Source organism: Cryptomeria japonica, chromosome 5 (assembly GCF_030272615.1).
Source record: "Cryptomeria japonica chromosome 5, Sugi_1.0, whole genome shotgun sequence".
NCBI lineage: Eukaryota > Viridiplantae > Streptophyta > Pinopsida > Cupressales > Cupressaceae > Cryptomeria > Cryptomeria japonica.
The window spans coordinates 823,436,106-823,580,284 of record NC_081409.1 but is presented as its reverse complement, the minus strand read 5'-3'; the positions used below and the strand labels follow the sequence as shown (position 1 = coordinate 823,580,284).

At 37.5% G+C, this 144,179-nt stretch overlaps 1 protein-coding gene across 2 annotated transcripts; it reads left to right on the top strand.

The window, feature by feature from the left end:
• The first annotated feature begins 67,622 nt into the window (after positions 1-67,622).
• LOC131075157 (casein kinase II subunit alpha-2) lies at positions 67,623-135,099 on the top strand. 2 transcript variants are annotated; one of them, XM_058011982.2, is made up of 10 exons: positions 67,623-68,031; positions 68,675-68,804; positions 118,200-118,394; positions 129,136-129,293; positions 131,279-131,369; positions 131,507-131,572; positions 133,599-133,681; positions 133,901-133,964; positions 134,138-134,206; positions 134,651-135,099. In XM_058011982.2, the coding sequence occupies exons 1-10, from the start codon at positions 67,946-67,948 to the stop codon at positions 134,708-134,710; spliced, it is 1,002 nt and encodes a 333-aa protein (XP_057867965.1). In that variant the 5' UTR covers positions 67,623-67,945; the 3' UTR covers positions 134,711-135,099. The 2 variants fall into 2 exon arrangements, with proteins under 2 accessions (XP_057867965.1, XP_059077755.1); XM_059221772.1 differs by lacking the exons at positions 67,623-68,031; positions 68,675-68,804 and adding an exon at positions 69,023-69,096.
• Positions 135,100-144,179: the final 9,080 nt, after the last annotated feature.

Sequence of the window (144,179 nt, the reverse complement as noted above, 5' to 3'; positions counted from 1 at the left end):
ATTAAATAAATTAGATTTATTCAATTTAGGATAAACTATTTAATTAAATTTTGAATTTAATTAAAAAGTGGATAGGAGATTTAATTGAATAAAATGATTTATCCTAATAAATGGTAAAAGAGGTCTAGTGAATTTAATTAAATAAATGGAGTAATTCACTTAATTAAATAGAGGAATGTGAGTAATTTAATTAAATTGGATTTAATTAAATAGAGAAATGAACATAAGATATTCATTTAGGATTATGGTCATTTTTATATGTCTACATTTTGCCCCTCTTTGAAGTGACGTGTGTGCACATGTTAATTCAAAGAAAATGATGTGTCGTCGTGATTTATGATCAAATAAAAAATTTATGTTGTTTTGAGATATGTCATGCCCCAGTTTTGATAATTGTTGTTGATAATGCCCCCTCGGGAGATGAATCAAAAATTTTGAAAATTTGATTTGATTTGATAATTGTGTTTGCATTGTAAAATGTTGGTTATGTGGAATGCTAATAATTGATTCATCTCCCGATATGGATGTGTACGAGGGTACGAGGAAGACCACGAGCGAATTACATGCTCAATCCCCTAATCCTAATTTTATTTCACCCTAGAAAAGGGGAAAAGTGCATTGTTTTGTCTCATTTGTGCTTGTTGACTTTGGAGAGAAAGACTTTTGGAGAGAAGACAAAATGCCTATCACGTATTCTACACATCGATTTGAGCGCATTCAAAGGTATTGGAGGCCTGCCGCATATGGACCATCAACAAGTCAACCTTTTTTACCCTTTTTGATTTTTGATTTTGTCATTTTTCGTCATGTTTTAAATTTTGGCACGCAGTTTTTCTAGTTTAGCGCATAGGGGTCATTGGTTAGCGCATACGAAAAATTTCATAATGCATAAGGGTTTCAATTTTGGGTAGCATCTGAAAACTTAGGGTAGCACATAACTTTGCTAGGTTAGCACACAAATTTGCTAGGTTAGTGCATAAATGTAACTTAGCGCATTAGGGACACAGGGAGTCGCATGGGTAGGGATAAGTGTAAGGAAGTAAAGTAGCGGAAACAACTTCCTACACTAACCTTGAGAGGAGGGTAATGCAAAAATTTTCAGATCATTACAACAGTTACAGAAAATAGAAATAGATATAATAACATTCATACCACAACACAATGATTTACGTGGAGAAAACCCTTTCGGGAGAAAAACCCCACCCTCCAAAAGCAGCTCAATATTTTATTCAGCAATCAAAAACAGATTACAACATACTTGCAGAGCAAGCTCTTCGCAGGAGTACCACTAATCAGAGATTCAGAGGCAACTCAATAGCCATAGGACTCTTACACACAACCTCTATCTCACACACCTCATAAATAGGAGATACAATACAAGAAACCGTCAAACGGTATTACAAAACCATGGGCTAAAACCACCCAATAAGGTGTAGCCGACCTTATCTCCCTTCTATGACATGTTAAAGCACACATCAACACGTGTCGCTCCCTTTTACAGCTCATTTATGTATTCGATACAAATTATTTTTCCTATTTCAGGAGTACAAACTTCCAGAGGCCATAACTTGAGAACCGGGTGTCCGATTGACGAACCGTTTGAAGCACCGGAAAGCTCGCGAAGTGCTCTATCACCTTGTAACCCGCTTCGCCAGTTACGGCCACTTTTCAGGGTGTTTCGGAGCCTCTAAAGTCCCCAAAATTAAGTTTAAATATTTTATTGCACCCCTCCAAGATGAAAACTTTAATCTCTTCAAAACTAGCTGTGACCTTGCGACGAAACTTTACCGGAATGCTTATCTAGCCAACCAGAAGATTCAGGGAGAGTTTCGCACCATTTCGTTCTCAAATAAAAACTTACTATAAATAGTAACCTCACATAAATGCAAGGTTGAGACACCATTTTTCCCAACAATAAGTAGCGTGTAGGTTAGACCTAGCGCATAGGGTTAGATAGGTAGCGCATACTCGGGAGAGGTTAGTGCATGGGATAGGTTTAGCGCGTAGGGTAGATTAGATGGCACATTGGAAGAAATAAGTAGCGCATAGAGTTAATCTAGCACATGGGGTAGATAGGATAGTGCGTGAAAAAAATAGGTTAGCGCATAGAGTCAATCTAGCGTGTAGCCAAATTTAGTTAGCGCATGCAGTCGGTTTTGTGAGAAAAGATGATTTGCAAGTGAGAAAAATTGATAGGATAAGGTCAGTTTTGCTGGGATAGGGGTAAATGTTTCGTTTCTGTGTTTGCTATCATGGTTTTGATAGTTTGTCCAATATAAGTGCCGATATAACTTGGTTTGATTTGCGATTTTTTTCAAGTTATTCATAGATATTGATGTGGAATTGATATAAACTTGATTTGATTTGCATTGTTTCAAGTTAATATATGTGGAACTCGAATTGTGTTACAAGCTAATATGATTGTGGAACTTGAGTTGTTTTACAAGTTGATATGGGTTGGAAACTTAAGTTGTGTTACAAGTTGATGTGATGTGGGGACTTGAGTTGTGTTACAAGTTTGATATAGTTTTTGAAAACTTGAGTTGTGTTACAAGTTGTTATGGATGATGAGATTTTGATTTTGATATCTATGTTTTGATGAGGAAACTGATATTGGACTTGTTTTGTTGTTTAAAAGGAGCGATTGGGAGTAGTTCAATCACGCAAGTAGTTCCCGAGACCATGGGCATTGATACCATGGTTGGCACAGGCTGATCTAGACATTATTGAGAGATGCGGCTTGTCTTCCCTATTAGATATGCCTCGGTTTACAGTGAACCGGGGTTTACTTACAGCGCTTGCAAAGAGATGGCACAGCGACATGAATACCTTCCACTTTGCCACAAGGGAGATGACAGTGACCCCAGAGGATTGTTACCGGATCCTGCGCATACCTATTGATGCTCTGCAAAAAGGGAAAGTTAGTCAATGATAAATAACACACAACACACAAGAAACCGTTAGTGTTAATCAATCAAAAACTAATCTAAACAGGCATATCAAAAGAGATATCAAAAGCATGACAAAATATCTAACTAAGAAGATAAATATGATGAGGCATCTCCAAATGCCTCCTAACATGCTCTTGGTTTCTTCTCTTTTGTTCCTCTCCTCTCCAAGTTCCAAAATACTTCAATCTCAATCCTCCATAAGCATCCATAGTGCAAAAAGCTACTGAGAGCTACACTATTTTGGAACTTGGAGAGGAGAGGAACAAAGGAGAAGAAACCAAGAGCATGTTAGGAGGCATTTGGAGATGCCTCATCATATTTATCTTCTTAGTTAGATATTTTGTCATGCTTTTGATATCTCTTTTGATATGCCTGTTTAGATTAGTTTTTGATTGATTAACACTAACGGTTTCTTGTGTGTTGTGTGTTATTTATCATTGACTAACCTTCCCTTAACTAGCGCTATTGTGCCGCAATGGTGCTATTGAGGTGCTATTTGAGCGCTTTTGAAAATTGTAGCGCTATTGTAGGCTAGTTTAGGCGTTGTTGATGGATGAGCACTATTGAGTGCTTAATTGAGCACATTTGTCATGAATCAGCACTATTGTGATGTTGTTCTAGTGCTTTTGTGGTTTGAGCACTATTGGATAGCTGATTGAGCACTTGTGTTAGGAGTTCAATGCTATTGTAGGTAAGTAGCACTTTTGTGTACAAAATAGCGCTTTTGTTGCCCCAGTTTGTGTGATAATCTCCTGATGCCAAAGATGGATGGATAGGGAGGCGAAGTGGGAGTTGTTTTGAACCATAGCAGCCTGATGAGACTTAGGTCATTTTTAGGATAAATTCCTGTTGAAGTCTAGGTTGCCATGAATGCTTACCTATTGAGACCCGAAGATACTTGATCAAAGTATCAGTTGATAGTCTAGGTTTAAACTTTAAGAAAGTTTGAAATAAAACAACTGATGATGATTGATTGATGCCCATGTGCAGGAGGATCTACGCGTGTTGCAGTTACGCAAGAGACATCGGGTGACACAGGGGTTGCGGGGTCAGTTGACAGAGGTGGAGATCGATTGTATTGCCGCGACGGGGTTATATGATGTGATGCACATATCCGTGATTCGAATGAATCACGGATTGATTACTTCGATAGCAGAGCCTTGGCATAGCGAGACGTGCACTTTTCATCTCGCACAGGAGGAGATGACAATGACCCTGGAGGATGTGTGGTGCATCCTACGTATTCCGATTCGAGGGGAGCTGGTCACATATGACAGATCATGGGGGACTCTAGCGGTTCAGAGGTTCTTCGATGAGGATGTGTTCATTGATGATGGCTCCATTGCTTGGGAGGAGATAGCTGCTTTATATGAGCCGTTACCAGCAGTCATGGCTGGTATTGTGGGAAGACTACTGTGTCTTGATAGGCGATCACATGGTCTGGTCGTTGGTTAGGGGCAGGTGATCGAGATGATGATTACCGAGGGGACCTGATTTGCTTGGGGGTCGTGCTGTTGGCACACCTTTATTAGGAGTTGCATGAGGTGGTATACCATGGGAGGGGTTCCTTAGTAGTGGGAGTGACGTTGCTACATATCTAGGTGTGGGAGCATCTACTAGTGACTCGACCAGTAAGTCTTAGGTTCCGCGTAGTGGATCAGCCGTATATGTTTATGTATAGCGGAATGATGAGTCAGCCCCACCTAGGGAAATTAGAGTGGTGGTGGTGGGTATTAGATGATTTGGATGCAGTTATATGGAGACCGTACCTGGAGTGCGAGCCCTGGGATGATGATGCGGAGGCACTGCCCTATGTGTTCATGACCCGATTCCTCATTGGGAGGACTTCGTACCATGTAGAGAGACAAGTGCTCGGGAGAGTCCTGAGATAGTTTGGGCGGCAACAGGGGTTACCGAGTGGAACAGGGGAGTATGCTCGGGTGATATGGGAGAGATATGCATGGGGGCCAGTGCTGCCATATGACCAAGTACTGGCAGAGTTTTGGACACTGCAGGCGAGACCTTGGGACATACAACTGATGGTCGTGGATGCAGGGGTATCAGATGAGTACACGCAGTACCGGGCGGAGCATCCGATTCTACGGATATCCGATCCAGCAGAACCGGTGCCCGAGTTTGAGGATGAGAGGGGAAGGAGACGGAGGAGGGCAGGAGGTTGAGGACCGATGGCAGGTGGAGGAGGGAGAGGAGATGGTGGAGACGGAGGAGGAGGTGGTGGAGGAGATGGTGGGGGAAGTGGTGGGTTGGGGAGTCGGATTCAGCAGAGAGGGAGAGGTGGACTGCCAATACGGATATCGCAGGGACCGTTGATGCAGGGAGGAGTTAGATTGGGTGGTAGAGGTATGGAGAGGGAGATCCCGATGGACAGAGGGGAGAGAGCCACTGGAGAGGGTGATACAGGTGAGGCTGCTATGGATACAAGGAAGAGAGCCACTAGAGAGGGTGATACAAGTGAGGCTGCTATGGATACAGGGGAGAGAGCCATTGGAGATCTTAGGGATCATATGATAGTACATTTGCAGACCCGTGTAGAGGATTTGGAGGTGGAGGTGGTAGCTAGAGATGTGCAGCTATTTGCACGGGAGTCAAAGCTGACTGTAGTGCTACAGGAGAGGGATAGTGCGGTGGAGAGATTAGCAGAGCTGCAAGAGAGAGTTCGGGTTGGAGTAGGAGCACAGGGGCCTACGGGGGAGGTGATGAGGGAGATCCGGTGAGCACAGGCTGAGATAGATTACTGGCAGGGGTTATATAAGTAGGTGGTGCCAGCTAGTCAGTGAGCACTGAGCTATTCACAAATGCGGCAGGCCAGATCAGAGCGATCACAGAGGATGCAGAGTAGTGGGGGTGTGATGGGTCCTCTACGGAAGGATAGATCAGGGGATGCAGGAGTGAGTGGGGGTTTGATGGGGCCTCCACGGAGAGATAGATCAGATGGTGCGGGGACAAGTGGGGGAGCAGGTGGCGATGGTGGTACAGCATCTGGTCAGAGTGGCATCTGAGAGAGCATTTTTGCATATATGTATTTTATCATTGTTTATTTTTGGACTGTATCTTGGATGGCTCTTGGTAGCCAATTTTGTAGACTTCATTGGACTCTGAGACATGAGATGATATATATGAGGAGATCCCATATTTTGATGATATGCATTTGATATGTATGGATGTTTATGTAGGATGATGAGTTTATGAGTTTATTGCTTAGATGGATATATATGCATTGATGAGATAATTCTTATATGCATGTTTTTATGATGATTTATGATGTTGGATACTGACATATGAATGCAGGTTTATATATGTATGGTTTGTTTGATGCATTGTTTGTATGTATGTAATGTCATGATGAGGATGTGTGCATAATGATGATTGATGAATAAGATTTTGGTGTTTCCTATTTTGATATAATGATAAGATAATTATGCAATGATGTTAATGCAATGTTTGAATAAATGATGTTATGTATGATTATGCATCTAGATGTTTTTAAATGAATGTAATATGGATAAACAAAATGTAAAGTACAAATGTTTATATGAAAATGTCTAGGTGAATGCATATGTATAATGGACATATAAAATGATATGAACCAATGTTTTTGGAAACAAATGGTTTTATGATTTTAAATGCTTAAATATGATTAAGTAAAAATGATAATGTGATGGTACTACAACTTATGGTTTAATAACTGCACCTTAATGCAATTAAAAAAAGATAATGAATGCAATGTAAATGAATCCTAACATGAGCATAGTAAGATACTTAATAATGGATGAATGAATGCATCTTTTAATTAATGAATAGATAAGTGAATGTATGCAATGATAAAGGATAAAGGATGATAAAGAATGATAAAATGATAATTGACACCTGACACTAAATGAATGCATAGTAAATGGTTAATACAATCAAGGACAATTTGATCATATGAATGAATCTAATCCTTCATGATTTATGCAATGATGCAAATGATTAATGAAGACTAACGTCAATAAACTAAATGAACTATATGCAATTTTAATTAAAAATGACATGAATGTGCAAAATGCAACTAAATGTAATGATGATATGACCATGAGGAATGCAAGGTTTTTGAGACTTTGCATGATGCATGGATGATGTATCAGAGTACTCGGTCGTGATTGTATCCAAGACCGGCTTAATTTTCACATAACTGTTCATATTAACTTTATTCACAAAAATGATGAATGAGTAAATGGATGGGTGAAATGCAACAGGATGCAATATACACAGATGAGATGGAATGATGATCCATAGTGCTCTATTTTCATCATTGAGCTTTAAAATGTTGGAAGAGAATACAAGCATCTTGACATAATGATTCAAGATGACCTAAGTATTTCTTACATGGATTTTATATAGCAAGTTAATACAAACGACTTGATATAAGGGTCAAGTCGACCAAAGTATTGTTTGCAGAACAGACAAGGATCATCTCCATTTAGGCATGACTTGGATCGTCCTCCTTGATCTTAGGCTGATCATATCCTGAGACAAGTTCATACCGTAATAATAGATAAAACCTTTATCCAATTTGGATGAGGTAGGAGGAACCAAAGGAAGAGCATTGTACCTGCAAACAAACACTATATACATAAAGAATATGGATCCTTGGTAATGGTTCATGCTCATATGGTCGAGGTATACGCTGTAGTTAGCAAGCCGTAATGATCTATGACTGCATTTTGCATAAGATCACGTAGCTTAGTGAACTTCCCACGTAGACACCATTAGGACATGCCCCAGAACTTCATCGGAATAAAAACGCAGAAGACATACAAACAATGTTGTAAGAACCTTATATAAATAACCCACAAATCAACCAAGTATTTGATAGCTTTAAACAAAAATTTCTTGTCAAAGAAAAAATATCATCTTGTCTTTTTTTAGATAAGGAAGGATGCATCATTGTTGAAGACAGTCTAAGTGTTTATGTTGATTGTTTGGTTGATTGAGAAGGGATCATCGTGCGAGTATTTTGTTCAATGTTTGCTTGGTATCTGCTCAGATGAGTATTTACAATGTGGTGCCATGTTTTTGTTTGTTTTTTGATGTTTTCCATTTTTTTTTGGATTTTTGTGATTTTGAATGTTTTTGGTATTTTGATGATTGTTTTGAATGTTTTTGGATTTTGTGAGATAGTTTTGAATGTTTTGGATTTTGTGAGATAGTTTTGAATGTTTTTGGATTTTGTGAGACAATTTTGAATGTTGAACCCAATGAATCACAAGTAAGGTAGAATCCACTTCCATCAACTAGATTAAGGGCATTGCCCCCAAGTTAGACATGACTATGAAAAAGCAGGATGCAAGACGCATGAAGCACTTTCTCTGATTGCAGATCAAATAACAAGTCATGGTTTGGATGGATGGATGTGTGTATGTAATGAATGTGATCGCAATGAGCCTGAAAGATAATGGAGCCATAGCCTTTACGAGTAGCGCCTGTTTGCCAGGTTTTCACCATTGTACTTACCCAAGGTGCCACCGGAGTGTTTGTTCACCGTTTGGATGCATGATTTTTCTTTACTATTGTGATGTTTTTATATTTTCTTCAGGACATTTATCTGAATGTTTTTGGATTGTTTTTCTGGTATGTAGGGGAGCCTGATGCTCTGTACAGCTTAGGTATAAAACCGTTTGAGGTGCATGTTGTTGATTGGATCTACAAGTGGGTCTCCTTCTGAAGTAGCCAACTGATATGCCCCATACCCAAATACAGCAGTGATAACATATGGACCTAGCCAGTTTGATTCAAACTTTCCCTGATGTTCTCTGTTTGGTTGGTTGCGAGGATTCTCTCGGAGAACAAGATCACCTACCTCAAATGTATGAGGTCTAACTCGGTGATTGTAGCTTCTGCTCATGCACTGCTGATAGGCTTTGAGATGGTTGTATGCAACTTGTCACTTCTCATCAAGTAGCTCTAAGTCCTGAAGACATGAGATTCTATATGCTTCATCATTAATGAGGTTATGCAAGGAAACTCATAGGGATGGTATTTCGACCTCAATAGGTAAGATAGCTTCCGCACCATAGACCAGTGAGTAAGGAGTTGCACCTGTAGGGGTTCGAATGCTAGTTCGATATGCCCATAGTGTTGGATTCAGTTGAACATGCCAATCACGGCCAGCATCATTGACTATCTTCTTAAGGATTCTTAATATGTTTTTGTTTGATGGTTCGGCCTGACCATTGCCTTGTGGGTAATAGGGGGTGGAAAAGCGGTGTTGGATGTGAAACTTCTCACAGAGCTCACGGACATCTTGATTTTTGAAAGGAAGCCCATTATCTGTGATGATGGACATGGGTACACCATACCAGAAGATGATGTAATTGAGGATGAATGAGGCAATCTGCTTGTCGATGACTTGGGTAAGTGGAACAGCTTCGATCCACTTTGTGCAATATTCGGTGGCGGTAATAATGAATTTGTGGCCGTTGGATGAAGACGGATGGATTTTACCCACAAGGTCAAGTCCCCATTGACAAAAAGGCCATAGTGTCGTGATTGGTTGCAATTCTTGTGCTGATGCATGTATCAGGTCTCCATGAACTTGACATTTCTTACATTTTCTGACAAAGTAGTAGGAGTCTTTTTCCATAGATGGCCAATAGTATCCATTGCGTAGGAGTTTCTTGGCTAGTGACAGACCACTTGCATGCGTTCCACAAATTCCTTCATGTACCTCTTCCAAGGCCTTTGTTATCTCATCTTGTTCCAGACATCAAAGGAGAGTACCATCAAGACTACGTCAGTATAGGATTTCGGCGATAATGGTATATCAAGCAGTTTGGTGAATGAAGGTTTTACATTGGTTATTCGATTGGTTAGGAGGAAGGGTGTGATCATGGAGATAGGTTTAGAACTCACCGTACCATGGGGATTCGGAACCGACAAGATGACATATCATCTTAGATTCGGGGATATCATAAGCAGGGATCCAAAGTTGTTCTACCAAGAACTCGTAGCATGTTGAATTCTGTGGAAGATCTAGGAGAGATGCGATGGTAGCCATAGTGTCAGCAACTCGAATCTAATCTCTTGGTATCTGCTCAAAGGTAATTGTAGTAAACGATGCCTTTAGATTGTCCACCATTTCCTTATAGGGCATGAGTTTATCATCCTTGGTATGATATTCATCTGTTGCTTGTCGAATGACCAGTTGTGAGTCGCCATATACTTGTAATTCTTGTAATTTCCATTGTACGGCTAGCCTGAGTCCCGTGATCAAGGCCTCATACTCTGCTATGTTGTTAGTGCATGGAAATGTGAGCCTGTAAGGCTTCAAGATGTTGTCACCTTGAGGTGTGATAAACAGAATGCCTGCCCCCAAGCCATGCTTAGTGTATGAACCATCAAAGTATAGTTTCCATGGTTGTGTTGTTGTGAACATAAATATCTCTTCATCTGGAAAATTAGAAATGAGAGGATGATCACCTATGAGTGGTGCATCGGCCAACTGATCTACAATAACTTGACCTTTGATAGCTTTACAGTCTACATACTCGATGTCAAATTCACTTAGAATCATCACCCATTCGGCCAAGCGGCTTGTCAATGCTACTTTGCTAAGTAAATACTTGAGTGGATCAATCTTTGCAATGAGTTGTACCTTGTGTGTTAACAGATTGTGCCTCAGTTTAGTGGCTGCTAAGATTACTGCTAGGCAAGCTTGCTCAATAGGTGTGTAATTGAGTTCATAACCAACCAGTGTGCGAGAGATGTAGTAAACGGCACATTCTTTGCCTTCTGCATTATGTTGTGCCAGTAGTACCCCCAATGTTGTACTTGTTGCTGATATATAGAGTAGTAGAGGCCTACTTGGATCTGGTGGGATCAGCAACGGTGTATTCATGAGATAGTCTTTGAGCATCTGGAATGCTTGTTGGCATCTGGCATCCCATTGAAAGCAGATGTTCTTGTGTAGCGGGTGTGTGAATGGGTGACACTTATCAGCCAATTGTGCAATGAATCTTCGGATGGATTGAAGTCGCCCTTGTAATGTCCTTAGCTGACTGATATTCTTTGGTGGTGGCATGTCCATGATTGCTTTTACCTTTGTTGGGTCGACCTCAATACATTTACTTGAGACAATGTATCCTAGAAGCTTCCCTGAGGTTACTCCAAAGACACATTTCTTTGGGTTGAGTCGAACATGGTATTGTTCCAGTCTATCAAAGATTTTATCTAATATGTTGAGATGCCCTTCTCTGGTGAGTGATTTTGCTAGTAAGTCATCAACATAATCTTCCATCATAGTATGCATCATGTCATGGAAGATGGTCGTTGATAGGTCGCTCCTGCATTCTTTAGACCGAAAGGCATTACATTCCAGCAATATGTGCCCGATGGACATGTGAAGGTTGTCTTATGTTGATCCTCTGGTGCGATCTTTATCTGATTGTATCCTGAAAAGACATCCATGAGTGAAAGCATGGCATGTCCTACTGACAGATCTACTATGATGTCGATATTTGGTAGGGGGAAGTCATCCTTAGGACATGCCTTATTCAGATCTCTGAAGTCAGTACAAATGCGGATGCCCCCTTTTGGTTTGCCAACAGGCACAATGTTGGAGATCCATTCTGCATAATCAATTGGTCTAATGAAACCAACATCTAGGAGTTTCTTGAGTTTTGTTTTGACTAGCACTACAATCTGAGGATGCATCTTACGAAGCTTCTGCTTGACAGGTTTGGCTCCTTCTGCTACGGTGAGGTGATGCATGACTAAATCAGGATCAAGCCCAGGCATGTCTGCATATGACCATGCAAATTTGATATGACGCTTTTGAAAGAACTCTATAAATTTAGGTTGTTCCTCTGGAGTGAGAAGAGATACCAGATGTATGAGGTGAGGATTTTCAAGAGTCCCCACATTGTATTCTTTGGTTTCCTCGATGAGAATCATTGATCGTTCCTATTGTGTACTAGCAGGGAGAATGTCAAACCCTTCATCCTCAGGCGCCTCAGAGAGGTTTTCACTGTTGGATACGCTCTTTCTTTACTTTTGTTGAATCAAACAGTGCCATGGTGTGGTTTTCACTGGAAGATCCATGTTTTATGGTTATATTTTTGCAGTTGAAAGGTTTGGCATCCGCCCCAAAGTATGTTGCGTTATTTAGTTCTATGGTGAATCCAGCTTTGTGATCCCTGCTAGGTAGGTTATCCCTTAATTCCAAAAAGTCAATGATGGCCTCATCATTTTGGAAGAAGTCAAGACATGGGGGATTTGGTTGGTTCCATTCGATGAGTTCAGGGTGGATAATGGGCATCACTTCATCAATTAGGTTAAGTGTGTTAGATGTATCAGAGAGGGTTAAGACGTTGTGGTGAAGGTCATTGATGGTACTCTCCCTGTTAGAATCAGGCGTAGGATGTGACATAGGGTCTGTGTAAGAAGTTTCTAGCTTAGGAACCCAAGAAGTCTTTATCTGTGCTTCTCCATAAACAGGGATGTCTTTGTGGGGTGGAGGTAGTGATGTGTCATCCTCATCTGAAGTATTAAGCTTAACAGAATCAAATTCCCACTCATGTGAGTCAGTCTCTGAGTCACTTTCTAGGATCCGGTTACTGTACCATACTGGAATATCCTTTGAGTTAAACATTGCAGGTGTGATCGGTTGATGTACCTTTGTAGTGATCGGTGTTGCCGGAAGATTTATGGAGATTGCTGACTTTGACATAGGAAGTACTGATGTTGTTGATTCGGTTGTTTCTGCTGGAATTGCGGGTGTTGTAGATACTGCTATGGGTTCTGATACAGTGGTTGTTGTTAATTGTGCTATTGATGTTATGGCTGCTACGGATGGGATTACTGGTTTGATTGGTGGGATGGTTGGCATCGTAGATGGTTGTGCTGGGATTTTAAGCCTTGGTGGGGTAGTTGCGATGGTGTTTGATGTTGCTTTGATAATGAAAGGTGTCCTCTTTGCAATAGGCTGACATAATGGTTTGTTGGGTTTTCCTTTGAATTTGAGTTTAGGAAAGATCTCTTTTTCAAAGCCTAGGCCTGTATTACCTTTGGGCTTTAATTCTGGTAGCAGAGGTTCATGTCGTCCTTGTTTGCAATATCCCAAAGCACTCTGACCATCATACCCCATTCTTTGCATAATGAGGAGACCTTTGCCATATTGATCTGTGGGAAGCTTAACTTGTGGTATATCAGTGGTGATGGGATCTTTATAGATCCATTCCGCTAAGTCCTCATCTTGGGTTTCTTCTTCTTGACTCTTTCCAAGGATGAAAGGCATCAAAGCACATGTTGGTGTGATTAGTGGTTTCTGGAGTAACTATTGTGGTTTACCATGTGTTCTAGGAGAAGTGGGCATTTGTCCCACACAAAAGAGTTGACTCAAGTTGTATTTCCCAGGACCTTCCTCTGATATTTTTATCTTAAGTTTTTCTTGCTTTGGTACAGTGGTGTTTGAACTGGTAAGAGAGGCAGGACTTATATATGATGTGGAGGAAATGGCTTCTCTGTTATTAGGAATGGTAATCTCTAGTTGATGGCTGATAGTATGGCAATATGCAAAGGGATTTGCATCACCCAGGATTGTGATCTCTACACCGTTATGTGGGAACTTGATACATTGATGGTAGGTAGATGGAACGGCTTGCATGGCATGTATCCAAGGTCTTCCTAACAATAGATTGTATGGAAGAGGAAGGTCTAGAACCTGACAGATGATGTGTTTCACCACAGGGCCCACTCGGATTGGTAGTACCATAGCTCCTTTGGAGGAATGTTCTGCATCATCATAGGCTTTGATTGTGATCTTCTTGCAAGGATCCACGGATTCAATGGCATATCCCAATGCTATGACCAACTGTAGTGTACAAATATTTAAGCCTGCTCTATTATCGATCAAGACTCGCTTGATCCTATGTTGGTTGATAAAGCCTTCAATGTGTAGCGAAGCGTTATGAGGTTGCTGGAAGGAAGAGTTGTCACTTTCGGAAAAAGTGAGACAAGGTGATGACTTTAGACTTCCAACCATGGCTTGAAATTGGTCTCTATTCAGGTTTGCAGGGACTGACGCCTCTTGGAGCGCTTGATCCAAGATTGTTTTATGAGATGGCGATAGGCGCAATAGCTCTAAAATGGATATAAACGCAGGTGTTTTGTCTAATTGTTCCATAAGATTGTACTACTTTGGTATGGAGGTGGTGCCTTGTGGAGCTGCCTTTATGGTAACCTTGTCGCAACGTGTAACAACATTGCAATTGGAGTTGGGATTTTTGATGGTTATAGTTGCAACTTGTTCACTGGCATCATATAGGTGATTTACAGTGTAATTATATGCAACCTGCATATAATTCGTGGTATCAGTGCCTCACCTGGAAGTGGAAGGACCCCTTTGATCTTGTGATGGAAGTGGATTTTTGAACATCAGATGATCATTGTTTGTTGTTTTTGGGTCATGTCCTTCGATTTCAATTTCACCTTGGTCAATAAGATCCTGAATAAGATCTTTCAATCGGTGACAATTACTTGTCTTGTGTCCTCGCCCTTGGTGGAAATCACAGTGTTTAGTATCTCTCCACCATGCAGGTTTGACCTAAGGCTCATAGTTTGATGTTTTAGGTAGAGTGACCAAATTTTGAGAAATGAGTTGTCACAATACTGTTTCAATGGGTTCCCCTAAGGGAGTGTATGTTCATTTTTGTTTTTGCTGATGAGGTCTAGGTTTCCTCGTGAGATGTGATGCGACCTTGATTTGAAGGAACATTTGTGTTATTCTGAGGTGGAGGATTCTATCCTGCAAACCGAACCACAGGTTGTGCACTTTTGATAGTCTTGGCATCCACAACCCCATCGTTGACGCTATTCTTATTTTTGTTCCAGAAGCTTGGTTTATCACTATTGAAGCGTGGGCGAGGACTATCCTTTGGTTCATTATAGATTTTGATAAGTCCTTTCTTGATGAGGGCCCATTCACATTTCAAACCCTTGGTGATCATGTCCTTAAAAGAGTCGGTGTCTTTGACATCCAGGTGAAATTCCATTTCTTCGTTTAAGTTGGAAATGAAGATTTCCACTAGTTCTCGTTCAGGTAACTAAAGAGAACGTTTGCTAGACATTTGATGCCATCGTTGCAGGAATACTGAGAATAGTTCACCTGGTTTTTGTTTAGTGTTGCACAGATTAGCCATGGTGATGTCGCGTTCAATGTTATGAGAGTAATGAGCTAGGAACTTCTGGATGAGTTCCTCAAATGTTCTAATGCCACCTGGTAGTTGGGAAAACCATGATGTGGTTGATCCGCCCAAGCTTTGGGGAAAAAGGTGCATTAGGTATGTGTCTTCATATGCCACTTCAAGGTAAGCGGAATGAAATTCTCTGACATGATCACAAGGATCTCCCTTTCCTCTATATTTTTCGAATTTGGGTGTTTCAAATCCTCGTGGAAAGGGTGGCATATAAAGATTCCTATCAAAAGGATAGGGACAGATGTCATTGAGTGAGAATTGGTTAGTTTTGACACCACTATGAAGTTGTTGGGCGAGATTCTCGACTTGTTGCCGCAACATCTCCATTTCATTTGGAGGAGGAGGTGGTGGGTTACCTCGAGGAATGTTATATCTGATGGGATCTCTACCTCTTTCCTCTTCATGGCAACTTTGTCATTTTGATGCTTGTCTTAATTGGGCAAGATCAAAGTCAGAGGGGAGTTTTTCTCCTTCTTGAGTGAGCTTTAAAAAGTGAGCATCCGCATTGCTCCTGAGTATTTCGTCAAAAAGTTTGTTAAAGAGAGGGTTATGCTGGGCCCTTTCTATTGTTGCAGGAGTGGGAGTACTTGGGTTTTCGTCATTCGCATTTCCTCCAAGTGCTTCTTGGAATTCATTGAGATTTTCCTCCTCTTCTTCTTCAATTTCTGCTTCTTGTTGCCTTGAGTGTGATCGGGTGTGAGCCATTTTGTTTACCAGTGTTTGTTGAAGTTGAGTGAAAATGGTGATGAGTTGTTGATGAAATGAAAGATTGATGGTTGGTGAATTGTGTTGCATGTGCATCTCTAGCACTTTTAAGGTAGATGTAACCAAAATTCCTTCTTTGAATTGCTTGTTTGTTTTTGATAAGGTTGGATGTGATAAGGTGTAGAGAAATCTGAGATGTGTTACAGATTTAACTACCTAGTAATGAGAGGATTCACTCATGAACTAGTTTTAACCTACGTAGATGTGTCTCTTAGGATGAGCTTATCCTAGATGTAGAAACAATCTAAAAAGTGATGTGATGTGTTTGTTTCAAGCAATATCTAAAAAGAGAACTTGGGACAAGAACCTCTTAATGTTTTGAGAGTTGGAATGGATTGATGATGAAGTGATGATGTATGAGTGAGATAATGGATGAAAATGTTTTAACTTCAATAAAAGCTTTGTGTCACAAATGGAACAAACTCTACCTCTTCCCTTTCGGGTGTTGGTGGTATTTCTCGAGCTATGTTGTATGTGATACAGATGTTTGGGAAAAAGTTGGGATTAATCTTACCTCCTTGGTTTTTGTGATAACTCAAAGCTCTATATTGCATAAAAGCTTTGGGTTTCAATGACTCTGAATCAAATTCGTTTGTTTTGCCTTGAAGGTAGAGACGCATGTGACGTAGAAAAACTCTATGGGAGACAAAGATTTGTCTATTTAGATAGAAGAATTTCCTCCTTTTGATCAAAGCCTTTGAGCTCAATGGTCTTCTTTTCAAGTTGATATTCTGATGACGTTTCTTCTTTCGCAAGATGTGAAGAATGGTCATAAAGTTTGATACTTTTCTCTTTGTTTTTGATCTTTTGTGGTTGCTTTGAAAGATGTTTGGTTGGATGAATACTTTGTTTTGGAATTGATTTTTGATTTTTATGATGTTTCTTTGACAAGAAAACAAAGCAAGCACACAAACACGAGAATGTTGCCTCAAAAGGAACAAATAAGTATGGGTCTAGATCAACCCAATCCTTGGACTTTTATATGACTCTTCCTTTTAGATGTATTTTAAGGTGTATTTCCAAAGCCTAAAGTCGGCTCAATTTGCACTTGGTCTTGACTAAAACGAAAACATTTCAAACACTTTTTATCCCTAAGGTCAAATGGCCAGTTGTGATAAATTTAGCCCACATCTTGATATTTCTTTGACTTTGGTACTACATACCTTATGGATCCCGCCATGGCAGGTAAGGATGTGATATACTAATTCTTGCACGAGCATAACAAATAGATGATCCCTATGATGGGGGAGTCACCACTTTTATCAAGCCACAAGTGACTTTTCAAAAAGCTATGTTTCTACTCAAGGAAATATGTATAGTGAGTATCTTGGGAGCAAAACCATCTATGCTCTTACACTAAATTATATCGTAAATATCCTCAATCAATAGAATGGGTGGGCTATTACTTAAAGGTGTTTAGTCATGTTCGATGTTTTTGGACATAAGTTCATTCTGCAGTGACTCACTTAAGAGCCTTGTAACCAGTGGTGGGGCCCATTTGTCCTTTCGGCCAGTTACACTGTAGGAACAACTATACCCAAGGCTACAACTTTCACTCTCACCTGATTTCTATAGCGGCTCGAAGGATTTACCGCGCAGGGTCGTTCCCAAGAGTGATGTGTCTCTTGGCAGGCCTCTCTTAAAAAGATAAAAAATTTGAGTGTTACTAACACTTTTCTCTTGCACCTAGTACCACGAAAGCCAAGGGAGAGGATAGTGTGTGTTAGAAGTAGGACCACTCGACCAACTTTTTGCACAAGTGTGCCAAGCATGAAAACACTTGTTCTTTTTAACTTGCCATTGCAATGTGATCTAACTATTTGGAGACGTTGCTCCAACATTCATGGTGTTCTTTTTAACTTCAAATGCAAAGGTTTGAGTAAACTAGAATTTTGAAAATCCTGGTCAACTAAAATTGAAGCACGTATGCATGAAGGAAAATAGCTTTGCAAAAGTTTTAAACAAGTTGATTGTGTATTTTATGTGCACCAAAAATTGAAGTGTGGATTGTAAATTCTTTAGTTTGATGCAAGAAAGAAATTTGCCTTGTTGATTTTAAGCACCAAATAAAGTGTGTTTCCTAACTTGCAAGAAAACAAATTTGGTTTTGTTCAGTTTTAAAGCACCAAAAACAAGTGATTCTAACTGGAAAGCAAGGGAAAGTTTGTTTGTTCAATTCTTAAAACACCAAAATAAAGTTTTTGATTTTAAAGATGAGTTTTTAAACCTGCACAAACAATAACTAGTTAGTAAAATCCATACCTAAGGGGGGCTTCCACAAGCCTAAAATATTTTAAATTTTTTATTACAAGGCCTTTTTTACAACGTTCTGTTACAATAGCACTAGTCTGTGTTTAAACAGAAGCGCTATTTAACACAAATGCGCTAAAAGAAGAAAAATGACAGGGAAGACAAAAGCGCTCAAACATGATCAATAGCACCATAATAGGGTCAAAAGCGCTCAAACAATGTCAATAGCACTAAACTTGATACAATAGCGCTATTGTAAGAAGAATAGCGCTAGAATAACAAGTTTCAATAATGCTACAATGTGATCAATAGCGCTAAAGCGCAACCTGTGTGACAATTTCAACATTCAAACATGTTATTGGTTAAAAATAAATGATTTTTTGGGTGTTTGGATTTACGTCGGGTTCACCAAATGATGCTCTACAAAAAGGGAAGGTTAGTCAATGCTAAATAACACACAACACACAAGAAACCGTTAGTGTTAATCAATCAAAAACTAATCTAAACAGGCATATCAAAAGAGATATCAAAAGCATGAAAAAATATCTAACTAAGAAGATAAATATGATGAGGCATCTCCAAATGCCTCCTAACATGCTCTTGGTTTCTTCTCCTTTGTTCCTCTCCTCTCCAAGTTCCAAAATAGTGTAGCTCTCAGCAGCTTTTTGCACTATGGATGCTTATGGAGGATTGAGATTGAAGTATTTTGCTCTAAATGTGAATAAAAAAGCTAATACTAAATGCTATTGATGCTAAAATGATTTATTTTATCCAAAATGACAAGATATTAGTGGTTTATGCTAAATGCTCTCTAGAATTCACTATAGCTTAAATGCATACAAATTTTTCAGGATCTGGATTATGAAGGAATGGGCTCTATTTATAAGAAAAATGGAGCAATGGATGGTTGAGATTGAGCAATCTCAACAAGGGTCAGGATTGAATGATTTCAAATCCATGTGAGGGCTTTCAACCCAATCCCAGGATGACAAGTGTCAATGTGAGATAGGTTGAGAGGAGAGGGAATAAGCATTAAATGTTTGACATGACCTTGGGAGTTAAGGTTAAGGTTAGTTGAATGAATAAACTCTTTATTCAAGGAATAAAGCTTTTATCCAATGGATAAACTCTTGTGCAAAGGCAAAAAGGATAAACATGGTCGAAGCAATAAATGCTTGAAGAGACACATGAGTGCAAGTTGAAATAACCATAAATGGTTATGTAAGAGCCATTAATGGTCATGTAAGAGCCATTAGTGGTTTTGGAAGACTTTGGAGGTTAAATTGTTGAACACACAAAGCATTAAATGCTTTTCAAAGACTTTGAAGTCTTTGAGAAGTGACTCCAAGTTGCTTAGGAATGTAACAATAATTAGGGAATGGATTAGGCTAATTAGGAAGGGGTTAGAAGAATCTAGAAGGGGGTTAAGGAATGCAATTAGATTTGGTGGCTGAGGGAAAATAGGATTTTTATTAAAATAAAATTAGTTTATTTCAATAAATGTGTGCAAGTTGCATTTGTAGGAAAATGCAAGTGGGGGGGATAAATGATTTAAATAAATGTTTTATTTAATTTAGTTAAAAGAGGAAAAGGGGGATTTAATTAAATAAATAGATTTTATTCATTTAATTGATTTGAATTTGGTTTAATGAATTAATTAAAATAAATTCAATAATTTATTTAATTAATAAGAGAATGTTTGAAGATGAATTAATTAAATGTTAATTTAATTAACTGATGGCTAGTGGATTTTTAATCAAATAAATAGCAATTATTTATTTAATTAAGCTGGACAGATTTGTGTGACTACACCTATAGTAGGTGCACTACTACCTTATGAGCAGTCAAAGGAGGGTGAGACAAAGGTACTTCGCTGGATATTTCATAATGATACAGTGTGCGGATACAAGATTTTGTGGCAGGAGTTTCTAGATTTGGACTATGTGCCTCTTCCATCGGTACTGGCAGGTTTTGTAGGTGGTTTCCTATGTCCCGACTGTTGCTCAAAGGGACTATCTATGGGATGGGGACTGGTGTTGGAGGAGATGGTGACATAGGGCCGCAGGTTCGCTTGGGGATCAGCTATGCTAGCCCATTTGTACAGGGACTTGCATGAGGTAGTCTACCTAGGTTACAACAGTTTGTCAGCTGGCGTGACACTTCTACAGGTATGGTGCTGGGAGCACATTCCCGCAGCTAGGCCACTGGTGGTTAGAGATAGGCCCATTGGGCGTGCATACGCATATGGATACAGAGGATTAATTGTCCAGCGGAAGCTGGGAAAACTTGAGCATTAGAGGAGGGTATTGGATGACATTGATACAGTCGTATGGCGACCGTACATAGGTTGCGAGGTTTGGGCTGAGGATGGGCTAGAGATGCCATACGTCTTTATGACTCGATTTTTGATAGGGCGGACCCCTTTTGTGATCGAGAGATTTTTGGTTACGAGAGTTTTGCGGCAGTTTCTTCGGCAGCAGGGGATACCACAAGGGACCTGTTTGTATGCGCGTCGGAGGTAGGATATATCAGATTGGGGTCCGACCATTGACAGTGCAACGGCCATAGAGGAGTTTGTGCAGTTAGCAGGCCAGATATGGGACTATACCCCTAAGATTTTGGATGTTGGGATGACGGATGAGTTTGCCTGATTGTTTGCAGCTCGTGTCGTGGTGAGGATATCGAATCCAGCAAAGATGCGGCCCGCTTTTGATGATGATGAGGATGAGGGAGGCAGAGATGGGGATGAGGGAGGAGGTGGAGGAGGTGGAGGAGATCGAGGGAGGAGAGGAGACAAAGGTAAAGATGGGGGTGATAGAGGGGTGGAGAGAGAAATTCGATGAGCTATGATGGATAGAGGTAGAGGAGGTTTAGCTATTGGAGCAGGGGGTGAGGGGATGGTAGGAGAGGTGATAGCAGCAGTGGGAGGGACTGATGAGGTGAGATGACCAGCCCAAAGGAGGAGGATTGATATGTTACCTCCACCAGCACCGAGGACAAGTAGAGGGATAGGGGGCACCCCTTCATAGGTACCTCTACGGGTCCAAATTCTGACTCATGTGGAGGACGCCTAGATTAGGACCCTATAAGTGACAATGTAGCAGCTGCAGGTACAGTTATTAGCGCATCAGCATCAGATTACACAGCTGACCACTGAGCGCGACACTGAGATAGAGCAGTGGGGTCGAGCAGAGGAGCTCGCAGCGAGCATGCAGAGAGTAGCACCAGATGGTCCGATGAGGGACACCTTGAGAGAGCTAGCTTTGAGAGCCTAGGAGGCGGAGTACTACCGTCGACATTATGAGGCTGTGGTGCCTAGGGAGCTTCGAGTGTAGAGTTTTACGCAATCGAGATCAAGTCGATCTCGAGAGACTGGATCGCAGTCAGAGAGTAGAGGCATGACAGGGCCATCGAGACATGATCCACCTGGAGATCCAGGGGTTGGGACTTCTGTGGCGAGACCGTCTCCTTCAAGAGATAGTCATACTTGAGAGACGATGTCTCTGTTTGTATTTTTTTATCATTATTTTTGTTGTGCGGGGCATAGACATGACAAATATTGTACATTTTGATCATTTTTGATATATATATATATGACACCATTGTATTTGATCAGGTGATGCGTTATGGATGCATGCTTTCTATATGCTTGTGCTTATTTTATGATGCAATGCTTAGATAAATGTTATGATGAAGTGAAATGCAATTATGTAAATGTATGATGTTCATGAGATGTATCTTGAAAATGAGATGTATGATTTGATATGTTGTGAGATGTATCATAAAAATGAGATGCAACTAATTATAAAATGATATGCAACTAATTGTAAAATGATATGCAACTAATTGTTTTTGGAGCATCCTTATTCTACATTTGTCATCCGATATAACCACATGTTATTTGCTTTTGATATGTGTATCATCATTGAGCATGGATTGATCTTTGGATATGTTGAAAATTTATACAAGCATAATGGTATAATTGAACCATGATAACCTAAGAAAAATTTGCATGATGTTTGATTTTGCAAGATAGCACAAGCGTCAAGGTATAATTGAACTAGGACGACCAGAGTGTGGATTGTGTATAAACGGACAAGATTAAATAATTTGTATGCATAAAGTGGAATCATGTCTTCAGTAATATGTTGTGAATCACATCTCGAGACAAATATCTACACAGTACAAATGATCGCCTCATAGACAGAAGACTAAGAAAATTTTGGAGTTTCTTGATGTTCTCTAGCTTGGAAGCATTGTTGAGAAAATTTAGAGAATCCAATAAATCAAAAAGTTTAAATGCAAAAATAGTCAAGACTTTATGCAAAATGCAACATTTGGTACTTCAGAAAATCATCCATCGTATTTCTCTTGTGAATCTTTTATTGATCGATGTTTTGATTTGGGTTTGTGTAAGTTTTTGTTTGTTGGACATGATGCTCTGAGTTTTGCAAATAGTCTTGATGGTTTGAACATGCTTTGTAAGTTTTGAAGATTATTGTCTCTAGCTAAGTGTACCTCTCGATGCGGGTATATACAGTGATTACCAAGCCATGGTAAAAGGTGGTGAAAGGATAGATGGATAAATCAGGATAGTGACTATGTTAAGTATGTCCTGAATGGATGTTTGCAAAAGTGTTGGGCGATGGCCGATAGTGTTTTACTATGGAGATAAGGATGTGGATATAGATAAAGGAGTTGTCCTTTCACAATAGCGCTTGTTACCAGGTTTTCACCAGTTGCTTTTATTGTACCTTTATATTTGTTTTTCCTTGATTTTTTGATTTTTTTGATTGTTTTTGACTTTTTTCGTGCATTAGACTACTCAAGTGTAGTATTTCTTTAGATGAATGTTGTTAGTTGGTTCGTCAAGCACATCTCCTTCTGAAGTTGTTAGCTGATAAGCACCTGATCCATAGACTGATATGATGACATAGGGACCTAACCAGTTAGGTTCAAATTTCCCTTTCTTTTCTTGATCTTGCTGATTTCTTGGATTTTCCATGAGGACTAGGTCACCAACTTTGAAATTTTGGGGAATGACCTTGTGATTGTAGCTTCTGCACATGTGTTGCTGATATGCTTTGAGATGAGTGTAAGCATGTTGACGTCTTTCATCTAATAGTTCATGTTCTTGTAGTTGGTTGACTCGATACTCTTCATCTGGGATTAAGCCTTTTAGAGAGACTCTGAGAGATGGAATTTCTACCTCCAGGGGTAAAATAGCTTCTAATCCATAGACCAATGAGAAAGGTGTTGCTCCTGTAGGTGTACGAATGCTAGTTCTATATGCCCAAAGTGTTGGATTGAGTTGTATATGCCAATCTTTGCCTGCATCATTCACTATTTTCTTTAGGATTTTCAGTATTGTCTTGTTGGATGCTTCTGCTTGACCATTCCCCTGCGGGTAGTATGGTGTAGAGAACCAATGTTGTATTTTGAATTGTTCACATAGTTCTCAGACATCTTGGTTTTTGAAAGGTTGTCCATTATCAGTGATGATGGAGTTTGGAATACCATATCTGCAGATCAGATAGTTTAAGATAAAAAAGGCAACTTGTTTTCCAGTCACTGTGGTCATGGGGACTGCTTCTATCCACTTGTTAAAGTATTTTGTTGCAGTTATAATGAACTTGTGTCCATGTGAAGATAAACGATGAATTTTTCCGACCAAGTCGAGTCCCCACTGACAAAAGGGCTAGGATGTTGTAAATGGCTACAATTCCTGTGTTGGTGCATGTATCAGATTGCCATAGATCTGACATTTAGGACACTTTTTTGCAAAATGATAAGAATATATTTCCATTGTCGGCTAGTAATATCCCATTCTTAGAAGCTTTTTAGCAAGAGTAGTCCCACTTGAATGTGTGCCACAGATACCTTCATGAAGCTCATGTAAAGAGAAATCAGATTCATTACGATCAAGGAAATGAAGAAGAGTACCATCTAAACCTCGACGGTACAAAGTATCTGCAGTAAGGGTATAACGGGCGACTTGTCTGATAAAATTACGTTTTTGGTTTCGAGATAGGTCAATGGGTAGGATGGTGTTCTTTAGATAATCATATATCGGTCCATACAAAGGAAAATCCGAACCAGTCAAAGCATAGATAACATGGGATTTAGAGTGGTCATAGGCTGGGGAGAACAGTTGCTCTACCAGAAACTCGTAATGACTGTTGCTCTGGAATCTATAGTAATAAAGCGATAGTAGCCATTGCATCAGCTACTTTGTTGTTCAACCTTGGTATTTGCTCGAAGGTAATGTGTACAAAATACTATTTGAAGTCATCCACCATTCGTTTGTAGGGTAGTAGCTTATCATCTTTTGTCTGATAGTCATTGTTGATTTGATTGATGACTAGTTGTGAATCTTCGTAGACTTTTAATTCCGTGATTTTCCATTCTATGGCCATTTTGATGCCTATAACGAATTCCTCATATTCAACCACATTATTTGTGCATGGGAACATCAGCCTATATGACCTTGGTATAGTGTGTCCTTCAGGAGTGATAAATAGAATGCCAACACCTGAACCATGTTGTGTGTATGACCCATCAAAGTATAGGGTCCATTGCTTGGTAGAAATAGCAAGAACGTCTCTGTCCGAAAATTCAATCTCCATAGTTTGTTTTCCTAGTAGCGGTGCTTCAACTAGTTGATCTGCAATTGCTTGTCCTTTGATAGCTATTCGTTTTGTGTAGTGGATATCAAATTCATTGAGAATCATGACCCATTTAGCCAATCGGCCTGTAAGAGCTGCCTTACTGAGTAGATATTTGAGAGGATCAATTTTTGCCACTAGCTTAATTATGTGTGCTAGCATATAATGTCAGAACTTTTGAGAAGCGAAGACTACTGTTAGACAAGCCTTCTCAATGAATGTATAGTTGAGTTCATAGCCATTCAATGTCCTGCTGATGTAGTATATGGCTCGTTCCTTTCCTTATTGATCTTCTTGTGCCAATAGTGCCCCTAGTGATATATCTATTGTTGAAATGTATAAAATGAGTGGCTTTCCTGCTATTGGTGGTACTAGAACTGGTGGGTTTATTAGATACTGTTTGATTTGATAAAAAGATTCTGCACACTTGGCTTCCCATCTAAAAGGTACATTCTTATGTAGCAAGTGATTGAATGGTAGACTTTTATCGGCTAGTTGAGCGATGAATCACCTGATTGATTGAAGTCGTCCTTGTAGAGAGGGAAGCTGACTGATATTCTTTGGTGGGGGCATCTCCATAATGGCTTGTACCTTTGTTGGATCCACTTCAATACCTTTAGCTGAGACTATGTAGCCTAGTAACTTGCCTGATGTAACCCCAAAGACACACTTCTTAGGGTTGAGCCTGACTTGGAATTTTTCCAATCGATCAAAAATCTTTGTTAGGATGCTAAGGTGTTCTGCTCTGGTGAAGGATTTAGCTAGTAAATCATCCACATAGTCTTCCATGAAGGTATGCATCATGTCATGAAATATTGTTGTCATTGCTCGTTGATAAGTAGCTCTTGCATTCTTTAAGCCAAAAGGCATAACATTCCAACAGTACATTCCCCAAGGACAGGTAAACACTGTTCTATCTTGATCTTTAGGGGCTATTTTTATTTGATCATAGCCTAAAAAACCGTCCATTAGTGAGAGCATTGCATGGCCCACTGTGAGGTCTACAATTATGTCAATACTGGGCAAAGGAAAGTCATCCTTTGGATAGGATTTGTGAAATCAGTGCAAATTCTGATACTATCGTCTGGCTTTGATACTGGTACTATGTTGGAAATCCATTATGCATAGTCGATGGGTTGAATGAATCCGACATCTAATAGTTTCTTCAGTTCAGCTTTGACCATGAGTGCCACTTGTGGATTCATCTTTCGTAGTTTTTGCTTGACTGGCTTAACTCCTGGAGAGATGGACAAGTGATGCATGATTAAGTGTGGATCAATTTCGGGCATATCTGCGTATGACCAAGCAAAGTTAATTTGCTTTTCTTTAAAAAATATGATAAATGCTGATCTTTCCTCCTTTGTCAGAGATTCTGCCAGGTGTATGTTTTTGGCTGCTTCTGTAGTACCAATGTTGATTGATTGAGTGGGCTCAATCAATATGGGTGATCGCTCATGAAAATGTTCAGGAAGAGTGTCAAGTCTCCCATCTTTAGGTGCCTTAAAAAGGTTTTCACCCTTAGATGTGTCCTTTATTTTTACTTTTTTGTGATCTAGAGCTACCATTGACTGGTTTTCAACATCAGATCTTTTATTTGGTTCATTTTTGTGACTAAGAGACTTGGCACTCCCTTGGTTGCAGACATCGTTACTTTGTTCACTGGTAGAGCCTATTTCTGGGTTAACGGTACATAGGTAGTGGATAATAGATTCATCATCTAGGAAAATTGGTATATCATGTATTTCGGGTTCATCCCAGTCAATGAGGTCAGGAAAGATAAGTGGTAAGGAATTGTTTGGTGGATCAAGTTCTGCTACTGTAAGTGTCAAGACAAAGGTTTCATCGTGATTGGTTTGGGTGTTAAAAAAGTTCAGGATTTCATCAAGGTCTTTGATGATATCATCCTCTGTATAGACTTGTTTATAATGTTTTTGCTCGCTTTCCTTAGCGTCATAGATATTCTGTGGTCCAAATTCAGGTAGTCTAATTTCTACGTTATGCTCTTCTTGAAAAAGGGATATGGAACTAGTATTTTCAGCGGTATCTTCAGTAGCATTTGAGCAGCTACCCCATTCATATTCATTGGAATCAGTCTCAGAGTTATCATCCTAGATCTTTTCAGTGTTGTAAACAGATATGTTGTATGGTGAGAATAGGTCCTTAATGATTGATACCAATTTGATAGTTTTCACTGATTCCTGTTTCGGATCCTGCTTCTACCTTTTGTATTTGCTCATATATTGTTCCTCTTTCAGGAGGAATAATGATATCAGGAGGTAGTTCTACTTTTTTAGATATTGGTGCTTGAATATGAGCTACTGCTGCAGATATGGCCTTCTTGTGAATGAGGAGTTCCTCTTGATGTTGCTTCTGTTCTTTACGTTCACAATCCTTGCGGATTGTTTCGACTGACTCAAATAGTGCTTCTTGCCAGGATTCTTCTTTGTACTTCTTATTTGCTTTCCATTGAGGTTTTGGATTCTTGTGTCGTATCTTTCTTGGTAGGAAAGTAAGTTTATAGCCCAATCATGTTTTGTCCCTACTGAGCTGTGAAGGAAGGTCTATTGGTTCAGTGACTCCTTTGTGTTTTCCAATAGGTCCTTTACCATTATATCCCATTTGTTGCATGATTAAGTAGCCCTTTCCATATAAGTGTGTTGGTAGAACTATTTCCAGAGAAGCTGCTCTGTTATCTTCTTCCTCATCTTTGTATAACCAGCTAAGGATGTCCTTTTCCTCTGATTCATGTGCTAGAGTGCCGAGTTGGATGAAGGTACCATCAAATTTGGTGATGGGCTGAGTTACCTGATGTGTTGATGTTGTAGGTAATCCATGAGATCTGGGTGATGTTGGCAAGTTAGCCAAACACATGGGTTCCAAAGAGTATTCCCCAATGCCTTGTTCTCTGATTTGCATTTTCTGCTTGAAATCTCCAGGTAATGATTCAAACTTTGCCTATTGTAGATCTGATGTTGAGGATTTCTGTTTTTCCCTATTATGGGGAACCAAACTATCTTGGGTTGCCCCCATTGCATTACAATGTTGAAATGGATTGTGATCAGTAGATATAGAGACCTCTTGTCCATTGTAGGGAAATTTGACACACTGGTGATACGTAGAAGGAACTACTTGCATTTTATGTATCTAGGGTCGACCTAATAAAATATTGTATGTGAGGTCTATGTCTAAGACCTAGCACATAGTATCTCTTTGTATGGGGCCAACTTGAATTGGTAACAATATTGTCCCTTTAGAGGATCTTTCCTCATCATCATATGCCTTTATAGTAATTTTTTTGCATGGATCAATAGACTCCTCTAAGAAGCCTAATGCATGGATAAGTTTTAAGGTACATATATTAAGTCCAGCTCCATCTATCAATACTCGTTTTACTTGGTGTTTATAGACAATGACTTCAATATAGAGAGGAGTGTTATGCGGATGACTTAAGGAAGTATTATCATGCTCTAAGAAGGTGAGATTATGAGGCCCTATCTTATGAGCAACCATGGCTTGGAATTTGTCAGCATCCAGATCTTGAGGTACATTGGTTTCCAACAACGCTTGTTCCAATATGTCTTTGTGTTTTGGCGAAAGTTTCAGCAACTCTAGTATAGATATTTGAGTAGGTGTTTTGCGCAGTTGGCTGACTAAATCATATTGGATTTTTGGTATAGCATTTGTTGTTGGTGTATGGCCCTTCAAGACATATTTCTAAGCTCTTGTTGTTACATTGACAGATTCATGATTATGCTGATCTCGGATTGTGATGATGTTTACATGATTATCTTCAGTTGATATGTGATTGATGGTGTTATTGTAGATGTGATTGATACGAGATCCATGTGTATCGTTCAAGGTTGAAGCTCCATCTTTGTTGTAGTTTGGAAGAGGATTTTTAAAGGCTCCATGGTCACCATTTGTCTTGAGACCATCTACCGTTAAATCACCTCTATCAATCATGTCTTGAACAATGCTTTTCAATCTCATACAATCGTTCGTTTGATGACCTTTGTTGCGATGAAAATCACAAAAAGTGTGAGTCATTCTTGTTACTACTTATCAAGTTGCCATTAGTTTTATGTTCAAAGTTATTCTATATACTCTAGTCAGTTATCTCTACCGAGATATTCTGTCGGTATGCACAGTCTAGTCGGTTATAGAAGGAAGTAGTCTCAGAGCGCAGTATGCACCGAGCTGTCTACCAAGTATCATTCCATGTCTACCGAGCAGCAAGGATGACACATCGAGTTGATATACACCGTGTGAAACGTGTTACCAGATTCATTGAACTTGGACATACATATGAAAACGTGTTACAAGATCGAGGCACATAGAACCGTTATCACATTGGAAATTGCACTTAAAGATTGTGTATGATTTTGAGGTCATGTAACCAATGAAATATTTTGCATGGTTATTCATTCGATAAAACATGTTTGTAAGATTGAAGTAATGAATGGATCACTGACATAAGAGATCTATTTATACAACATGGATTAAGATCGGATATATACATGTAGCATGACAGAAAGCAAGATATAGAAATATATAAACCAAGACATGTGAAAAGCACTAAGTGTTATGACTATTACAAAGACACAGAGGTCACCGAGAAGGATTTCAGAGAACAGTCAAAGAACAGAGTAAACAAAAGGGTTTACAGAGTTACTATAAGGGTTACCGAGGTATGCTATAAGCAAGGTAATCTTATTCTGAGCACATAGAATCTGCTATAACATTCCAGATGTAAAGTTGTAGATATTTGTAATGATTTTATTGTAATATTTTGAAGTTGTAAGAGAAACCTTTAACAGGGTAAAAGACACTAATCAAGTCTATAAATTGTAAAGCCTCTGACCAGGTGCAGTATTTATATTAAGTGTTGTAAAATCCTTTAGCAAGGTAGATCTAACAGATCTTGATACTCCTAATAGGGTAAGCTATTAGAAATAGCTAAACATGTAGCTCTAACCGAACAACCTTTATTATTGCAGTAGTGAAATTGTGGGTGCCATCCCCATCGAAGTTTTTCTCTCTAACCAAGAGTTTCTGCGTAACCAAAATATATGTGTTATGGAGTGAATCATGTATGATTGTTATCTATTTGTTTTAGCTTTATATTATGTTACTACACTATTCGGTTTATGCATAATAGTAAAGTTATTGTTGAAGAAAAGTTTTGAAGTACTGATTCACCCCTCCCCTCTAGTAACATTAGCTTTCCATATTGGGCCTAACAATTGGTATCAAAGCTTCAATCTTTGAAAAGGGTTTAGTTGCCTAAAGAGAAAGATCTTATCAATGGAAGGCTATAAACAATCTTGGAGGATTGTGTATCTGCAAGAAGAGCTGGACCATGCTAATCAAGTGATTGCAGACATGCAAAGGCAAATGCAAAAATCTCTGAAAGTGAGAAGAAGATTATCTGATGATTTGCAGGACTCTCAAGAGTTAGTGGAACAAATTGAGACAACATCTGAGAACAATATATCTGAAGAGACTGAAGAAATGATTGGAGTATTGAAAGAAAAGAACAAAGCACTGGTTGATCAACTAAAAGCAATAAAAAGAGAACATGAACATTTCAGCACACAAATGACTGAAAATCTTGATGCATTGAGGACTTGGCAATATAGCTTTATAACAGACAATGAAAGATTGTTGGCATTTCATAAGGATATTGAGAAGGTTGTTGATGATTATGGATATAAGTGATTAAGGATGTTTACTGTCTTGGTATTATTATTTTGTCATTGATGTCAAGAAATTGATTTTCTAATTTAGTATGATGTTGCCATATCTTGAGAAAGTATGATTTAAAGAGTATATAGATGTCGGTAAAAGACACAGGAAAGGATATGATGAATAAGGGGATGAATAAGGGGATGAATAAGGTATTCAATGGGAAACTATTACCGAGTCAGACAATGATGAGATCATGATGTTTTAGATTGTTTTAACATCATACATATGTTGTAAATTGTAAAGGTTAATACTATACTATGTTATCAAGCAAAGAACCTAGTCGGTAAACCCTAAGGTTATCGCTATCGGTTAATGAAGGGAGAATGCCTATCGAGTGAAGTTTAGTATTCACCGAGTTGTAACCGAGCTATAACAAAATGCATTAAATGGTTACATGCATTATTTAATGAAGGAAGCTGATGAGCTGGAACTGATTAAATGATTGGTGAGCCATGGATGAAGTTTGTTAACGAATCTAAGGCAATGGAAAGTCGGCATGAAGATCTACAGCTCAGATTGAACCGCAATACCCTGGCACAAGTTCCAAGAAATATATGCAAGTTCCTAGGTGGGGTAAAACATTTTCAGATCGAAAGATGCATTGAACCTGGACAAGATTGAAGATCTGATGGCTATGATTGATCATGGGAAATATGATCAAGGAGATTAAGCAGTTACCTAATTGTTTATATATAGGAAACTGTTGATAAACAATGGATGCGGGCAAGTGTACGCACAGGGATGCTACATAGTGATTACCGAGCACAGAAGCTTGAAGACCTGTTTGAATAACAGAGTATAGAAGCCCAGCAGATAGACAAGATTAGTTCTATGTCTAGATTGTATTGAACAAATAGGAATCTGCTTTAGCATTTTAGATGTGAAGTTGCAGATAGATTTTATTACTGTTATTTTGTGAAAGTGACAGAAAATCTCTTAACCGAGTGGACTTAACAGTCTTATTTGTAAAACCCTCTAGCAAGGTGACATTCTGATTGAGTGTTTGAAATCCTTTAACAAGGTCACTTCTAACAAGGTGAAGATCCTAACAGATCTGAGGGAAATCCCTTAATCGGGTCACATCTAGCAATGTGTTTGTAATCTTTAATAGGATTTGCTTTTAACCGAGCATACTCTAGAAGAGTGTATTTCTTAGTGGGTCCGAAATCCCACAGTGGTTTTTCCCTATTTGGGTTTCCACGTTAAATCTGGTGTTATGAGGTGTAAAGCGGAAAAATCGCGATCTAACCCTAGTTGCTCTCCCCTCTTCCAACTCCAAGGAGAGAGAAGGGAGGTTACTAGGGTTGATGGTTTTCACTTAGGGGAGAGACTTTACATTCAAAAGAGGGGTTGAAACCCACAAGATCCAATCCCACACAATGCAAGATTGGATGCTAAATGAGTTTCAAGGGTTAAGAAAGCAAGGCTACCCTCTTTTGTAAAGAATGTTGATAGAAGAATTAAGCTAGGCATGCATAGAAAGTGAGAAAGATTCGCTTATAAACTGAGATAGGGATATAGGATGAAGCTGCGGACCTGGAATTAGCAGTAAAATGTCGATACGGCGCTGTCCTGCAAATTTGAGCAAAAGTTGTCGGGACGATGGCGCCCGGCGGGACACGATCCTCCGAAAAATCCGCGAAACGAAGGGGGATCTGTTCGTCTCTGCACAAGGATTCCAGATCTTCAATTTCAGCCGCGTACCTGCAACCTACACACAGAAAAGCGAAGATGATTGGGGGGTTAGGGATTAGGGGTTTGCCTTTAGGTCAAACCCCGGTTTTGGAATTAACCAAGAAATGAGAAATTGCTGTAAATGTAATGTAAAACAAGTACTAATACCTTGTTGTAAGGATGTTTGTATCCTTATGTGCGAAGGTATAGATGTTGTTGTTTGTTGTATGTTGTATGTTGTAGCATGTAATGTGTTGTAAGTGATCTCCTCTTCAATGGTTGAATCCTTGTCTTGAATGCAACACTTAGCCTTGAATGGAGACTTAGAATGATCAATTGCTTGAAGGAATGCTTGAATGCTTGAGTATAGTTTCCACGCTTGTACACATATGTCCTTCTTATATTTTCTCTACCCAAATGGGAGAGAAAAATGGAATTTATATACTTGTCATTTAGGGCTGATAGACTGATTTTCCCGACCTTAGGCCGACCAGGAAAGATAATTTTCCAATTTGCAAACATAAAGACCCGAAGTCCAAAAGAGACCGGGCCCAAAATAGGACCCAGGGACCAGGGCGCTGGGCGCCATGGTCCTGGGGGACCAGGGCACTGGGCGCTCTGGTCCCACCTCCCGGGACAGCAGGGTGCAAAGGAGGTTCAGGCCAGGGTGCAAGAAAATGCAGTTTTTGGTGTCATAATCAGGTTTCGGGGTCTCCATTCAGGTTCAATGTTGCATCACCATCGTGAAGACCCAAATGCGGTCGAAATTGCAAGTGTCACAATTTTAGGACGCTACATGAGGTTTATGATGTTTATTTGCTTTTGAGTTTGTATGTTTAACAGTTTTGGTTATATTACTAAAATATATGTTACCGAGGTTGAATCTGATGTTTTTATGGAAGATTAAGTTTGTATGATTCACCCCCTCCCCCCCCCCCCTCTCATCTTGTTGGCTATTGGATCTATACTTATATTACGTATCAGAACTATCAATTGGTATCAAAGCTTTCGACTCCTGAAGGAAAGTTTAAAGGCACTTGAGTTAAAGCTCCAAAGATGTACAAGAGGGATGCACCAAAGTTGAACAAGTCAAGTTTCTCTACATGGCAAAAAAGGATGAAGCTACATCTATCAAGAGTTGGAGAAAATGTTGTATACTATCTGGACAATGATTTTGTTACACCGAACTCCTATCCATTGACTATGGAAGAGATAAAGGCAAAGCAAGAACATATTCAAGCAATGATTGAAATAACATATGCATTGACTGATTCAGAATTTAATGATCTAGAAGGTTGCAATGATACAAAGGCTGTGTGGGATAAGCTCATATCAGTATATGGAGGAGATGAACATGCTCAAAGAGAAAAAGTAGATAGTCTAAGAGGACAACTTGAATCTATGAGGATGAATGAAGGTGAGAACATAACTCAGTACAGTACAAGACTAAAGGAGATTATCAATCAAATCAAAGGAGTAGGTGGAACTATTGAAGAAAAGGATATAACAAGTAAGTTGCTAAGAACCCTTCTACCAGCTTATGCAATCCAAGTCTCTGCAATCAATGAATTGAGATTTGTACCTAATATGTTAGTTTCTTTAGATGCTACTATTGGTAAGCTACATGCATTTGAATTAAGTAACTTTGATAACAGAGGATCTTTGGTAAATAAAGTTGAATCTGCATTTAGTTCTTTTCATCTTGATGAATCTAATGATTACAATGAAAGAAAGTATAAGTACTCTAGAGGAGATCACAGTGGAGCAAGTGAAAGATTTCATAAGAACATGGAGGCAGTACACAAACTGTATGAGGAAATCAGAAAGCAAGAAGAGTTTGAAGCATGATTAGCCAAAAGGTTACCAAGAGGCAAAGGTAAGTATAAAGGAAAGCTACCTTTGAAATGTTTCAATTGTGATAAGATAGGACACATGGCTTCTAACTGTCCTGACAAAGATTCTACTAAAAAGAGAGATTACCGAGATGACAGACAGAAAGATAATCATTACATAGGACATCAAGACTTCAGAAGAAGAGATAGAAAGACATGCCTAATAGCTGATGAGGAATCTAATGATGATAAATCAGATGAGACTGATACAGAGGAAGTACTTTATGTGGCTATCAAAGATGGATCAGATGAAGAAAGGTATGAAGAAAAAGCCCTAATATCTCACATAAACACTAATGATTCTTGGATTATAGATAGTGGATGCTCACATCATATGATAGGAGATAAACACAAGTTTGTTATATTAGAAGATTATGATGGAGGCTATGTCAGATTTGGTAATAATGCACCATGTCTAGTGAAAGGTAAAGGATCTATAACACTTCTTGACAATGCAAGATGCAATGATGTTTATTGGGTTGAAGGTTTGAAATACAATTTGTTGAGTGTAGCACAGCTAAACAACACAGGTTACCGAATAGAATTTCAGAAAGGAATTGTCAAAGTTCATGACAAGAATGGAAAGTTAGCTGCTACCGGGACACAAACAAAAGGTAACACATTTCACCTTGACTCAACTCATAACAAGTGTTTGCATGCAAAGATAGATGATACCTAGTTATGGCATAAAAGGTTTTGTCATGTAAATTTTGATAATCTGATCAAAATAAGTAAGAAGCACCGAGTAAGAGGTCTACCGAGTCTTGAAAAACCTGAGAATGCTATGTGTTGAGGACGCCAGATGGCTAAGATGACAAGATCAAGCTTTACAAGTAAGTCTTACACTTCTAAGGGAATTTTAGATCTAGTGCACACTGATCTTTGTGGTCCTATGAAAGTTCAAAGTTATTATAGTGATAAATATTTCATATTATTTATGGATGACTATTCAAGGATGATGTCAGTAATATTTTTAAAAGAAAAATCAGAAGCTTTTCAAATGTTTAAATGGTACAAGGCAAGAGTTGAAAATGAAACAGGAAGACAACTGAAATGTCTTAGATCAGATAGAGGAGGAGAATTCACATATGATGAATTCAACTTATTTTGCAATGATCATGGTATTAAAAGACAAGTCTCTACACCGAGAACTCCACAACAAAATGGAATAGCTGAGAGAAGAAACAGATCTATTGTGGATTGTGCTAGAACATTGATGATTGAAAAGAAGATACCACAAACATTTTGGAGAGAAGCAATAAGCACAGCAATTTACACCTTGAACCGAGTACAATTGAAGAAAGGTACTTTGAAGACACCATATGAAATCTGGTATGATAAGAAACCTAAACTAAGTTATTTTAAAATCTTTGGAAGTAGATGCTATGTTCACAAAGATGATAGAAATGGCAAGTTTGATCAAAAAAGTGAAGAAGGAACATTTCTAGGTTATTCTTCTAGAAGCAAAGCATTTAAATGTCTGATCAAATCATCTAACAAAATAGTAGAAAGTGCAAATGTGAAAATTGATGAATTTGCAAAAAGAAATGATGAAGGAAATTCCAAGGAACCAAAAGACTATGATGAATTTGTCTATATTCAACCGAGAAGTCTTGCCAAGAAGACCGTTGAAGAAAATGAAGAGAATATCCAGTTACCAAGTGATGAAGAAGATCATACAGAGCCTACCGAGCCTGTATTAGCCAAGTATGTCAGAAGACATCATGCACCAAGTCAGATTATAGGAGATAAGGATGATCCAGTGATGACAAGGAACAAACTGAGACAAAACACATGTTTGATATCTGAATTTGAACCGAGAATAGTGAAAGAGGCATTTAACAGTGAAGATTGGATAAATGCTATGGCAGAAGAGATTGATCAAATCAAGAAGAATGACACATGGACACTAATCCCAAGACCAAAGGACAAAAATGTAATCAGTACAAAGTGGACTTTCAGAAACAAGCTAAATGAAAAAGGAGAGGTCATTCGAAATAAAACAAGACTAGTTTGCAAAGGTTATGTTCAAGAAGAAGGAATTGATTATGGTGAAAATTTTGCACCTGTTGCTAGACTTGAAGGGGTGAGAACATTGTTGGCCTATGTTGCTTTCAAAAACTTCAAGGTATATCAAATGGATGTCAAATCTGCATTTCTGAATGGAATATTAGAAGAAGTTTTTATTGAACAACCTGAAGGATTTGTTGAAGATGATAATAAAGATCAGGTATGTAAATTGAACAAAGCTTTATATGGTTTGAAACAAGCACCTAGAGCATGGTATGAAAGATTGCACTCTTATTTAATTAAGATTGGTTTTATAAGGACAAGTGAGAACAACAATATGTACATGAAGAATGATGAAAATGGAATACTAATCTACGCCATATTTGTTGATGATATTATATTTTGTGGAAATGATTCTTTATGCAAGAACTTTGGAAATGAAATGAGCAAAAAATTTGAGATGTCATTAATCGGTGAGAAAAAGTATTTTATAGGTTTACAGATACTGCAAATGAAAAATGAGATTTTCATTACTCAATCCAAATACATAAAGGAAATCTTGAAGAAATTTGGAATGGAGGATTCAAAACTAGTAAGTACTCCTATGACTACCAACTGTAAATTGTCAAAGAATGATGAATCTGCATCTGTTGATGAGACACTTTACCGATCCATGATTGGAAAGCTACAATATGTTGTTCACAGCAGACCAGACATAGCACATGCAGTAGGTATAGTTGCAAGATTCTCTGCAGATCCTAAGGAAACACACATGATACCAATCAAAAGAATTTTTAGATACTTGAACGACACTGAGGATTATGGCTTAGTATATCAGAAAGGAAATGATTTTGATTTAAAAGTTTATACTGATGTTGATTGGGTAGGCAACATTGATGACAGAAAAAACACAAGTGGAGGAGCTTTCTTTTTAGGAGAAAGACTAGTGAGTTGGCTTAGCAAGAAATAAGGATGTGTTCCACAGTCAGCAACAGAAGTTGAATACGTTGCTGCAACATTGAATTGTACCAACATTGCATGGATCAAACAATTGTTGGAAGGTATAAATGAGAAAGTTACCGAGCCAGTAACTATATTCTGTGACAATACTAGTGCCATTAATATTTCAAAGAATCTTGTTATGCACTCTAAGACAAAGCACATCTCTATCAAATATCATTATCTTAGAGAAAAAGCTCAAGAGAAGAAAGTGGTGTTGGAGTATGTTAGCACAAAGGAACAAATAGTAGATATCTTCACCAAGCCACTACCAAGGGACACTTTTGAATATCTCAGAAGTAAGTTAGGGGTCCTACCCCTATCTTCTACTCACTGACCGAGTTCAGTGAAAGCATCAATCCGATGACTCTATCGAATATCTTTTGGGAGTTGATGTTGATTTATACACTTTAGGATATTTTCTAAAGGTGTATAGGAATTATTACACGAAATATTACAAAACGTATTACAGGGAATAGGAATTGAAGACAAAATGCTTTGACCGAGACTGAATTGATACACAACAGCGGGAGATCACTTCATACAGAAAGAAATTATGTTTTAGTTCTTTACTTTTGGCATTGTTGTCAAAGGGGGAGAAGACTGATATAAGGGGATAAGACTAATGAGAAGACTATAGATTGGAATGAAAACTGAAGAAACAGGAGAAGTCTAATGTATGGGGGAGAAATTCTGATGACAGCAAGAGAGCATTTCTGCATTTCAGAATCACAACAATCCGAATCTTTTAAGGTCAAATCAATTGGTTTTTCCATCAATGCCAAAGGGGGAGATTGTTGGCAATATAGCATTATAACAGACAATGAAAGATTGTTGGCATTTCATAAGGATATTGAGAAGGTTGTTGATGATTATGGATATAACCGATTAAGGATACTGTCTTGATATTATTATTTTGTCATTGATGTCAAGAAATTGATTTTCTAATTCAGTATGATGTTGCCATATCTTGAGAAAGTGTGATTTAAAGAGTATATAGATGTCGGTAAAAGACACAAGAAAGGTTATGATGAATAAGGGGATGAATAAGGTATTCAATGGGCAACAATTACCGAGTCAGACAATGATGAGATCATGATATTTTAGATTGTTTTAACATCATACATATGTTGTAAATTGTAAAGGTTAATACTATACTATGTTATCAAGCAAAGAACCTAGTCGGTAAACCCTAAGGTTATCGCTATCGGTTAATGAAGGCGGAATGTCTATCGAGTGAAGTTTAGTATTGACCGAGTTGTAACTGAGCTATAACAGAATGCATTAAATGGTTACATGCGTTATATAATGAAGGAAGCTGATGAGCTGGAACTGATTAAATGATTGGTGAGTCGTGGATGAAGTTTGTTAACGAATCTAAGGCAATGGAAAGTCGACATGAAGATCTACAGCTCAGATTGAACCACAATACCCTGGCACAAGTTCCAAGAAATATATGCAAGTTCTTAGGTGGGGTAAAATGTTTTCAGATCAAAAGATGCATTGAACCTAGACAAGATTGAAGATCTGATGGCTATGACTGATCATGGGAAATATGATCAAGGAGATTAAGTGGTTACCTAATTGTTTATAAATAGGAAACTATTGATAAACAATGGATGCGGGCAAGTGTATACATAGGGATGCTACATAGTGATTACCGAGAACAGAAGCTTGAAGACCTATTTGAATAACAGAGTATAGAAGCTCAGCAGATAGACAAGATTAGTTCTATGTCTAGATTGTATTGAACAAATAGGAATCTGCTTTAGCATTTTAGATGTGAAGTTGCAGATAGATTTTATTACTGTTATTTTGTGAAAGTGACAGAAAATCTCTTAACCAAGTGGACTTAACATTCTTATTTGTAAAACCCTCTAGCAAGGTGACATTCTGATTGAGTGTTTGAAATCCTTTAACAAGGTCACTTCTAACAAGGTGAAGATCCTAACAGATCTGAGGGAAATCCCTTAACCGAGTCACATCTAGCAATGTGTTTGTAATCTTTAATAGGATTTGCTTTTAACCGAGCATACTCTAGAAGAGTATATTTCTTAGTGGGTCTGAAATCCCACAGTGGTTTTTCCCTATTTGGGTTTCCACGTTAAATCTGGTGTTATGAGGTTTATGATGTTTATATGCTTTTGAGTTTGCATGTTTAACAGTTTTGGTTATATTACTGAAATATATGTTACCGAGGTTGAATCTGATGTTTTTATGGAAGATTAAGTTTTTATGATTCACCCCCCCACCTCCCCACCCTCTCATCTTGTTGGCTATTGGATCTGTACTTATATTAAGTATCAGAACTATCAAGTCGAGGATAAAGTAAGAGATCTAAAAAGAGAGAAACAACAACTTGAAGCTTTAGTATCGAATAAGAATGATGAAATCACAAGGATGACTGGAATTCAACAAAACCTATCAAATCAACTAGGTTATGCACATCATGAAGCAAATCTGAAAAATGATGAGAATCAAGCATTGAAACTTGAAGTATCAAGGTTGACTGATGAACTTGAAACAAAGAAGAAATCCAAAGAAATACTAAAGAAGAGTTATGAAGCATCAAAGATGTTGGATGAGCAACTGAATACAAGAAGACCCAACAAATATACAGGACTTAGTTACAAAGGAAAAGACTCTACCGAGAAGGGAATCCATACTACCGAGAGAGGAGAATCATCAAAGCAAGCTGGAATCAAGAAGAACATCAAAATAAAGAAGTCTATTTGCAACTATTGTGGAAATCAAGGTCACACTGCCAACATGTGTCAAATCAGAAAAGGTAAGCAACCGAATGTCACTAAGTCTAATGGTTATTGTTACAATCACAATAAATATGGTCACACATCTAATCAATGTAGGACAAAGTCTGTTAACAATTATCAGAAGGCAAAATTCAAAGGGTTTTGTAAAAACTGCAATAGATATGGACACAGTACCGAGAAGTGTTGGCTTAAGCAAAAGAACTATATATGGTCTGCACACTGAGCAAATGCTAGAGGTTACTGAGCTCACACAGATCCTTACCGACAGTATTCTGCAGTACCATGGGATTACAATACAAGGATATGGTGTGAATGTTGTCGAAGATATGGACATATAAGTGCCAACTGTTTTATAAGGTTTGGAATGAACAACCGAAGATCATGGAGAAATCCTGGTATGACATTTTTTCATTGTCACAAAGTTGGACACTTGGCTAGAGATTGCAGAGATCAACCTAGAAAAGACACTGAGGAAATAAAAGAAAAATTACAGATGATTTGGAAAAAGAAGGAAATTGTGTCGAATGAAGAAAGCACCTTACCTATCGAGTTAGGTGCACCTATTCCAAATTAATTGGTAAAGGTATGAAGGGACTGCATTCTCTCAAGGTTAAATCTTAACAATTCCTATTCTATTATGTACTTAATTCAAAATCTGCATAGTTAAGATGTAGTAGTAAGTTTGAAATTCTATCAAAGTCTTTTGAAGCACTATACAGGAAACCTGTCAAGTCGGTGAATATAGGAAACCTGTCAAGTCGGTAAATAAAGGAAGTTTGGTTACCCGGTTAAAACGAAAAAAAGGAGAGCAAATCAGTTTAGTGGAACCGAGTGCATTTAATGTTTTTGACCTAACCTGTGCGGAGCCCGATAAGGCATATTATGTACTTAAAGCATTTTCGCGGTCATTTTTACTTACCAAGTTTTCGAGAGAATAGAGCAAAGCAAATCTAAGGCGATCAAACCTCCTACAAAGCAAATTCAAGGTATTTACATCAATCTCAACGCATTGTTAAGCTAGTTTACCGATCTTATCAAGTTGCTATTATCTGCTAAGTGTAAAACGTCTATCGTTTGAAAATCCTCAAACCCTAAGGATCTTTTGTTAGTTTTTATCTAAAATCTACAATGGCACCTAAGATCCAAGATCCCATCGTTGTCAAGAATGTTGAAAAACCCTCACTAAAATACTCTTTAACTCCCAAAGTTGCATCTGAACTGGATGACAAAACCGCATTTTCACTCATCCTGGATAGAGTGTTATTAGTCGAGGATGTGAGATTCCTCACCAAATGTCGTGTTGAAGAACTCGGTCATGTTGAAATCAAAGACACATATGATGAATTATGCACCAATGGTAAACTGAATAGCAAGTATGAGCACATTAAGATCAAGGGATTAACTGAAGCCCTAACCTATCCCCGTGTGTTCAAACCCCAATGGGTCAAGTTTGTTTTGAGCAGAGTTCATGATGATTTCATGTGGCTAGAAGAGCAACCATTTAAGATTACCAAGGAAATCATTCATCTGATTACCGGTTACCCTATTTATGATCATGCCCGAGCTCAAAAGATGATATCACAGAAGGAACTGATCAATTTAACCGGAGTGGAATTAGATTGCAAAGGATTGACACTGAATAATGTCATTGATGTAGAACTAAAATTTTCCATTAGAGTAATAGGTTACTGTTTCTTCCAATCGGCAAGGGAAAACAGTGTACCCTGTGCAGCAGTAGACCTAGCATACAAAATTGTGAAAAAGGGAATGAAAATTGATCTTTGTGAGGTGTTGCTGAAAAACCTGTTTGAGAATCTGAACACCATCAAGAAGCTGAAGAAGAACAACTTGGCTAATACACTAAAGTTTGGATCCCTACTTGTATGCATGTTTTTCTATTTTGAAAAATTCTTTCCATCGATCGGTAAAGTTGTTTGGGAACTACACTGACCAATCACCCATCAGATCAATGACTTCATTAAGAAGCCAGGTGATAATTTTAATGATATTATGGATGATTACTTCAGTAAGTTTCAAGAGAAAATGCATAACAAGTACTGGATTCCACCCAAGCTAGTGGAGAAATACAAAGATGTCATATGTTTTGAAGTAGACACTGATTACTATTATGTGAATGCTATGGAACTAAGAACTCAATCTTTGTTACCTATGGGATACGAGATTGATTTTGACATCACACAACAGCAAATTAATGCATTTCTCACATTACCAAGGCATGCTACTGAGTTGAGGTATGGAACCTATGAAGAAGTGAAGGAAAAGGTAAAAATGAGCATTGTAGTACCACAAGCTACAAGAAAGGCAACAAAGATGATAAAGGCATTATTAGAGAAATTCAGAGAAGACTCTTCCTCCACACCTGTTAAAGGCACTTTAGCCATTACCGAAGAGGAATCTGAAGCCCAAGAGGTAGCTATAACACTGAGCACCGAATTTCCTAAGGGAAAAGTGTTGAAAAGAAAGAAACAAGACACATCAAAGGCCTCACTAACTCCTCCAGCAAAGCGACCTAACACTAGAGCATCTGCAACTTCACCGAGTAAGAAAAAAAAGAGTGTTACTATTCCCAAGGTAACAAAGACCTACAAGAAATCTACTCGGAGACTCATTTTGGCAAATGAGTCCAGTGACACCGAATCTGAAGATGCTAGCCAATTTCAGATTGTCAAGAGCAAAAAGGTAAATGTACATAGTGTTGAAATTTTCTGTGCTAATCTGAAAGAATATGGTGGATTTGGAGGATTCAAATATGTTAAGTATGAAACCAGAAATAATGATGAAAAGAGATAAATTGAAGAAGCTATCATTTGCACACTTCTAAAATTTCGGTTGGCTCCATTGGAACTATCTAAGTCACTTCCAAATGAATTATATTTACATATTGACAATAGGTGGAAGTATGCAATGGACTCAAAGAAACAGATCAGAGAAAGAAGTCTGGTACATCTCTTTCCAGACATGTCGGTAGCTGAAATAAAAGAACATCTGACAACCTACAACACAAAGTTTCTCGTCAAACAAAGAGCCTTAAAACTGATGAATGGGTTGTATATTGAAGTAGAAAATAAGACAAAAGAGAAATGGTAGGAAATCTTTAGAAACAAGGATGCCGGTGAGCAAGCTGAAATTGAAATAGTTGATGTCACCGAGCAAGATCCTAATGTTACCGAGCAAGACCCTGCTGACACCATTCAAATAGATGAAGATATTATGGATACAAAGGCACCAGAACAGGAAATGATAGAAGGCAATGCATATGCAAAACTTGTATCCAGTGAATCAGTCTTGGAATAAGTTCAGCCTTATCCACCAGTCAATCAACATGTCTCAACCGAAACCCCTCAAGATATGGATCAAGGCACCGAAGGTCACAAGTCTACAGCAGGAGAAGGTACTACTCAAGAATAGACGTCTCAAGCACCTTCTAGCACTGAAAATGTTGTAACTGAGACACCGAGTACTGAGACATCAAAGGACTCTACAGAGGCTAAAGAAATTGACCAAAGTGTTGCCTCTACTGAGCAACCTACCGAGGGTCATCAAGCCTCACAAGCCATTGTCTTAGTTCAATCAGTGAAAGGTAAAGAAAAGAACATGAAAAAACATAGTTTTAAAGTTGATTTGTCAAAACCAATAGTGTTGCCCAATGTAGACATATCAAAATTAAAGCGGCAAGCACTCATTGATTTTGGTGAACTATGCAAAGCAAAGGTCGAACAAGAGAAGCAAATGGTGATTCAAAAGAAAAATAAAGTACTTCAAAAGGTGAAAGCACTCTTAATAGATATGCTACCTGAAGCTACAGTGTCAACAGATGCAGCCATCTACATTCAACTAGATGAACTCCTAACAAAGATAGAGACATCTAGAGTAGATGCATCAGAATATTTGAGCAAACTAAAAGACAAGGAGATCACTACAAAAATGATAGAAGAGGTACAGAAAGCTATAGCTATTGGCAAAGTCAAACTTGTCAAGTTTATTGCTGATTTGAACCCTCAACTCAAGCACATTCTTTATTTATTTCAGAAACTCTGTACATTTTCTTTATTCATTAAAGACATCAAAAATAAAATAGAAGCAATTGAGAAAGAGATCACCGATCTCTCAAATAAGTTGACCACAGAGCCCAATTCAGTTCATAATTTCTATACAAAGTTACAACAGCTCATGGCTCAACAATTGGACCTAAGAAATGAAGAACACAAGATCAGGATGGACATAATGACACTTCAGACATTATTTCTTCCTCATCTTTCATCCATCCAAGAACAGATCAACCGAGCCACATCCTTATCTACTACACAAGAGGGAAGCACTCTAGAAGGCTTAATATCATTATTGGCTGATATTCAAGCACATAATTCTTTAATGGACAGTGTAAAGGATACCCTCTCTGTCACTCTCACCGAAGCACGGACAAAGTATAAATCCATTTTTGACCAGTTGCCACCACTGAATGGTAACTAAATTTTGATGTTTGTCAAAAAGGGGGAGTGATATAGTATTCAAAGCATCAAAGTATAGTATCAAACAAAAGGAGTGTAGTATACAGGGGGAGTATACCGAGTAGAGTAAGCAAAGTACCCAAGAGCAGTGAACCGAGCAGTGAACAGAACAGTAAGCAAAGAACAAGTGCAGCACACAGAACATTGATCACCGAGCATGCAAAATCAGAAGTTTTGTATAGTATATCAATAAGGGGAGTATATCTGGATTTACTATTTCATTGACTATTGTATATACTGTCAGTATAGTCAAATTTTGCAAGTATATATATTATTGAGTTATAACTTTGAAAGTAGTTTTTGTCAAACATCTCAACTAATGTCAAAAGGGGAGATTGTTACTACTTATCAAGTTGCCATTAGTTTTATGTTCAAAGTTATTCTATATACTCTAGTCGGTTATCTCTACCGAGATATTCAATCAATATGCACAGTCCAGTTGGTTATAGAAGGAAGTAGTCTCAGAGCGCAGTATGCACCGAGTTGTTTACCGAGTATCATTCCATGTCTACCGAGTAGCAAAGATGACACACCGAGTTGATATACATTGAGTGAAACGTGTTACTAGATTCATTGAACCTGGACATACATATGAAAACGTGTTACAAGATCGAGGCACATAGAACCGTTATCACATTGGAAATCGCACTTAAAGATTGTGTATGATTTTGAGCTCATCTAACCAAAGAAATATTTTGCATGGTTATTCATTCGATAAAATATGTTTGTAAGATCGAAGCAATGAATGGATCACCGACATAAGAGATCTATTTATACAACATGGATTAAGATCAGATATATACATGTAGCATGACAGAAAGTAAGATATAGAAATATATGAAGCAAGACATGTGAAAAGCACTAAGTGTTATGACTGTTACAGAGACACAGAGGTCACCAAGAAGGATTTCAGAGAACAGTCAAAGAACAGAGTAAACAAAAGGGTTTACTGAGTTACTATATGGGTTACCGAGGTATGCTATAAGCAAGGTAATCTTATTCTGAGCACATAGAATCTGCTATAACATTCCAGATGTAAAGTTGCAGATATTTGTAATGATTTTATTGTAATATTTTGAAGTTGTAAGAGAAACCTTTAACAGGGTAAAAGACTCTAATCAAGTCTATAAATTGTAAAGCCTCTAACTAGGTGCAACATTTAGATTAAGTGTTGTAAAATCCTTTAGCAAGGTAGATCTAACAGATCTTGATACTCCTGATAGGGTAAGCTATCAGAAATAGCTAAACATGTAGCTCTAACCGAGCAACCTTTATTATTGCAGTAGTGAAGTTGTGGGTGCCATCCCCACCGCAATTTTTCTATCTAACCAAGAGTTTATGCGTAACCAAAATATATGTGTTATGGAGTGAATCATGTATGATTGTTATCCATTTGTTTTAGCTTTATATTATGTTACTACACTATTCGGTTTATGCATAATAGTAAAATTATTGTTGAAGAAAAGTTTTGAAGTACTAATTCACCCCTCCCCTCTCAGTGCATTAGCTTTCCATATTGGGCCTAACAATTCCACCAAGATGGTTTGATTTGTGGTTCATAGTTGCTGATTGCGGGCAAAGAGATAATCTTGTTTGCCAAGAGTTCTCTGAATGCTGACTCCAGTGATTGTCCCAATGGTGTGAAGACACGTTTTTGGAAATTGTTGGTGCCATCTCGTGAATTGTTATTAGGTCCCCGATTTGTGGTATTGTTTTGAGTATTGTTGGTGTTGTTTGTGTTGGGTTGAACTTGATTGGTATTCAGTGCGTATGTGTTAGCGTTCGAGTTAGCACCTTTGGGGTTTTTTGTAGCTTGAGGATTTCCTGATAATGCGAGCACTGGTTGTTTAGTTTTTGGGTCATGTGATTCATTGCCTCCTTCGTTTCCATTGTTTTTGTTTTGAGTCCAGAATCTAGATTTGTGTAAGTTGTTGTTATTTTGGTTATTGTAGTTTGATGAACCTGTTCCTTCTTTGAAGATTTTGAGCATCCCTTTCTTGATACATGGTTCTTCTACTTGAATGCCATTTTCAATCAGTTTAGCGAAAGACGGTATGCATTGGAGTTTGAGCCTGTAACTCATCTCACCATTCAAGTTGTCGATGAAAATTTCCATTTTCTCTTTTTCAGGAATATCTCAAGGATATCGTGAAACCATACGTCGCCAACGTTGAAGGAATACCATGAATGTTTCATTGTTTTTCTGTTTGGTGTTATAGACGTCTAGCATGGTTATAGCATGTTGAATATTATAGGAGCACTGAGTGATGAATTTGTTGACTAGTTCATCAAATGATCTGACAGGAGGTGTGATTTTGGATAACCATTCCATTATTTGTCCTCCCAAACTTCTTCGAAATAACCTCATCAGATAGGTGTCGTCATGAGCGAATTCAAGGCTCATGGTACAGAATTCTCTAACGTGATCACGGGGATCACTTTTCCCATCGTACTTGTCAAATTTAGGTACGTCTGAATTCAGAGGAAAAGGGATCATGTGCAATCTTCTGTCAAATGGATAAGGACAAATTTCATTTAGTGAGTACCGTATTGTGATCCCTTGTTGCATATCTTGCATTTGTCTGTGTAACATTTGCATTTGTTGAGTAAGGGCAACCAAAGGCACATTGTTTTGCCGAGGGAAGAGTTATTCCCTTGCATTAATCCTGGTTTGAAATGGTGTATGGAACGATATGTTTTGCTCGGGGATGTGTTGTTCAGGAATTTCTTGCTCAGGGTCACGTGCATCTTCTTCTCTTTATCTTTCTTTATATTTGTAATTTTGAGATCTTGTTCGAAAAATGTCTGGGTCAAGGTCCTCAGGAATGTTAACTCCTTTGCTTGTGAGCATGAGCAAGTATTTTTCCTTGTCATTTTCCATGAGTCTTTCCACAAGTTTTTGGAACGAAGCACTTTCTTGGCATTCCTGAAGAAGTTCCTCAGAAATTTCAGTATCCTCTAGGTTTGGACCTTCAAAAGGATTTGATAACCTCCGATTCATACTAGATTTTGCTTGTGCCTTGCTTTGTTTGTTTTATTGAGAGCGAGTGACAAGCATTTTAGTAGAAGCTTTCTGTGATAAAGGGGGCAAAATCCTCTTCGATATGTTGCTCGGGGGTTGGTGGTTCAAATCGGGGTGTGTTGTGAGTGATGCACTCGTTGGGAAAGGATGTCGGATTGATCTTTCCTCCATGGTTTATGATTTGACTGAATGCAGATTTTTGACAATATGCCCTAGTCTTCAAAGGCTCCTTGTCAAATTCGTTGGATTTGTTCTAGATATAAAGTTTGACATGATGAAGGAATGTTCAATGAGATTTGAAGAGTTGATGAATGATGTATAAAAATTTATTTCTTTTGACAAATTTGGAAAAACTTGGTTGTTGTTTCTTCAACTTGGTGTTACGATAAATATTCTTTCTTCTCAGAATATGGGGATTAGTCATGCATAAGTGATTTAATGGTTTCCTTTGAATTGTTTTGGATTTATTTGATCTTGTTTTGAAAATTCAATTTTTACTTTATCAAAGTGAAGGTTTAGATGCCCCCTCACGACAAAGCGTGTCAAATGATATGGATAAAGTCTCCCGATATGGAAACTTGATTTGACAACCTGAGATTTTGAACAAGTGTTTTTGAGATATAATCTGTGAGATAATAAAGGACCTATTCGTCACTTGCGATGATGTTTCCCGATTTTGATAGGATAGATATGTTTATTGTGCGATCAGTTTTAGATTATGAACAACTTTTGTTTTGACAAAATTTGCTCAAGAAATAGTTTTTAAACCTCTGTTTGTGATACTCTGGTTTGACGAAGATGAAGCTGATGAAAGGATGTTTCAAAAATGCTTTCTAAATTTTCAAAATTTTCCACTGTTTTGCCCCTTGTTTTTCTGGGTTTGATCACGCACTAAAACAAAGACCAAATGCGCTACAGAAATTTCTTGATGTGCTAGGGAAAAGACCCCATGCGCTAGGCTGCCCCGGTCTACGCGCTAATTGGTTGAGACTGTTAAAATTTGTTTTCTATTGTTGTTCAAAAGATCATGCGCTAGTATGGGCCTTCCACACGCTACCTAATAAACCTGATGCGTTAGAGATTAACTTCCACGCGCTAGTTTGATGCTTTGACGTGCTAGACTATTTTTCGAACGCGCTAGCTATTTAACGATGTTTCTAAATTTTGGTAAAGCGCTACTGTTAAAACTGGACGCGCCAAAGTGAAGTTTTGATGTGCTAAAAGATGTATCACACGCACTAAGAAATTGCTCTCACGCGCTAGACTGCCCTAATATTTTCTTTTGTTTGGTTGTTGCAATTTTTGAAATTTGTTTTGAGTTTTTCAGTATCGATAGATGATTTTCTGAAGTAATAAATGCAAACACAGCACCAAAGACACAACCATTTTGCTTAATCTAACAATAAGTGTATGTTCTGTGAGGATGTGTTCAAATCCCCAATGTTTTAACAGGTTTGGATACAAATAATACACTTCAGAAAGACTTTTTATTCAAGGGTCATAAATAATAGCACAGCCCACTAGTCTCGATACTCCGTCAGCTCAAATAGCCGTGTCACCCCCTAGAGGGCGCCCGTTTTTTTGCCTTTTGCTAGAAATTAACCCAAAGTGAATTGTTTCACAATTGAGTAGTTATCTTGGGAGATATATGGTGAGTGATCTTGAGGGCGAATTCTTCCCCACCCTTGCACTATGATATTATAAATGTCTAGTTACTGACTCGGCTCAAGATTGTTACTTCTAAGGTTTGTAATCAGGCTTCCTGTTCGGTCGTCAGTGATAAACTCCCTCAAGAGGCTTCCCAACCTTTAGAACAAAGGCTTTACGTATTTAAAGGATACTGGGGGAAGGCTAATCGTTGTGCGCAACCGTTGAAAAGGACTTCCGTCACTTTCCACTTTTGATTATAGTGGGTTGGAACACTTGGCGTCAAAGTCTTTTCCCACTTAGGTCGTTCCCTTCACACCGGCCATAAATGGCTTTAAGAGTTGATTTCAACCCCTCAGAAAGGTAGGCCTACTAAAGGTTTTTATTACTTGAAATACTGAAAGCATAAGAGTAGTTTGGCTTTTTGGTCACCCAGTTAAGGGGAAAGCATATACCTTCCACTTTCGAGACAAGGCAAAAAAAATTCTTTTTACCCTTTAAGTCAATGATTTTCTAAGATCTATATGGAGATGTTGCCCCACAAAACATGGTGTTCTTTTTACTTTCTTAAAGCAATGATTATCTAATCTAGCAAAAGAACATGGTCAACAAAGCAAAACTTCGATTTGGTCAACAAAAGAAAATTGGAAAAGGGGAAGAACTTCCCTTTTTTATTGTAAACAAAAACTTTTAAGTGTGGTTCTTTTCCTTGCAAAAATTTAAAATGAATCCTTTTATACACCAAAGGATGGTGAGGTTCTTTTTAAAGCTACTTTTGCAAAAAGGAAAGTTTGTTTTGTTCTTTTTATAGCCCAAAATAAAGTTCTACTCCTATGAAAGCAATAAATTTTTTTATTGTGGTTCTTTTTATAGCTCAAAAATAAAGTGAGTCCAATTTTATCCAAACATAAGTAAAAGAATCCCAAGCTTTAACTAACTTAACTAAGTTAGCAACAAAAAAAAAAAATTATTTGCAATTTTGTGAGTAAAATCTAAGCTCCCCCTGCAAGAAAATGTTAAAACCCTGCAAAAGTCAGTCAAACTGTTAGAAACATTTTGGATCTTATGGATTTCTACAAGTCTAAGTTTTGGTTTGGTTACAAATTTTGATTTTGTCTTGGTCTGTGATGCGCTACAGAACAAACTGTATGTGCTACAATATGAAAATGATGCGCTACAAGATGACAGTGATGCGCTAGGCTGTTCTCAAGATGCGCTGAGCTGATTTTCGGATGCACTGCTCTATTTTTCTCCTGCACCAAGACCTATAGGAAAATATTAGTGGGATGATGCGCTATAGTAAAGACCTCATGCGCTACAAGACGGACCTAACGCGATGAACAGTAAGCGGGATGCACTAGGCTGTTAACCAGATGCACTAGGGAATATTTCCCACGCGCTGATTCTTACTTCCCGCGTACCTGCAAAAGGGGTTAAATTCAAAAACTGATTTGATATATGGGGTCGGGCCCCATGGTGGGTTCCATAAATGTATGCAGGGAAAGCGAGTCGATAAAACTTAAAATGTGAAAAATGAAGCCTAAGGAGCCTTCTTTTCACACCCATAGGACTTCTTGGTGCAAGCTATGGAGTCATGAAGTATGGCTCAGTTTCCCAAGGTTGGTTCCATGGTTCTCTATCTCACAAGGTCCCTCAAACCAATATCTTTGCTCTCAGATCACTAAGCAAAGTGGTTTAGGAATGACAAATGCAAGAACGAGGGATGCTTTCATTGATTTTAAGATGAAATACATCATAAGTTATGTATGATCCTATAAATGCAATAAACTAGATTATAAGATGACAAGATTAGTAGCAAGACTATCCTAGCATGATATACTAGTATATGATTAAGCTAAATGATAATACTCTAAACATGCATATTTAGATTAATTCCTATTGAAAAGAGAGGCTAAATGATGAGCACAAATGATGTATTAAAGATTGGATGGATTTTAGTATAAGTATGATGCTAAAGACTTGGATGATTTAAAATGGAGGATGGAGAGCTCTATTTATAGCAAAAATAGGGCAATGAATGGCCAGGATTGAAAGAGATAATCAAGGGTTGAGTTTGAAAGTTGGGAATCCATGTTTGCAATTTGCACCAATGAAATGGTGACAAATGTCAACATAAGACTGGTTGAGAGGAGATGTAAGAAGCATTAAATGCTTGAGAAGACCTCATGGTTATCTTAGGGGGTAAGTGTTATGGTTAAGTTAGGATTATCCATTGGATAAAGGTTTTATCCAAAGGATAAACTCTTGTGCAAAGGATTAAGGATAACCATGGTCAAAGCAATAAATGCTTGATGAGACCCTTGGATTACATGGAGGTTGAGTTTAGGGAAATTCTTTAATCATGCTAGAGGGTTGAGTTAACCATTAATGGTTTGGGAGACTTCCAAAGTTAAGTGGTTGAAGCCTTTAAGGGTTTTCAAAGACTTTGAGGGTTTGAGAAGTGACTTCCCCTTGCTTAGGGATTTGACAATATTTAGAAGATGGGTTAGGTTAATTTAGAAGTGATTAGAAGAGTCTAGAAGGGGGGTTAGGAATAGGGTTTAGGAAGCAAGTGGGAAATGTAGGATTTTGCAAGTGGATGAAGGGATAATAGGATTTAATTGAATAAAATGAATTTAATTCAATTTGGTTGTAATTGGGGAAATTAAATAAATTAGATTTATTCAATTTAGGATAAACTATTTAATTAAATTTTGAATTTAATTAAAAAGTGGATAGGGGATTTAATTGAATAAAATGATTTATCCTATTAAATGGTAAAAGAGGTCTAGTGAATTTAATTAAATAAATGGAGTAATTTACTTAATTAAATAGAGGAATGTGAGTAATTTAATTAAATTGGATTTAATTAAATAGAGAAATGAACATAAGATATTCATTTAGGAATATGGTCATTTTTATACGTCTACACATACAAAATAAAATCCTTAGAATAATCAGGATTAATGAGTGTTGGTGTTGATGCTATTGCCTCCTTTATCTCCTCAAAACTTCTTTTGCCTTCTCTAGTCCAGTTGAAACTCGTGTTTTTTCTTGAGCATAGAAGTTAGAGGCTTTAAAAGAGTAGCAATATTATAAATAAATCTTCTTACGAAATTAATTCTACCAAGAAAACTTTGGAGTGCTTTCTTGTGAGCTGGTAATGGTAAAGCAAGTATGGCACTTACTCTTTCTGGATTAATGGATATACCATGTTTGGACACTATGTGACCAAGAAGCTTCCCTTCATGAACAACAAAGATACTCTTCTTTGGGTTTAGTGAAACCCCATACTCTTTGCATATTTCAAAGATTTTCCTTAAATGCACAAAATCATCTTTAGCATCTTTTGAAAATGTAGCAATGTCATCAAGATACACCAGCACAAACTTGTTCATTAAACCTTCAAAATCCATATCCATGGCTCTTTGGAATGTGGATCGAACATTTGACAATCCAAAAGGCATTTCCCTATAAGCCACAATTCCCCATTTTGTGGTGAAGGTTGTCTTGAACTAATCTTCCTCCACCAAAACTTGGTTGTAATCTAAAACCCCATCTAACAAAGAGAACCTTTCAAAACCTGAAACTACTTGTAAAATTTGTTCCATTGATGGAAAAGGATAGTGGTCTTTTAGAGAGGCTCGATTGAGGTCTCTAAAATCCACACAAAATTGTGTGGGGGAAAAAGTGAGACTATATGGAAACCCTAATCTCACTCTCATACACACTCATGGAATACGAAAGAGCCTAGGGAGGTAACACACTTCAACTACTTCTTATGAGAAAGAGAGAGTCATGGATTACCTCTTATGTTTTCTATTCCTTTGTTGTAGATGAGAGAGATGAATGATACAAAAATGCAATCTAACCTAGAATGCAAGTAAGCAAGCAAACCCTAATATGATAATGCAGATCAAAGGATAACTAATATATTACTAAAAAGTACAAATCAGAAGGCAAAATCAGAGGTGCACCTATGTCTAAAATTTGAGCATAAATGTCCAAAACCAGGGTGCCACACCACTATCCTAATTCTGCAATTCTGGAGCTACAACTGACAAGATAAATTATGGAGCCTGCAAGACACTGTTTTGCCAAATCTTGTTGACAGAAGGCAGGACCATGGTGCCACACCACTATCTTGGGTAGGAATAGGGCGCCACACCCCTATCCTTAGGGTTTTTGTTGAGATATGCAACTAATATTTGTCCTTGTGTGCTCTTCTGGTCTCGAAACTTCCAACAACGCTCGAATCCGAACTTGTACCTGAAGCTGAAAAATAGTGTTTGGGGTGGCTATGTAGGGTTTTGCCTTAGTCAAACCCCTGTGTTGGTGATTTCCACCTCCACAAATAGCTGATAATGTACTGAAAATGTGTGTGCAAGAACCTTGTGTGTGTGCAAGATCCTAAATGAAAGCAAACAATCTAGGGCAACCCTAAAGAGTAAACCCTAATTGCTTATAATTGACAAAGTAAGTTCTCTAAATCCACAATTAAAAGTTATCTAAAACACAAATATGAATAAAAATGAATCTTATGCAAAGAAATGAAAAAAACATGAAACCATACCCAACCCTAAGGGAGAGGTACAAGCCAATCGTTAGTCGGTGATCTCCTATTGTTCTTCTACATCTTCAAAAGTCCCCCAATTGATATAATGATACTTGATGAATGTTTGATGGATGAATGTTGAATGTTGTTTAAGACTTCAAAGATCTACTCTTTTGTTGCAAAGAAGGCTCTAATGCTCCAAGAAACTTGCTCTTAGATTCTTAGAAGAAGACCCCTTCAAAATGAAGAAAGAGAGCTCTTAAGTATGAAACCCTATATCTTAATTTCATGTTTAGGCTTACCTAGGATTTGAATTTATTGTTGATCTTTTGGGGTTAAGCATTATTACATCATAGGATTGTGCTCCCGAAATTTCGGGGAAAAAGTCGAGGACCATGTGCATTCCCGCCACGGTCCGACCAACTTTTCACCAAATTTTTGGGGCCATTAGATATGATGATATTAGAGCACATCCCAAATTCACAATTGATTTCGAGATGTTTTGATATGCAAGATCGGGCCAAAATGGTCAAAATGAGACATAATTAGGGTTTATGATTAAATGATTCATTGGAGGAATAAAACAAAAAGGGGCATTCTTAGGGTAAAGGGCCCAACTTTATAACATGTAAAGTGATGAAACATGACCTTAGATTTAATTAAATTAATTAATTAAATTCTTAAAAGGGAATTAGAAATGCAAGATGCAAGACACACTAAGGCAGGTGCTAACCTAAGTGTGAAATTGTACCACCCTAGCAAAGGTGTACAATTTACGACACTACAAAAGTCTGATCTCACCATTCTTTTTCCTTACTAGAACAAGGTTAGACACCCATGTTGTATGCTTGATAGGGAAAGTTATATTACCTTGGATCAACTTATTAAGCTCATCCTTCATCAAATGCTCCAGTTTTGGATTCATTGGATTCCAACTCAATAGTGTGTTGGGCTAAACTTGGATCAAATCCTTTCAAATCACCATACTCCCAATAAGAAATATCATTAAACTATTGACAAATTAAAATAAAATCTTGTTGTTCTTCTTTAGTGCATAACTTGCCAAGCTTAAGAAGCTTGTCTTTAAATGTCTCTATGGGTTGATAATGTTCTTCTTTAAACATTAAGGCAATCTTATCTCTTCTAACTTGATGATCTAAGTTAAAAATGGACTCAAGAGTGACCAAACCTTTGGGAAGCTTATTTGTCTTTAGCTGTATGATCTGATCGTCATATTATTGCTGCAAGTTTCTTTGATTTCCAACTAAGAACTCATCCTCTTCAATTAGAAAGTTTATAATTTGCTCATCACTATCAAAAACTTTCCAATGCATATTGTAATCCATAACTGAAGGTCTAACAACTACTTTAACATAATGGTGAACCTCAACATTCTTTACCTCAACTGATATGTCAAACTCAGCTCCCATGGCAACCAACTTATCAGTCCGTTTATTTTTATTTCTTGATATAAATGAGAGATTAGATGCATCAAACTCTTCAATAATGTCCCAAATTTTATGCTTATACAATTTCAAAAGCTCATTTTTTGTGACATTAATATTTCTCACCTGATTGACAACAAGTTCAATGTCCCCAAACACCTGCAAACACTTTACTTTCTTCTCTCTTACCCATTCCAATCCATGGACAAGTGCTTCATATTCTGTTGTATTATTGGTGTAGCTGAAAGCAAAACAAAATGATAAGTAATATTTGTCACCATTATGAGAAATCAACATTGCCCCACCTCTAGAACCAACTTTAGTTTTAGAACCATCAAATCTAAGCTCCACACTTCATTGGATTGCTACCATTGTTGTTGTTCTTCATCCTTAATTAGGTTTGGGACAACATCATTCTGCTCCTATACCATGTAGATACCCAATCTAACTTCATTTATATGATTGAAAGGATCAATCTCATGGTTTTCAGCTACCCATTTATCAAGGATGATGTCTGAAATGCCTTCAATGAGGGTATTTCTCTTAGGGACAACAAGACGCTCATCTTTATATTGCTCATGAAAAACAAGGTTTGCATTGGTAGGATTGGGAACATAAGTCTCAATGTGATCTTTGGCCAATGGTTCTGATTTGATGGTCACTTTTGTACCATATCTTGTTCTAAAGAACAAGTGAGACCAATATGATGACAAATAACTCCCAATTTAGCAGTGAAATCTCTACTAAGGCACAAGGCAAAGTATGGTGGCAAGTCAATTACATATATGTCCCAAGGAATGGCAAAATTAGGATAAGCATGAAGGGTTAGACCCAAGTTTTGTATGACTCCAATGGTATTCATTGTTGTACCATCAAGTTGAACTACTCCTTTTGTAAGAGGCTCATAAGCCAATCCTAGTTTGTCAACAATTTGCTTAGGTATGACTGAGTTGCTAGCCCCTGAGTCTATAATACAATTATGGACTAAATGCTAGCTAATAATGAGAGTGACATAAAATGGTAAAGGTTTGACCTCTTTCAATTGTACATCATTGGTATGAGGAGTATTGGAAATGGCTACCTTGGGGTGTTCTTTAGAAGACTCATTAGACAAACTAGGAGTAGTGAGAGCATTCTGTAATTGCTCCTTTTGACCTGGAAGAGCTAAAGAGTCCCACATGGAAATATTAACATTAGATTTCTTCATATGATCCAAAATATTAAAGGAACTAGAGCTCACCTTCTGCTATCCTTTAGGAATAACAACTTCTCCTTGAGTTTGGAGTGGTTGTGACTAATTTTTGGGCCGATCTTTGCTTGATACAACCTTCTCTCTTGGCAATATTTGCACTCCTTGAGTTGCTTGAGGCACATTGGCAACTTGTTGGCTTGAAGAAGCTTGATTTTTATCCTTATCAACCTACTGTCCAAGATCTATTGCCCTTTTCTTGGACCTTGTATTTGTTGCAACAAAGGTATTAGACTGATTTGGAGCAACATAGTTCACTCCACAAAACTCCTCTCCTTGCCAATTCATCAAAGCAACATCTTGATTACTTTGATCAAGATGTGGAGCCTTTGTTCACTACTGTCTTGGATTGAAACTTGTTGGACAATAAAATTTCATTGAGCCATGAGAGTCTGATTGAGTATCCCATTTGGACAAGAAGATTGGTTGTGAGGTTGATTGCAGGGATAACACCAATCATAATCTTGAGCCAAGTTATTTTGGACAGGTACTAACTCCTTCAATGAGTTTAAACAAGAGATTAAAGGTATGTTTTAGCCCTTGGGTAATAAGTTAGTCAACCTTGAGAGGCAACAAAATAAAAAAATCAGACCTTACCAAGCTCCTTATCAGTCAAGTAGGCCTCCTAATCAAGTTGACCCTCAATTCCAAAAGAGAAATAATAATCAAAGGCCTTTTCAACCTTATAATCCCAACATAGCCAACTCATCAAAGGAGTTAGTACCTATCCAAAATGACTTGGCTCAAGATTATGATTGGTGTTATCCCTACAATCAGCCTCACAACCAAGCTTCTTGTCCAAATGGGATACTCAATTAGACTCTCATGGCTCAAGGAATGTTGTTGTCCAACAAGTTTTAGTCCAAGACAACAGTGAACGGTAGGCTCCACATCTTGATCAAAGTAATCAAGATGTTACTTTGATGAATCGACAAGGAGAGGAGTTTTGTGGAGTGTACTATGCTACCCCAAATTAGTCTAATACCTCTGTTGCAACAAATACAAGGTCCAAGAAAAGGGCAATTGATCTTCGATAACAAACACACTGACCATATGTGAGAGTCACCAGCTATGTTTGCTTCCTCCTTTTGGAAGAGATTAGAAAGATCACTTTGTTCAGATTCAGAGTTCCCCATTGCTACATTTGTCAGTGGTACCTCAAGTACAAGATTTTTAGGTGGTGAAGGAATCTTGTTCTAATTCTTTGTAGCATAATCATAAGCATTGTTTGGATAAGTCCTTCGAATATATCTATAAGAAATAAAAGAAGAACCTTGTGATAACTACTTCTTAAGGGCTAACACTTCATTATCTAGCCTCTACACCATGGGATCTGTTCTCTTGGTAGATGATGATTCCAAAGAATAATTTTATTTAGACCCATTTGACTCTATCTTTATCTTATCCACAAGGATAAGATCATCTTCAATGTCAATTTCTAAGGTTTGTGTAGTTGCAAGGTCTCTCAAAACTGCCCTTCTCAACAAGAAACTCACCTCAGGCGACTGAGCATTGATGAACAAACACTTCAAATTTTTAGCAGTGGGTTGAGCCACCATTGGAATTATGTTAGACATCTTGTTAAATTTAGCCACAAACTCACATGTGGGTTCGTGCAACTCTTTTTTCATTTGAGTCAATTGTGCTAACAATGCATGAGTGTCTTTTGCAGGCTTGAAGCTCTCTTCAAATTTTGTTCTAAGTGTTTGTCAATTGGTGATGGTTTGTGGCGCAAGATGGTAGAACCAGTCAACACTAGCACCTTGGAGTGTCTCAACGAAAAGGTGCACTAAGACATCTTCATAATCAACTTCGAGAACACCACACAAAATATAAAAAACAACAATGAGTTCTTCTGTTGGCATTATGTGAACCGGTATGAGGACATGATGACGTTGTATGTTGTCATTGATATCAATATGCTGAAGAAGAGAGAACTGGTATGTTACCAAGAATCAGTATATGTGAGAACTGGTATAACACTGTGAACCGGTATATGTACCCAAGTGAAGCGGTGTGTTTGATCAAGATGAACCAACATGTGGTTATGGGAACCGGTACATAGAAGCTTTGTATGACTACGGGTTGGTAGTCTCAACTTCAGGGTTTCCGGTTGAAGTGCGTCAAGCCTGTGTGACTCAACCGGTGACTTTGTGTGATGAGTTAGCATTGTAACGAAGAAAAGATCGTGTTGCCATGTCAGCCTTGTGCGCGTGAAGGATCTTGCATGAAGGAGAGTGTTCCTATCTACCTTGGGAATGTGCGAAGTCTGTAAACGGTGAAAATGCATGATGGGTTATCAACCGCCATGAAAGCGGTAGAAAATGAACAATGGAGAATGTCTTGAGATTGGTTCAAGATTGTTGCATTTAATGTAATGTGCTCAACGATCAGGATTGAACCGTTTGAATTGCTTAACCTAACAGGTTTAGGGTTTAGGGCTTATGCTATTGACCTATCTGTTTCCTATAAGGTCGATGTTGTGTTTCTTTCTGAGGTTGTTGGCAAAAGTTGTGTGTGTGTATCCAAGAGAAGAGATACGTGATTCTTGCCAGACCAGAGGAGAGAAGTGATACCTGCAGAATGTAAGTGCAGAAGGTGAAGAGGAGCTAAAGTGGATCTGCATTGGCATTGAGTGTTGTTACCAGATCATTGTAATACCTGTTGATCTCTAACCACTTCAACAATTGAGAAATCCCTTAACAGGGTAGCTTTAACTGGCTTATTGTAAATCCTTTAACAGGGTGACTCAAAACCATTGAGTTCTTGAAATCCTCTAACAAGGTAACCTTTAACAAGGTTTAACCCTTAACCGGGTATTCTAGCCATCCCTTAACCGAGTGATCCCTAACAGGATCGGTTCCTAACAGAACCTATTGTATCAGTATTTAACCGGGCAAAGCTCCTAATAGAGCAAACTTCTAAAGAGTTCAAAAATAGCTTGTGGGTATTCATCCCCATCGTGGTTTTTCCCAGTTGGATTTCAACTTGAAAGTATTCATAGATGTTGATTGGGCAGGTAATGTGGATGACCGGAAGAGCACAACCGGTGGTGCATTCTTTCTCGGTGGTAGACTGGTCTCATGGATGAGTAAGAAGTAGAGTTGTATCTCTCAGTCTATAGCGGAAGTAGAGTATGTTGCAGCTTTCATGAACTGCACTTAGATAATTTGGATGAAGCATGTATTGAATGGCTTCAAAGTTCCTGTATCTGAACCGGTAAGTATATTTTGTGACAATACTAGTGCAATTAACATCTCCAAGAATTCGGTTTTACATTCTAGAACCAAGCACTTTGAGCTTAAGTATCATTTCTTGAGGGAAAAGGTTCAGAACAAAGAGATTGCACTGGAACATGTTTCTAGTAAGGAGCAGTTAGCAGACATATTCACCAAGCCTCTCCCAAAGGCTACATTTATGTACTTAAGAGGTGAATTAGGGGTGTTGCCCCTTCAGGAGGTGAACTAAAGGTATATGCTCCACATCAGTCAAGTATTGCATAGTCAATTTTTTTTTTGGATTGATGTGTTGAAGGATGCTACTCCTCAGGGGGAGCAACATAATGGAACATGGAAGCTTGTGCCTCCACTTTGGCATTGTTATCAAAGGGGGAGAAGAAGTGAAGCGGAGAAGATATCTACACAAATTGGGGGAGAAGATGTGAAGTGGAGAGATATATTTGTATATTGCCATCAATGACAAAGGGGGAGATTGTTGGCATTATGTGAACCGGTGTGAGGACATGATGACATTGTATGTTGTCATTGATGTCAATATGCTGAAGAAGAGAGAACTGATATGTTACAAAGAACCGATATATGTGAGAACCGGTATAACATTGTGAACAGGTATATGTGCCCAAGTGAAGCGGTGTGTTCGATCAAGATGAACCGACATGTGGTTATGGGAACTGGTACATGGAAGCTTTGTATGACTACTGGTTGGTAGTCTCAACTTCAGGGTTTTTGGTTGAAGTGCTTCAAGCCTGTGTGACTCAACTGGTGACTTTGTGTGATGAGTTAGCATTGTAACGAAGAACAGATCATGTTGCCACATCAGCCTTGTGTGCGTGAAGGATCTTGCATGAAAAAGAGTGTTCCTATCTACCTCAGGAATGTGCAAAGTCTGTAAACGGTGAAAATGCATGATGGGTTATCAGCCGCCATGAAAGCAGTGGAAAATGAACGATGGAGAACGTCTTGAGATTGGTTCAAGACTGTTGCATTTAATGCAATGTGCTTAATGGTCAGGATTGAACCGTTTGAATTGCTTAACCTGACAGGTTTAGGGTTTAGGGCTTATGCTACCGACCTATCTATTTCCTATAAGGTTGATGTTGTGTTTCTTTTTGAGGTTGTTGGCAAAAGTTGTGTGTGTGTGTCCAAGAGAAGAGATACGTGATTCTTGCCAAACCAGAGGAGAGAAGCGATACCTGCAGAGTGTAAGTGCAGAAGGTGAAGAGGAGCTAAAGCGGATCTGCATTGGCATTGAGTGTTGTTACCAGATCATTGTAATACATGTTGATCTCTAACCACTTCAACAATTGGGAAATCCCTTAACAAGGTAGCTTTAACCAGCTTACTGTAAATCCTTTAACAGGGTGACTCAAAACCATTGAGTTCTTGAAATCCTCTAACAAGGTAATCTTTAACAGGGTTTAACCCTTAACCGGGTATTCTAGCCATCCCTTAACCAGGTGATCCCTAACAGGATCGGTTCCTAACAGAACCTATTGTATTAGTCTTTAACCGGACAAGGCTCCTAACAGAGTGGACTTCTAAAGAGTTCAAAAACAGCTTGTGGGTATTCATCCCCACCGTGGTTTTTCCCAGTTGGGTTTCCACGTGAAAAATCTATGTGTCATGTGTGGTGTTAATCATGTGATGGTTTAAGTGATGTGTGTCTGAAGGTAAATCATGTTGATCTAGCTGTTTATATTTTTGATGATAGATTACCTGTTCATGCACTAGGGTGAAATGGAAATAAAGTATTAGATTGTATGAAAAGATAAGTGTCAACCGGTTTATGTTTGTCTCAGTTATTCTGGGTTTTGCCGGTTCTACTTTGTTTAAGATCGATGTTACTGTTTGTCTGCCAAAGCACAATGTCTGTTGACAAACCGACTTTAGGATTGTGCTTTTGTCTGTACTGATTCACCCCCCCCACTTAGTACCGGTTTGATACTATCCGTTCATCATTGAGTTATCACCTTCACCATTCTTCTGGATGTTGTGTGCCATCCCCATAGAACTTGGGAATATTCTTCCATGAGCTATCAGGAATAACATGTAGAGGTGGAGTTAGATTCAATGGACCAAAAGCATTCCCACAAGGACCTTGAGTAGACATTTTGCATGTCTTTAGTGAAAGCTTGACAAATTACAAGATACGAAAATTATAATGAATAGGATATTGGTGTACTTCGACCAAAAGCATGAGGCCTTTAAATGCATATCTTATCCCTAGTAGAGTCGCCAAAAAATCGTTGGGTGAAAATTTTGTAGACTCGAGAGAGCTTACAAAATGTGGGTTTTCACCACAGTATGCAAGACAATAACTCTCAAAAGGAAAGATACAATCTCTCCTACTTGTAAGGGAAGGCTCCCTCTTTGTACTGCAAACTATATCTAAAATTATCCTACCTACTGACTTTACACTAATCTAGGATGATACAATTACTTTACTCTCTTTTTTCATAGTAAGTATTTACCCAATTCTCTATCTAGAATGGATTTATTTTCCAAAGACTAAAAATGATTCTTATTTGCAGTGACATACAATCTAAAATAACTTAGAAGCAAAGTTTACATAAGAGTACAAAGCCTCCAGTTGCTCCTTTTTCTAAAAATAACTAATGGGATGAAAAAGTAACTATGAAGCTCAAAGTCTTACTTTAATTACTATCCTATCAACATTTTACAAATGACTATTTCCTAACAATTCTTTCAAAATAACAACTAAGTAGAATTAACCAAGAAACTCATGAAAGCTGAAAGACTTTCCATGACTTCCTATAAAACTTCAAGAACAAAGATGAAAAATGTGTAGCTCAAAGACTTCAACATGCACTTCACCTTAAATGCATAAATGTAGAAGGTAAAAAAAACACAAAGATTGCAAGTTATCTCTTTGCTTGAGCATGAAACATTAGCTTCAAATGTGATAAGTAGCTCAAAGACTATAGGATCAAGTTTGACAATATATCATTAATTACAAACACAGTAAGCAACTCAAAGACTACAAAGATTGCGTTTAAATATCTTTCAAATAACACCACAATACTCACAATCAACTCCAAATAGTGTCGTCACATTACAACTTGTTCCAACACAAATATTGAAAGTATCTTGTCTCTTTTATTGATTGCAATTTGATTTACATCTAAAAATAAAGTTTTAGAGTGCTTCCCAAACCAACAAAGTTTTGTTGCATTTCCAAAAGATGATCCTTAATTACAATAAGCACCCTCATATATATAAAGGAGGTGCAATGAGCAAAAATAGGAATGTTACAACTAACTTATGACTAAGTCAAAGAAAGTTCAATTTGACTTAGGACAAGTGCAATCCTACATGTGTATTAGTGCATACATAGAATGACACCTAAGGTGTCGATAGCTTATTATAAAATGACACTAAGAATACATGAAAAATGACTAAGTGTCTAGACACATCTTTACTATGATCATCCTTCAAAAAATATTCATATTATTGCTAGGTAGCCTGCATTTCAGATTCAACTGGTGTTTGCAATGTTTGATGCCACCGAGGATGAGAGGAAGAGCGGATAAGAGTCTTGCTTCTTGAACTTCATTGTCTTTTCCCAAGAAATGGTTTTGTCATTCAGATAACATTGTAGCATTGGGAAAAAATCAGCACTTGTAAGGACCAACTCATCGACCATCTTAATCATTTATACTAAACAAGATCATATATGTGTTGAATTTGGTGCCATCAGGATTACAAAAACCCTCATTGTATCATGGTAGAACAAGTGTAAATGGGGTCTATGACCCCAATTAACACGTGTGTTCATTTGGTATAATTCGAGTTCATATACCTAATTTACACAAAGAGGCTAAGTGTGGCTCAAAGGTGAAATTCGGGTTTCTAGACCTAAACTACACTTGTAATTGAGAACAAAGGTTAGGTGTAATTTAGACCTATAGACCCAAAGTACAATTGGGAAAAACATGTCACCGGTGTAGGTCGGGCCTATAGGTTTGAACTACACTTGGAAAGTGCATAGGGTAAAACTAGTGTAGGTTAGACCTATAGGTCCAACATACACCAAAGGATGGATAACTAAAACAAAGTGTAAGGCGGACCCATAGGTCTGATCTACACTCAAGGGAAAGATAAAATGGTGTAGGTCAGGCCTATAGACTCACCGTACACCAAAAGATGGATCCATGATGTAGGTCGGCCCTATAGGCCTTCCATACACCAAAGAGGGAAAAATAAAGTGAAAGGCAGACTTATAAATTTGTCATACACTTAATAATGCAGACTCAAAATTGGTGTAGGGTGGGCTTATGAATCTGCTATACACCTAACATCACAAAATCAAAGAAGTGTAGGTTAGGCCCATAGACTCGCCATACACCAAGCAAAGAGTTCATGGTGTATGTCAGACCTATGGCCCCACCTTACACTGTGTGTGCAATGGCAGTGGGAAGGGTGGGGTGCACAAAGGGGAAGATAGAGCATTGCTTGGGTTTACAGACTTGAGCAACACATGAATATGGTGTTGTTTGGGTCGGTAAACCCAAACAACACCAAACATAACACCATAAAACAAAGGGAAAGACATATGAAAAAGGTATAAATCGGGTTTATGAACTCGATTTGCACCTAGAGTCCAAGATGGTGTAAATTGGGTCTATAGACCTGATTTGCACGTAGAGCTCACAAAGGAAAATAACTTGGAAATACAAAATGAAAACCACGTGCAAGATGACAAATTCATCTTGAAGTGCATGCATAGAGAAATTGAACCACAAATAGGCCAAAAATTTGTAGGGTTACCCTAATTTTTCACATGTCCAAATTGGGGATAACTCATTCTAATCTAAGACTCTAAGCAATCAATTCCTAGCATTCTTGCATCCATGAAGCATTCATTATCAAGCGTTCTCAGAGATATTCAAGGCTGCATATTCTTCATTCAACCATTATGGAGCAAAATTACATCTTTCATATGCAAGCATGTGTGTGTGTGTGTGTGTGTGTGTGTGTGTGTGTGTGTGTGTGTGTGTGTGTGTGTGTGTGAGATTAGGGTTTTGTCATGTTCATGCCATTTCATACAACATATGTGATTACATTAAAGAAGCAAAACATCATCATCAACAACAATTACAGATCTGAGGTATATCTTTCCATTATTTATTTCAGTATTTGCATTTAGTCATTCAAGGTTAATTCCTAAACTAGGGGTTGACTTAGACAAACCCCTATTCCTAACAATTTTCCCTTTCTTTCTATGTGCAGGAAACATGTACATAGCTATAGTTTTCAAGATTGACATTATTCATAGAGATGAATAGGTTCCCTTTTGGAAAATGAAAAGTTCAGAGGACTGAGGCAACCACTACCACGGTCCCGACAATTTAGGTTGATCTTCTAGGAATGAATCCAAACATCTATTTATTGCTTAGATCTAGGTTCGTGGCTTCGTGCGACAAATTTAACTCACTGTTTATGCCCAATCTCTTCAATATCCACATATTTACCCCAATTTTAACATCTTCAACAAATTTAAATCAATTCGATTCAAGGGAAAGAAGAAACCCATCAAAAGGGCCTAGAATCATATCAGAATCTAGGTCTATTAGGCTTATATCTATCAAAGTCTTATCTTTCCCTAATGTAATGGTACCTAGGAAAAATTAGTGGTTTTACTACATTTAATGGTGGAAACCCTAATTTTTCACCATTACAAATTGCTTTAAAAATAGAATTTTTATTCTAGTACTGCTTATGCTTTCATTAGTTAGTATTTCCCTTTACACAACTAATATAAAACTTAAGAATCCTTTGTTGCACATATAGTGCCAACATCATCCAAGTATACATCCCTGGTTGATAATTAAATGAGACTTTGCTTAGGACATAAGGTTACTCCACGTGGGATTAGTTTCCCAACTGAGCTAAGTGCGTTGATTTATTGTGCTCAACTTTTGCACTTAGTGGAGACCGCTTAGAGTTTATAAATAACTTTAAATAATCTACTAGAAATTGAAATGGTGAAATTCTTCCCAATCAAAACATGGGCAAACCAATTTATGATCGTAAGAAAAAGATCGAGGACAACAAGCAATAATGCAAAGACTTTATGATTGTGTCAGAAATAAACATATGCAAAATTTTCTTTATCCTTTAAGCTCCCAGATCTATATGTTCTCTTCAAACTGTACCATTCTTTAAAAAATCTAAAATGAATATGAATATCGACACACAAATAAAATCACAATGGTTAGTAAAATAGTTGAGAGGGCCAAAATTTAAATTTTTAAATTTGAAAAGTTTTGGGTTTTATATACACGATAATGGAAGTGACCTAAGTCAAGTTCACATTCGTGGGTCTAATCTAGGTGTGATGAATAATAGATCCGAGGACCAAAAATAAATCTTTGTAACTCATAATAACAAGGATCAAGATATGTGGTCACCAACCAAATTTATGCAAGAACATGCCACTTGTAAGTTAATTATTAAATTTAAAACACTCAAATTAAAGTGAACCTAAAAAATAAAAGAAATGAGCATGAATATAGAACTTTCAATTTTACAAAATTAAAGTTAAAAACTATTAACCTCATTTTAACATAAGAATTTTTATATTTTTGTTGGTGAAGGGTATTTTCAATTTTACAAAATTAACCTTAAAAATCATTCACCTCATTTTAACATAAGATTTTTTATATTTTTTGTTGTTGGAGGGTTTTATATCAAGCTTATATAATTGTTATAGCTACCCAATAAAAAAACAAAAAAACAAAAAAACATGAGAGCATGCCCTTTAGGCTAAAACCTCTTTGATTAAGATCCATAGACTTAGGGATCTCCATTTCGCAAAGTCACTGGAGTCATGATTCTAGCCTCATATTTTATGATGCAAAGACCTTGCATTCACCAAATTTTTATCTCTTATGAAACCATTCAAAACCATTCAATTAATAGATCAAAATCCATAAACACAAATTTTATTTTATTAATTTAAAATTAAATAGAACACTTACATAAAAAAACAAGTGCCACATAGTGGCTAGTACTTGCCTTGTTTTTAATATAACTTTAATAATAATTATGATTTATTTTTAATAATGGTTATATTTTAAAAATTATAATAATTAAGTTAAAAAATTAAACATAATTACTTCATAATAATTAAAATTTTACTAGAAAAAATAATATAAATTAAAGAAATCCTAATAAATTTTTAATTTTACAAAATAAAGTTAAATAATTGAAATAGTTTTATATTTAAATCTACTTTAAAAACTAAAATATAATAAACAAAAATGTGTAAACAAAACTATATAAAAAATTAAATATTAAGAAAAATTAAAATTAATAATAAATAACAATAATCTTGACAGATAATAATTTTATTAAGTCAAATTAATTAAATAAAAATAATAATTTATTTTATTATAATATAATAATTTTTTTACTTATGTAATTATTATTATAAATATATATCCCTTAAAATTTTATACAATTTTATACTTTTATTATTTGATTTGATTATAGATAAAATATGATTTATAATGTTTTATAATGTTGGTTTAAAATATATTTCATGCAAATTTAAAAAACAAAAAGAAAATGTAATTTTTTTTCAAGCATATCATTCATAGAAAAACTTAATTCTGAAAAAGTTATTTCTCAAGTAAAAATTACTAAATTTAAAAGGGTAAATTTTTATTTATTATATTTTCAAACATATTTAATTGTGAACTCAAGTTCTATAAAGTTAACAAATATTATGCCACTTGGGAGAAATCTATTATGCTGTGCATCTGTATATACTTTAAAATAAATTTAAAAATTTAAAAGAAAGAAAAAATTATTTGTAAAATTTCATTACAAGAATATTACCTAAGGGCAAGTACTAACAAGCTATAACTACTTTTCTTACCTTCTTTATACATATTGTCAAAAGTCTTTACAATTTTTTAATTTTAACTACGCCTCACCAACTCACAAGCCCAAGCAAGTCTGCATGCTTATATGGTCAATTGATTAAGACCCCCCGGTTTATTTTCCAATCACAGAAAATAAGCACATATTATTTTATTGACACTTACGGTCACATGATCTTGGAACCTGGATGGTCACATCTTCGGCTCTCTGCATCATTTTTCTCAAAATCAAGCTCTATGCACGTAATTATCTTGATCTCTAAAAAAAGAGTACAATTTAACTACCCGAAATTATCACAAAAGGAGTAGTGGGTTCTTACTATGCAACAATCTGGCTCAAAGAATAGGTAAAGCGATCCGGAGGCCTGGTGTGATGTCCAAGGCCCGCGTCTACGCCGACGTCAACGTCCTTCGCCCCAAAGATTATTGGGACTATGAGGCCCTCACGGTCCAGTGGGGGTATGCATATATCCGCCTTTTCCCAAAATTTGGTTTCTAGGCGTACATTTAACTGTAATTCATTTTCACGGTTTTGGATTTCTATGTCAGGGATGATTGTTACCATGATCAAGATGCTTTTCTTTCCGTTTCCCCCAAATTCTTGTTTATGGCGGGATATTCGAGTTGCATGCCAATTTTTAGGGCTTCGGGAGTATAGTCAATGTGTCCATGTCATGGATGTTCATTGCAGTAGTTAGGGTAGTTTTCTACTTTTTTCCCCAGACAATTTTGCTTCGGGTGTATGTTCAATGTGTATGTCGTGTCAGTATTCGGGTGTATGTTCACCGTGTATATCTCATGGTTACCTGTTGCAGTGTTTTGGATGTTACCTACTGTTTAGCCCCGAATTTTCTTTCTGAGCGTATGCTAAATGTGTACATTGTTTTGAGGGATTTTGGTGAGTTTTCAATGTGTAGTTGTTATGGATGATTATTGAAGTGATCGGGGTGATTATCTACTTCTTTCTCATTTATTATTTGTTTGTGGGTGTGAATTTAATGTGTGTCAATTTTTAGGGCTTTGGTTGTATAATCAGTTTGTGTGAATTTTGAGGGTTTTGGATTTATATCCAATGTGTACATGTCATGGATTGTTGTTGCAGTGATCAAGATGATTACGAGGTGGTCCGCAAGGTGGGCAGAGGAAAATACAGCGAAGTCTTTGAGGGGATCAACACTGTAAACAATGAACGCTGCATTATTAAGATTTTGAAGCCTGTCAAGAAAAAGAAGGTGGGTGTTTTCTTATGGATTTTCGTGGGTGTTTACGGAATTTCTGTTTGCTGTTTTTGATAACATGAATTTAAAACATGCTTTGATGCCGGGTTAGTTTTCATGTTAAAGTTGAATTGTGCGTGTTGTGTGGCTTGAACTTTGTGTTCACATTGCAATTTTGTTTCTGTATTGCTAGAAGTTAGTTTCCAAAGTTGCTTATGTTCTATGTCAGTTTTGGAACGGGGCGTCAAGAAATATGCCTGGGAAACTTGCGTTTGCTGATACTTATGAGACATTTATGGGAATAGAGGTTCTGGACAGCCTTTGGTTTCTTTTTTTTTGTTATAAAATGATAAACTCTCATAAAGAGTGTGATATTTAGCCTAGAATAAAATAATTTGTCTTAGAAGCTTTTTCAGAGATGTATGATTAGATTGAATTTATACAGGAGGATGCTTAGTATTGTTTGAACTGAGGTTATTATCATAACGGCAAATTGCTCTACCTTAGAACTAGTTTTTGGTAGCATTATCACCTTCTTCCTTGGTTTAAGCATACAAGAAATAAACTGATATGGAACTTATAAATAAAAATATAGAAAGAAGGAAATTATATTGACTACCACAAAAGACCAAAGGAATTGTAATAGCACAGATACATCTTGATATGGATTTGATATTTGCTGAGAGTTTTCCAAAAATCTCCATATGCCAATCATACGGCCACCTAAGTCCACTAGATACTTCTTAGGACATGCCAACCCATTTTAAGATGGATCTTTGCTAACTTGCATATATCTATAATCAGTAATAATAAGAATTTATAATGATGGTATGATTTTTAACATTGCTTACACCAAATTGGAATTAAGGACCTAACAAATTATATCATTCAGCCATATGATCTGATTTTCTCTTCACATCATAGTGCAATGCATCAAGAGAGTCAGCGTTGTCATCCTTGACATCCTTGAGGTCTTCCATGTCCTTTAACTCCTCAAAAGTGAAAGTGGTATTCTTGTTATTGTCATCAATATTGCAAACTTTATCTTTCTTTGTGTTCTTGTGATTTGTTAAGCGTGTATCGACTGCCCTGCAAAAGAGAAACTATGTTTAAGATAATTGGCATTCATATAGACATCAATGAAATAGAAATTAGATTTGATATTATTTGCAATATCATTTGTATATTTGAATGCGGTTGAAATGAAGGTACTGATTTTGTTTTGGTTCTTGTAAGCTAGAAGATCTTGATGATTAGTTGAATTATGCAACTAAGTTATTATTTACATGTAGCCTATATTATTATGCTGAAGGCATTTATTATTTGAGATGCATGACCTGTTTGGAATCGATGATTGAGAGTTCATGAAAAGCAATGCAAGATGATTCACAACATCTCATCCATTTATCGGTTTTTGTCTTTTGTGTCTGCTCTTTAACTCTACCGGTCATTTCAATTTGTTTCTGTCTTCCTTGGAGTTCCTCCATACAGGTGTCCCCTGTCATTTCACATAAATCGATGGTTGTGCTGGCTAATACGTCTTCCATATCCTTGTCATCAAAGTTTATATACTTTTTTTAATTCTATTCAGGTGATGTCAGTGGATATGGTTTACTATTTTGTAGTTCAGCACTTCTCTCTTGATTGCTATGGTTGAGATGAGGTTTATGATTCTCTGCAACTTTGTGCTATTGATTGCCTTTATCACATTGCTGTGGCAGTCTGATGTGCCTAAAAAATATTAATTTGCACAGAGAATAGACCAGCATGAAAGTGGCTAATCAGAGCGTCATGAGGACTGTGAGTGCAATCCTGCTTTGCATTATAGTGGTGAGAGTTGTCTACTTGGCCATTGATAAAAACCTCCAGGTTTCCTTCACTTTGATTCTTAGCTCTTTCTCTGGAATGCAATGATTACTGCATTTTCCCAGATAAGGTGTGCCACTGAGGCCTTAAAACTCCTTTTGCAATTGCCTCAAAATGCTTTGAAAAAGAACCTGGTTTCCGTTTCTGGTATTTCTTCCTGTACATGGTGATTTAGCGTCTTTGAAAGAGAGTAAGGAGATCCATTGTCATCTAAATTGAAACAGAATTGAGTCCAACAAAATTTATGGGAAGTGAACTTGTACCAATGGATGTGCAATACAAGCGATTAGAGGCTGTACCTCAAGTATTTGATAAATCACTGAAAGGGATGTATCTCTGTGGCCTGCAATGACCTGCACGTTCTCAGATTGGTTGTGGAAATGAGGCCCTGAAATGCATTTGCCAAATGCACAAGAATGCTGTGATGCCTTGAATGACCGTTGCTTGTGGTATTGTTCATTGGTTCATTATTTCTGTTTAGTATCTTGGAACAGGCCAAGGAATTCCATGGCAACCTTATAAAAAATGAAAATGAGAGAATGCATCTATGTATGTGTCATGCCCCCTTCTAAACAATAAAAACCCTAATAAAGAAAATTGTCTTTTTAAGAAGACTTCACAATTTTCTGAATCGATCTCAGGCAAACAATAACGTAGACAAACAAGGAGGATGCACCAATCAGCTTTACTAATGATTCTCCAAGGAGAAGCACCTATTCTCATTATACTAGAGACGTCGATTATATTAAAACTTAATGGCAATTAATCTTCAGTATGCAGCGATCAGCACTATGGCAAGTCTCAATAACATCATTAATGTGTAATCGCAGAAGTATGCTGTCCGACCAAATTGTTAAAGTAAATTATTATAGTAAAGACAATATTAATAAAGTGCGATTTTTGTTAAGGGACATGGGTGCGATTAGTGTTTGCTAATCATCAAAGGAAAAAGAAAGTAAGTTATCCCAAAAGGTGGGATTCATCAAATAAGAAGTTTCATTATGAAACATTGTTTCTTTCAAGTGAAGTCACCTCTCTCCATGAAGGGGCATCAAGGTATATATATTTGAACTATGATTTGTGAAGAGTGGGAGGTGGGAATAAGAGACAATAAGAAATTTGATCAAGCAATAGATTTACAGTTTCACAATTAATTAAACTAGACAGCAGACGTATATGCTGTTCCAGCATGTAGTATGATGCATAATACATGGCATTTTGATCTGGCTGAATTATTATCAGTCTTCCACTTGATAGGAAGTAGGAACGTAATTCAGATAACGTATTGCTATTTTTTTTTGATCAGTAAATTGTAGGATGTGGGCCCACACCCATATAGCATAGTTAACAAAAAGAAGAATGCCTCAGACCTGAAACCGGGGAGCAAAAATGACAGAGAGAAAAAAATATCAAGAAACATCCACAAAAAACCAACTCAACCATGCCAAAGAAAATCTCAATAACTTAGGCAAAAAATCCAGAGATCAGCGTTTCTTATTCTTATACAGGCTCCTGGTAAGGAGTGCTTCCATAGTCCATTGTGTACCTTCATCAATTGAATCCAAAGCTTCCATCTTCAACTTTTCTGGTTCAGATTTCCGACCCCTACGCTTGCTGCTTTTGGGAATATTTGGCTTTAAAATCTTGCTAGCAGTTTGGGATGTGGTATGAATATTAGAACAAGCCAAGACATCAGTCTGATCCAATAGAAAATCATGATCGTTAGCAAGAGCCAACTAGAGCATCTCATCATCTAAAGTATCCTGATGAACTGAAAAAATGATCTTGCTGGTTGGAGGCAACCATATCCTCACCAGTGGGAGGGACTGGGCTCTCGAAGTTTTTGTCCATGAGCCCAACTGATCGGGGGAGCTGGTGAATGCACTGGTGCATGAACACACCATGATTTTTCCATATAAAATCAGCATCTGGACTGCCCTCCTTGCGGATCCATCTCTTGAGATTAAGAGCATGAAGACCATTCATAGATTCAGCATGGCAGTCAGCGATCTTATGCCCAAGTTGGTTGCATTTGAAGCATCGCTTAGGGAGCCCTTCATAGTTTAAAAATTGTATCCAAGAGCCCATAGAAGAATTAATGCGAGCCAAAGGAAAATCAAATGCCTAGCATTTATGAAGAGTTTTTTTTTACGTTGCAGCACTTTGGGTAGGAATTTAGGAAGTTTCTAGAACTATTTCTTTTTGGGGAATTTTATTTAGAGAAAAAAGAAGAAGAGGACAATAAGGGAAAATGACAGAGGAAGAATAGGAAACGGGCAGAATATGATAGGGAAGACAAGAACAGAGCAGTAGTGAAGAGGAAAATAGAGCAACAACCAGGAAGTTTTCTGTAAACAGGGAACCAGAAAGTCAGATGCAGTGGCCTAAAAATATCAACTAGGGCTCAAACTCTGGTAAACTGTCAAGGAGCCGTAGAGGATGCATCTTCCACTTTGATGAAAGTGTCAATCTGATTGATCAGGGATTCAATTTGCTCCACATTTCGCATAACCAGATGTAAATTGTAAAGCCAAAGCCAAATTGGAATATTAGTGATTTGAACATTTGCAGGATTTAAAAAATGAGACCACAAGGTCACGAAAAAACCAGATCTGCCAAAAAACTAAGGTCCATTGTCAAGAACAAACTTGCGATCTTTAGAATTAAGAAAAATCACAAGGAAGAAGCCATGGTCCAGTAGCTCCACCGACGGAGCAGACAAGCTATCCCAAACACACTTGCTCCAAGCTAAGAACTCATCCTCAGATGGCCTCTTCCCAATAGCTTTGTAAACCAAAACCTTTGAGTCAATGCTAGCCGAAATTTGAGAAATGCACTCATTTGAGATATGAAAATCCATTGGCTCGAAAGCCAGATCCACCTTACTATTGCCCATAAATAAAGGAGTGCCATAATCAATTGTTGCCGACAGAGGTGGGGGATCAGGAGCAAGGGGAATGTTTTCTCTAGACACCACAGGAGGAATCATCCCCTGTGCAACAAACCCTAGATCAGCCGTAGGGTTAGCCTTTAGGATTTGATCTTTGCGAAAGACATTGTAAGCATGGAAAGGATTGCAGGCATTTTTATAGAGTTTCTAATTTTGGTTAGTTTGCTTCATAGTCCTTGTGAGAGAAGAAATTTGGAATAGTCATCCAGGATCAGAGAGGCCATTGCTCTTCAACCCATCGCGAGACACACCACGGGTGGAATGAGATTTGCCATGATCACCCCAAGCCAGTCTGTGTTCAACCTGCTCAGCCCTAGCTCCATCTTGCCTCCCACATTCTCCAGCTTCGTTCCGCTTCTTCTTACCTGCCGTCCACACTTGTGCTCCATCCCATTCCTGCAAAACTTCACATATTGCGCACTAACAAGAGAGTCATGATAACGTATTGCTATTGATATATGTTTTTATGTTGCTATTCTTGCCATTATGATGTCTATGCATAATAGAGTATATATATGTAAGATTCTTTAATACTTAAAATAACAAACTTCTTTAATACTTAAAATAACAAACTATCCCATTATGGAGGGGAGGATGTACATATGAGGGATGCAAGTAGCACAAGGTTCCGCTCAAGTAGAGCAACCCTGAGTGGGGCTGGGAGGCGGAATGTGTAATTTTATACCCTAGGTTTGTTAATCAGACTTATATCCTTTTGCTTATGCCCTAGATTGTAATCAGGTTTGTGGCAAATAAGTTAACATTCAGTAAAATCAGAAATAAAGTAAGTAACCAGTAGACAAACACACATACCCTGGGAAAACCTCCAAGGAGGAAAAACCCAACATTAAAGACCTGTTGATGTGTTTTTTATGCACAAAACATTTCAGAATAAAGTACCAAGGTAATTTGCCCTCTCTTGAACAAAATCTCCTCAGATGCTAAGAATGAGATCAACTAAAATGATTCCAAGGTTTCTACATGTCAGGTCTTGACGAGTGGGTAAGTTCAGTGGTTGATGTGAATTGCTGTGTTTCACTTGGGGGCTTACGCAAATGTTTGGATTATCATGAATGATGCGGAATAGGTGTCCTGACAACTTAAGATTTATCAATATGGCTCTGGATTTACTTCTTAAAAAGGGGGAAAAGAGAATAGGGTTCAGGAAATCTATTCTAAAACTAAGAATGTAGGAAATGATGAATGGATTTAATGGAATCAAACCAGGCAAGGTCTCACAATCAGGTATTGACACAATCTTAGTGCAATCATCTAAGGTATACTTAAAGATTTTCAAACTATTACCATCAAGCGTAGACACCATCCAAGTTGATGCTTGTCAACGGACGAGTAATAGTTGAAGTTATGCTTACTTAAATTCCAGTTGACCACACAAGGCACACTTACCAGCGGCAAGAGGCTAGTGGTATGGATTAAGGATTCCACACAAATGAATTCAACAAATCTTCCACTCAATCTAACATACATGAAAATAAATTCTAATCTAACTTGGAGGAATTGAGAACCATGAATGCAAATGCAACATTTGAAGAGCAAAATCACCAACAATTGAACAATGATTAGGATTCAAATAGCTGTAGCATATACCAACAATTCTACAAAAACTCTCTCTTACAAATGAGAGACAAAGGGGCATATATAGAGTCTCTTACAAAAATTGATGGCCCAGATTGATCTAAGATCAATGGTCGAGATCATGCCAACAAAACCCTAGAATTGCCCTAATTAGGGTTACATAAAAAATGGCGCCACCAACATATGGCCCAATGAAAAGATACCTAGTAATCATATAGGGAATCTTCTAGAAGATTCCTTCCTGCATCTCTCTCTCTCCTAGCATACTCCAAGAATCTAGCCAATACTGAATCTAATTCCTCCATGGAAATGCTAGGCAAGGTATCCTGCTGTAAATCAATCACATCCAATGAATCCGAGCAAGCATTCAAAGTGTTCTCCCATTCAGGCATGAGCTTCTGCGAATTATGAACATGAATCAACAAAGAGACCAAGTCATCAATCTGACTCTTCTTCAAAGAGTCCAACTGGCAAAAATACATAAATTTCATCTTGTCTCTTAATTCGGCTAAGTGTAAACCACTAGCATCACTAACATCAACACCCAATAATTCCTCAATCGAGGCAAGGATCTTCATCTGAATGTCCTGAATTAATCCTTCCATCTCCATACAACTCGATTGGGCGTTCTCATAAGCTGATTTCTTCAAGGCTAATGCACAATACCAGCCATGGAAATTATATATGTCTCCACTGTGCACAATGTTCTCGCTGACCAAGGTGGAATTAGGAACCTTCTTCAATGCCAGGAGGCGTGGAATAGTCTTGTCTTGGATAGTCCGGAATTCTTCCCAAACTCCCTCCAAATATTGGATTTTGAATACAAGCGTTGTTGTCCTATCATATGCTTGGACAAACTGAGTAAGGAAATCATCTGCCTGCTTCCTTGTGCTTTCAATCCACTTTTCCACCTCTGAGTGTGTACCTCTCGCTACCTTGCAGTGTGAATGTATTCCATGGTCAACTGCAATAGGGGAAATAAGGGTGGGATCACCACACCTTGTCCTTGCAATATACTCTCTGAGTCTAATATTTTCTTCTTTGTACCTTTCATTCTCCTCAATCGCTGTGTCTAACTTTGCATTGATTGCGTGGAAGTTGTCACCAATCTCCTGAAATTCCTGCCCTGTGGATGGAGGACCAAGGGCGATCGAAGTGATCTGGAAATCCATGGGAGTAGCAGTGTCTGCTGTCATGCCGGCTCTAGGAACAACAATCTGCGCAATCCGCATTCCTGTCTCATCTCTAGCTATGTGTGACAAAATCTCCGCTCTCTTGGGCTCCTTCTTCTTAGCACTCCTAGCTAGGTAGTCATCAATATCATCAATAGGCTGTACCTCGATCATTTGTTTACTTTTCTCCATGCTTCTCCTCAGCCATTCAAGAATAGTGGCCATTTCCATACCATCATCAAGACATACTTCTCAATCCAGTCCTTTCAATGCCGAGATAACATCCTCATTATCATTGGGATTATCCTTAGTCCAATCATATACTTCATTTCCCAAGCTAACTTCCAAAAGGACAGTAGGGGATTCCGGCTAATCATTATTCGGTGCAGATGTTGCTGTGGCATGGAACTCCTGAATATTCTCTGGTAGTATCACTGTGTTGGAACACTGCTGAGTCTCCTTATTCTGTTCTGTTACTTCAATCACTTCGATTGATGAGACATTGGGAGGGGGTGAAGGAAGGATAAGTGGAGGAATGATAGTCTTCTGTTTCTTCTTCACATCCTCAATCTTCTTCCCTCTAGCCTTGACTTCTCGAGGCATGTTCTTCCTTCTCTTGGGAGCTTGACTCTCTTCGTTTACATGAATCCTGACATCACTGACAATCCTCTGATCATCCTCGGAAGTAGACTCTTCCGGCTTCATCCTTTCATAAGTGAAGGGAACACCCATGTCAACTAATCTGTTCATCTGCATATCTACCCATGTGCGGGAGAAATTCAAGACCTCTCTCATCAATACATTCAGGTCAATCTCTTCTGACTCTGACCAATTTGGCAATAGGATTGCCTTCTTCATTTCATTCTCATAATGTGGGTGTGTATGATCCCTATCATCTAATACCGATCAGGGATGAGGAAGAGTCCACACTTCCTCATGAAATCCACTAACATTCTGGACCACATTCTTCTCTTCACTGCTTGTTCGTCCATTAAGTTAGCCCAATAATCCTCTATGTCAACCTTATGAGTGAACTTCTCTCCTCTGATCCTTCCGACCTTCTTGTCTGGATCGAATCTTTCTCTTTTCTTGTATGTTGCAAATCTGTAGAATGCAATCTCCTCACCTGTAGTGCTGGTAGCTATGGCGGATTGGCAGACCTTTGACGTCTTCCCAACTGAAATAGGGAATGTCATTCCTGTCCTGTGCTTCTCTCTCTAGATAACATCAAACTCTAGAAGCTGTCTTACCACTTCCAACAATATCATTCTGTCAGTTGGATACCTAGGAAGTTTGTAGGGTTCAGATTGAAACCCATAAATCCTGAGGTGTGTGAAAGTGGGAACTGTATATACCACGATCCATATTTCTCTATTAACTCTGTTACCTCCTTGGGCAATCTTCTGTGGATTCCGCCCTGTAGCATCCGTGTGATGTACATAGTGAATGCATCATTCACTCTCTTATAGTATTCAATTCTGTGCATACTTAGCTGGGGGTAGCATTCATAACTCTTGTACTGTCCTTGCCCATTCTCGACTTCACCTTTGCATATTAATCCTTTGTATGAAACAAATCATGCAAGCAGGTACACCAGGTAGGAAGTCATGGCGAATGACTTGGACCGCTCTACATTCCTCAACTGAAAATCCAGATTGTCACTTATGATCTTGGACCAATTCACTAGTGTTCCTCTAAGACAATTCTGGATGAAGTAGAACATCCATCCATGAAATATTGCTCCCTGCGACATTCCCATCACTCTGTTGAGTAGGAATATCAAATCACTATATTCCTCCTTAAAATCTATGCACATAAGTGTCTTGGGAGCCTTGGAATGATGATTCCTAGGTTCAATCATCCACTCTTTATTAATTAAACTCTTGCATACACCCATCTTCTTCGTGTATCTGTCTGCATAATCCTCCTTGGTCACATCCTTCATGTCTGTTCTGCGTGGAATTCCGAACACCTCAGCAATGGCATCCTCAAGGTAGGCGATGACAACACCCTTGGGACTCTTAATCATTCTTGTGAGCGGATCGTAACATCGTGCACACTCCAGGATCAACTCACTGCACTGTATGGATTGTGGAAACCCAGCGGCATGGAAAATGCCACCCTTCATAATATTCACATATGCTGGAGAAGGAACCTGATCTCTGGATCCGAACATCCGACGCTGCATCTGGTCGAAGTCTAGGAAATGCATGTTGGTATCAGTGATCTCCTTCCATCTGGATGAAATCTTAAACTCTGGATAAAATCTAGTCTCCAGCGTCTTCTACAGTTCTTTCCTTTCCTTGTATCCTGATTTTGACATTGCACCTATACGAAGCTGGAAGTTAGTCCTAGGATAAAAATAAATGCTTGTAATAAATTTTCTGACTTTCTAGAGATTTAGTTAGTTTAGAGCATGGAGTCAGGAAAATAATCCATACACTTGGTAAATTTTAGCAATTAAGTTCAAAGTGTGACAACACTAAGGCATGGAAGCCTTCCATAAAATTCATTTATACCTCCTTATGCTTAGAAAATATGCAAGCAAAGAATGCAAAGGAGTATATCGGATAAGTGGTGACTAAGGAAAAGTGTGAAAGGTTGTGTTTTCACACAATGAATGTCTGAAGACACCTTCCGCAGTCAACAATGGAGGTCAAAATTCTGAAGACAACCTGAAAAATCAGACTTTCAAAAACAAGTTGTAATCTTCAAAATGTGCATAAAATCAATAAAAATCAGTTTTATTGATGAAAACAATCATTTTCTGGAATGTAAGTATGGCTGGTAAAATTTAGTTTTCTGAGGACAAGTCTGAAAATCGAACACTTCAGACTTACCAGCACCTTGCAAAGTGGTTTAAATCCCTGAAAATGATGAAAAATTGCTAAGGAAACAGCCCCAAGCAAATTCGCCAAAATTGGTTAGGTGGCTGGAAATGAAAATTTCTGAGGACAAGCGCCTAACAATGGAGTTTTAGACTTGCAACAGCGATAAAATGGTCTAAAAAATGCACAGAAAACTCCTTAAAACACTTCCGAATGCTAAATATTTAAGTTGGAATTGGCTGGGCAATAAATACTCTAAGTCTGGAAATTAATGGCAGCCATTAATGGAGGTCAAAATCTGAAGCAAACCTCAGATTTGAAGCGAATCAGCAGGCTGGAAGTGATGGCAGCCACCAAACATGCATGAAAATCATCAAAATATAGCACCAAAACACCTCCCAAGCAAAATCAATATTTTCCCAAGTCTAGTGCCAAAATGGAATTCTGAAAATTTGATGTCAATGGCAGCCTTGCTCTGCAACAATGAAGGATGGCAGCAATCTGGAAAAATCGCCCAAGTTGGGGTTGGATACCCCAAACACAAAAAATGGCCTGCCTTAGCAAAAATCGAAACTTTTAAAATTCTGAAAATTGTTGTTAATGGCAGCAATCTGCAGCAATGAAGGTTTGAACAACAAGCACAAATGGTGGAGGAAAAATCGCCCTAAGTCTCCAATCATGAAATTGCCGACTTTCACCAAAAAATGCTAAATTTGGAAAAAATCGCCAAACTTAGCAAAATCGAAAATCTAAAACTGGTCTTTAATGGCAGCCAAGAGGAATAGATCAGCAAGCTGGAAAAAATGGAGGAAAATAAATCCTCAATCCCACACTTCACAAAAACGCCTTGCTAAAAAATTCACCCAACTTGGAGAAAAATCACTTTCATGGAGACACTTGGCAGAAATAATAATAATGCTGAAGTTCCTCTCATATACTTGCTTTCATCTCTCACTTTGACCACACAAGCAATGTGGGATAAAAAACACTCGTATAAATACTGGCTTGGTGAAACCCTAACTTGCTTCTAGAAGGTTCAAACATTTAATAATTATTGCAAGTTATTAAATTTGCTTTTAAATTTTAAATAATCATTTAATAATTATTTAAAAGCAATCAAAATGGGGCTTATTTATTAAAATATTTCAATTTAAATCCAAAATAAATCCTCCAGGGGAAAATTGATATCAGTTGGGATTGAAAAATCCCTTCAAAAATCACTTAAGTGTCAAAATTTGCCCCATAGGGGAAATTCGACCCATGCTTGGACAAAAATCCATGCCCAATTTCATCAAAATGCACATAAAAACCATCCCAGGGGAAATTTGATGTGAGTTTGGACAAAAATCCAGACAAAAATGCACTCATTTTGCAAAAATCACCCCCCAGGGGAAATTCAATGGGTGTCTGGACAGAAATCCACACTCAAAACTCACTTAACTTGGAAAAATACCTCCCTGATGGAAATTCGACCTTAGTCTGGATGAAAATCCGGACTTAAAACTCTTCATAATGCTCCCAGTGGAAAATCGATCCCTGTCTGGACAAAAATCGGGACAAAAATCTTTACAAAAATGCTCAGGGGAAAATCGACCTCAGTCTGGATAAAAATCCGGACAAAAATCCTGGTGGAAAATCGACCCAGGCATGGAATTATCCTTGCATTTCAGTTCGCACTCCAGTCCGCACTCCCAGGGGAAATTCGATGGCAGTCTGGATAAATCCTGATACTTAGCCAAATTTTAGCATTTCTAGGGGAAATTCGATCCAGGTGTGGATAAATAGTGGGGGAAATTAGTGGCCAGTATGGATTCTAGGGGAAACCCATGTGTAGTATGGATTTTGAGTGGGGGAATGGGTTGGGTAGTCTGGAATGTGAGGGGAAAATCACCTCTAGCATGGATTATGACCCTTTAACCCTTGGAATAAGGATTTCCCTTAGGATTTTATCATTTTAACCACTCAAAATCACTCAGCGACTTTAAATTTGACTAGACTTATACTAATTTTTCAAAAAATATGAGCGAAATGCTAGGAAAATATTGGAATAAAGTGCGAAACCAACTTAAATATTACCTTAGGAGCGAGAAAACAACTCCAAAAGGTCTGTGAATATCTTGGCACTTTAAAATCACTTGATGCGCGTGTTTAAAAACGCGTTAATGTTCAATAGGTCTAACACTTAGCAAAACTTAGGATCATTAAAATATCATTTTTTGCAACTTGATCCTAACACTTCAAAAACCCTGGACGGCACTAGGCATGATCAAAACTTCGAGACTCTGGCATGGGAAACGCAAAATTGCCCACTACGCATCCAAAACCCTAACCTAACAATGCAGGAAGCTTGCAAAGAGGGGAGTCCCCGTTAGCAATGGGGCGATGTGTGAAAAGGTCACAACATCTGGCGACTCCACTGAGGAAATAATCCAGAACATTTCAAGAACAAAGCTCAATCCAGCACTTAGAATCTTCAATTAATCCTTGCATAACATAGCAAAAGGTCAGAAAACTTATTTGAAAAGATGGAATCCAAGAATTGTATCTAGTTACTTAGTCATTGATTATCCAGGTGTGTGCAATTGCGTTCATTACCTTCGCGAGAATATTGTAAAGTCAAAGGATCCAGTGAGACTAGCTACGTAAGATGTCCATACTTCCCAGGGGGCCAATTATAACCTCACAAATATTGCTCCATTGTTGGCCAAGCGTCTATAGCCCCGGTGGAGTTACTCGCATATTCCCACTAGCCAATTTAGATATTTCATTTCTTTGCATTTCTTTGCATTTCTTTTGATATTTCGCTTTTTGCATACTTTCAAATTTCGTCAATGCATTTGGCTCGTAAGTAATAAACTTACTTGGGTTTGAGAATTATAATGGCACTGAAGCAGGATATATAGATTTTTCACTAGTCCTAGCTTCACCTGAGAATTTATAATAACTCGGATAAAATTAATATGTGAAATATAATAATCAAATGATTTCAGCGTCAAAATACAATAAAAGTTTTCCAATCCCGTCAAATACGGATTCAACCTATGATACACTATACAAAAACAATCTCTAATTCAAAGAACTTCATGAGGTATCGCTCAAGAAATGGACTAGACAAAACTAGGTGAAACGCAGAGTGTGTCTTGACAACAACTCCTACATCACAAGCAGATATCCCTCGGAACCAGCACCCAAGCAAAGCTGAACCAAAACCCTACAGCAGAATCGGAAGCAAACACTAAACTAAGGCAAACCAAAGCAGACCTATTCTAACTATGATACAAGGGGTAGGCTTCAAAAGAAACCTAAGGTTGGAAGTAATGCTTGAGGAATTGTCCATTGATGGGCAATGGAACATCCTCACTAGTTAAGGTTCTCAGCTTGAATGCCTGATAGGGGCCTTTCCATAGTTTGTCAAATTTGTCGTGATCTCCCCTTCTTTCATGGGCTTTATCCCAATATAGCACTAGGTCAGAAATCCTAAAGGCTTTTACCCGTGCTTGTCTGTCAAACCATCTCTTAACTACGCCCTGATGTTTGGCGAAATTCTCTAATGCTTTATCTCCTTTTTCTTCTAAATTCATCAACTGTGTCAGTCTCATTTGCACTCTGTCTTCGGCCTCCATATAATCTTGTATGAATCTCAATGTAGGAATTCTCAGTTGTACGGGGAAGATAGGCTCTTGGCCATATACCAGAAAATATGGGGATGTCCCCAATGAATTCTTAACTCTCGTTCTATCTGCCCAAAGGGCAAATCTCAGTTGTGTGTGCCAATCCTTCGGATTTTTCTCGAACAATTTCTTAATCACACTCAACAAATTCTTGTTCGTAGATTTGGCTAACCCATTACCCTAAGGCTAATAATTTGATGAAAACTTAAGGGTTATACCATATTCAAAAGCCCAATTTGAAAACTTTAATGATGTAAAGGAAGAACCATTATCACAAACAATAGCATGTGGACAACCAAACCTGGTAATGATGTTCTCCTCTAAAAATTAAATCATGGCATCAGTTGTACATAACTTTAAAGCTTGAGCTTCTGACCACCGAGTATAGTAATCAGTCGCGGTTAGAATGTACTTGTGTTGCGCAGAGGAAGATGGATTGATCATACCAATGAAGTCGATACCCCACATAGCGAAAGGTTTGGACTCGATCACGGGCTGCAGCGGCATGGCTGGATTCTTCTCTCGAACGGCAGCAACCTGGCATGTGTGACACGTCTTCACATGTTCATGAGTATCTCGGAACAAGGTAGGCCAGTAATAGCTTGCTCTTAGAATTTGGTGTGCAGTAGCCAAGCTTGCACCATGACCTGTCCCAAATCTGTTGTGAAAATGTTCCACAATCTGTTTAGCTTCATTCTTTCCAACACATCTCAAATATATTCCTTCATGATTTCTTCGGTATAAAACCGAGCCTTGTAACATAAAATGCTGACACTTCAATTTTAATGCTCTCTTGTGAGCTGGGCCCATATGCGCGGGACATCTATGGTTCAATAAATAGCAAACGATATCTTTATACCATTCATCTGGAGTGACATCTTCAATTGCATAGACTTGTTGGACTAATCCGGGTCCATCAATTGCTAGAGTTTGCGCTAAGGCTTGACCTCGAACAAGTCTCATTGGTTGTATCTCAATGTCGTACTCCTGGATAGTGGCGACCCACTTTCCTCTTCTTTCTCCTAATTCATTCTGCATAAGGAGCGTCTTAACTGCTGCATCTCGGACAATGGCATGAACTTTTGTCCTCAAGATGTAAAGTCTGAATTTCTTTATTGCTTTCGCCAAAGCATAAGCTTGTTTCTCTACATTTGGATATCTGAGCTCCGCATCTTTCAACGACGCGCTCATAAATGCTATTTGATGTTCATCTTTATCTTCGTTCTTCTGTGTAAGGACTGCATCACAAGTATGTTCTGAGGAGAATGAATACACATAAAAAGGCCTCGCATAATCAGGATTGACCAAAACAGGAGCCTCAACGATGGTGGACTTGATTTCTTCAAATGCTTTCTTTGCTTCTGTTGTCCAATCCATCTTAGCATCTTTCTTCAACATTTCATTCAGTGGTCGTATTATCTCAGCAAATCCAGAGATAAATTTCCTCACAAAATTAATCTTACCAAAGAAGGACTTCAGTTCTTTCTTTTTATTCGGGAGGTTTATCTTAGATATAGCCTCAATTCTTTCTGGATCAGTGGAGATTCCTTTCTTCGAGATAATATGTCCTAACAATTTACCTTCTGTAACCCTGAATATGCATTTCTTGGGATTGAGGGATATCCCATATTTTCTGCATCTTTGAAATACTTTTCTCAAATCTTCAATGTGATCTTCTCTTTTCCTTGAGAAAATTGTAATGTCATCCATGTAAATAATGATGCATTTTCCAATTAAATCCTGAAATGCAATGTCCATAGCTCTTTGGAACGTGGCTCCAGCATTGATTAAGCCAAATGGCATCCTTCTGTATGCAAACGTACCCCACTTTGTGGTGAAGGCTGTCTTTAATCTATCTTCATATTCTACCATCACCTGATTTTATCCTGAATATTCGTCCAAAAAGGACATCATTTGCGATCCATTCACAATCTGTAAAACCTCATCCAATGATGGAAGTGGGTAGTTATCTTTTTTCTGATGCTCTATTCAAATTTCTGAATCAACACAAAGCCTTATCTCTCCACTCTTCTTTCTAACTGGGACCAGATTGGCGACCCACGTCGAGTGTCGCACAGGAAAGATAATCCTTGCTGACAACAATTTCTTCACTTCTTGATATATAAGAGGCTCCAGCAAAGGGTTCACTGGCCGCTGTCTCTGCCTAAATGGCTTACTGTCTGGTTTCAAGGGAATAGTATGCGTAATGATTGATGTATCGTATGTCTTCAAATCATCATATCCCCATGCAATCACGTCGGGAAAATCCTTCATGTTCTTTAATATGCCTTCCTTTTCACTGGGTGTGCATGTTTTCCCTATGAATACATTCTAAACTTCGTTGTCATTTCCCAAATTCACTGTTTCACAGGCACTTCCACTTGAGTCATGCAATCTTTCAATCTTCATTTTATCTCTATCAAATATTCTTTCTAGCTCTATCATTCCCTTAGGAATGAAGTTTGTCTTCAACTCTAGGATACCATTTGAATCATATTCTGCTTCTTCGGCTTCCTCTTCATCAATAACCTGACTCAGGAAAATATCTGAATTTGTCAGAAAATCCAATATATGCTTGTCATCTTCAAAAACTTGGAAATTGGTGACATTATCTGGTACGGATGGAACTGATGCGAGTTCCACTGTAAACTTCTTTAATCCTTCCATGGCAATGGGTGCCAAGGAACTAGCAGCCTGTGCATGCGCATTTGCCACTTGATTCTGTGATCTGTATATTGACTTGATATTGAAAGCATCAAAGCTCTCGATGAGATCCCATATCCTGTTGCGGTATTTTGTCAATCTTTTGTCATGGCAGACATATTGCTTCCGCACTTGTCTTACTACAATCTCTGAATCTCCAAACACATTTTAAATCTTCACTTTCTTCTGAATAGCTAACTGCAATCCATGAACTAAGGATTCATACTCAGCAACATTGTTCGTACATGGAAACTGTAATCTATGGGAGGCCAAATAAGTTTCCCCAGAGGGACTTATCAATTCAAATCCGGCTCCTGATCCTTTCTTTGACTTTGAACCATCAAATCTCAATGTCCAAACTTGATCTTCGTCATGTATTTCTTCTTTGATTTCATTTGTAATTTCTTCATCTAGCCTAGGAGAGGCCTTTCTAATTTCTTCAAGTGTCAAAATTTCAGGAATTCTCTTGTGTATTTGATTCAAAGCTACCTTGCACATTGCGTAAGAGAATTCAGAATGAGCAGAATCATGAATTCGGCACCAATTAGGCAACAATAACTTTTGAATGCAAGCACGGTTGCCTAACTCAACTCCCTGCTCGATATTCTTGAATACAAATCCTCAGAAACTTTCAAACATATCAATTTCTTCATCTGTATCATGATCAGTTTCTACTACCATTTCTGTGGAATTCACAATCTCATGATTTTCTTCTATCTTTTCAACTGGGTTTTGAAGCATCAAAACCTCTGCAACTTTCGGTTTGTAATTTCCTAGATTTGTTTCTAGGAAAAGAATTTCATTGTTTTCCCCATATTTTGTTATCATCAATCTTAATCTTGGGGTACTATCTATTTTGATTTGGTTTGGTACACCTCTCCATGGCAGCCACGTGAGAGAAACCGGTCGAAAAGTAACCATTCAGTCTTCGTGACCAATCTTGACTCAGGAGCATGCCATATCCGTCTGGAATGTCTACAACTAATATATCTATGAAGTGTTGGACTCTTGGATTCGCAGCCAACTGCATATGAATATTGTTTAACTCTCCAATCACAGGTACCTCTGTCTTATCTAATTGCGTAACTCTTTTACTAGTCTGTATGGGAGTGAGACCCAATTTCTCGCATATAGCCTTTGGCATTACATTACTTGAAGCTCTGGAATCCACCAGACAATTATGTAAAAGCTTGCCGAAAATCCTTACTGAAAGTAAGAATGGGGCTGGCTCATCTTGATAATTCACTGCTGGCTTATCCCTATGGACTTGCAAGCTTTCTTCTTTTTTCACACTTTCTTTGAAAACTTCATCTTTTTTAACTGTGCTCTCGACAGAAGCAATCTCACTCTTAGGAGGGATTTCACCCTTGGTAGGATTTTCAGTTACAACTGGTGAATCCTGAACTCTCTTTACATTATCTCTTGTGAGAAAAGCTTTGCCTTCTAGCATATCTTCTTTCTTTGGCACATCTGCCATCTTCACTAATTCTTCTTTCTTGGGCATATTAGATGAATCTTGAACGCTACATGCCTCTTCTGATGACTGCTGAATATTTGGTTCATCTTGAACCACATTTATGCTCGCTTGAGGAATACTTGAACCTCTCTAAATGTTGGAACTGGTTTGAGCTGTTGCTTTCCCGACAGTATTCTCATTTAATCCATTCATTAATGTATCTCTGATATCAGGTACCTTCATTAGTTCGAACAATGGTAGGCTTACCTTGATTTTCTTGAATTCTTCTAAAACACACAGACTCAACCGCTTCAATTCCTCTCCTAAAGAGGGAATATTCTTCTGTCTATACTCAGGTGAATCTTGTGGATAGCTTGGTGTATTGCTAGCACTTGGATTTGGTGGTGTAGCAAAATTGTTCGGAGGAACGGAAGTGGTTAAAGGCTCTTGATTCCTCTGATTCCTCTAATAAACTCTTGGTCCAGTGTTTCCTGACGACTGATGAAACACTTCTTTAATTCCTTCAACTAAAACACTGTTATTCAATGGTGGGAAATAGTACTCTGGATCTTCAATAGGTCCATTGGCTGAAGCAGGTGGGAATTGAGAATTAGGCGGAACCATAGGTCCATTCGCCGATTCTGGAGGAAATCTTCCACCTTGTTCGCACATTAAAAATTCTTCATAAACTGGAGGAAACTTGAAATCCTTAATGATTAGTGCTTGGTCATATCTTGTAGTGGGGACAATTTCATATCCCTTTGTTGGAATGCTTTCTGAAGCTTCACTATTTCGCACTTCTTGCTGGAAAATGTTAGCAGCAACCTTGAATTCGGGACAATGCAACTCTGAATGCTGACTAGTGTTGTGTAATCTGCACCAATTTGATAAAGCGGCCTCCGCGAGGAAGACTCTGTCAGCCAGTCGACTTTCCGAAGCGGGCAGATTGTCAAGAGGTGACGACACATTTCCATTGTTGGGCGCAGTATTCCACGTTCTCTTCTGATAATTCTGATTATTGCCACGATATCCTTGGTTGTTCTGATTATTGTTCTGATAATTCTGATTGTTACTTTGGTAACCCTGATTGTTGTTTTGATTACCACCTTGATAATTTCTATGCATACTGTAGAGCTGATTGTTTTGGTTCCTCAGGTGAGTAACCTCTGTAGATAATTTCTTTACTTGATCTATTAACTCTTTCATTTCTTCTTTCTCCTCCTGTGTCCTTGTGGATGTCATAGCATTTTGCAGGTACACTGGATGCGTTTGCAGAGCTTGAGAAATGGGTGCTCCAGGGTGGAGTACCAACTGATTTGATGGCTGAGCAATTGGATACATCGGTTGTGGAACTTGATTCATTATCGGCGTATGATGCACCAAAGCTTGGCTTAAATTCTGAATTTGATTGGCGGCCGCAAGCGACCCCAAATTGAGCAAAGGTCCATTAAGATTCTGACGTAATATTTTACTAACTTCTATTGCCTTCGCATATGCTTCGTTCAAATTTGCTGGAGAGGGATGAGTTCGCACAAACATAGCTGTAAGTGGATCTAAAGCATGATAATATATCTCTCGAGCATTTGGAATAAGATAAGGAGTTTGCAACCTTGTGTAAGCTTTTTGGAATCGGTTGTTGAATGAATTGATAGGTTCATTCTCGTCTTTTGCACTCAACAAACTGTCTATGCAACTCTGATGGGGAATTTTGGATTCCAAACTTTCCAATGAATGTCTCTTTTAATTCTTTCATACCAAGCACGAGGAGCCTGTTTGAGCCCATATAAGGCTTTCTTCAACCTGCAAACATGAGAATCTCTTTTATGGATTACATAACCTTCTGGTTGCTCAATATAGACTTTCTCTTCAATGACTCAATTGAGGAAGGCTGTCTTAACGTCCATTTGGTGCAGCTCCCAAAATTTGGCTGCAGCAATAGCTATTATAGATCTAATAGAAGCATATCTAGCAACAGGGGCAAAGGTTTCTTCATAATCTATTCCTTCTTTTTGAGAAAAGCCACGAGCTACAAACCTAGCTTTATATTTTTCAATACTACCATCAACATTATGTTTAATTTTAAACAACCATTTAGAGGAAACAACAGACTTACCTTTGGGTCTGGGTACAATGTCCTAGACATCATTCTTGATGATAGACCCATACTCTTCATCCATGGCTAGTTTCCAAGCATGATGGGACATAGCTTCTTCGACATTGTGAGGTTCAGACTCAATGATATTGCACATCACAGAGATGTAGTTGGCGTGATTTTGGAATCTCTTGCTATCTCTAAAGGTTCCTCTGGGAGCAGCAAATCCTTCAGCATCTTGAATCGTGTTTCTAACCCAAAGTGGTCTCTTCTTGGAGACCACAATATCTTGAGGTATATTGGTAGAGTGCATAGGTTCTGATGGGTCATTCTGAACTTCCTGATCTGGAAGGTCAGTAGACTCCTCCTGTGTCTCGGGGTTAGCATCAACTATTGAATCTTGATTTTCAATCATCATATCATTATTGTTGGTTAATGAACCTCAACATACCTTTGACCTGGAATGTAGATCCTGAAGGCTTTGGAAGATTCGCTGTAACCACTAAGATGCCTTTCTTTCTAGATGGATCCAACTTGGTTCGTTTTTCTTTAGGCACATGAACATACACCGGGCTCTCAAGAATCCTTAAGTGACTGAGTCAGGTTTAATTCCTGTAAAGGCTTCTTCAGGAGTCACATCCTTTAGGGCGCGGTGAGGACATCTATTCTGAATGTAAACTGCTGTTTTGGATGCTTCCGCCCATAGAAAAGGTTGTAGGTCTTGGTCATGGATCATGGCCCTTGCAACTTCAACAATGGTCCTGTTCTTTCTTTCAACAACTCCATTTTGCTGAGGATTGTAGGGAACACAGAACTCCCTCTTAATTCCTACTTTAACACAAAAGTCATAGAAACTACCTGAGGTGTATTCACCTCCATTGTCAGACCTCAAACATTTAATTCGATTTCCTATAGTATTTTCAACTAAGGCTTTGAATTCTTTAAATCTGTTTAGGACTTCTTCAAACTCTTTAGATTTAAGAAAATAGATCCATGTTTTCCTAGAAAAATCATCTATGAAGATAATATAATATAGGAAACCGCTAGGAGATGCTACAGACATAGGACCACATAAATCTGAATGAATAAGTTCTAACCTTTCTTTAGCCCTACTATCGCTTTTATGAAAGGGATTCTTTATATTTTTACCCATTGCACAACCTTTACTAGCATCATCATGAGATAAACTGAGTTTAGGCATACCTTTAACCATTTTACCGAGAGTGGGAAGAGCTTGGAAGTGTAAGTGACCCAATCTTCTATGCCATAGTTTGCATGATTCGGGGGTCTCATGAATGAGAGCTTGAATTGGGTTAGTTGCAAGCTTATATGAACTATCACATCTATTTCCAATAATACGAAGTTGTAAGGAAATACCAGAATCTAGTTTTAAGGAGGTAGTGCCAGGACCTTTTACCGAGTATCGAGCATCATCACTGATTACTACATGAAGGTTGGTGTCTTTTTCAATCAGATCTGAGAGATGCTCACGAAATCCTGAGATGTGTCTGGAGGCACCATTGTCAAGTATCCACGTATTGCTGTCCGTAGGAACATTGCTGGATAGAGCAGAGATAAGAAGATAATCTTCACTTTGTTTGGCAACTTCATTTAAGTTGGCTTCCCTTTCCTTTGGGTCATTCTGACAATCTCTGGCATAGTGACCATACTTATCACATCTGAAGCAACGAATGTGAGAGGAATCTCTTGACTTTTTCCTTGGATCATAGGATGAGGATCTAAAATCTTTGCTTCTCTTTTATTTCTTCCAATGTCCACCTTTCTTAGATTTAGCCAAGAGAACATGATTATCTTTGTGAGTGTTCTTGAGTTTTCCTCTTACCTCAATTCGAGATTCCTCTTCGATGCAATCAGATTGAAGACATTCAAAGTTGGGACGATCGGCTCTTCCACCAATGCTACGAATGAATGGTTCCCATTCATCAGGTAGACCATTTAATGCAATCATAACAAGATCTTTATTCGAGATTTGGCAATCAAGAGTGCTTAGCTTGTCCTTTAGTTTATTAATCTTCATGAAGTAGGCTATGATTGAGTCTTCTTCTTTCATTTTCATGTGAAGAAGTTGCTGTCTTAGAGCAAGAGCCCTGTTGAGGTTGTTGACCTCATACATCCCTTCCGAGTGTTTGATCATTTCCCTGGCAGATACGAACTTTGATATGACAGTGACAAGATGATTCTTGACAGACTCAATTATGATCCTTCTAGCCTTGAGGGAATCTTTCTTGAACTGTTTCAGCTCTTCAGCATCTTCTGGAGGAGATAGACTTTCTTCTTCTACAAATTTCAGCAGATCATTCTCTTCAAGGATCAATAGAATACGGACTTTCCAAGCAGCAAAATCAATGGCTCCCTCAAGTCTATCTTCAGCCTTCAAACCTGACATTTTAATCTGAAAACAAACAGCAACTATATGCAACAATTGATTTGCTAAAATCAGAAGTTAGTGAAACTTGGCTTTGATACCATGTAATTTTATACCCTAGGTTTGTTAATCAGACTTATATCCTTTTGCTTATGCCCTAGATTGTAATCAGATTTGTGGCAAATAAGTTAACATTCAGTAAAATTAGAAATAAAGTAAGTAACCAGTAGACAAACACACATACCCTGGGAAAACCTCCAAGGAGGAAAAACCCAGCATTAAAGACCCACAGGTCAGATTATATATTCTCCTCTTAAATGCACAAATACAATACTCAGCTTCTCTGTCAGATCTGATCCTTTTGCATAGCAGATCTGCACTTTCTAAGTTCTCCAAGTCTGTACAAAACAGCCTATGCCCTTGGACAATTTCGCACAAGTCTGGATAAATTCGCTTTCTTCCTTGTGAATTCGCACCTTATTAAGCAGAGCTGTTTCACCTTTCTTGCAGAATGAATGAGTGAGTTTAAATTGCAAAATGTCTCTTATTTATGCACACCTTTAACCCTTGATTGCAAGTCGGCCTCCTTTAGGTTTTGGCACCAATTTATTAGGTGGCGTGTGTATTTAGGATAGCGTGGAGATTCGACTGGGCATATATTAGGGGTCACGTTACCCTAGGATAGGGCCCAAACCTAAAGGGGTTCGGATGTTTCCTTAAGGCAATCCGAACCCATACATAACCCTAGTTACAAACAACAGAATGGCGGGTGTCATTCCGTGCTCTTGAGCTTGATGGATAGGGTCGAGGCGCCTTGTATGAATTCCCAAGGGGCTCTATAATGTGGATGGCTTGTTAGGGATAGTATCTTTGAATCCTACATGCACAATGTAATTTATAATGACGATTAAGATAATGATCCCAACCCTAGTAGGAAAGATCAGTTTTATATCTAACAGGATTGAGGGGTCTCAATCAAGATCTAATTGGTAAATGAGTATCTCTAGTTTCTTTTTTACTTTACATGGGATTATGATTTTAGGGCAAAAACTAGGGCATGTACAAAAGGGGACATTACATTATGTTCAATGAATAGATTGGACGAGTCATAGTTATGCATGTCCTGTGCAAGAGAGGATCTTTCTCATTGGGTATTTGATACATTCTTATGCAGTTACTGTAGTTAAAATGGTTGTCAAATCGTTGTAGCATTCTCCAAATCTGGAAACGCTAGAAGGTTGCTGGGAAAATTGTATGAAAGAAAACCACAATTTTGAGATATAAGATTGGTTTTCCAGGAAGAGAATGGATTGTTCAGACTCCTGGTCACATATTGGTATATTCTGTATTTATTGCCAAAAAACATTTTAGAGAAATGAATAGTTTAATCTGGGGTCTGTTGTTCGTCACTCTATTTTTGAAAGCGAATTGCAGCCTGAATAGAATAATATTGGAATTCAGAAGATTCTAAAAAAATTACTCTTTTTTTTTTGTGCTATTCAAAACTTGCTGATAGATCTGTGTGCAAAAAATATTGAAGAGTTAATTAATTTTGAGATGGAAATTATAAAAAAACTAAGTTGCTGGTTCGGGTTCGAAAATCCGATTTGTTGGTTCAGCAAAATTTTGAAAATGGGTTTTGGGTTCATTACTACATAAACAGTGTGTGTGTGTGTGTATATATATATATATAACCTAGAATCATGAATTAAGATTATAATATCATATGGTGTCATATAAACAACAAAACCACCATAAACATGTAATTATAACATCATGATCATACCATGATAGCATCATATACTTCAAGTTTAATATCAAAATAATAATATTGAGTTCAAGTTTTGTTGTTTCAATAGTTGGAACTTTTAGGTTTTAATCATCGAATGTATTCTCTAAATCATCAACATCATCATCATCATTGACATTAGATGAACCACAAGCGATGCCAATGCCACTTGCACTAATAGTATTCTTGCTTTTCGAGTCCTCAAATGCAACATGCTGAGAAGTGGAAGCATCCAAGCTAGTATGCTCTGACTCTATATCCCACATCTTTGTCTCCCCTTGCTTGTAGTCATGTTGTTTGTGTGAAAGAAGATGCAAGTTGGAATGCACATATACTAAGTTCTTTGCTCATTTTGAGTGCAATTTATTGTGCTCTACTGAGTGTATGAAATTGTGTGTGCTCCAATTTCTTTCTGATGCGGATGAACTAGCAACCTATGAAGACAAAGTAAAAAAGCAAAATTATACATTTAAAATTTTATTAATAGAATTTTCAATTTTTTAAAAATAAAAAATTACAAATACTAAAAAATAAATATTCATTAATTGTTAGACTTGTGATAAAATTATGATTGCGAGGGGCTGCATGTTTTGGAAGTAATGGCCATGGAAGTACCACCAACTATGAGCATCCTTCTTAAACCTATCACGAAGAGCCTCAACACTTTGACCATTTGCATGCACAAAATCTATGAACTCATTAGTCGATAGGCTTTTTTATTGTGGACTTGCTTGTCCACATTTTATGACAAACCTGTCTTATGCTTGGAAATAGGTGTAATTCATTGTCAAATTGTTTTTCGATTACCAGAAACACGTATAATATGAAACATTCAGTTCTGATTATCAGAAACACGTATTGTATCAAACATTCAAATATCCTTTGCCACAAAATGCTCGTGGCTTTAAAATCCTAATCCGTTGCTAGAAACAACATTAAAATCATAATCCATTGCTGAAATATTCGTGGCATTATAATCCTAATCCGTTGCAAGAAACAACATTAAAATCCTAATCCATTGCTGAAACATTCGTTGCATTAAAATCCTAATTATCTCCATAAATTTTTGGAAGTGGGTGCATTATTTTTGAATGCATTGATTCCTGCTGTATCTTTTCTACAGCTTTAACCCTCACCCTAACTTTCCGTAAATAGTGTTGTAGATTGAACTAGGTTTCTTGCATTCCCATTCAAACCCTACTCAATTCAGATTAATTTCATGAACACCCTTTACAATGTTCTCGACAAGGAGGCGTCACCATTCTCAAAAGCCCCATCGGTCTGTAAATAATTTTAGTTTGTCCATTCTCATTTAAAATTTCCATTACATTTCAACAAATTCTTTTGTTTTGCAACTCTGGGGATTGAATTTCACTTTTTATGCATGTTAGAGTTTTCTTTTTTGTTTTTTGATTAATTTCTAGTTGAGAATCGGATAAGGATATGAAAAACTTTCCCATCGTAAAATGCCCTTCAGCTTAGATAACACAATGAGTATCTTTTGTATCTAATTAATTCATACCTTCTACCTGACCTTGTTCATTGGATTTTCAGCACCCAGAATTAATTAGTTTCTTCCTTTTTGTAGTTTAATTTAATGGTATTTTTAAATTACCCTTGTTGCACCAGAAATTCTTTCATTTCATCTTTGTTCTACACTTTCCTTTATGTTCTGGAGCTCTTTATGTGCTTTTTTTGTTAGGGTTTGTTATTTATAAGTCTGGATTTGTTCTACGCCAAGGTTATCGGAAGATGGGAGTTCTTGGAGATTGGTACCGATACTGGTACTACTAATTTTCAAAAATAGGAGATGGGGGTACTTTGAGAAGCCAATTTTTTTTAAATACAATTTAATAATTTTAGAAAATATCATGACCTAGAACTTTGAAAACAAGAACAGTGGTACAGTTTAACCTTAAAAATTGAACAAAAATTGAAATTAAAATTGCTTATACTGATGGTACCATGGCCAATCTAAATGGCCTGTGCATTGGGAAGTTGTCGGAGACGTCTTCGGTACCAGAGACACATCTCCATCTCCGCTATGCGTCTCAGGGGGTAGTTCTACGCTTCTCCTGGTAATGTAGTTCTACTCTTTCCTTTATTTTTTGGAGCTCTTTTTGTACTTTTTCTTTTTCTCAACGCCCAACTTTGATACCTACATTAATGTTGCTATTAAGCCATTAAATTTGTTAACATATAATTAACTTGTGTGCGTTTGTTCATCTAAAAAATTTCATTTTTGTATGGTTGAAACTATCCACACATATTTAACCTCTATATATGTCATGTCCCCTCCCTAATCGTTATATATATAAAACCTGAATTAAATAATTATTATTAATTTAATATTTATTAATGAAAGATTAATTGAAATTATTAAATAGTTGTTTATTTATTAGATATTATTATTTAATTAGTATTTATTAATAATAATATTCTGAAAATATTCAAATAGAGCAAAACAATATTATCATTATAAGCATTACATATTAATAAAAATATTATTATTAAAACAATGTTATAATATTATATTATTAATAATATTATTGTTTACATTTCATAATTCTACTGTTGTTCTTAAAATACTCCTGGCATAGTAATTAGTAATAGGCAGCGAACCAATTATATGAGGAGACGATTAAGAAATGGATAATACGTTTCAAAAAGACTATAACCATTGTTAGACTATCCAAAAGGGGGTGATCTTTGCTATTCGTATATGTTAGGGAAATGGCAACCAAACACTATGCGGAGGGATGCATTATGAAACCCATAAGACAGCGATCTCTAATTATTGAAAGAGAGGTGTAATGAAGAGTTTTGTTTGAGAAGAGGTATGTCTTGTAAAGGAACAAATACCTCTCTTGGAAGGTATAAGAGAGGGATAAAAAAAGAGAAGGGGGGAGGATGCAAGGAGATAAGATATTAGCATTTATAAGAGATTAAATATACAGCAGTTCGATTCAATTCTGCAGTTGTGGTATGAATTCCCCATACATGACATAATGATTACTATTTATGTCTGTATACTACTGACAAGTAACGTATTGCCGTTTATGATTGTTAAATATAGCATAATGAATGTTACTTCTATCTGTTCATTGCTGATACGCATGGTATTATTGCTTATGACTGTTTAACATATAAAGGTATAGGATATGCAATACGAATGCACCAGAAATCAGAAAATAAAGAATGAAGTGTAGACTAAGTAAAGAACTTGTTTCAGATTTATATAAAGAATTTATGACAGACTTATGAGAAGTCAGTGATTTGGTTTATGATAGATTTAAGAGGAGAAATAATGGATAAGGAAATAAGAAAAGACAAAGGCCTCTGCTTATTATATTGTCTGGGAATCACATTGAGTATGAATCTGAGAATATAATACTATTAACATAATATAGTATGATGCTGTTAACATAAAGTAATACTAATATGGTATGACGCAATTCAATACTATTAATATGAGAAGGAAGTTACATAATCTAATACTATATTATAATATAATATAATATAATGATGCCAATATAACATAATGCTGGTAATATAATATAAAACTGTAATATAATATAAATTATATAATATAATAATGTTATTACATAATACAGATAACATAATACAATGTTGTTAATGAAATATAATATAATAATGTCATAATGATAGTTTAATAAATGCTTTCCTATAACTTTAGTGTCCCTCTATTGTAATCACTATATATTTAAATTGTGATTCTAGGACACTATATTAGAGGGTCCCATTAAGGGAGATTACAAATGGTATCAGAGCTATGATCTTGCCATCCTGCAGGGAGTTAGTTAATGCTTCGAAAATGAAACAAAATGAGTAAATAGCTGGGCAATAAATTGTCATGCAAGGCTATCTGAGGTATGCTTCAGCAGCAAGTCCAACTGCAATAAATAGTAATTAATGAATAAATAACGAGATAAATAAATAATTGATAAACAAAATATCTTTAAATTGTCCTAAAACTATAATCAGTTCCGTATTTCTCCACATCCCCAAGGGAGAAAGACTCCTCCTGAATCTGGGTTGTATGCCCCAAGGGTGAATGGACTGAGTTCGGTAATCTGGGCTAACTTGAGAGTTGGTTTCAAGCACCCTAGACAGCCAAACGATCTTTTGGGAAAAGGGACGGATAGGTTTAAGACTAGGCATGCTTTTAATGGCATCACAAGATACATTATGATATTTATATATGGAAATGTTGATTTATGATTATACTATATATGTCTTCAACCCAATTGCTCCATTGTATATGTATGTTTTGTATGAATGCTTATGAGATTGTTTAATGCTATCATGTTTTCAGCATGATTACATCATGCACCTTTCTAATGTATGTTTCTTGTATTCTTGGTATATATATAGTACGTGTATTCATAAATTGCTTCATGTCTAATGTGTTTTTCAACATGTATACCTTGTGTCTTTATGTGTTCCTTCATGACCGATATGTTTTCAGCATGTATGCTTCAAGTACTCTTTGCTTATATACTATGAATATTCGTGTGTTTGCTTCATGTATGATACGCTTTCAGCATGTATGCCTTATGATTGATGTGTCTCTAGAGTGTTCACTCCATATACATACTTGGTACTTGTGTGCATTGCTTCAAGCCTTTCATGTCTCATGTACATACTTCATGCCTCTATGTATTTGCGTATTACCTTGTGCTTACGTGAATGCTCCATGCCTTACATCTATGCTTCGAGCCTTATGTATATTACCTTATGTTTACATGCGTACTATTTCATACTTTATGTATAAACTTATGGATTTGTGCTACATGTCTGATATGTATTTAAGTGAAATGCTTCATGCCTTAAGTGTATTCGCGTGCCTTATGTATGTTTCTATTAAATGAATATACTCTTCAAAATTTGTGGATAATTATGTGTTTAATGTGTTTTCAATATGCTTGCTCCATTGTATATATTATACATGTATACTTGTATTGTATAATTATGTGATTGCTCCATGTTTGTCACGTTTTTAGCATAATTGTGTCACACACACACCTTCCTAGCGTATGCTTTATCTCTTGAACTGGCTTCGCATCATGATTGATATGTTTTCAATGTGTTATTCCATGTGTATTTTCTATGCCTTTCTCAAATGCTACATATCTTAAACATAGTTACTTCAAGACCGATGTTTCAAAATTCTTACCCCATATGCATTCTCTAAGTGTATCTACCTTGTATGCTTTACATGTGATTGCTTCCTATATGCTTGTTCTACATAAGTACCTCTCTCATAACCACATACACTCACGTATATGCTTCAAGACTTGAGAGAATTTATGTGCAAACTTTATACTTATGTGCTTCATAACTTAAGTGGACTCATGCTTATATGTATTTTACTTGTATGTTGCATGCCTTAATTGTATTCACTTATATTACACATATGCTTCACATCTTGTGTATCTCCATGTGTATAATCACACCTTGTGTATATTAATGTGTATACTCGATGTTTTACGTAGATGCTTCTTGCCTTATATGCTTTGGATTTACACCTTATGTGTATTCGTATGTATATGTATTCATATGCATGCTTGATGTATTGGGTTTGTAAGTAGAGTGTTTCCTTTGTATGTGTTTCATATACATGCTTTGCACCTCCATTTGATGTGTACACTTCATATCTTACATGTATTTGTGAATATTGCTACATGCAGTACTTATATCTATGCTTCAAGACTTCCATGTATACTTCAAGCCTTGCATGTGTTTAAATGACTTCGTGTGTATTAATCCATGCCATCCATGTCTTACATACTCCTAATGCCTCATGCTTCATGTGTACTAAATGTATTCAAGCTTCATGCTTCATTTCCTTACATGTATTGTGTGTATACTTCATGTATGCTTCGTGTCTATATACATACGTATACCTTGTGTTTATTAGGAAATGACTCGGTTTATGAAAATTGTCAATTGCTTGAGGACAGGCAATCTCAGGAAGGGTGGACTGTCATGTCCCATCCCTAATCGTTATATATATAAAACCTGAATTAAATAATTATTATTAATTTAATATTTATTAATGAAAGATTAATTGAAATTATTAAATAGTTGTTTATTTATTAGATATTATTATTTAATTAGTATTCATTAATAATAATATTCTGAAAATATTCAAATAGAGCAAAACAATATTATCATTATAAGCATTACATATTAATAAAAATATTATTATTAAAACAATGTTATAATATTATATTATTAATAATATTATTGTTTATATTTCATAATTCTACTGTTGTTCTTAAAATACTCTTGGCATAGCAGTGGACCAATTATATGAGGCGACGATTAAGAAATGGATAATACGTTTCAAAAATGCTATAACCATTGTTAGACTATCCAAAAGGGGGTGATCTTTGCTATTCGTATATGTTAGGGAAATGGCAACCAAACACTATGCGGAGGGATGCATTATGAAACCCATAAGACAGCGATCTCTAATTAACGAAAGAGGGGTGTAATGAAGAGTTTTGTTTGAGAAGAGGTATGTCTTGTAAAGGAACAAATACCTCTCTTGGAAGGTATAAGAGAGGGATAGAAAAAGAGAAGGGGGGAGGATGCAAGGAGATAAGATATTAGCATTTAGAAGAGATTAAATATACAGCAGTTCGATTCAATTCTGCAGTTGTGGTATGTGTTCCCCATACATGACATAATGATTACTATTTATGCCTGTATACTACTGACAAGTAACGTATTGCCGTTTATGATTGTTAAATATAGCATAATGAATGTTACTTCTATCTGTTCATTGCTGATACGCATGGTATTATTGCTTATGACTGTTTAACATATAAAGGTTTAGGATACGCAATACGAATGCACCAGAAATCAGAAAATAAAGAATGAAGTGTAGACTAAGTAAAGAACTTGTTTCAGATTTATATAAAGAATTTATGACAGACTTGTGAGAAGTCAGTGATTTGGTTTATGATAGATTTAAGAGGAGAAATAATGGATAAGGAAATAAGAAAAGACAAAGGCCTCTGCTTATTATATTGTCTGGGAATCACATTGAGTATGAATCTGAGAATATAATACTGTTAACATAATATAGTATGATGCTGTTAACATAAAGTAATACTAATATGGTATGACGCAATTCAATACTACTATTAATATGACAAGGAAGTTACATAATCTAATACTATATTATAATATAATATAATATAATGATGCCAATATAACATAATGCTGGTAATATAATATAAAACTGTAATATAATATAAATTATATAATATAATAATGTTATTACATAATACAGATAACATAATACAATGTTGTTAATGAAATATCATATAATAATGTCATAATGATAGTTTAATAAATGCTTTCCTATAACTATAGTGTCCCTCTATTGTAATCACTATATATTTAAATTGTGATTCTAGGACACAATATTAGAGGGTCCCATTAAGGGACATTACAATATATTGCAAAATATCAAAGATATAAGACATCCACCAAGTACAACTTTTTACATAATTTGTAGTAAACAATTATACAAGTTAATCAAATTTATCAAGCAAAATTGACAAGAGCAATGAAAGTTACAGGATCAGTAAACCACAATTTGTTTCTTTCTCATTCACTTTTAAGTATCAAATGTAATCGATTAGACTTATTTATAACAAAGAACAATTTTTTATTTTAGACATGTATTTTTATTATAAATGAAAATTTAATTGTGCACTTTATTGAATGAATTACAAAGCATATATAAAGGCAATTACAAGAGCTTCAAACTGAAGCAAAAATAGAACTACGTCTTCTAAAAATAGAAGCCTAAAATAAACTAATAAATAAAAACCCCTAAATGACCATTAATAGAAGAACTAAAAATAGCGAAACTAAAAATATTCTAATACCTTCCCTTTATGGTCATTCTATCAACTACCCAATCGATGACAAAATCTGCTTATCAAAAAGCATAGAAGGCTGATTCCTTCTTCTCTTCAAAATGCGCTGTGACATTTGTCTGCTCCTGCTCCTGAGACCCTCCCTGGTTGGACTTCTGATCAACCAACCTCTTTCTGCAGAACCTCTGGATATGTGCAGGTCCACCACAATAGTGACAAGTGATTTTCTTCTTTAACCCCTCCTCAGGGTTGCACTGTCCTTTTTGCTTAGTGGACTCACCTTTGCCTTTGTCCTTGGCAGTAAACGCATGTTCCACATTGGCCATGTCAATGCTGCTACCAAATTGTTGTCTCCACCTGGCTTGCTGCAATAGCTTGTTGCACAACTCATCAAACTTTAAGTCAACATTAGTGGAGGTAATGTTGAGCGTCTCAATAAAATGCTCGTAAGATCTAGGCAGGCTCTTCAGTGTGATCACGACCATATCCTCTTCCTCCATCTTGCGACCAATCGCCTCTAAGTGGTCACAAATTTCTTTGATCTTCGTAAGATGTTCTTGTGGTGACATTTTTTCATCCATCATAATTGAAAACAACATTTGTCCAATGTCTCACGAAAATTCTTCAATTGATCTTAAATCTCATTAGTTTTCTTGCTTGATGGCACTTCTGGAAGCATCTCATTGGTGACTTATAACTTTAGCAACATAACTGCTTCTCGGTTACGCTCATCAAACTTGGTTTGGTTGTCGCTTGTTGTTGCAGGATGAGATTCTTTACCCAAAACAATCTGGTCAAGGTACCAGTACTTAAAAATAGAAAGCATCTGTTGCTTCTAGGTATTGTAGTTCTTGCTGTTGAAGTGCCGACTACCTTCCAACATGATGTTGGTCAACGACGCCATCCCTCGAGCTTCAAGAGTTTGGTTTTTCTATAAAAAACCAGACAAAAACCTTTAGCAACAGTTGGCACAAATATCGAAAAATCTGATTTTCAGCTCAAAATCAATCAAAGCGATTTGGCATGAATATTGAGACAAATTCGCACAGAATATAAAACTTTTTTTGTAGGAAAAACGGTAAAACCCTAAAAAAACCCACGATTTTTATTGAAAAATCGTTCAAAAAGAAAAATCTGCAAAACAAAACAGAACACTGCAAAAAATGTAGAAGACCCAAATTTTTTTGCAAAACCCTAGGTTGTAGAGGTATAGCAAAAAAAAAAAAACATTGAAAAAATCGTTCAATCTGGAAAAACCCTAGCCAAATGACAGAAACTTAGGGTCACAGTTACAAGCCTGTGCAGAAAACCTCTGGTGGCCAAAAAGAAAACACCCACGAACAGGCCCGACATGACCTCAAAAACCCTTCCCCGTACAAGAAAAAAACGAAATTTGCAAGGAAAAAGTCGTGCTGCCGTTGACGAGAAAAATCGTGCACAGAGAAATTGTTGGATCGTGAAGAACGCAGAGGGAAAAACACAGGGTCACGGAAAAATCACCACCGCCCCTCCGAATATTGTCCAAAAAATTGTGACCCAATTAAAATCTGGTAGAAAAATAATGAAAATTGTGCTGAAAAGCTTGTGAAAATCGCGACAGACGTGCCTCAGTGAATCCCGACGTGGGTTAGGCTCACAATGCGCAACTCAAAAAGAAATCTTCAAAAATCCACCATCTTAGAAATCGTAGAACCAAATCGCACCAAAACCCTTGAAAAATTTTAGACACAATCCGAAAACAACAATTCGAAAAATTAATTGTTTCAAGGTAGTGTTATCACAAAAGCTCGCACCCTTGTTGAGCTATCAACTCAGCAACCTTGTGAAACATGGAAACAACCCCGAAGTGTGGGACCTTGCACAAGGGGGTTGAATCTCCGAAGAAGGCTGGCTTCCTTCTCACTCCAGGTGCAGCTGTTGAACCAACTCAACACTTCAAAAAACTTACTCCTAAGCCTATCCTAACAGCTTGCAGAAGAAAAGGGAAGAGAGAAATGCTTGAAATAAAAGGAGGTGATGCACCAAGAAGAGATTGTTCCTATCCCCACCCAAATGGCACAAGGAATCAACTGAAATACCCAAGAGATGCACAAACTTCAGTCGTATGAGTGACCCAAACGCATGTATGGAGGTTAGAATTACTAAGTGTCAAGAGGGGAGAAGGATTCCCACAAGTCACACTCAGAAAAAACAAGTTAACACAACATATATGGAGAAATGAACCACAAAACATACGCTTATGATGGAGGTAAGGAAACATACACAACATGCATAAGTTGAAGGAAGGCAAGAATGTAATTTCAATTCATTCAAAGGCCAAAGGCCAAACTTACAGTTGCAAAAATGCAAAAATAATTACAAGTCCTCAAGAGAAGAGAAAGAGCATAGGAAAGCTCAAGGCAACAGGGAGAGAACCCTTTACAATGAGGCTTAACAACCTAATATACAAAAATGGTTACAAGAGTGATCATGACCCCTGTATGTCAGTTTGGGAGTGCATGCACTTGACTTCAGTACTTGCAAGCAACCTAGCCATACCCACAAAAGGCAACCCTGAGAAGGTGGATTGATTGACCTTCCAAAGTCAGAGTCTGTAGACATGACATAAGTCACCACAACAAGCATGGACCCGTACCTCCCTTGATGGAAATCCTGCCAAAAACACTAAATGCACCCCTGTGGCTCCATAAAAGAAGGTGCATAAGTCACCAAAGCTGTCGGAGCATTTAAAGCTTTGAGTGTCGATCACGCCATCCAGAAGTGTTGCAAGCCAGAAGTAGTTTGGAAGACTTTAGAGACCTGGGTCACCGAAGTTGGGGGAACTTCAGAGACTTGGGTCATCGAAGTTGGGAAGACTTAGCAACTTGGGAACTTCGAGGTTCCGGAGTTTTGGGGTAGAAGAAACTTGGGAACTTGGGGGTTTCGGAGTTCCGGGGTTGAAGAACTTGGGAACCTAGGGGTTCTGGGGTTGAAGAACTTACGAACTTGGAAACCTGGGGGTTTCGCAGTTCTGGGCTAGAAGAACTAGGAACTTGGGAACCTGGGGTTTCGGAGTTCCGGGGTTGAAGACTTAGGAACTTAGGAACTTGGGGGTTTCGGAGTTCCGAGCTAGAAGAACTAGGAACTTGGGAACCTGGGGTTCCGAAGTTCTGGGGTAGACTTAGGAACTTAGGAACCTGGAGGTTCCTAGTTCCCGAAGTTCTGGGGTAGAAGAACTAGGAACCTAGGGGCTCCGGAGTTCCGGGGTTTAAGAACTTAGGAACTTGGGAACCTGGGGGTTCCGGAGTTCTGGGGTTGAAGAACTTAGGAACCTGGGAACTTGGGGGTTCTGGAGTTCCGGGGTTGAAGAATTAGGAACTTGGGAGCTTGGGGGTTCCGGAGTTCCGGGGTAGAAGAACTAGGAACTTGGGAACCTAGGGGTTTCGGAGTTCTGGGGTTGAAGACTTAGGAACTTCCAAGACAACACTTCACACTTCATAATTCCACTGCTTTTCTCCTTGATCAACTAGGGCAGCGCTGGTCCATGGAACATATCTCTGATCGGTTCTCACTAATGGACCAAGGGTGTCATAAAATGACAACAGGTAGCTAGGGCATGAGAAATTTTTTAGAGGCTCGTCACCCGCCTTTGATACCATGAAAAATTAATTGTGCACTCTATTGAATGAATTACAAGCGTATATAAAGGCAATTACAAGAGTTTCAATCTGAAGCAAAAATAGAACTACGTCTTCTAAAAATAGAAGCCTAAAATAAACTAATAAATAAAAACCCCTATATGACCATTATTAGAAGAATTCAAAATAGTGAAACTAAAAATATTCTAATAATAAAAACCAAAAAATAATATTTATTTAATATAATTATTCCACAATAAATTTAGGAAAAACATAACTAAACTGAAAGTACTCAATATTCAAATTAAAAAGCTAGGAAAACTCAAAAAAGGTGGAGTGGAGTTGCTTTCACCACAAGTTTAGGAAAAAAACATAATTAACTAACTCAATATTTAAATTAAAAAACATAAAAAATTCATTTAGGATTTAGAAAACGCCTGAATCACTTTATTAAAACAAAACATTAAACCTTATGTCCATAGACTTCATCTTAGAGAAAGTTTGCCAGTCTCTATCAGACTAAACTTTTAACAATCCAAACTTTCAGACAACAGTACACAATAAAAGCCCGTTTGTTAACAAAATATTGGAAACCTTAAACAATTTGTAGCCATCAAGCAACAATTGTTTAACATTTTTTAGCCATTGGACATAAATATGCAATAAAATATGTCTCTTATGTTACTTTAAACAAACTTGAAATATAATGCACTCAAGGTTAGCAAAAACTATTCCAACACCAACGCTTTTTCACAAAAAAACTTAAGTCATGTCAACTTCAATTTTGCCAAACTTTCGTCTCAAATCCGTCAATCCTCGTCTTTTGACGGATTATCCACAACTTTTACTATTGTATGCCAAATTTTTAAATTAGCTGGCCCATCTTTTCTAAACTTTTATACTTCTGTCTTTTTGATTAATTAATAAGTTAAATAAACATTATTTTTTAAAATTTTATACCTATTTTCAATTGCACAAATGATTAATAATATTATATATAATTTATGAAGTTAAAAAATAGATTAATACACTTTCATAGGATTGGAATCTAGCCTAATTAAAGGTAATCATTGCATTCTATAGATGAGGAATGCAAGGAATTAGACATTCTTTTTAAATTGCCACTAGAAGATATGGTTTACATGTATATAGAGACGATCCATCCAAATAATGAAAGGCCCGGAATAAAGAATACTTAAATCCCTTTATTTTTTTGACATTCTAATATTATTTTAATTGTTAGTCTTTTATTATTGGATTGAATGGAATCAAATCCAACATCTGCAGAGCCATATTTTCGTTCCGAATAATTAGAAAATAAATTGTGAAGGGAAAGTAATTGACTAATACGAAGAAATAGCGCATAAAAACAATTTAAAAACTAACAATAAAACATCATTTTTAATCTTACAGGTAGTTACAAAGATAATGGAGTTACAAAATGTGCCATGACACTCACAATTTTTCTCTCTAAATGGGATGTCCCTTGGGTTTGACTATTTGCCTTCTCAAAAAAGTACTGTTTTTGTTTGCCAAATTATTTTCAGAACAGTTAAGATTTACTTTAAGTGTTTTTTCTGAATACTTAAATATTGTTTGGACCTTGATTTTACAAGAGTAACTTCACTGAAATATTAGGTTTCAGTCTTCAAAAGAGAATAGAGCAAAATAAACCATCAGATTTCTATTTCAGATTTTTCAATCTCACTTTTTTTTGGTTATTGTTAGTTCTCAGAATTGGTCTATTTGGACCTTGATTTTAAAAGAGCAACTTCATTGAATTTTTAGCTTTCGGTCTTCAAAAGAGAATAGAGCAAAATAGATCATCAGATTTCTATTTCTGAGTTTTCAATCTTACTTTTTTTGGTTATTGTTTGTTCTCAGAATTGGTCCATGACAACTTCTCAAGGTTTAGCCTCCACGTGCAATTTGCTGCTTTTCATCTCAATTCTGACATCCCAGCCATTGATATTATGTTGAGCCATATCCCACTTTAGGGCGAATGTGTATTGATCAATCCATCAATGCGATTCAAGGTAGAATACAAATGAAATTAAGACAAGTGCATCTTCATCACAAACCCTTACTACCTGCTTTTAACAAGGAACAAAATCTTATGTATTTTAATATCAAATCATATTAGATCTTCAGTTAAATTTTATCTTTAATTTCCTATTGGCTATCTCATGAACCTCTTATAGGTGCAAGTGCTAGTTTGTAATTGCATCTCACACTTCATCTTCAGGGAAGAGTCTAAGGAATGCTGCCTTGTACCCTCTAGACACTTCAAAATCTCTATATGGGCCAAGCCTTCCTAGCATATCAAGATTGTAAGAATTTGTCAATAATAACCAAGATCCAGAGGCCAATGAATAGCACAACATAAGAGAGACAAATATCTACAAAAACAAACTGTATTCTCATGAAGATGCAAAAATCGATCAACTATGCAATGAACATGAGCATGCTTATAAAGGCAAGGCCATAGGGAAATGAGAGCACACAATCATGACATGTGGCCCAATGAGATACAAGGGTAGGTAGGAGAAATAATAGAATATTCCACTAAAGGTGGATCACCCACCGAAGGTGGAATGTGATAACAAGATAACACTACAAAAGGTGGAATCTGTCCTAAAAGCATCTTCCCTAGATGCCCACTTCCGTAAGCGTCTCATATGCAAACTACAATGAATGCATTATCCTAAGTCAACTTATGTGTAATTATGAGACATAATTTACACCAACAAAGATACTAATTGCTGTAGTATTTTGGAGTCAATGCATGTAGAGGAAGATGTAATGGAGTGGTCATGTTGTTCCTGTTGAAATTAGTAGCTAGCCTGGATTATCAAACTTTAATGTTGCTAAAAGCAATTAAAGTTTGATTATTGTTTATGCGTTTAAACTCATTGGGGCTGGGCCCCAATAATTGTAATTAAATTGTAATAGGACTGGACCTATTCTGGGCGGTAAAAGAAAGTAATTGAAAATCTCAAAATCTTGTAATTAAATCTCTAAGCCGACTTGGACAAATCATACTTCAAGTCATGCATAAAAAAGCAAGTCATATGAATGGCATTAACACATCAAGTAATGTGAATTGTTTTAAGTATCTCTCCTTCTGCAATAACAACGAAGCAATTGTGAAGTTGTGTGAATTTCTTCAAGCATCATTCCTTCTGTGATTACCTCTGTTACATCAGCGAATCTCTTGTGAATTCTGCAAATCATCTTTAGAAGGTCAGCGAATTTGATTGCAAAGTCTGTGATCTCCATTATAAGAACAACAAACTTCAGCATAAGAACAACGAACTTCATTAGCAGATAGCGAACTTTATTAGAGGTCTGCGAACACCTTCCTAAGGCTATTATTCATCATTAAAGGCATAGCGAACATCATATCAGAAGTTTGCCACTCCAATTGTGACAACAAACATCATTAGAGATTTGTTGCTGGGTTTTTCACCTCCAAGAGGGAGGTTTTCCTAGGGTACTTCTGTGTTGTGTTGTGTTTTATCTGTTGCATTTTCAGTTTATGTTTATTTTGCTAAGTCTGATTGCTAAAAATTAACATGGTATCAGAGCCAGGTTCATTCTAAGTAATCAGATTAACAGTAAGCTTTCACCTTCAGGTTGCTGTTTTATTTTCAAGATGGTGACAGGTCTGAAAGTAGAGGACATACTTGATGGGGCTCTTAATTTTACCTCTTGGAAGGTTCGTGTTCTCCTTGCCCTTGAGGAGATTGATTTGCTGCAGTTTGTAGAGGATAAGGATCTGCCTGAGCCCTCAGATCCAGAAGAGTTAAAGCAGGTCAAGAAGGATGCTCTTAAGGCCAAGAAGTTCCTAATTGATTCTGTAAAGGATCATCTTGTCCCAATCATCTCCAAGTTGCCTTCAGCCAGGGAGATGTCCAAACACTTAGAGGGCATGTATGAGATCAACAACATCAGCCGGGCACTTACCCTAAGGCAACAACTACTTCAAGTCAAGATGGGTAAGGGAGATTCAATAATGTCTTTCTTCATGAAAATTTCAGAATTGAAGGATCAACTTAGCTCCATTGGAAATGAAGTTGTGGACAAGAACATTGTCATGGTTGCACTAAATGGACTTCCTGATTCTTGGGATCCATTCATTCAAAGCATAAGCGGAAGATCAAAATTTCCCACATTTGATCGCCTCCGGTCTGATTGCATTCAAGAAGAATCACGTTTAGCTGCAGGAGGAATGCTCAAGGGCACTCATGGAGGTGACCATCACATGCTTGCATCTCAATGTGTCAAAAGGAAGGGTGGTCATTGGAAAAAGAACAACTTCAAAAGAAATAGAGATTTCAGACCTCCTGCTGCTCACAATTCAAGGAAGAAGCCAAGGGATCTTTCACGTATCCGTTGCTTCAGATGTGATAAGTTTGGATGCTATGCTAAAGAATGTCAGATGTGATAAGTTGCAGATTTGAAGGATAACGAAGACTTCCTCTTCATTTCTGCCCTATCTAGCAATGTGCCAACTGACAACAAGACTTCGTTGATGGACAGTGGTGCATCCAGGCATATCACGTGATACCGAGAGCACCTCTCAAACTTAATGGAGAAAGAGTCCAACCTTCATGTGGTAATTGGTGATGATGCTCGATATTTGGTAAGAGGTTTTGACAATATTGCTTTAAATTTAGAATCTGGTATCTCCTTGCATCTTAGTGATATTTTATTTGTTCCTGGAATTAAAAGAAATTTAATCTCCATTTCTGCCCTAGAAGATAAAGGTTATCAAGTAGCATTTTCTAAGGGTAGAGTACTTGCATGGCCTAAGAAATCTAGTTTTAAATCTGCTCGTGTTATTGGAAATAGATATGATAGTTTGTATAAGCTTTCAGCTCATCTTGTTCAAGCACTCATTCATGAGGCTCCCGAATCTAGTGAGCTATGGCACATAAGGCTTGGTCACCTTCACTTCCAGGCACTTCCCTCACTTGAAAATATGGTTAAAGGTATGCCTAAACTTAGTCATTTTCATGATGATACTTGCAAAGGTTGTGCATTAGGTAAGAACACTAAACGTCCATTTCATAAAAGTGAAAGTAGAGCCAAGGAAAAATTGGCACTTGTTCATTCTGAATTATGTGGACCTATGTCAGTTCTTTCTCCCAGTGGATTTCTATACTATGTTACATTTATAGATGATTTTTCTAGAAAGACTTGGATTTACTTTCTAAGATCTAAAGAATTTGATGAAGTACTAAGTAGGTTCAAAGAATTTAAGGCTCTAGTTGAAAATATATCTGGTAAAAGGATTAAAGTGTTAAGATCTGATAATGGAGGTGAATACACTGCAAATAGTTTTCATGACTTTTGTGTAGAGATAAGAATTAAGAGGGAGTTCTGCGTCCCCTACAATCCTCAGCAAAGTGGTGTGGCTGAAAGGAAGAATAGAGCCATTGTTGAAGTAGCTAAAGTTATGATTCATGATTAGGACCTGCAGACTTTCCTATGGGCTGAAGAATCTAAGACTGCAGTGTATATTCAGAACAGATGCCCTCATTGTGTCCTGAAGAACATGACTCTCGAAGAAGCCTTCACTGGAGTCAAACCTGATATCAGTCACCTAAGGATTTTCAGAAGTCCTGGCTGTGTTCATGTGCCAAAATAAAAGAGATCTAAGCTAGAGCCATCCGGGAAGACAGGTATCCTTGTTGGATACAGTGAGTCCTCCAAAGCATTTCGTGTCTACATTCTAGGACAAAGGTACATTGAGGTAAGTAGGGATGCTACGTTTGAAGAAAATATTGCTTTTAAGAAATCTAAAAGTTCCCTTGTCAATAATGATAGATAAGTTAATGATAATCAAGATATGGATATTGATACTAACCCTGAGATTCAAAGGGAGTCGATTGAGCTTCTTGAACCTATTGAGCATGGTGATCATCCCGAGCCTCTGGATCCAATTGATGGACCTAGAGATATTGCAGTTAGCAAGACAATACCACTCTGGGTTAGGAGCACAATTCAAGATGCAGAAAAGTTTGCAGCTCCCTAAGGAACATTTAGAGAAAGCCAAAGACCTCAGAAATTCTCAAACTATGTTGCAATGATGTGCAATATAATGGAGACTGAACCATCAAGCATAGAAGAATCTATGAACCAGCAAGCATGGAAACTATGTATGGACGAAGAGTATCAATCCATCATCAAGAATGATGTTTGGGATATTGTGCCTAGACCTAAAGGTAAGTTTGTTGTTTCTTTTAAATGGTTGTTTAAAATTAAACATGCTGCTGATGGGTAATATTGAGAAATATAAAACTAGATTTGTAGCTCGTTGCTTTTCTCAAAAGGAAGGCATAGATTATGAAGAAACATTTGCTCCTGTTGCTAGATATACTTCTATTAGAACTATTATAGCTATTGTTGCAGCTAAAGGTTGGAAGTTACATCTGATGGATGTAAAGACTGCTTTCCTTCATAGTGTCATTGAGGAAGAAGTCTATATTGAGCAACCAGAAGGATATGAGATTCATAATAGAGAATCTTATGTATGCAGATTGAAGAAAGCTCTCTACGGCCTCAAGCAAGCTCCTCGAACTTGGTATGAAAGAATTGATAAGTATTTGGTTAGTTTAGGGTTTTGTAAGAATGATGCTAATCCTGACCTTTACTTTAAAGTATTTAATGGTAAAATGCTAATTCTGGTTTTATATGTGGATCATTTATTTCTAATTGGTGAAGATAGTCTCATCATTAGATGTAAGAAAAAATTAGCCACTGAATTTGAAATGAAAGATCTAGGTTTAATGCACTACTTTCTAGGGTTAGAAGTATGGCAAAGATCTAATGAAATTATTCCTAGTCAAGGAAAATATACCATTGATATATTGAAAAGATTTGGTATGATGGATTGTAAACCTATGTCTACTCCTATGGAAACTAACTTGAAGAAATTGAGTTTATCTGCAGCTCACTTTGATTTTGCAGATCCATCGGAGTACAGGTAGTTGATTGGATCCTTGATGTATCTAGCTAACACTAGATTGGACATTTGTTATGCAGTGAGTGCACTCAGCCAATTCAAATACTAGAGTGGACATTTGGCATTTGAAGAATATTATTAGTAATAAATATTGATTAAATAATAATATTTGAATATTTGAAGAATATTATTAGTAATAAATATTAATTAAATAATAATATTAATAAATAAATAAATTTCAAATAATCATTTGTTGGTAATTATTATATTAGTTAATATCAATAATTACTTCATTTAGGATATATGTGTAACGATCAGGGAGGGGACATGATAGTCCGCCCTTTCCGAAATTGCTTGTCCTCAAGCAATTGACAATTTCCTCAACTGAGGTAATCCCCAATAAAAATACAAGGTATGCTCATGTATATGTGAAGACATGAAGCATACATGAAGTATATACACAACACATGTAAGGTAATGAGGCATGAAGCCTGCATACATTTAGTACACATGAAGCATGAGGCATTAAGAGTATGTAAGACATGGATGGCATTAAGTAATACACACGAAGTCATTCAAACACATTCAATGCTTGAAGTATACATGGAAGTCTTGTAGCATAGACAAAAGTAATACCTGTAGCAATATTCACAAATACACATAAGATATGAAGCGTACACATCAAACATACTCATTAATACATAAGACATGGGTCATACATACAAATACACATAAATTCAAAGCGTAAAGGCAAAAGCATCTATAAAACATGGAGTATACACATGAATATACACAAGGTGTGATTATACACATGAATACACACAAGGTGTGAAACATGTGTAATATAAGTGAATACAATTAAGGCATGCGACATACAAGTGAAATGCATGTAACGCATGAATCATATGGTGCATAAGCATGAGTTCACATAAGTTATGAAGCACATTAAGTATGAAGCATGCACATAAATTCTCTTAAGTCGCGAAGCATATATGTGAGTGTATGTGGTTATGAGAGAGACACTTATGTAGAACAAGCATATGCTAGATAGGAAGCAATCGCGTGTAAAGCATACATGATATCTACACTTAGAGAATGCACATGAGGTCAACATTCTGAAAACACATCAGTCCTGAAGTAACTATGTTTATGATATGAAGCATTGGAGAAAAGTATATAAAATGCACATGGAATAACACATTGAAAACATATCAATCATGATGTGAAGCATATTCAAGACATAAAGCATACGTTAGGAAGGTGTGTGTGACACAATCATGCCGAGAATGTGACAAACATGGAGCAATCACATACAATACAAGTATACATGTACACGTATAAAGCATACAATGGAGCAAACATATTGAAGACATAGTAGACACATAAATATCCACAATTTATGAAGTGTATATACATTTAAGAGAAACATACTTGAGGCACATGAATACACTTTAAAGCATGAAGTATTTCACTTAAATACATGTCAGACATGTAGCATAAATCCATAAGTATATACACGAAGCATGAAATAGCACACTTGTAAACATGAAGTAATATAAATAAGGCATGGAGCATAGATGCAGTACTCATGTAAAATATAAAGTAATATACCAATATATCGAGGCACGAAGTATGCATAGAAGACAAGTAAGGCCTGAAACAATACACAAATGTATGTAAGTTATAAAGTACATATAAGAAAGACACTCGGGGAAAGGACATGCTGAAGACACATTAGTCATTAAGCAACACCTAAAGACACAAGGCATACATGTTGAAAATCATATTAGACATGAAGCAATCATGTGAATACAAGTATTATTTATACAAAGAATACATGAAGCATACATTAGGAAGGTGTATGATGTACTTATGTCGAAAACATGACAGCATTAAGCAATCCCATAGGGGCCTGCTAGAGTAACCCCCACCATTCTAAGGTAGTTCCTATGGTGAATGAATAGTAATCCAGACGCAACCCCATTTCAGTAAGCAAACCTCAGTCTGAGTGTGGGCCCATATAATTTTAGGGCTCGCATAGGTGCAAAAGTGAGGATTGAGATTTGACTAGTATGAGGCCATGAGCCCCTACAATTATATGGCGTCGCATTGCAAAAGTTAGCCAACCCGACTAGTATGATGGGTCGGGATTGTTGATGTTTCATGTTTCGTCTATGTGCAAAACCTAGGATTTGCAAGAGAAATCACTCACTCGAGTGCTTATACACGTCTTACCACTCCATCGGTCGTATCGGTAGAGCTTTCATAAAACATACATATATAATGGAGCAATCTGGTTGAAGACACATTAGGCATATAGTAAGCATATAATCATAAATCATTTACATATGCAACAATTATTGCTTTCAAGATCATAAGGTAATTCATTCTATTATAAGAATTTGAAACAAGAATACAATCAGGTTTGCCCAACCGTCCCATATTGAGCCCAAAAGTGATCACATGCCCTTATGGCCCCCTATGGCGTGGGTCTTATCCCCTAGTTCATACCTTGTTCCTCAGTTAATCCTTCAATGACAGCCTCTAATTCAGCCAAATTGTTTGTAGTCTCATCAATAGGTCTGGCTAATTTCACACATATGGAACCATCCCAGAGGTGTATGATACACCCTATGCCTGCTACTCCAGGGTTACCTCTAGAGGCCCCATCAAAATTGAGCTTGTGCCAACCAAATTCCGGTTTAGACCAAACACATTGTTCCCTAAGATTCTTGCTTACCTTCCCTCCTTTGCCATATTGGGGGGGAATTATTAAACCATACCATTCTTTCCTAATCTTACCATCCCAAACCGTATACTTGCATATCAAAGTGTTTATTAATAATCAAAGATCTTCAATTTAGAATCATCCTTTTCTATATGCTTTTTAAAATTATAGGACAAAATTTAACCAAAAAAAATATTGAATAAATCATTTGGTTATAAAATAATAAATTATCATTCGAATTTAAAAGAAAATGTTATGTCAAATAAGTTTAAATTGTTCTTTGAAGTTTACGAGTTATAAAAATTATGAAATATTTATCATTGTTTGTTACAATTCAATAGAAGAAAATGAAATACTTAGCTTAGCAGTTGAAATTTTACCTCTTTCATATATTTTCTTAATAATACATCAAACAAAGAACTTAAAAAACCAGAAAACCACACTTTTACCATCATAAATATTAATACATTTGGCTCCTTTATTTTCCATCTCTTTGCTCAAATTTAAATATTTGCTTTCAATTTTCTTGTATTCATTTTTTACAAGATGTTATTAACGAATCAGCATTATAAATTGATTGTAAGGAAGTTATGGTAGTAGAACATCTTCCTACACTAATCTTGAGAGGGAGGGTAATACAAAACCCTTACAGATTTTTACAACAATTACAATAAGTTAACAAAAAAAAATAGATGCATACCACAACATAGTGATTTACATAGGTAAAACCCTTTTGGGAGAAAAACCTCACACTCCAAAAGCTGCCCAATATATTATTCAAATATCAACAACATATTACAATATATTTGTAGAGCAAGCTTCTCATAGGAGTATCACTAATGGAGATTCAGAGGCAACTCAACTACTATCAGACACTCAAAATGCATCAAAATACAGTAATACAATGCTCTATAATATAGGGTTGCCTTCTAGGTCAAACAAAGCACACAAAATACCAAATGTAGATCTATGACTTAATGATAAACGGTCAAGATTTACAATGATAAGTTATACATTAAATGTGGCTTTATCAACTATCAAGCACTTTAGATGCAATCTCACAACATATAAAATGCACCAATAGGAAAAATCCAATATTCCTTATCCAACACTTAGAATGCACTTGAAGTGAAAAAAAATGTGTCTATCTAGTCGTCTAAATGCACTAGTACCCTTTTACTAATGCAAGGTTGAGACACCATTTTCCTAACAATTAACAAATCAAGATTATAAATTTAGTCTGATTATCGGTCTCCTTTATTTGTCACATCTCTTAGCTCAAATTTAAACATTTAATTTCAGTTTTATTATGTACATGATTTTCAAGTTGTTATTAGTGAATCTACATCATAAATATTTTTGATTATTTGCCATATCTCTTAGGTCAAATTCAAACTCTTTTTTAGCAATAATGATTTAACATATTTTTTTTGACTTGCTACCACTAATTAGGGACCAACTAGCTTGGGTGGGTTTCAACAAGTGTAAAAGCCATCCTCTATGAGGTGCTTGTTAGAGATACTACTCACCCCAGATTAAATACTATCTGATTTAAGATCGTTTCTATTATTTTTTTATTAGCAAAATTTAGATTTCCTTAGTTGACCATTCCATTTGATCTCAACCCTCTCTCTCTTTCTCTTCCCATTTCTCCCTCCTCTCCCTCTATATGTTTATCTCTTCCATCTCTATCTATATCTTCCTCTATGTCTCTATCCCCTATTTCTATTTGCTTAGCCCTCTCTCTTTTCCCCCCCTTCTCTCTCCCTCTCTCTATTCCTCTTTCTGTATCACTGCCTATTTCTTTATCTTTTTATATCGCCATCTCATCTCTCTCTCACCCCCTCTATCTTTCCCAAGTTATATCTCTCCCTCTCTCTATTTCTCCCTATCAATCCCCTCCGCCCCCCCCCTCCCCTCTCTCTCTCCATATCTCTCTCACTCATTTACTGTCACACTCCTGGTTTCTCCCTCCCTATTTCTATCTATCTTTCCCCCTCTCTATCTATATCTCATTATCTCTTCTCTATCTTTTTTATTCCCTCCATCTCTCCTCCCTCTCTTTTTCCCTTTCTATCTCTTTATCTCCCTCAATTTTTATCACTGCATCTCTCCCTCTCTCCCCCCTCTCTATTTCTTTCTATCCATCTCTTTCTCTAGCGCCATGTCAAAATCTCTCTCTCTCTCTACCTATGTCTCTCCCTTTCTCCCCCTCATCATTCTCTCCCTCTACCTATCTCTCTACCTTTCCCCCTAGTCCTTCATTCCCTTCTCTACCTATCTGTCTCCCTCCCTCCCCTCTACCTATCTCTATCTTTATATCCCCCCTCTCTCTATTACCCGTCTCTATCTCTCCTCATCTCTCCCTCCCTATCCCCCTATCTATTTATCTCTACCACACTCTCCATTTCTCTTCCCATATATCCCTATCTCTCCCTCATTTACTGTCACACTCCTGGTTTCTCCCTCCCTATTTCTATCTATCTTTCCCCCTCTCTATCTATATCTCATTATCTCTTCTCTATCTTTTTTATTCCCTCCATCTCTCGTCCCTCTCTTTTTCCCTTTCTATCTCTTTATCTCCCTCTATTTTTATCACTGCATCTCTCCCTCTCTCCCCCCTCTCTATTTCTTTCTATCCATCTCTTTCTCTAGCTCCATGTCAAAATCTCTCTCTCTCTCTCTACCTATGCCTCTCCCTTTCTCCCCCTCATCATTCTCTCCCTCTACCTATCTCTCTACCTTTCCCCCTATTCCTTGATTCCCTTCTCTACCTATCTGTCTCCCTCCCTCCCCTCTACCTATCTCTATCTTTATATCCCCCCCTCTCTCTATTACCCATCTCTATCTCTCCTCATCTCTCCCTCCCTATCCCCCTATCTATTTATCTCTACCACACTCTCCATTTCTCTTCCCATATATCCCTATCTCTCCCTCTTTCAAGTTTATCCGCCATACCAGATTGTTGAGAGTCAGAAATTCATCAGTGTAGATTAAGGAGGTTTGGCCAAAGATGATTGAATGTACCTATTAACCCATGTCCTACGAAGAAATCAACATTTGAAATAATCTCTTTCTTAACATCTCCATCTAAATTGATCTCGAAGGTTTTAGCATAGTGTAGGGCATACATCCAGAAATCATCATACTGATCCAGAGTGGTACAAAATTTCTTAATATCATCCAAATATGAAACTGCTCTAGTTTGGGTGTTGACGCTAGGAAGGGCACCAAGAACTATGGTATCCAAAGTTGTCGAGTTAAAATCATCCACCAGATCCCCTTGTGCCTCCTCTTGTGCGTCTTTGCCCAAATCCTTCCAAACCATATTGCCCTCACTGATTGATCATTTGACGAAACTGGTGGATGCCTTTCCACAGGCCGCACCATCAATTGCAGATTTTTTCTTTCAAGCTTAAATCATTTCCAAAAACCCTAGAATTGGGAGATTTTGGGAATAATAATAAAGCAAGACTATTACCTTATATTTCAATTCTTGTTTGGTAAATAATAAAGCAAGCATATACCAGCCTAAGCTGTTTGATTTTGTCTTTAATTTGTCAAATTGTTTTTTCTTGCATATGTTAACTTATTATGTTGATGATTTGCATGGGTATCTGGTAACTAGTTAATTGATATGTAAAATTGACTCTTCTTGTCATTGCAGATCAAAAGAGAGATCAAAATTTTGCAAAATCTTTGTGGAGGCCCAAATGTTGTTAAGCTGCTGGATATAGTTCGTGACCAACAGTCCAAAACACCTAGCCTGATTTTTGAATATGTGAACAGTACAGATTTTAAAATTTTGTATCCTACTCTGACAGATTATGATATACGGTACTACATATATGAGCTTCTCAAGGTGAGTTCTGGATTCTATATGTGCAGACATTGACAAATTAGTTCGAACCATATGTATGAGCTCCAGGAAATGTTTTGTCTTGTTTGCTTTAAAGTTTGTGTTGATTGTACGTCATGGATGACTTCTCACTGCTACTTCTATTTTAGGATAAAATTTTCTCCATTGAATATTCCAAGTTAATTGAAATTCTGCTGAATCTACACTGTTATGCAGTTGTTTGAAAATTAAATGAGAATGCTGTTTGGGTCCTCATCCATCAAAATGGCTATTAGGCTATTAGCCAAACCAAAACATAAACAGTCTATCATCTTATACAGAAAACAAAACAGAACCACAGGATCCACAAGGCCATAGATGGAAAAACAGGAACATCAGCTCTCTTGAAAAATATTGTAACCCTAGGATTAAGGGATTCAACACCCGAATACCTAATCTGGGAACACTATTTGAAAAATTTGAAATGCATGGACTATACAAGAAAGCAGAAATGAACATGCTTTTGTCAAGAGGCTTTCATGAAAAGCTGATATGTTTATCTTATAAGAGAATAGATAGAATTCTGCTTATGAAAGTCTTCAGAACAATTTCTTTTTCTATTGTATGTAGCAAAAATCTCTGCAATTCCTTAAGCATTTATCCTCTCAAATGCCATTTAGTTGGTACTGCTCAAAGAAATGACAGGAGTGAAAGAATAAGTCCATTATTCATATTCCTAATGGCCTAATTTTTCTTAATCTCTCTCCTGCATGGCTTTTAGGTTTAACCCTTAAGGTTTATTTGTCAACTCTATCCCACTTGGTTCTCCAGAGTTTGCCTGGGTTTTGCTTATTGTAAGTGGGCACAACATGATGCTAAATGGTTATTTTGGGAATTTGCTCATGTTCAGCTGAATATAGGTTCTTGCCTGATCTTGTCTGGGGTCCAGTTTTATTTAGCTAAGAGTCTCCGAGGATTGCCCTGGTTTTGCCTAGACTATGTCTGAGCTTTGTGGGGTTTTGCCCTGGGCCTTCCTATTTAATCTTGAACTTGACAGGATTTTCTGTCTGTTTCTGGCTTTCATCCACTTGGGTTTGATTGGGGTAATTCCAAATTTCCAAGGGCCTATTAAAATAATGTAATGTCTCTTTAATGGTCATCTTAGTTGTTATCTTAAGTTATTTTTAGAGTCTTAGAGTTAGAATTTGAAGTATCTGAACAGGGCCAGCCTTGGCCTATGTGGTCTTTATTCAAGGTTCAGCATTGGTCTGCTCTTTGTGATTTATGCAGGTTAAGAAGTTATTTAGATTCCATAAACCATCTGGGAAACAACACACCGAATAGGAGAATTTAATGTGTTATAAGCAAAAGGAAAATCATGCGGTTGATTTAAAATAGAAAGATTGAAATTGGCATTAAGTGCAGGATCAGAATTCTAGTAACATGAATTTTCTTTATAATTTAAATACATTTTCTCAAGTAATAAAAATGCATTTTTTAATTCTATCTTCTCCAGTAATAAAAATACATTTTTTAAAGAAGAATAGTTCATGTTTTGTTGGCACCATGAAAGTCAGTGGCACACTGATTTGGCATTGGCACTGAAATTGGTGTGGGATCAGCAATGAGTTGTCATATATAACAGTAAAATGCTGCTGTTTATGCTTCGCTCCGTGCTAGGAAACACCCCCACATCACAACAATCTTGATGATTATTGGGAGAAGTATCAAGCTCCTCCCTTTGGAACGTAGGTTCTATTGTGATGTTATGCGTAGGTTGAGAGACACCCCTATGCATGTCAACCGTTTCATCCTCGAGGAAAAAATTGCGCCCATGTTTCGCCACCTCCAGCTCAGTCTCATGCTCATGTTGCAGCTCCTCAACGTCCTTGACTTCCATCTGCTGATTATCTGAGACGTCATCAGCTGTAGGCACATCCTCTTCCTCATTCTTAAAGAAGAAAGGAAGCTCATCAAAAAGGAGGAAAGAATCCTCTTCCTCGTTGTCATTTTTTGCCTGGATAGAGGTTCCCTGAGACTGATTATCTTTAATCACTTCATGCAACAAGCCTGATGATTCATCCTTGCAAGTGTGTGAGAGCTCACAAATGGAAGGCAACATCTCCCCCTTCCGCTGCTCACTGGCGCAATCAGCTCTCCATATGACAGGTCCGCCCTTGAAGAGCGAAATAGTATTAGGACAAGAGGGCTGAGTGGGTGAAAACTTTTTCAAGGGAAGTTGAGGTGTTTGAATTTCTTTCATAGGAGAAGACCCCCGAGGTGGGCGCCTCTGTGAGATGGTAGATTGGAAGCCTCTAAATTTTGGGATTTTGAATCTTGGAGGCTCAATTGAAGGCTTAGAGGATGCCCGCTGTCTGAAACCTGGAACTTCAAACACGAACACCTTAGGGCAGACCTTTCTTCCTGCATGAGCTGCCTCTCTCGAGCTGCTAGTTGTCTAATTTGTTCCTCACGGACAACAACCTGCTCTGCGAGGAATTGCTCATGTTGTTGTTTCTGTGCCTCTTCATGTTGTCGCTGGAGTTGGGCTCGATGAGCAAGTTGCGCCTATTGTAGGTAGCTCTCTTGCTCCAATTCGATGGTCTTGAGTTGTTCTTGGAAGCTTTGCGTTATACTTCTGATGTTGAGGCCCTCTAAAATTTTCACATTGTGATGCTGGCTGCAAGGATGTGGATGTTGAATAAACATTTGATGGATGCCAAGAAGGTTGAGCAGGGGTGGGTGGGTGGTAAGCACTAGGAAAGTACCCACCTGCTACTGAAGTGGAGCTGCTTGGGTTGAAACCAGGAGCAGTCCTAGTTTGATGTTGTTTGCAAGGAGGCAAATAATAACTTGCATATTCATGAAATGGAAGGGGAAAAGGGTGTTGCTCATAATATCCTTCCATGACAATAGCATAGAGAAGGCCAAAGCTGATTTAAAAGATGTTGCAAATAAGAGTAAGAGGTTTGCCCTAATCAGAGAGCTGGACACATACCTACAAGGTCACCAAATTGATTGAACCACAAAGTCGCTAGGTGCTTGAAACGCGCCTCTTGAAGGCTGAGTGTATTGAAGAAAGCACCAATTTTCAGCTTGACAAAAAATTTGTGCCACCAGGCGTGCCAAAAAATGTTGTCACAAAATCTTGCACCCTTGTTGAGTTATCAACTCAACAACTTTGTGAAACATGGAGACAACCCCAAAGTGTGGGACCTTGCGCAAGGGGGTTGAATCTCCGGAGAACCAACTTCCTTCTCAATCCAAGTGCAGGTGTTGAACCAACTCAACACTCCAAATCTTACTTCTAAACCTATCCAAACAACTTGCAGAGGAAAAGGGAAGAGAGAAATGCTTAAAATGAAAGGAGGTGATGCACCAAGATAAGAGATGTTTCTCTCCCCACCCGAAATGGCACGAAGAATCAATTGAAATACGCAGGAGATGCACAAACTTCAGTTGCATGAATGACCTCAATGCATGTATGGAGGTTAGAATTTGCTGAATGTCAAGAGGGGAGAAGGTTTCCCACAAGTCACACTCAGAAAACGGGTTAACACAACATATATGCGAAAGAAAGCCACAACATACACTTACAATGAAGGTAAGAACACATACACAACATACATAAGTTGAAGTAAGGCAAGAATGAGGATTTCAATTCATTATAAGGCCAATGGCCAAACTTACAGTTGCAAAATTGTAAGATAAATAGATACAAGTCTTCAAGAGAAGTGAAAGAGCATAGGATAGTTCAAACCAGCAGGGAGAGAACCCTTTACAATGAGGCTTAACAACCTTTATATAGAAAACTGGTCACATAGGAGAGACCATTGGTCAAGGAAGAGAAGCCTTGACCTTTGTGTGTGCAGGGAAATGTCAGTCAGGGAATGCAGGGAAGTGCGTGCACTTGACATTGTGTACATGCAAGCAACCCGACCATGCCCTGACAACGCAATCCCAAGAAGAAAGGTACTTCTCGAAGGTGGATTGCCTGACATTCCAAAGTCAAAGTATGCAGGCATGACATATGTAACCACAAATAAGCATGGCCTTGTACTCCACCTAATGAAAATCTTGTAAACACCATTAAATTCACCCTTATAGCTCCATGAAAGAAAGTGTATAAGTCGCAAGAGTTGTTGGAGCATTAAGAGCCTTGAGTGTTGATCACGCCATCTGGAAGTGTTGCAAGCCAGAAGGAAGTTAGAAGACTTGGGAAACCTTGGTTTCCGAAGTTTGGAAAGGCAAGGACTTGGCGATTTTTGGGATTCCGGAGTTACGGAGTTCCGGGGAAGGGAAGACTTAGAAACTTGGGAACTTGGGAACTTGGGGGTTCCGGGGAAGAGGAATTAGGAACTTCGGGGTTTCGGAGAGGGTTGAGGACTTGGGAACTTCGGTGTTCTGGAGTTCCTAGGGGGGGGTGTTCGAAACTTCGGGGTTGAGGACTTAGGAACTTGGGAACCTGGGGGTTCGGGAGTTCCGGGGAAGGGAAGACTTAGGAACTTGGGGGTTTCGGAGTTCTGGGGTTGAGGACTTAGGAACTTCCTTCTGACAAGACAACACTTCACACTTCATGATTCCATTGTTTTCTCTTTGATCAACTGAGGCAGCATTGGTCCATAGAACATATCTTTGATCGGTCCTCACTGATGGACCAAGGGTGTCATAAAATGACAACAATTACCATGCCAGATTAAGGGCAGATCCAATATTTAATCCATTGTGATGGCTTGTCAGTGGTCGACAAAGGTGTGTATAGACCCTTGCAATTTGTTGGATTTGTATTGTGCACTTTCTGTAAGTTTTGATGCACATCATGCATCATGATGTCATGTTGGATAATAAAGTACTTCTGCAGAAGTGCCATTATTGTTTCCACCCTGAAGTGTTCCATCACTTGGTTGAAGGGTGCCTCTCAAATTGTTTTCTAATGCTTTCTACGAGGAACACACATTTGCAAAATAAGGCATAGAAGTCCATTTTGCAAATTGTAATTGGGAACATACCTTCTGACTTGAACTACTGCTTGTATCATCATCTCTAGAAAGTCTTTTTTTGATGTGCAATCCCTTTTTTGGTCACCCTTTTAGATGATTGATTTGTCTTCTATGGATTTGGTGTGCATTCTATGACTTGCCAATGTACTAATCCCCCACATTTTTATTGTTAGTAGTGTTCCTTGGGAACATGTTCCTCGAGCTTAGACACTTGTACTAGACATTGGGGATGTTTACAGGACAGGATGTCATAATGGTTGATTTTGACTTGGCCTTGGCACGCGGTTTTTGACTTGGACTTGGACTTGGACTGGCAAATTGAAATACCAAGAAATATAGAGATTTTTGAAGGACTTAAGCTTTTACTATGCACCCTTCAATAAAACAACTTCAAAAGATATAATGACAGTTAGAAGCTACTTTAATTACATACACAAGTATAAATCAATCAAATGAGGTACAAAAGCAGTTTTGAGTTGAAGAAAACAACATAAAACAACATTTTCAAATATATAAACATTTTAAGTGTTTTAGCTGTACAAAACTCATGGATTATGATGTCCAAGGGATCAAAAACAAAAATCACAAAATGTAGTTATGGACTATGGTAGAGAGGAGCCTGTATCATTTAGCCCAGTATCGTTAGCTTTATGTGGTGTCTTGCGCTCGTACCTCAAACAAGTTTGCAATGCTGCAACAGCCATTGTAGAATTCTTGGGATTTTGTATTAGCTTGGCAAACCAAAAGTAAAATGTAATTCAGTTAGGATTTGATTGGTAAAAACTTGAGAGAATAAAAAAAGTTGTTTTTCCATCTGACATTGCCCAAAATGATCATTGGTTTTTGCTTTTAAGACTAGAGTTGCGGTCCAAGGGCGTTAGCCCCCAATAGGGTTGAGGAGCAGCATCCCTTGCAGGGTTAAGCGGCAGATAGATCACACAGACCCTTGCATATGCCATTTTTTATAATTTTATCACTTGTATCCAAGCATTGAATGTGTGATTTGATACACTCTTGATTTACTTCTGTAACTTATATCCTTGAGTTCATCCCTGGGGGAGCTAATTTGGTCATTTTTGGGTGTTAATATAATGTCTTTCCTTTTTTCTTCCGTATAACCATACAAAGAAGTTGGATTTTTCTTGTGGTTCATGATGTAGTTGTCAATGCAACACCATTTCTTCACCTCACATGGTGGCTGACACATGCCACCATACAAAGAATATTGAAATGTTTAATTCAGTTGTTGAAATTTGGTTTGGCACATTTGATTTGCTTCTGTAACTTGATATGTGTATGTGTCTCTCTCATGGGGCTAATTTGGACATTTTGGGTGTTATATAATGTCTTTGTCAAGGTTTCTTGGGTACGTGGGTACTGGTACCGGTACGACTATTTTGACGGGGGTACTTGGAGATGCCAATTTTTTTTTTATAATTTAATAATTTATAGAAAAACTGAAAATATAATGACATTGAACTTTCAAAACAAGGATTCACATTAACTTTGAGGTTTAGGTACATAAATGTGAAATGAGTGAAATCAAAATGTCATACAATCATTGTAATATTTTATCAGAAATTTCTGATAAATTCAAAGACAAAAATATTATAATTATAAAATATAATATTATAAAATTATAAATATTAAAAATAAAAAATTTAAAACTAAAAATTTATTAATTTGTAATAACTAATATTAAATAGACTAATAGTTTATATCAGTAAAAATATAAAATATTAATATATTTAATACTAGTTATTAAAAATTATTGAATTAATAAATTAAAAAATTAAAAAATAAAATATTTAAAACAAATTTAGAAGTTAAAACTAAACTTGTTCTTTCTAAATTTTTTTACACATTCACAGTTTATATATTGTGAATGATCATCGCAGATATTTTTTTTATATTGCATATAAGGAGAGAAGATTGTTACAAAAACATGAAGATTACTGTGAACTATAAGCAGAGATGTACAGAGTTATACATATGATACTATAAAGCATAATTTCAAAAAAAAGAGACAATGCTCATATTTGCCGAACCGAATTGCTATGTCCAGGTCACAACAGTGTCTGCTCCTGAACTACTTCCATCCAAGTAGTCCACCCCCGGGGACCCTCCATCCACACAACTTGCTTGCCTTTGAGTAGTTGTGAGAGCATCTGAATCTGGTCTTTAACTGGGTCTCTGACTTTGGCAACCTCTAGTCCAAGGCTCTCCATTGCTAGGTCAACGTCTTGATTTCCTCTTGCTGCCTGCCTCAATTTGCATCCATTCTCCATCTCATGAAGGTACATCTTTGCATTTCCATCCTTAATGAACCTAAGGAACTTATGCTTCTCAATGTTCATTGTGACAGAGACCTGCAAAACAATGCGGTGAAGGGTGAGTCCACGAAAAGACTCAGTAAGGGCCCTACCTATGCCTTGAAATTTATCTTCATTTCTGATTTTCCATATATACCATAAAATTTCAGTGGAAAGAATATGCCAAAATAGATTAGTGTCTTTTTTCAGACCCTTAATATACCCAATTAGAACATCAAACACAGTAAATTGGTTAGGAATAGAGATACCGGATAACAACCATATTTCTCTAGCAATGCTACATTAAAAAAAAATGTGTCTAATTGATTCAGGAACCCTACAAACATTGCAAATATCACAATTATTATGGTCTTTTCTGAAAGGCAGCCTGTTGATAATCATAAGCCATTTAAAACATTTTTCTTTGGGTGCTACAAGACTACTCCATAATCCTAAGAACACCTTCTGCAATTGTTTTACTGAAAAATCTGCGAGCCATAACTTGTTAATATGTAATATAATGGATTCATCATATGTTAGAGTCTTATAAATATTGATAGCTTTAATATTAGACATAGGTATAGTATTATTCCACAAAAAATCCTTACAATTGTCATTAGTACTCTTGCACTTTTTGGGCAACTGAAGGTTACTGCAAGCTTTTCTCATCATGTTATAGGTCCGCTTGTGGGAATCTTGCAAATCAAATCTACCTCTAAGGATTTCCCAACTAAGAAGCCTGTCATCCTCAATAATGTCTCTAAAGCAGCAAATGCCCTTTGCGGCCCAAGCTTTAGCAGAGCACCCTTGCGTAAGGGCAAGAGGTCTAGAGGAGTGAAAGAGGTTCCACCAAATGGATCTACCCCCATGGATGAACTCATTGTTGCTGACCCTCGTATTGCTAATGAAGGGCCTAATACTTTCCCAGGCCTTCCAAATAGACTTGAAGACACTTGAGCCCTGCACTGAGACTGCAAAGTCTCCAGCCACAAGGTCACAAAAAGGTAGGGATTTCCAAGATTTGGCCTTTTTCAGTACAACCCTCAGGATGTTATTTCTTACCAGAATTTTCCAAGGTTCATTGCCATCAAATGCCTGGAAGATCCATTTTGCCGCAAGAGCAGTCCCTTGGATTCTCAAATCCTTTAACCCTAGTTCTCCTAGACTCTTTTCCTTGTGTTTCCATTCCCATCTAACATAATGCATCTTTTTATTTCCTTTCCCATCGGACCAAAGGAAGTTCCTGATGGTTTTTTGAATTTCCAGGATTTGGTAGTTGGGGAACATCCACACCAAGGAGTAATATATGCTGTAAGAAGATAATGTTTTTTGACACACCTGTACTCTTCCAACGAGTGAGAGATACCTATTATTCCACTTATTGAGCTTTTTATCAATCTTGCATCTGACCCATAGCCACATTTCCTTGAGGGATGGTGAGATGGCAAATGGATTTCCCAGATATCTGACTATCTTATTTGGCCCGCCCCCCCCATTGGACCCCAAACTGCTGTAACCACTTTGGAGGCTGATCCTCCCAACCAAGCATGGTAGATTTAACCTAAGAAACTTTAGCTCTTGAGATCTCCCCTAAAAACTTAATTTTGCCCTCCAAAGCCTCCATATTCGGTTTACTGAGTTCTATAAAGAGTGCCGTGTCATCAGCAAATTGAGCATTAATCAGCTCATCACCATTCGGAAGTTTGACACCTTGTACTTTAGGGGAGATGGTAAGGTCTCTTAGGATGTAGTACAGGGCATCAAAGGCAATAACGAAGAGAGAAGGGGCTAGAGGGCAGCCCTGTCTAATAGACCTGCTAAGAGTGATAATAGACCTGCTAAGAGTGATATTCTGCGAAAGGGAATCATTAACTTCCACGTGGGCCGATGCATATTTGTGGAGAATCATCACCCATTTGCAGAATTCTGCTAGAAAGTCAAATGCTTCTAACATCATCAAAATGAACCCCCATTCCACCCTATCATATGCCTTCTCGAAGTCTAGGAGGAACATGGCCGCATTCTGCCCTGATGTCTTTACCCACTCCATGGCCTCCTAGCTAGTGATTAAATTTTCAAGGATGTATCTTCCCTTGATGAACCCTGTTTGCGTGGGACAAATGAACTTAGGCAGTAAAGTCTCTAATCTAGTAGCAAGAGCTTTAGCCAGTAATTTATAGGAGACATTGAGAAGCGTTATTGGTCTCCAGTTTTTAATAAGAGACTTGTCTCCTTTGGGTAGCAACTTAATAATCCCTTTGTTAATTCGTTCTCCTAGGGAGCCAGTCTCAAAGGCGTTTGAGTAAAGATCATGAAGGTCTTGACAAACCCATTCCTCATTAGCTTTGTAAAATTCAATAGGCAGACGATCCGGGCCCAGGGTTTTTTCTTTGTTCAGACTTTTAATAGCAACTTTCAGCTCTTCCACTGAGATGGGACCCCTCAACGCTTGTGCGTCCTCTGCAGTAATCTTAGAGGGGATAATCATCCTGCACTTTTCTCTAGCATCCCGAGAGTTAATGGAGTCTTCTGAGGTGAAGAGGCCTCTGTAGAACTGATGAAAGCCCTCCTTAATATCATCTAGTGCCACAACTTCTTTGTTATCTATCCAAATCCTATCAATTTGCTCTCTACACCACTTATGTTTCAACATATTGAAGAAGAATTTAGATCCTTTGTCACCGAATTGCATCCAGTGGGCTTGAGCCTTGATCATGGCCCCTCTAATCTTAGATTGTTGGTGTTTGCTGAGATTGTCCCTTGCTAGGGCTACTTTGTGAGACAGTTCTATATTGCAGGGACTATCTTGGATCTCTGCCTCGCATAGGTGATCACAGAAAAATTTCTGTGATTCATTCACAGATATAAACTGTGAATATCGTGAATAATGATTCCGGATTCGCAGAGACGGAAATCAGGAGGAAATCACAAAACGAAAAACGCCCAAAATTATTAAATAATATATACCTAATCGCGTAGCCTGCTGTGTGCTCAGAAATATTTATCAGACCCTTTTCACGTTGATCGCCTGCAAAACCCCTCGCATGGCATACAAATGGCTACAGATGTGTTTTTTTTGCCCGCGGCAGTGTCTTGAGGTGCGAAAAAAATCGCGATTTGGGTTTTTGATTTTTTTCCGGCCGGGACTCGTTGGGAAACTTACACACAACTCCCACCCACATCTCCCAAAAGTACCAGCGAACCCTAAGATGCCTCTGGTACTGGATATGCGAACCCGTACCAGGTGGTCAGGGAGACGTTTCCCTGCAACCTAGGTCTTTGTTCTTTCTTTCATTTGTTGATTAACTAAGGAATTTTTGTGTGTATTTTCAGAGTATTTAATGCCAGTATTCTTTCTTCATTTTAGATGGTGGTTAATGCATGTCAGTTACAAAATATCATACTAAATATTGTATTTTGTGTATCATTAAAACAAGTTCCTTTTCTGTACAGGCTTTAGATTATTGCCACTCACAGGGGATTATGCATCGTGATGTTAAACCTCATAATGTAATGATAGACCATGAATCACGGAAGCTTCGCCTCATCGATTGGGGTCTGGCAGAATTTTACCATCCAGGAAAGGAGTACAATGTTCGTGTGGCATCAAGGTAAACTGCTTCCTAATTGCTCTCTGAAAGAAACAAATATGCATGTTGTAGTTTTAGCAAGTAAATATCTAGTGGTTTTCTTAGCCAAAAGTTTAACAGATACCTTGGTTTCTACCACCTGCATTATATGTGTTAATTTTACAGTATATTCGCATATTCACATATTCACATAATTCAACAATATAATCTCTTTGGCATCATTGAAACTTGTTTTCCTTTTTCTGTCTTCATTGGAAACAATTAGATGTAAGTTCTTAAGTTGGAACAAACTAAATACACGCATTACATAATTAGTATGATTTTTAAATAGTGAAAATGCTGTCGTAGTAGATATAAAACTAGAATGACATCTGATCTTTATGAACAGAATGCAATTACTATTTACTTTAGTACTTCTGAAATATATGTATGGATTAATTTTGAAAACTGATTCTGCAGTAGGAACAAAACCGGAGTGGCATTATGTAATTAATTCTAGTAAGTAAAATCTAGTATTTTGTCGATAAAAACCAAAATGATAATTACAAAATGAAGGCTATGAATTCCACTGTTCCAAACAATATCTCCCTATGTTGGACCCAGTAATTATTGGTAATTTAATGACATCTCAACAACCATATCAGATAAGTCTATTAAAAAACAAATAATAAAAAAATATTATTTTGATTGATTTAGATTCTAGATGAAGTGTAATTTAATATTGACACTTAAAGCAGGCAGTTCTATTGCTGGAAGTTTTTGGTAGCGACTGAATAGAATTGAAAGCATCTACTAAGCAAATCTTCCATGCTTCCTCCCACAGCCTTCATGGCAGCGAGGATTGATATACCCAAAAGTAACTCCTGTTTTTCAATTACCCCAGGATTGTCATTGTAAGTATCGACCAGACTACTATCCATGTTCTTGACGTCACTAGCATTCTTAATCTCACCCTTAACAGCTTCAAAGCGTTGACAACTCACTCACTGCCTGAATCTCCCCGACATTCAAACCAATAGCTAAGACACCCAAGGAATCAACACTTTACCTTCGGTTTACCAGTGCTCCTGGGAGCCTATCTTAATTTTAACTTTGGTTTACTAGTGCTCTTGGGAAGCCTATCTTAACATAACAATTTCCTGAGGGATGCACAGTACATCTCAAAGAGTCAACATCTACACAACAGGGAAGCCTTTTAGAAAGGATAAAAGATCTAGACCATTCCAGAAGATCTTTACTGGGTTAAAAGATCTGGACTGTTCCAGAAGATTCTTATTGGGGTAAAAGATCTGGATTCTGGATTTTTTTCAGAAGATCTTTATTGGGTTAGAAGATCTGAACTGTTCCAGATGATCCTCATTGGGGTAAAAATCCTCCAAGACTGGGTCCTTAGATCTGCTAATCCCATAACTTTCCTCTGATTTTACTGGTAATGTTGACCCTGTACCCCCAGCTTTGAACAAAGGTGTCTGTAAGCACTTCAATGATTGGGTGGTTGATTGATGGGGCGTCAGGGTACCTGCAATGTTTCCATACGAGAGCCTCGGATCTGTTCTTGATGTACCAGCAGAAGAGTATTTATATTGGTATCTTTTTATTGTTAAATGTGTTTTAATTAATCAATATAAAGGTGGATTGAGTGGACTAATATTTCCTCCATGGATAGGTAATATTGTACACAGTTATATTACTATTTACATTTAGCAGACTGTTTTATGGACTGCCTTTTTCTCATTATAATACAACAATTTTAGTATATATTATTTTATTAATGTATGCACTATATTGTTGTCATCTCTAGCCCGTTTTAATAATCATGAAGTGTATTTTATTAATTTACATTTATTTATTGTTGAGTTATACATGCATGTATGGCATCGATCACTTGGAAGGAGTGCTAGTTCTGATCCTTTTATCCAATAACTGAGATGTATGACTGTTTTCTGTAATAGTTTGCCTATACATGAGAAAAGAAGCTTGACTGTTGTGTGTTATCTGTGGACCAGGTATTTCAAAGGTCCAGAGCTTCTTGTTGATCTCCAAGATTATGATTATTCCCTGGATATGTGGAGCCTTGGTTGCATGTTTGCTGGGATGGTGAGCAAAAAATTCTTGTGCCAACCTGTTTTTAGTTTAGTTTTGCAAAAGTGATGAAACTGGGTGTATCCTTTGTATGAATAGTATTTGTTTTTTATCTTTTGACAATTTATCATGCTTGCACTGTACTTGTGCAGATTTTTAGGAAGGAGCCTTTTTTCTATGGCCATGATAATCATGACCAATTAGTTAAGATTGCAAAGGTGCGCTTCAAATAATGTGTTGGCTACCAATAGGTTATTAGAAAGGTTTTTATTCTTCTTTCATTTCCTTCTATAAATGTATGGTGTACATTAAACCTTGTGTGTAAGCATCTTAGGGTACTTTTGATGCGTTGTGAGTTGCATTGTTATCTGCATCCCAAAATGTCAATTTTGGGCTTCCCCAGACTTCCGGTTTAAACCCATGATCTCAAAGCAATGTTAGATTAATTTGATGATAAGTACCCATAAGGGTGTCTTTCAAGGCATTTATTTTCTTTATTTTCTAGGAATGCTATTTTCAGTTGAAATTCCTTTCATTTCGCATACCTTTGGCCATCTTAGTAAAATTGCTTTTGGAGATAGCCATTGAGCATGAGAGGATATTAAGTGTGGCTTGTTTATTTAATTTCTTGATAGTTTGTGTTGACATTTAAAGTTTTTAACAGATTTTAAGTCCAAGTATATTGTGCTTCCCTGGTCTTCCGGTTGTAACCCATCTTCTCTTGCAATGTTATTAGATTAATTTGATAAAAAGTACACATAAGGTTGCCTCTCTAGGCTTTTTTTTCCCATTTTATAGAAATGCTATTCTCTGTCGAAATTCCTTTCATTTATTAAGCTCAATGTCTAAGCATCAAACTAACAAAATCTTTGCTAAAGGCTTGCCATTGCAAACAAATGATTCGATAAAAAACTCTATCGGTCATCTATTTAGTTTTGTTTCTAGTGGTTCTATTCATCTATATATGGAGGATAATGGAAAAGGACATAAGAACTATTTAACAGTAATGATTCAATGATGCTCTGCATATACTAAGAAATGTACAAGCATGTTCTTATGTGGCCTAAACGTTGTTATAGTTGGTAATGGTAAAAATAAGAAACAGTAAATTTATGATTAGAGAAGCTCTAGTGACAAGTAGGATTTGTGTTAGTTTGGTTCCTAAGTTGAGTTTGATTGGTGTAAAAGATATGGCAAATTTTGAAATTACTAGTAAGAAGCTGAGGTTCTCTAAATTAGTAACAAACACTGGTGTATTAGACAACAGTTGCTTCTCATTAGAACTAGTTCACATGAAAAAAAATGGATGTTTCAAATATTAGAACTAGCTCACACGGTCTTTGAGATGAAAGTGGCTATTGGATTCACCCTAAAATGCATTGTGATATGTGAATTTGCATACTGCTGTAATACCAAAAAATTGAAACAAGTATCATTTTTTGTGAAGCTGTCCTGTTCTTTTTATTTGGTGAAAATTCTGAGCATCTAATCAAAATTGCTTCCTCACAGAATTTTCTTGCGTACAATTCAAAAGGAGTTTGGCAATTTAATTTTAAATGTGCCATGTATTGAAGTTTTGTTGCTTTAAGTTGCGGCAAGGCACATGATGTCAATTAACTTCCATTGACTGGATTGTATACCTGGGTTGGCAATTAAGGACAGATCATGTTATGCCATCATCAGTGTGAAAGACAGGGCATTCCGATGGAAAGATATTATCATTGACTAGTCTCCGTCTCTTTGAAGTAGGTTGAGACAATTGGGCTGTGCCATCAGTACTAGCTATTGATCATCAATTTTTGTTTCCAAGTGGATTCTTAATTGGGTCTTTATGTATTTTGTGGAAAATCAGCTATATCCAATTTATTAAACCTTTTTGGTTTAATTTGTGACACAAATTTGCTTTTTTCCCTCAAAGTTTTGTCTCTAATTGGATGCTTAATCAGGTCATAAGCATGTATGTGCTACATAAATGCATTTTGTGGAAAATTAACTATATCCAAAAGTTTAACCATTTTTGGTTAAACATTTTTGATACAAGGTTGATTTTTAATTTTTTTCTTCCCAATGCCTTATCCTTTATTCTAAATGTGAAATTTATTCCAAATCTTGATTTTCTTCTTTGATTTGTGTTTGCTTGCAAATTAAGCTGTTTTTCATCAAGTAACAATTGTCATTTTTGTCCCGATTTTCGAAATATGCAAATAGATTTGATTCTTTTAAACATTCTGGATTTATTGTCAGGTACTTGGCACAGATGAGTTAAATGCTTATCTGAACAAATATCGCATTGAGCTTGATCCTCAGCTTGATACCCTTGTTGGAAGGTATCTATATTCTGCTAGGCCTGTCTTATTTTCTCATCCATTCACTCTACATTAAGGATTGCTATAGCCAATGATACAGATCAGAGTAGTTGGCACCAACTTTAATGAACCTATGCAGATACTAAATCATGTTCATTCAAATTTAAAATATATTAGCTATTCTTCAGATGCATTTCTTTATCACTTATATAATATATATTGAATGGGCTCTTTCTCCAGGCATAGCAGGAAACCATGGTCAAAATTTATCAATGCCGACAATCAGCATCTTGTATCTCCAGAGGTTTGTTTTCAATATTACAATTATCTGAATTTTTTTCTGCCAGTATATCAGAAAATGGTTATGGCGTATGCCAATTTGCATATTTTTTTTTGGATCTTTGATTGACATATTGTAACAAAATTCTATGTATGGTAGGAATTTCAATTTTCTTAATGAGCATCTTTATAACACAGGCTGTTGATTTTCTGGATAAGCTTCTTCGTTATGACCATCAAGATAGGCTTACTGCAAAAGAAGCAATGGTAGGTTTCTTTTCTTCTTTGCTTCAAGCATTCTCTATTTCATTTTATTTTTTAAATGTGTTTCCTACATTGGGCTTGTTATGTTACTGTCACTTTTTTGATCGGAGGCATCTGTCTTTGTACCATAATGTTATGATGTGGTCATATATAAGTTTCTTTTAGATGTTGATTCTTCACTTCTTTCTCCTCTCTAATTTCTCTTTTGCTTTTTATTTATCAATAATTGATTACACAATCATTTGCAGTGAAATCGTTGCAGAGAGAAAAATTCTTTCTGTATGCCTTCATTTTTGCCTGATGAGTGTTTTTCCAATTAAAGAAACATGAATAATGGCATGCATAATAGAGTCCATTTTAGTTGTCTTTTATAGTTCATTTCAAGCTTCTCTTTTTCATTTTCTTTTCATGTTCGTAGAGTTTTAACGTGAATGATGTTTTCTGCAGCAACATCCATATTTCTATCAAGTTAGAGCTGCTGAGAGCAGTAGAACTCGCACCCAGTAATTGTGAAATCAGGAAGCTTTAATGTTATATTAACTTTTGATAATATTATAAAGTTAATATGCTTGTTATCATCATCATAAGCAAACTTACATTGGCGTCTCTTCTGCAATGAAGTGAAAATTGGGAAAAGGAGGAATGTTCAGTGTTTGCATTTCACTGCAATTGCAGAAAATGCATGGTAAAAGGTAGTAAATTTCTACCTGCTGTCTTAGCAGTAAGGCATATGCAACCTATGTATATGAGATTTTTTGAATTATTGAGGGAATATTAATTAAGTTTTCTGACAAGTCTGATGAACTAATATTGATATATTTGGTTTGGATCAACTTTTTGTGTGTAATGAACAAGAGTAACGAAGCCAGTTAGTGGGGCACCATTTAATTTTCCTAGTGTTGGTTTTTATTTAATGTAGGTGTTTTGTTCTGCAATTCGGAAAATCTTTATTGACATGTATTTAATTGATGATTTCCTGTGTCAATACCATGGCAAAATCAGCTCTATCAAAGGACAAGGTTATCATTGTGGTCTTGATTTTAAAACGTAGCAAAATTTATGTAGAATTTGTTGGCCACATATTATTCCATTGCTTTTCGATGATGTGATGAACCCTTGCAATTTTGATCAGCCGTGCAACATTAATCTCTGACGGATCATGCCAATGAATCTATTAAGTGTTAAAAATCGATTAGTGCTACCATCTTTAAATAAGCTCGATAAATGGGTTTATGCATTTTTAGAACATTCCCGAAATCATTAGTATTTATTATTTAATAGATGAGTTTTGTTGGAATTCGGTGACTAGTAGTAAAGCTTATTGCTATTCTTTTATTAATATAAGAAGGCATTAAATTGTCTCTACCTAAAATCGTAATGTAGTAGAATACAATTAAATGTATTGTTAAATAGTTTTTTTTTTTGGTGGAAATCGTTGTTAAATTTAAAAAGGGAAAAAATTACGATTTTAATATCATTTTTATGCATAAAAATGACGTTGGGGCTTCTAGCAGTCTTTTGGCCAGAGTACTTAATTCATTAGAGTATAGATTATATTTGTTTTTAAGATTGGTTAGTTTTAAGGTAACATCCTAATTCTGTACATTCGGTTTTTAATTTGGCATATACATGTTATGGTTGCAATTTTTACTTTAATTGTGGCGAATATTACTGCAGAAATGTTCTAAATAATACTGTAGAAATCCTCGTTCTCAATGAGTATGGGAGAGCTCATACTATTATCACGATGTTTTTGATTACAAGAAAAACAGGCTTTGAAGGGACCCAAAACCTTTTACAATCAGAGTTTGAATGCATCTGAAACCCTCAATCAAAAAGTTGTCCAAACATAGGAACATGAGAGCACAAACAACCATGGGTAAAAAAGTTGCAACAAGAACAACTTGCAGCCAGCCAACCTAAAGCAAAGCTGCAAAAAGAACGGCTTCCAGCTAGCCTAAAACTAGCTCCCAACCAAGAACCAGGAAGATTACATTTAGAGTTGCTCTTATGGGAGTGGAGAGTCATGTCAAAAGAAGGTTTAGAGAACTTTGCTTTCTTGCCCTTAATAGAAATCCAACCCTCTTCCACTTCCATTGCCTTGTGATGCCAGACCAACACACCATTATCTTGAGAATGAATGTCTGCAACAACTGTCTCAGAGATTTCATCAGTATTCCTCCTTGTAGGCATGGCCTTATCATAAAAGCCACCAGAATTGATAGTCAGAGTGCTATCACTAGAATTATCAGCTAGAGGCTCATTCTCTCTCACTTTACGGGTTTCAATATGAGAGTCTTGCATAGTTTCAACAACCCCACCATTTGTGACATCTAGAGAGGATGCACTTAGATCCTATGATTCCATCACAACCACTTCAGAAAAACTCCTATGCTGATCCTATTTCTTCTCAACCATATAATGCTGTTGAGAAACAATTTTCCACCATGTAGTCTGTTGGCATTATGTGAACCGGTATGAGGACATAATGACATTGTATGTTGTCATTGATGTCAATATGCTGCAGAGGTGAGAACGGGCATATGTGAGAACCGATATAACACTGTGAACCGACATTTGTGTCAAAGTGAAGCGGTGTGCTTGTTCAAGGGGAACCGACATATGGTTATGGGAACCAACACATGGAAGCGTTGTATGACTACTAGTTGGTAATCTCAACTTTAGGGTTTCCGGTTGAAGTGCTTCAAGACTGTGTGGCTTAACCGGTGACTTTGTATGATGAGTTAGCATGATAACGAATAATTGATCGTGCTGCCACGTGAAGCCTTGTGTGCGTGAAAGATCTTGCATGAAGGAGATTGTTCCTACCTACCTCGGGAATGTGCGAAGTCTGTAAATGGTGATAACGTGTGATGGGTTATCAGCTGCCATGAAATCGGTGGAAAACGAACGATGAAGATTAATGCAGTGTGCTCAACGGTCAGGATTGAACCGTTTGAATTCCTTAACTTAATAGGTTTAGGGTTTAGGGTTTATGTTACCGACCTATCTGTTTTCCTATAAGGTCGATGCTGTGACTCTTTCTAGGGTTGTTGGCAAAAGTTGTGTGTGTGTATATCCAAGAGAAGAGATACGCGACTCTTGTCAGACCAAAGGAGAGAAGTGATACCTGCAGAGTGTAAGTGCAGAAGGTGAAGAGTAGCTTAAGCGGATCTGCATTGACATTGAGTGCTGTTACCATATCATTGTAATACCTGTTGATCTCTAACCACTTCAACAGTTGAGAAATCCCTTAACAGGGTAGCTTTAACAGACTTGCTGTAAATCCTTTAACAAGATGACTCAAAACCATTGAGTTCTTGAAATTCTATAACAAGGTAACCTTTAACCGAGTATTCTAGCCTCCCTTAACTGGGTATTTTAGCCATCCCTTAACCGGGTGATTCCTAACAGGATCAGTTTCTAACAGAACTTATTGTATCAGTCTTTAACCGGATAAGGCTCCTAACAGAGTGGACTTCTAAAGAGTTCAAAAACAAGCTTGTGGGTATTCATCCCCACCGTGGTTTTTCTCAGTTGGGTTTTCACGTGAAAAATATGTGTCATGTGTGATGTCTTTTTCATGTGATGCTATATTGTTTTTTGTCTAGTAGTGAATCATGTTGATCTAGTTGCTTATATGTATATCTTTGATGATAGATTACCTATTCATGCATTAGGGTGAAATGGAAATGAAGTGTTAGATTGTATGAGAAGATAAGTGTCAACCGGTTTATGCTTGTCTCAGTTATTCTGGGTTTTGTTGGTTGTACTCTGTTTAAGGATCGGTGTCACTGTTTGTCTGTCAATGCACAGTGTCTGCAGACAAACCGGTTCAAGAGTGTGTTTTTGTCTGTACTAATTCACCCCCCCCTCTCAGTATCGGTTGGGTACTATTCGTTCATCATTGTGTTATCAATTGGTATCAGAGCGTCCTCCAGGTCCTCTGTGTTATAAGCTTAACTGCTTGAGGTAAAGATCCCAGTCTAATGATGAAGAGGGAAGGTCCAAAGTTTAACAGAGAAAATTTTAGTATATGGAAAGACAGAATGAAGATATTCATCAGAAGCATGGGTGCTCAACACTGGAGCTATGTTGAGAATGCCTATGTTGCCCCTACTGGTACTCTCACCGATGACCAAAAGAGAGAGATGTAAGAGAATGGGCAAGTCATGAAAGCCCTAATTAGTAGTTTATTTGACATTGAGTTTATTGATGTCCAAGATAAGGTAAATCCCAAAGAGGTATGGGATACTCTTGAAAATATCTATGGCGGTGATGAGCATGTAAAACAAGCTAAAGAAGAAAGCTTTAGAGGGAAGTTTAAAGACACGTGGATGGTTGAAGGTGAGACCATTCAACAGTATGGAATAAGAATAAAAACTGTTGTTGGAGATATCAAGAGTGCAGGTGGTAAAATGGAAAATTCCACTGTGGTAAGCAAAGTCCTAAGATACCTATTGCCGGTCTATCCAATAAGGGTTGCTACTATTCAGGAGCTGAGATCAATAGACAAGACTAAGGTGTCCCTAGACTCCATTATTGCAAAGTTGACAGCCTATGAGCTAAATAGCTTTGATGGCAGTGTTTGAAAGACTGAATCAGCTTTTAAAGCTTCTGCTGTACCATCCAGAAAAGGAAAAGAAGCTAGCACTAGTGGTGAACCAAGACAGAGCAGAGAAATGGATGATGAAGAGATTCTGATGGCATTTGAAGCTCTCTTTGCTAAGAAACTTCCTAAAGGAACCGGGAAATACAGAGGTAAGCTTCATTTCAAATGCTTTTCTTGTAACCGGATAGGACATATTGCTGTAAATTGTCCTAATGGCGACAACAAGGACAAATCGGAAAGGTTCAAGAAGTTCAAAGGAGGAAACCAGAGAAACTGTTTTGTGGCAGTTGATGAAGGTGTCACAGATGAGGAATCAGAGGATGAAGAAAATGAAGATATTGTGTTTGTTGCTGTCAAGGAAGATGTGTCAGACAAGAAGGCTCTTGTCTTCCGGTTTGATAATTCCAATGAGTGGATCATTGACAGTGGTTGTTCTCATCATATGACAGGTGACCGGAGCAAGTTTCTATCCTTGGAAGAATATGATGGTGGTGTGGTTCGCTTTGGTAATGATGCACCATGCATGGTCAAAGGCAGAGGGTCCATCTCTCTGAATGAAAAGAGTAGTGCTGACAATGTGTACTGGGTTGATGGTCTCAGACACAACCTTTTGAGTGTTGCCCAGCTGAATGACAGTGGTCTCACTCTGGAATTCAAGAATGGAGTGTGTAGAATCAAAGGAAAGAATGGAGAATTGGTGGCCACTGGCATGCAAACCAAAGGTAATCTATTTCAGCTGAATGCAAATATAAGTACATGTCTTATGGCTAAATTTGATGATAGCTGGGTATGGCATAGGAGACTCTGCCATGTAAACTTTGATAACATTGTGTAAGGCTAGTAAGATCAAGGTAGTTAGAGGATTGCCAGTGCTAAGCAAACCGGATAATACCTTGTGTAGAGAATGTCAATTGGGGAAAATGTCTTCTTCAACCTTTAAAGGTAAATCTTTCACTGCTGACAATCTGCTTGATCTTGTGCATACTGATTTGTGTGGTCCTATGAAAACTAGGAGTGTGCAGGGTGATAGGTACTTAATGATTCTCATTGATGACTGCTTAAGAATGATGTGGGTCACATTCTTGAAAGATAACTCTGAAGCTTTTGTAAAGTTCAAAGCTTTTAGAGCATTAGTGGAGAAGGAAAGCGGTAAAAGGATCAAGTGCTTGAGAACTGATCAAGGAGGGGAATTCACTTCTGGTGAATTCAACAAGTACTGTGAAAAACATGACATCAAGAGGCAACTGTCTGCCCCCCGGACTCCACAGCAGAATGGCCTAGCAGAGAGGAATAACCGGACTGTGGTTGAAGCAGCTAGAACCATGTTGATTCAAGGAAAGGTAGTTCACACCTTTTGGAGAGAAGCGGTAAGCACTATAGTCTATACAATGAACTGGGTACTCATCAAGAAAGGTAAGGATAAAACCCCTTATGAGTATTGGACCGGTAAGACACCTGTGGTTTGCTACTTTAGAGTGTTTGGTAGCAAATGTTATATCAAGAGGAGTGAACACCAGAGCAAATTTGATGCTAAAAGTGATGAAGGAATATTCCTAGGGTATTCCACCAAGAGCAAAGCTCTCAAGTGTTTCAATAATAGGACTCAAAGAATTATGGAAAGCATCAATGTAAGAGTTGATGAAACCTCTGAGAAAACTGAGGAAACCGACAGTAAGCAAGCGGTAAATGAACCAGTTGCAACCTTCTGGGAACCGGTTGTCAGTCAACCGAATACAAGTAACAATGTTCCTACACCGGCAGATGTAGATGCTGATACTGATGGAGATGAGGATGAAGAAGAAAAACAAGAGGAATCCATCAAGACCATTCCTCGGTATGTTAAGATGAATCATGATCCTAAATAGATCATAGGTGATAAGGATGCATGAATCCTTACAAGAAGAAAGGTCAGAGAAAACTCATGTATGATCTCTAAATTTGAGCCTAAAACATTCAAAGAGGCAGATAAAGATGAAGACTGGATCAAGGCAATGGAGAAAAATTGTACATGGTCTTTGGTACCCAGACCAGAGCATAAAAATGTCATTGGTACCAAATGGGTCTTCAGAAATAAGCTGAATGAGGATGGCACAGTGATTAGGAACAAAGCCAGATTGGTGTGCAAAGGATATGCTCAAGAAGAAGGAGAAGACTGTGGAGAAACCTTTGCTCCTGTAGCCAGATTGGAAGGAGTTCGTATGCTTCTTGCATATGCAGCTTTTAAAGGCTTCAAAGTATATCAAATGGATGTATAATCTGCATTCCTAAATGGTGTACTTGAAGAGGAGGTGTATATAGAGCAACTAGATGGGTTTGCCCTATCCGAAGACAGTGACATATGTAGGCTACACAAAGCCTTATATGGTCTAAAGCAGACACCTAGAGCATGGTATGAACGTCTGCATTCCCATCTTGTGAAGATTGGATTTGAGAGAACAAGTGAAGATAACAATATCTACTTGAAGTCTGAAAGAGATCAGATCCTGATCTGTGAGGTATTTGTTGATGACATTTTCTTTGGTGGAAATGGCAAGACAAGTCATGAGTTTGCAGATGAGATGAAGAAAAAGTTTGAGATGTCACTCATAGGGGAGATTAAGTTCTTCATTGGACTGCAGATCCAACAGATGAAAGATGGAATCTTTATCACTCAGTCCAAGTATGTCAAAGAGGTGTTGAAGACCTTTGGCATGGAAGATAGCAAACTGGTTGGTACACCGATGGTAACCGGTTGTAAACTATCCAAAGAGGATGACTCAGCATTGGTTGATGAGAAGGAATACCGATCAATGATTGGTAAATTGCATTATGTAGTGCATAGCAGACCGGATATTGCACATGCAGTTGACATTACTGCAAGGTTCCAGAAAAGTCCAAGAGAATCCCAATTGGTTGCAGTCAAGCGGATTCTTAGGTATCTGAAAGGAACTATTGACTATGGGTTATGGTATCCATACAATAATGATTTTAACTTGAAAGTGTTCACAGATGCTGATTGGGCTGGTAATGTAGATGATCGGAAGCACAACCGGTGGTGCATTCTTTCTTGGTGGTAGACTGGTCTCATGGATGAGTAAGAAGCAAAGTTGTATATCTCAGTCTACTGCGGAAGCAGAGTATGTTGCAGCTTTCATGAACTGCACACAAATGATTTGGATGAAGCATGTATTAAATGGCTTCAAAGTTCCTATATCTGAACCGGTAAGTATATTTTGTGACAATACTAGTGCAATTAATATCTCTAAGAATCCGGTTTTACATTCTAGAACCAAGCATTTTTAGTTTAAGTATCGTTTCTTGAGGGAAAACAAAAAAATTGCATTGGAACATGTTTCTAGTAAGGAGCAGTTAGTAGACATATTCACCAAGCCTCTCTTAAAGGCTACATTTATGTACTTAAGAGGTGAATTAGGGGTGTTGCCCCTTCAGGAGGTAAACTAAAAGCATATGCTCCAGATCAGTCAGGTATTACATAGTCAGATTTATTTTGGATTGATGTGTTGAAGGATGCTACTCCTCAGGGGGAGCAACATAATGGAATAGGGAAGCTTGTGCCTCCACTTTGACATTGTTGTCAAAGGGGGAGAAGATGTGAAGTGGAGAAGATATTTGCAGAAATTGGGGGAGAAGATGTGAAGCGGAGAGATATCTTTGTATATTGCCATCAATGCCAAAGGGGGAGATTGTTGGCATTATGTGAACCTGTATGAGGACATAATGACATTGTATGTGGTCATTGATGTCAATATGCTGAAGAGGTGAGAATCGACATATGTGAGAACCAGCATATGTGAGAACCAACATATGTGAGAATCGATATAACACTGTGAACCGACATTTGTGCCAAAGTGAAGCGGTGTGCTTGTTCAAGGTGAACCAACATATGGTTATGGGAACCGACACACGGAAGCGTTGTATGACTACCAGTTGGTAATCTCAACTTTAGGGTTTCCGGTTGAAGTGCTTCAAGCATGTGTGGCTCAATCGGTGACTTTGTATGATGAGTCAGCATGATAATGAAGAACTGATCGTGCTGCCATGTGAAGCCTTGTGTGCGTGATGGATCTTGCATGAAGGAGATTGTTCCTACCTACCTCGAGAATGTGCGAAGTCTATAAACGGTGATAACGTGTGATGGGTTATCAACTGCCATGAAATCGGTGGAAAACGAACGATGGAGATTAATGCAGTGTGCTCAACTGTCAGGATTGAACCATTTGAATTCCTTAACCTAATAGGTTTAGGGTTTAGGGTTTATGTTACCGACCTATCTGTTTTCCTATAAGGTCGATGCTGTGACTCTTTCTAGGGTTGTTGGCAAAAGTTGTGTGTGTGTATCCAAGAGAAGAGATACGTGACTCTCGTCAGACCAAAGGAGAGAAGTGATATCTGCAGAGTGTAAGTGCAAAAGGTGAAGAGGAGCTTAAGCGGATTTGCATTGGCATTGAGTGCTGTTACCAGATCATTGTAATACTCGTTGATCTCTAACCACTTCAACAGTTGAGAAATCCTTTAACAGGGTAGCTTTAACAGGCTTGCTGTAAATCCTTTAACAGGGTGACTCAAAACCATTGAGTTCTTGAAATCCTCTAACAAGGTAACCTTTAACAGGGTTTAACCCTTAACCGAGTATTCTAGCCATCCCTTAATCGGGTGATCCCTAACAGAATCGGTTCCTAACAAAACCTATTGTATCAGTCTTTAATCGGACAAGGCTCCTAACAGAGCGAACTGCTAAAGAGTTCAAAAACAAGCTTGTGGATATTCATCCCCACCGTGGTTTTTCCCAGTTGGGTTTCCATGTGAAAAATATGTGTGTCATGTGTGATGTCTTTTTCATGTGATGCTATATTGTTTTCTATCTAGCAGTGAATCATGTTGATCTAGTTGCTTATATGTATATCTTTGATGATAGATTACCTGTTCATGCATTAGGGTGAAATGGAAATGAAGTGTTAGATTGTATGAGAAGATAAGTGTCAACCGGTTTATGCTTGTCTCAGTTATTCTGGGTTTTGCCGGTTGTACTCTGTTTAAGGACCGGTGTCACTGTTTGTCTGTCAATGCACAGTGTCTGCAGACAAACTGGTTCAAGAGTGTGTTTTTGTCTGTACTGATTGGGTACTATTCGTTCATCATTGTGTTATCAGTAGTCGTCATTGCTTTTTTCTCAAACCCACATTGTGTAGCTACATGACTTGTTTGAAAACATCTTCTACAATGAAAGGGAATCCCTTTATAGTCCAAAGATTGAACCCAAAAACTTTAAGAAGATTTGAGTAAAATCTCAGCTAGCAACCGTTTTGAAACATCTATATCAACCAACATACGGGCAAAAGGTGGAGTGAAAAATATCAAAGAATT

Coding starts and splice junctions, on each gene's coding strand:
- LOC131075157 (XM_058011982.2), top strand. CDS start 67,946: ATGTCCAAGGCCCGCGTCTACGCCGACGTCAACGTCCTTCGCCCCAAA. Junction 68,805..118,199: donor AGCCTGTCAAGAAAAAGAAG/GTGGGTGTTTTC, acceptor TTGTCATTGCAG/ATCAAAAGAGAGATCAAAAT. Junction 118,395..129,135: donor ACATATATGAGCTTCTCAAG/GTGAGTTCTGGA, acceptor TTTTCTGTACAG/GCTTTAGATTATTGCCACTC.